Source organism: Salvelinus sp. IW2-2015, linkage group LG8 (genome assembly GCF_002910315.2).
Source record: "Salvelinus sp. IW2-2015 linkage group LG8, ASM291031v2, whole genome shotgun sequence".
NCBI lineage: Eukaryota > Metazoa > Chordata > Actinopteri > Salmoniformes > Salmonidae > Salvelinus > Salvelinus sp. IW2-2015.
Window position 1 is genome coordinate 33,147,989 of NC_036848.1, and position 144,179 is coordinate 33,292,167.

General features: G+C 41.7%; 7 protein-coding genes, 1 long non-coding RNA gene and 1 pseudogene across 18 annotated transcripts in view; 3 read left to right on the top strand and 6 right to left on the bottom strand.

Annotated features, from left to right (window-relative positions):
* Window positions 1-1,644, bottom strand: part of LOC111967773 (ribonuclease P protein subunit p30) — a 2,596-nt gene extending 952 nt beyond the window's left edge. The window contains exons 1-8 of one of the 2 annotated variants that reach the window (XM_023993115.2): window positions 1,504-1,643; window positions 1,154-1,209; window positions 1,007-1,063; window positions 823-888; window positions 664-732; window positions 460-549; window positions 209-325; window positions 84-113 (exon numbers count right to left, since the gene is read on the bottom strand). In XM_023993115.2, coding sequence (XP_023848883.1) covers window positions 84-113; window positions 209-325; window positions 460-549; window positions 664-732; window positions 823-888; window positions 1,007-1,063; window positions 1,154-1,209; window positions 1,504-1,585 — 567 coding nt within the window. In that variant the 5' untranslated portion in view covers window positions 1,586-1,643. Of the gene's footprint in view, window positions 1-83; window positions 114-208; window positions 326-459; window positions 550-663; window positions 733-822; window positions 889-1,006; window positions 1,064-1,153; window positions 1,210-1,503 lie in introns of both variants that reach the window. The other variant, XM_023993116.2, reaches the window with a different exon arrangement.
* A 49-nt stretch (window positions 1,645-1,693) lies between these two features.
* LOC111967755 (kinesin-like protein KIF20B) lies at window positions 1,694-30,333 on the top strand. 4 transcript variants are annotated; one of them, XM_023993084.3, is made up of 27 exons: window positions 1,694-1,797; window positions 2,014-2,128; window positions 2,317-2,406; window positions 2,691-2,828; window positions 2,948-3,086; window positions 3,287-3,471; window positions 3,579-3,633; window positions 3,760-3,969; window positions 4,067-4,250; window positions 4,340-4,486; window positions 4,596-4,758; window positions 4,855-5,139; window positions 9,112-9,251; window positions 9,347-9,476; window positions 10,972-11,176; window positions 17,783-17,844; window positions 17,944-18,063; window positions 18,190-18,340; window positions 18,443-19,600; window positions 19,712-19,836; window positions 19,976-20,143; window positions 20,540-20,686; window positions 21,531-21,713; window positions 26,762-26,827; window positions 26,907-27,042; window positions 27,157-27,290; window positions 29,712-30,333. In XM_023993084.3, the coding sequence occupies exons 1-27, from the start codon at window positions 1,742-1,744 to the stop codon at window positions 29,793-29,795; spliced, it is 4,776 nt and encodes a 1,591-aa protein (XP_023848852.1). In that variant the 5' UTR covers window positions 1,694-1,741; the 3' UTR covers window positions 29,796-30,333. The 4 variants fall into 4 exon arrangements, with proteins under 4 accessions (XP_023848852.1, XP_023848855.1, XP_023848856.1 ...); XM_023993087.3 differs by having other exon boundaries at window positions 20,540-20,596; XM_023993085.3 differs by lacking the exon at window positions 1,694-1,797 and adding an exon at window positions 1,825-1,915.
* A 27,356-nt stretch (window positions 30,334-57,689) lies between these two features.
* LOC111967768 (5-hydroxytryptamine receptor 7-like) lies at window positions 57,690-60,776 on the bottom strand. The gene is made up of 2 exons (XM_023993109.2): window positions 60,295-60,776; window positions 57,690-59,796 (listed from the first exon to the last, which is right to left on the bottom strand). Exons 1-2 carry the CDS (start codon window positions 60,774-60,776, stop codon window positions 59,040-59,042), a joined length of 1,239 nt encoding a protein of 412 aa, XP_023848877.2. The 3' UTR covers window positions 57,690-59,039.
* Window positions 60,777-62,807: 2,031 nt separating this feature from the next.
* LOC111967762 (pantothenate kinase 3) lies at window positions 62,808-70,291 on the top strand. Its single transcript, XM_023993101.2, has 7 exons — window positions 62,808-63,372; window positions 65,202-65,554; window positions 65,873-66,132; window positions 66,642-66,818; window positions 66,935-67,058; window positions 69,365-69,490; window positions 69,894-70,291. The coding sequence occupies exons 1-7, from the start codon at window positions 63,069-63,071 to the stop codon at window positions 69,951-69,953; spliced, it is 1,404 nt and encodes a 467-aa protein (XP_023848869.1). The 5' UTR covers window positions 62,808-63,068; the 3' UTR covers window positions 69,954-70,291.
* Window positions 70,292-77,881: 7,590 nt separating this feature from the next.
* LOC111967760 (monocarboxylate transporter 12-B) lies at window positions 77,882-108,296 on the top strand. Of its 3 annotated transcripts, XM_023993096.2 has the most exons (7): window positions 77,882-77,926; window positions 82,392-82,629; window positions 89,486-89,589; window positions 102,567-102,710; window positions 102,903-103,491; window positions 104,440-104,699; window positions 105,481-108,296. In XM_023993096.2, the coding sequence occupies exons 2-7, from the start codon at window positions 82,502-82,504 to the stop codon at window positions 105,723-105,725; spliced, it is 1,470 nt and encodes a 489-aa protein (XP_023848864.1). In that variant the 5' UTR covers window positions 77,882-77,926; window positions 82,392-82,501; the 3' UTR covers window positions 105,726-108,296. The 3 variants fall into 3 exon arrangements, with proteins under 3 accessions (XP_023848864.1, XP_070300986.1, XP_070300987.1); XM_070444885.1 differs by lacking the exon at window positions 77,882-77,926 and having other exon boundaries at window positions 82,127-82,629; XM_070444886.1 differs by lacking the exons at window positions 77,882-77,926; window positions 82,392-82,629 and adding an exon at window positions 88,251-89,225.
* On the bottom strand, window positions 84,024-96,667 carry LOC111967777 (uncharacterized). Its single transcript, XR_002877791.2, has 3 exons — window positions 96,358-96,667; window positions 86,704-86,779; window positions 84,024-86,490 (listed from the first exon to the last, which is right to left on the bottom strand). It is a non-coding gene; the product is annotated as an uncharacterized lncRNA (long non-coding RNA).
* Window positions 108,297-118,829: 10,533 nt separating the features above from the next.
* LOC111968224 (interferon-induced protein with tetratricopeptide repeats 1-like) lies at window positions 118,830-120,585 on the bottom strand (annotated as a pseudogene).
* Window positions 120,586-127,672: 7,087 nt separating this feature from the next.
* On the bottom strand, window positions 127,673-131,605 carry LOC111967761 (interferon-induced protein with tetratricopeptide repeats 5). Of its 4 annotated transcripts, none has more exons than XM_023993100.2 (2): window positions 131,540-131,605; window positions 127,673-129,400 (listed from the first exon to the last, which is right to left on the bottom strand). In XM_023993100.2, the coding sequence occupies exon 2, from the start codon at window positions 129,379-129,381 to the stop codon at window positions 127,975-127,977; it is 1,407 nt and encodes a 468-aa protein (XP_023848868.1). In that variant the 5' UTR covers window positions 129,382-129,400; window positions 131,540-131,605; the 3' UTR covers window positions 127,673-127,974. The 4 variants fall into 4 exon arrangements, with proteins under 4 accessions (XP_023848868.1, XP_023848865.1, XP_023848867.1 ...); XM_023993097.1 differs by lacking the exon at window positions 131,540-131,605 and adding an exon at window positions 131,297-131,494; XM_023993099.1 differs by lacking the exon at window positions 131,540-131,605 and adding an exon at window positions 130,520-130,769.
* A 240-nt stretch (window positions 131,606-131,845) lies between these two features.
* LOC111967763 (interferon-induced protein with tetratricopeptide repeats 5-like) lies at window positions 131,846-140,507 on the bottom strand. 2 transcript variants are annotated; one of them, XM_023993102.2, is made up of 2 exons: window positions 140,422-140,507; window positions 131,846-133,637 (listed from the first exon to the last, which is right to left on the bottom strand). In XM_023993102.2, exons 1-2 carry the CDS (start codon window positions 140,424-140,426, stop codon window positions 132,290-132,292), a joined length of 1,353 nt encoding a protein of 450 aa, XP_023848870.1. In that variant the 5' UTR covers window positions 140,427-140,507; the 3' UTR covers window positions 131,846-132,289. The 2 variants fall into 2 exon arrangements, with proteins under 2 accessions (XP_023848870.1, XP_023848871.1); XM_023993103.2 differs by lacking the exon at window positions 140,422-140,507 and adding an exon at window positions 139,334-139,696.
* Between the last annotated feature and the right edge of the window lie 3,672 nt (window positions 140,508-144,179).

Below are 144,179 nucleotides of genomic sequence, written 5' to 3' on the forward strand. Positions count from 1 at the left end.
AAACAGGTTCAAGGTTCATTGCAGAAAGATATTAACATGATTGGTATCTAAGAGGGTAAGACAATATCTAATTTCTACCTTACCTTTTCTGCCCCACTGGTCACAATTACATTCTGTTTGAAAAAAAGAAACATTGCTGTTACACGCACGGTTTGAAAATGGTAGGTGGATTAATAGGTAAAAAATAAACCATGAGGGGTTGATATACCTTCCCTTTGCACGTCTCCATGAGACTGATGGCATTTGCGATGGTGTATCTTCTCATGGTGGAGTCTCGAATAGCAGGTGTGTAGCTTATCTCAAAGAACACACCTCTTTCAATTGCCTTACACAAGCACAAGTAATATCACTTTTACTACATAAAAAGCATTCAGTCCAACCAAAAGAAACAGGTCGTAGGCAAGTCTCCAAATCACTACAAAGTTGTTAATTCAAATACTGAGAGGTATTGATACGTACCCCATTTACTGGAGATCTCTTGAAAAAGAAGGGCTGTTTTTCAGTCACTGCTACACAGATGATGTCAACATCAAATGTCATGCAGGCTGCCTATTGAAACAAGTAGAAGGCCAACATTAGCAGAAGGTCATCCTATTCTCAACATACATTGTCAGTAGTGGATGGTAAAACACAGTGATAATGATCCTGAACAAAAGTACTAACATGAAACAACTTCTCTGTTTTAGGATAGACAGCCACTAAGTCATAGGCTTTGTACTCTGCATTTGGTCTCTGGAAAGGGATAGATGTAGTTATTTGAGAAATTATGCAATATGAATACTGTCAACAAATGCTCAAACTTCTACAGTATATCGGACTCACAAAGTGTGATGGGTCTGAGGCCACAACTGTCAATCGGTTTAACACCTTGATTGGTCTGGATTTACCCTGTGCAAAAGGAAGGGGATATTACCTATTATTCCGATTTCCAATGCATGGAGAAATGGGATAGGTAGCATCATCGATAAGTATTCCATTATGTATCAACATTATTATGCCACATTACCTGCACTATGGGAAATGTATCAAACAGCTCTAAAACACATTTCGGTTTGCCAATTTCCTGTAAACATAAGCAAACAAACGTTAACAAGGGTGAGGAATAGTTCTCTTGACTTCATGAGTCATAAACTGGGAACACTGAGGAGCTTACCTGTTTCTTTTGTTGCAAATCAACCACATAATTGATGGCAACTGTAGAATATCCAACTGAAACATGAAAACATTAGTTACTTGATAAGCACATCAATCAAGATATATTGTAGCTTGCTCTGGTCCTGCTACATATATGGCTGCCTAGGCTAGAAGTTAGCAAAGACGATTCAGCGAATCTGAAGTTAGGGCTACAGTAGCTAAACAGTTTTCAAATATAAACAAGATTAAACAGTTATTTACGATGAGCTGTTAGCCAGTTAGCCAAATTGAGAGCCATGGTCTTCTTTATGAGGTTAGTGGAAGCTAGCTAAACAGTTTTGCAAATGTGAACAAGATAAACATAGTTACGGTGTGCTGCTGTTTCAATAACACTCTGAAGTCGTTTCTTGTCGGTTGTGTAGGTAATATTCAAGTCCATGAACACAGCCATGTTTCCATGTGTAAAATGTTAAACTTGCATGTGGACGGTGTGCGTTAACAGAATGCCTTATGGGACATGTTGTAGCCAACAACCGTATGCGGACTACAAGTTCTCTGATTGGTCCATTTTGAAAATTAGACCGCGACCAACTTGTTCAAAAATCGAATGGAGAGGACTGTAGCTAGCTACATCAATGTGTCCATGAATAAAAACACACAAACGTGAGTTATTACAGTAGTTAATCGATTTTAATCAGATTACGAAAGATAGATGCATACCTTTTTTTACTCTGTCTGTGCCAACGTGTTTGCTCTTCTCTCTTTCCAGCAAGACACAACGGTAACATAACAGCTAGCCTTGCCTTGGCTAATTTATTGTAGGCTAGCTAAATAGTATAGGACTTCATCATAAACAATGTGAAATGTCTCTTTTTATAGAGTGATGGATACGTGTTTGGACAAGAAACCAGAGAGAGTGGGGCCTATAGTTGTTGAGGATTTGAGAAAGGACTTGTTTGCTGATTTTTCTGCAATTGCATCTGCTCTGCCACAGGTTTGATTTTGTACTGTACAGTATTGGAATTTTTCTTGATGCGACAAGCTAACGTTAGCTAACTAGGGGCTTATGTTATCAGATGTTTTAATATCATCTATATAGCTAGCAACCTTTTGGTAATTACGTAATAAAAATAAAAAAACACAATACCCCAAGCAATTCTGTATATTAATCTCTCCCTACAGGATTGTCTATTATTTGAGAAAGAGCATCTGCGGGTCTACCTCAGGATACGTCCCTTTACCACAGTAGAGAATGAAAGTGGTGAATCTCAGGTATTGTCCCATGACACCTACAGTAGTACACTGAGATAAGGCTCATGATTGATCTGCTGCAAAAGGACCTTGATATACTGTAACGTCACATTATTATTTCCAGTTATTACAACCAATGAAAAGTACCCTTGGATTGGATGAATATGACTTAGAAAATCCTCAATAGGATTGCACCTGTGTCAAGACACTTCCTGCAGTAGCAAGGGGCAGGATGGTCAGTCAGTGGTCCTTTGCTGATCAGAGTGCATTTGTTGACGTGCTCCTTTTCCTTTGTTTAAATCCAGGAATGTGTGTCCATGGAGCCACCAGACACTGTTTTACTCAGGGCTCCTAGGAGCTCTTTATCAACCAGACGACAAACCAGTCACTCAGATGGTGACAAACCAGTCACTCAGACCACCCAAAGATTTCAGTTCTCTCAGGTGAGGCCTTTTCCAGCTGTTTAATTAGTAGCTATTTGTAAAGATTGGCTTTTCAAAAAAAGTGTGTGGAGTGTGGCCATTTTTCCTAAACTGTTTAACCCCCCCCCNCCCCCCTCCAGGTATATGGCCCTGACACTACACAGAGGCAAATGTTTGATGGCACAGTGAAACGTCTGGTCAGAGATGTTCTAGAAGGAGGGAATTCTATTGTCTTCACATATGGAGTCACCAACGCCGGGAAGACATTCACATTCCTTGGTCAGAATTCTTTTAGCATGTTTCAATTTGCCCTTTGACCTCTCGGTTTCATAACAGATGCTCACCACAATAAATAAAAAAGTGACTGCTACGTTATTACGTTATATATTACGTTATTATTACGTTATTACGTTAACACAAAAGTGTTAAACACTTTTGGCTTCATGCCTTTTTAACACTTTGTCTATTTTTGCTTCCAGGCCCTGAGAGTGATGGTGGAATTCTTCCAAGGTCTTTGAACGTGATCTTCAACAGCATCGAGGGCAGGGTCTATGCGCAGAACAACATCAAACCACATCGATGCAGAGACTTCACTAGGCTCACAAAGGACCAGCAGGATGAAGAGTCTACTAATAAGCGAAACCTCATGAGACTGTCAAAGGAGGTGAGGTTTAACAGTAAAACCTCTCGCACAATTCCCCCCTGCTTTGCTTTCTTAATGAAATGTAAATTAGTCTCATCCTACTTTCTTTCCCACTTTCTTTTCTTCAGAGTGATTTTCTGAAAAGCACGATGAGCTCCACTTGCAGGTCAACAATTCTGGAGGGTAAGAAACTTGTTGCAGGCCTAGAGTATGCAAAGTACAGTAGCTATGTATTTTATGAGTTTCTTGATACTATATGTGACACATTTTTCATTGTTACAAGTAAATGTAAGATTTGTTGTTTGACAGGTTCCTCCTTGAGCGACATCAGTGATCAGGGGGAAGGAGACAGTTTCTGTCTGGATGTGGACTCTCACACTAAATACTCTGTGTGGGTTTCCTTTTGTGAAATCTACAACGAGAATATCTACGACCTGCTGGAGCCCATTCCTAATGGCTCACATAGGAGAACCGTCCTTCGGCTGTCCCAAGACATCAAGGGAAACGCCTTTGTGAAAGGTAATGTCACTTTGATTGAATATGTGATGAATTAGCCTAGAAGCTATGGGATTTCAGTTCATACAGAACATTCACATACACATGGTTTCTCTTGTAGATTTAAAGTGGGTTCAAGTAAATAATTCAAAGGAGGCTTACAAAGTCCTGAAGATAGGAAAGAAGAACCAGAGTTTCTCCTGCACAAAGCTCAACAACGTCTCAAGCAGAAGCCATAGCATATTTTCCATTCGTATCTTGCGGATTGAAGATGTTGGTATACCCAGAGTCCACACAATTAGCGAGTAAGTGACCAAGTTATTACATTTTTTTCCCTCCTGCTTTTCTCAAGATTGTCTTGTGTTTTAATTCATAGTTGCGTGTTATGTTTAAGGTTGTCCTTGTGTGATCTGGCTGGATCTGAGAGATGTGCAAAGACTCAGAATAAAGGAGTGCAGCTAAAAGAGGCTGGCAATATCAACACCTCATTGCTCACTCTGGGCAAATGCATCAATGCTCTGAGGCTCAACCAACAAGCAAAGTGAGTATTTGACCTGTATACAGATTTAGTCTTTTACAAACACTGACTGCATGTTTGTTTCTAATAAACCAATATAATGCTCCTTTTATCCTATGTAAATATTGTCCAGGTTCCAACAACATGTCCCCTTCAGAGAGAGCAAGCTCACACACTACCTCCAGGGCTTTTTCTGTGGTAGAGGGAAAGCCTGCATGATCGTCAACATCAACCAGTGTGCCTCCATGTACGACGAGACGCTCAACGTCCTCAAGTTCTCCGCCATCGCTCAAAAGGTCAGTCAGTGGAGCTTTATAAGGAAAAGTAAGCTTGTGGTTGGTAATATAGGTGGCCAAATTGCTCATTTATTTAATTTCTTTATGACTTCTCAGGTGGTGGTCCTCAACATCAAACCAGTCCCTGCCATTGCTCCAAAGAGATCTGCCAGAGATGTGTCCCTCATCATCAACAATGCTGGCTGCAAGAACCTGTGGAGTAGGAGGGAGAGCTCCATGGTGGCTTGGGAAACAACTCTAGAAGATGTGCAGGAAGATGGGGATGAAGAGGAGGAGGAGGAGGAGGATTATGAAGAAGAGGAAAGTTGCGATGAGAGCATGGCAGAGGAGACCATTCTGGAGGCGGGAGAAGAGGACAAGACGGTGCTTGAGGACTTCAATGTAGGTTATGTTCATATTCAGTATGTTGATATGCTGGTTCTTTTTCACTGACTTTACATGACTTTGAAAAATCCTCCTTTTTATAAGGAGGATGGGATCCACCTGAATAATTTGGGTTCCTGGATCCTTTCACAGCGACATAAGGCTGCGTTGAGACAATGACTTATCAATGGCTCAGCTCAATTAATTCCTACCATTGTGTCGCTGAGTTGTCATAATGCTTCGGCAAATCTACATTATCCCAGAAGTGTTGGTAGACACAATGTAAGTAACCTAATTTATGTAGCTTAAGAAACAAGGTTCATGAAATCAATAACTTGCTAGTAACATGACATTCATATTCTGATTATCTCTGAAACTCACTTAGATGATACCTTTTGATAGTGGTAGCAGTACATGGTTATAACATCTACAGGCAATACAGAAATGCCAATGTTGGAGGTGTTGCTGTTTTATATTCAGAACCACGTTCCTGTAAAGCTTAGAGAGGATCTCATGTTAAATACTGTTGAAGTAAAATGGCTACAGGTTCATCTGCCTCACCTGAAGCCCATTCTTGCGGGAAGCTGCTATAGACCATCTAGTGCTAACAGTTAGTATCTGGATTAGAGGTCGACCGATTATGATTTTTCAACGCCGATACYGATTTATTGCAGGACCCCCAAAAAAAGCCGATACCGATTAATCGGATGATTTATAATAATACAATTTATTTAAAAAAATAATATATATATATAATATATTTGTAATAATGACAATTACAACAATACTGAATGAACACTTTTATTTTAACTTAATATAATACATGAATAAAATCAATTTAGTGTCAAATAAATAATGAAACATGTTCAATTTGGTTTAACTAATGCAAAAACAAAGTGTTGGAGAAGAAAGTAAAAGTGCAATATTTGCCATGTAAAAAAATCTCATGTTTAAGTTCCTTGCTCCGAACATATGAAAGATGGTGGTTCTTTTAACATGAGTCTTCAATATTCCCAGGTAAGAAGTTTTAGGTTGTGGTTATTATAGGACTATTTCTCTCTCTACCATTTTTGTATTTCATATACCTTTGACTATTGGATGTTCTTATAGGCACTATAGTATTGCCAGCCTAATCTCGGGAGTTGATAGGCTTGAAGTCATAAACAGCGCAATGTTTGAAGCACAGCGAAGAGCTGCTAGCAAATGCAGGAAAGTGCTGTTTGAATGAATGCTTACGAGCMTGCTGCTGCCTACCACCGCTCAGTCAGACAGCTCTATCAAATATCAAATCATAGACTTAATTATAATATAACACACAGAAATACGAGCCTTAGTTCATTAATATGGTCGAAAACAAGAAGTTTATTCTTTCAGTGAAATACGAAACCGTTCCATCCCTAAGTCTAAATATTGCTGTTACAATGCACAACCTTCAATGTTATGTCATTATGTACAATTCTGGCAAATTTTAATTCTGGTCTTTGTTAGGAAGAAATGGTCTTCACACAGTTCGCAACGAGCCAGGCGGCCCAAACTGCTGCATATACCCTGACTGCTGGCACAGAACGCAAGAGAAGTGACACAATTTCCCTAGTTAAAATAAATACATGTTAGCAGGAAATATTAACTAAATATGCAGGTTTAAAAATATATACTTGTGTATTGATTTTAAGAAAGGCATTGATGTTTATGGTTAGGTACACATTGGTGCAACGACAGTGCTTTTTTCGCGAATGCGCTTGTTAAATCATCACCCGTTTGGTGAAGTAGGCTGTGGTTCGATGMTAAATTAACAGGCACCGCATCAATTCTATGCAACGCAGGACAAGCTACATAAACTAGTAATATCATCAACCATGAGTAGTTAACTAGTGACTATGTTAAGATTGAATGTTTTTTATAAGATAAGTTTAATGCTAGCTAGCAACTTACCTTGGCTCCTTGCTGCACTGGTGTAACAGGTAGTCAGCCTGCCACGCAGTCTCCTCGTGGAGTGHAATGTAATCGGCCATAATCGATGTCCAAAAATGCAGATTACCGATTGTTATGAAAACTTGAAATCGGCCCTAATTAATCAGTCGACCTCTAATCTGGATAACGTATGAAATATGTGATATCAAGTGGTATTTTCTGGGTGACCTAAATATTGATTGGCTTTCAAGCTGCCCAGCTTCAAAATCTAACCAGTGCCTGCAACCTGAACCAGGTTATCAGTCAACCTACCAGGGTAATTAAACAGCACAGGAATTATCACATCTTTACTAATGCTGCAAAAGTTTGCTTTAAAGCAGCATCCAAATCCATCGGATGTACAGTAGTGATCACAATATACTAGCAATATCTAGGAAAACCAAAATTCCAAATGCTGGGCCTAATAGAGTATGAGGTCATACAATACGTTTTGTAGTGAGTCCTATGTTGTTGATGTAAAGAATATTTTTGGAGTCTGTGGTGTGTAAAGAGGAGCAACCAGACGCTGCACTTGACACATTTATGAAATAGCTTATTCCAGTTACTAATACCCATTAAGAAAAGGACTGTTAAAAACTGTTAAATCCCTGTAGATTGAAGAGGAATCAAATGTGTGTGTGGTTGAGAGGGATGAGGCAAAAGTAATGGCAAATGAGTGTGGCTGCACAACTGATTGGCAAAGCAAAGTACTGCAAATTGAGAAATCATGTGATTTTAAACTGAATAAAAAGAAGAAACTATACTATGAAACAAAGATGAATGATAGTAAAAAGCTTTGGAGCACCTTAAATTAAATGTAGGGTAAAAAGGCAAACTCAGCTCCATCATTCATTGAATCAGATGGCTCATTCATCACATAACCCACTGATATTTTTTATTGGCAAGATTAGCAAACTTAGACATGACATGCCAGCAACAAACACTAGCCCTACACATCCAAGTATAACTCAATGTAAGCCTACTAGAAAGTGTGTGCCCTCAGACCTGGAGGGAAGCAAAAGTCATTCTGCTACCTAAGAATAGTAAAGCCCCCTTTACTGGCTCGAATAGTCGACCAATCAGCCTTTTACCAACCCGTAGTACATTTTTTTTTAGAAAATTGTGTTTGACCAGATGCTCCTGAGTGGCGCAGTGGTCTAAGGCACTGCATCTCAACCCTAAACCTCAACTAAATCTTGTAATAAATAATGTGCAAGTTGACGTGACTAAACTGCTTGGAGTTACCTTGGATTGTAAACTGTCATGGTCAGAACATGTTGATACAACAGTAGCGAAGATGGGTAGAAGTCTGTCAATAATAACTCGCCCCTCTGCCTTTTTTAAAAACCCTATCAACTAGACAGGTCCTACGTGCCCTAGTTTTGTCGCACCTGGACTACTGTTCAGTCAGGTGCCACAAAGAGGGGCCTCTGAAAATTAAAATAGGCTCAGAACAGAGCAGCGCGGCTGGCACTTAAATGTACACGGAGAGCTAACATTAATATGCATGTAAATCTCTCACGGCTCAAAGTGGAGGAGAGATTGACTTCATTACTTGTAAGAAGTGTTGACATGTTGAATGCACCGAGCTGTCTGTTTAAACAACTAGCACACAGCTCTGACACCCATGCATACCCCACAAGACATGCCACCAGAGGTCTCTTCACAATCCCCAAGTCAAGAACAGACTATGGGAGGCGCACAGTACTACGTAGAGCCATGGCTACATGGAACTCTATTCCACATTAGGTAACTGATGCAAGCAGTAGAATCAGATAAAATATTAAAATACACTTTTATGGAACAGCAGGGACTGTGACGAGACACACCAAGGTATTGTAGAGATGTGGTAGTTGTTTAGTGGCCTGAGGGAATACAATTAATATGTTGTGAAACGTGTTATGTAATATTTTACTTTGTGATTGTAAATAACTGGCCCTAATGTTGCTTGACCCCAGGAAGAGTAGCTGCTGCCTTGGCAGCAGCTAATGGGGATCCTTAAGTACATATACAAAAGATGGATTTGATTGTGTATTTTAGGGCCAGTTTGCTCTGGTGGAGGAACTGAGGGAGAAACTTCTGAAGGAGGAAGCTGAGAAATTGGCATTGGAGTCTCATATCCGTGAAGAGGTCACCATCGAGTTCATGGAGCTATTCTCCAAAATGGAAAGTGACTACAAGTAAGTAGTCGTCGCATTTCCCTCTCTTTGAAAGATCTGTCAATCTTGGCCATTGTCTGTAGATGCATTGACTGAACAATGTTTTTGTCATGCAGTGAGCGTCTTGCAAAAGAGAGGGAGATCATCGAGGACAGAGCGGACAAGAGGTTGGAGATCCTGAAGAATTTAGTCAGCAAAAGTGTCAGCAAGTGTGCAAGTGTCACTGGTGACGAGGAAATGACAAAGGTAAGTCATATTCACATCACAGGTGTCATGTCTCTGACTTATCATTAAATGTGAAGACTTATTTTATCAAATCCATTCTCTGTAATTATTATTACGTGATTAAACTAATCATGTTAATTTAATTAACCAGGAAGTCAGGGTACCACGGGAAATGTTGGTTTACAGAGTCATAATTTTCCGACTGACACTTCAGATATTTTAATATCTGATCAATTAGTCTTCTATTAATGAATTATTATTATTAACTTCCATCAGTCTCATCCTCGTAAAATTCTTGGTTATCTCCACGAACCCAGCCTTTACTTATGAATCATCCATACCCAAATTGGCTCAATTTATTTACTAACTAATTAAACAATTACAGAATATACAATCCATAATAACATACAGTTATTAGTGGACTAAACAAAAACAGTTTGGTTATAACACGATTGATTCAGAGAGAAGAGGGGGTTTTGGAAGGAAGACTAAGGAACATGGGTCTCTATCGGACCTGGGAAGCTATTTTCACAAATCCATATGCCACTAACGATCGCTCATTCGGAAAAGCAATGCATTGTATTTACGTGAAGCTTGCTTCGATAGTTGAGCTGGTGATGTGAGGCTCTGGTTTGCCCAGTCAGTGTTGCCATTGTCCTTTGTAGAATCTTCCGGGTTGTCGTGTGAGAGGTTCACGTGGTCTGAGAGGTTCATCTCACTCTGGAGATGCTTCTACGTCGGTCAGTGTTCTCGTACTAGATTTGCGCATACTAGCAAGCTCAYGTTTCCTGGTCTGTGGAGTTGAAATTATAGTAAGACCTTTTAAACGTGAGTACTTGGAACTGAGTTGACTTTTCGTCGCGGAGGCTTTTATTCAAGAGTGTAAAAGGGGTTGGCTCTTTTCCAACCAATGTCTATTCACTTGGGCGTGGCTACTGAGTTAGTTTAACTTTACATGGGAAGCCAATTCTCTAATTTTAAAGGTTAACATGACATTACATAATTTCGCAAATAGTTTAATCTTTACTCATTAATTTTATACAAGAATTAGATGCAAGCCTCATAACTGAGGAACCTGTATAAACAGAGTTAGATTAATGTGGCTGTATTGTCTTTCATGAGGTCACAAACATGAAACAAACCGGACCGGGTCATAGCTGGCTTCTCCACTGACCGTTTACACGTTCTCCAAAATAGGAATATTGGTCAGTTCTCAAATTCTGGGATGTAGTAGAATTTGTTCTACTGTGACCCTCTCTCTCCTTTACGCCATGGTCAGGGAGACAAGATTCTCTGCAAGAAATTTACGACGTGATTGTAAAGTCATAACTGCCCCCCCTTAACAGGAGCTTAGGGGGGGGTTGTTCACATCTCTCCTAGCCAATTCACTGAAATGGCTAGCGTCATGACACAGGTTATAATATCAGATCATGCAGATAATACAACTTCACCACTAACATCCTTACCTGTCCTTATTTAATGAGTTGAGTTCTGATATCTTTGTTTTCCGTCGCAGGAGGATAAGGTAGAGCTCTTGGAGGGGATCATTGACGCAATGCGAGACGACCTGGCTAGAATTAGGAGGGATGCGCAGGCTGCACAGACCTGTTTGGTGGACCTGCCTGAGTCTCCTGGCACTGAAGTCAGCCTGAGGAAGCAAGTGGATGACTTATCAGAGGAGCTCCTCAAGACCCAGCAGCAACTCAACCTCAAAACAAATGGTGTGTGTATAGTGTGTCTCAACTGTGATTTGTCCATGTCTGATAAATATTCAGGATTTAGCTTAAAGGGATGCTTTGGGATTTTGGCAATGAGGCCCTTTATCTACATCCCCAGAGTCAGATGAAGTCATAGATACCATTTTTATGCCTATGTGTCCAGTATGAAGGAATTGGAGGTAGTTTCGTAAGCCAATGCTAACTAGCCTTAGTGCAATGACTGGAAGTCTATGGGTATCTGCTAGCATGCTTCCTTCATACTGGACAGAGGTCTGACTGGGGAAGTAGCGTGCCTTCGGAAAGTATTCAGACCCACACAATATCCCATAATGACAAACTGAAATCAGGTTTAGAAATTTTWGCAAATGTATTAAAAAAATAGATACCTTATTTACAATAGTATTCAGACCCTTTGCTATGAGACTTGAAATTGAGATCAGGTGCATCCTGTTTCCATTGATCATCCTTGAGATGTTTCTACAACTTGATTGGAGTCCACCTGTGGTAAATTCAATTGTTTGGACATGAGGCACACACCTGTCTACAGAAGGTCCCACAGTTGTCAGAGCAAAAACCAAGCCATGAGGTCGAAGGAATTGTCCGTAGATCTCCAAGACAGGATTGTGTCGAGGCACAGATCTGGGGAAGGGTACCAAGAACACCGTGGCCTCCATCATTCTTCAATGGAAGTAGTTTGGAACCACCAAGACTCTTCCTAGAGCTGGCTGTCTGGCAAAACTGGGCTATCGGGGGAGAAGGGCCTTGTTCAGGGAGGTGACCAAAAACCCGATGGTCACTCTGACAGAGCTCTGGAGTTCCTCTGTGGAGATGGGAGAACCTTCCAGATGGACAACCTTCTCTGCAGCACTCCACAAATCAGGCCTTTATGGTAGAGTGGCCAGACAGAAGCCACTCCTCAGTAAAAGGCACATGACAGCCCGCTTGGAGTTTGCCAAGACACCTTAAGACTCTAGTCTGATGAAACCAAGATTGAACTCTTTGGCCTGAATGTAAAGTGTCACATCTGGAGGAAACCTGGTACCATCCATATGGTGAAGCATGGTGGTGGCAGCATCATGCTGTGGGTATGTTTTTCAGGGACTGGGAGACAAGTCAGGATCGAGGCAAAGATTAACGGAGGCCAATTTTTTTATTTTATTTTTTATTTTATTTCACCTTTATTTAACCAGGTAGGCTAGTTGAGACAAGTTCTCATTTGCAACTGCGACTGGCAAGATAAAGCATAGCAGTGTGAACAGACAACACAGAGTTACACATGGAGTAAACAATAATAAACAAGTCAATAACATGGTAGAAAAAAAAGAGAATCTATATACAATGTGTGCAAAAGGAATGAGGTAGGCAATAATCGAATAATTACAATTTAGCAGATTAACTGGAGTGATATCATCAGATGATCATGTGCAAGAAGAGATACTGGTGTGCAAAAAGACAAAAAGTAAAATAAAATAAAAGCAGTATGGGGGGTGAGGTAGGTAAATTGGTGGGTAGTTTACAGATGGACTATGTACAGCTGCAGCGATCGGTTAGCTGCTCGGATAGCAGATTTTTAAAGTTGTTGAGGGAGATAAAAGTCTCCAACTTCAGAGATTTTTGCAATTCGTTCCAGTCGCAGGCAGCAGAGAACTGGAAGGAAAGGCGTCCAAATGAGGTTTTGGTTTAGGGATGATCAGTGAGATACACTGCTGGAGCGCGTGTTGCGGTGGGTGTAGCATCGTGACAGTGAACTGAGATAAGGGGCACTTTACTAGCATAGCCTTGTAGATGACCTGGAGCCAGTGGGTCTGACGACGAACATGTAGCGAGGGCCAGCCGACTAGGGCTACAGGTCGAGTGGTGGGTCGTATAAGGTGCTTTAGTAACAAAACGAATGGCACTGTGATACTGCATCAGTTTGCTGAGTAGAGTATTGGAAGCTATTTTGTAGATGACATCGCCGAAGTCGAGGATGGTAGGATAGTCAGTTTTACTAGGGTAAGTTTGGCGGCGTGAGTGAAGGAGGCTTTGTTGCGGAATAGAAAGCCGATTCTTGATTTGATTTTGGATTGGAGATGTTTGATATGAGTCTGGAAGGAGAGTTTGCAGTCTAGCCAGACACCTAGGTACTTATAGATGTCCACATATTCTAGGTCGGAACGTCCAGGTGGTGATGCTAGTCGGGCGTGCGGGTGCAGGCAGCGAACGGTTGAAAAGCATGCATTTGGTTTTACTAGCGTTTAAGAGCAGTTGGAGGCACGGAAGGAGTGTTGTTGGCATTGAAGCTCGTTTGGAGGTTAGATAGCACAGTGTCAAGGAAGGGCGGAAGTATATAGAATGGTGTCGTCTGCGTAGAGGTGGATCAGGGAATCGCCGCAGCAAGAGCAATCATATTGATGTATACAGAGAAAAGAGTCGGCCGAGAATTGAACCTGTGGTACCCCATAGAGACTGCCAGAGGACCGGACAACATGCCCTCCGATTTGACACACTGAACTCTGTCTGCAAAGTAGTTGGTGAACCAGGCAAGGCAGTCATTAGAAAAACCGAGGCTACTGAGTCTGCCGATAAGAATATGGTGATTGACAGAGTCGAAAGCCTTGGCCAGGTCGATGAAGACGGCTGCACAGTAATGTCTTTTATCGATGGCGGTTATGATATCGTTTAGTACCTTGAGCGTGGTTGAGGTGCACGTGACCGGCTCGGAAACCGGATTGCACAGGGAGAAGGTACGGTGGGATTCGAGATGGTCAGTGATCTGTTTGTTGACTTGGCTTTCGAAGACCTTAGATAGGCAGGGCAGGATGGATATAGGTCTGTAACAGTTTGGGTCCAGGGTGTCTCCCCTTTGAAGAGGGGATGACCGCGGCAGCTTTCCAATCCTTGGGGATCTCAGATGATACGAAGGAGAGGTTGAACAGGCTGGTGATAGGGGTGCGACAATGGCGGCGACACGTTTCAGAAATAGGGGGTCCAGATTGTCAAGCCCAGCTGATTTGTATGGGTCCAGGTTTTCCAGCTCTTTCAGACATCTGCTATCTGGATTTGGGTAAAGGAGAAGCTGGGGAGGCTTGGGAGTAACGGGGGGGGGGGCGGGGCTGTTGGCAAGGTTGGAGTCGCCAGGAGGAAGGCATGGCAGCCATTGAGAAATGCTTGTTGAAGTCTTCGATTATCACGGATTTATCGGTGGTGACCGTGTTACTAGCCTCAGTGAGTGGCCAGCTGGGAGGAGTGCTTTTTGTTCTCCATGGACTTTACAGTATCCCAGAACTTTTTGGAGTTTAGAGCTACAGGATGCAAATTTCTGCTTGAAAAAGCTGGCCTTTGCTTTCCTGACTGACTGCGTGTATTGGTTCCTGACTTCCCTGAACAGTTGCATATCGCGGGGGCTCTTCGATGCTTATTGAGTTCGCCACAGGATGTTTTTGTGCTGGTCGAGGGTAGTCAGGTCTGAGTGAACCAAGGGCTATATCTGTTCTTGTTCTGCATTTTTTAACGGAGCATGCTTGTCTAATATGGTGAGGAAGTAACATTTAAAGAATGACCAGGCATCTACTGACGGGATGAGGTCAATATCCTTCAGGGTACCCGGGCCAGGTCGATTAGAAAGGCCTGCTCGCAGAAGTGTTTTAGGGAGCGTTTGACAGTGATGAGGGTGGTGTTTGACGCGGACCCGTGGCGGATACAGGCAATGAGGCAGTGATCGCTGAGATCTTGATTGAAGACAGCAGAGGTGTATTTGGAGGAGGTTGTCAGGATAATGTCTATTAGGGTGCCCATGTTTACGGATTTAGGGTTGTACCTGGTGGGTTCCTTGATGATTTGTGTGAGATTGAGGCATAAGCTGGATTGTAGGACTGCGGGGTGTTAAGCTACTCACAGTTTAGGTCACCTAACAGAACAAAATCTGAAGCTAGATGGGGAGCGATCAATCAAGATGGTGTCCAGGGCACAGCTGGGAGCTGAGGGGGTCGGTAGCAGGCGGAAACAGTGAGAGACTTATTCTGGAGAGATTAATTTTTAAAATTAGAAGTTCGAACTGTTTGGGCATAGTAACTGAAAGTATGACAGAACTTTGCAGGCTATCTCTGCAGTAGATTGCAACTCCTCTTTGGCAGTTCTATCTTGACGGAAAGTGTTATAGTTGGGTATGGAAATCTCAGAATTTTTGGTGGCTTCCTAAGCAGGATTCGGACACGGCAAGGACATCAGGTTGGCAGAGTGTGCTAAAGCGGTGAGTAAGGCAAACTTAGGGAGGAGGTTCTGATGTTGACATGCATGAGGCAAGGCTTTTTCGATCACAGAAGTCAACAAATGAGGTGACTGGGACATGCAGGCTGGGTTTACCTCACATCACCCGAGGAACAGAGGAGTAGTAGGATGAGGGTGCGGCTAAAGGCTATAAAACTGGTCGCCTAGAGCGTTGGGGACAAAGAATAAAAGGAGCAGATTTATGGGCGTGGTAGAATAGATTCTGGGCATAATGTGCAGACAGGGGTATGGTGGGGCGCGGGTACAGCGGAGGCAAGCCCAGGCACTGGGTGATGATAGAGAGGTTGTATCTCTGGACATGCTGGTCTCAATGGGTGAGGTCACCGCATGTGTGGGGGGTGGGACAAAGGAGGTATCAGAGGTACGGAGAGTGGAACTACAGGGTCCATTGCAAACCAAAACAATGATAATGATAACTAGCCTGAACAACAGTATGCAAGGCATATTGATATTTGAGAGAGACATACAATAAGGCATAAAGTGATTGCAGGTCTTGATTGGGAGAGCTAGCTAAAACAAAGGTAAGATAACAGCAGCAATAACGGGTGCTAGTCTAACACAGCAACAACAGGTAAATGGCGACGACTAGGCAGAGAGGGTCGGATTAATACACACAGATCCTGAGTTAAAGCACAGAGCCGACAGATAAAACACAAATAAACAGAATGGAGTACCGTGAATTAATGGACAGTCAAGCATGCATCAGCTATGTAGCCAAGTGATCATAGTGTCCAGGGGCAGCCGTAGATGGCAGGGAGGCCTCCACTAAGCTAGCACGCGGCGTTTAAAGTTAGTAGCCCGGGGGTGGTCTGCTCAGACGGAGGGGGTCTGCTCAGACGTGGTCGTGTCGACAGAGAATCCAAGCCGGATGGCGAAAGAGAGGTTGTGAATTGTAGAATTGTGTTTGCTAACTGGTGCTAGCTTCGTGGCAGTGGCGCTAGCTGCGCTAGCTGCACTAGCTGTGAGGATCAGAAGTAGTGGCTCAGGATTACGGCAGGAATCCGGCGTTGTTGTCGAGAGACAGTCTGTGCTGGTAAATTGGTGAGTAATATCCAGGCTAATAACAGGGCTGGTGTCTGTGCAGAAGGTAAAAGCTACTAGCAGCGGCAAAAAAATGGCTAAATTAGCTTGTAGCTGATTTAGACCAGTTGTGATGGATTGGCAGGGTCTGTGTCAGCAAAAAAAAAATATATATAAAAAAAAAATAACTAAAAAAAAGGTCCAGTCCAATTGGCAAAAGAGGTATTGTAGCCCAAGAATTCGCTGGTAGACCTCTTCGGTAGCCGGCAGATGGGCCTAGCTCGAGGCTAGCTCAAGGCTAACTGGTGCTTGCTTCGGGACAGAGGTGTTAGCCAGTAGTAGCCACTCGGTTGCAGCTAGCTAGCTGTGATGATACGGTGTAATTGTCCAGAGCTTGCGTCAGGAATCCGGTGATGTGGTAGGAAAAAGCAGTCCTATATGCTCTGGGTTGATATCGGGCTTGCAGACTGGAGGTATGGCCGGTATTGAAGCTGGCTGTGTCCGAGTTGAGGGTGAAGACCGCAGCAGTGGCTAACTGACTACTAGCTAGTAGCTAGTTATCTGGCTAGCTTCTGATTGGGGTTACGGTTCTAAAGTATAAAAAAATAGCAGGTCCGTACCACATTGGGTGAGGCGGAATGTAGGAATGTATATTCAGTTCCTAGATGGAAAGTGAAATTAAAATATATACGAAATGTATACGAGAAATACGAAGACTATTTACACGGGACAAGACAAGACAAAGACACGTCCGACTGCTACGCCATCTTGGATTCTACAAAATACAGAGATCCTTGATGAAAACCTGCTCCAGAGCGCTCAGGACCTCAGACTGGCGTGAACGTTCACCTTCCAACAGGACAACGACCCTAAGCGCACAGCCAAGACAACGTGGGAGTGGCTTTGGGACAAGTCTCTGAATGTCCTTGAGTGGCCCAGCCAGATTCTGGACTAACCCGATCAAACAGCTCTAGAGAGACCTGAAAAGAGCTGTGCAGCGACGCTCCCCATCCAACTGGACAGTTGAGAGAATCTGCAGAGAGGAAGGAGAGAGACTCCCCAAATACAGATGTGCCACGCTTGTAGCGTCATACCAAAGAAGACTCGAGGCTGTAATCGCTGCCAAAGGTGCTTCAACAAAGTACTGAGTAAATGGTCTGAATATTTATGTAAATATGATTTAGATAAGGGGGGAAAAACATGTTAATACATTTTAGAATAAGGTTGTAATGTCACAAAATGTGGATGCACTGTAGATAAAGGGCCTTATTKCCAAAATTCCCAAGTATCCCTTTAAGTGTGTTTTCTCTCTGTTTACAGGAATGGACGAAATGAGCATGGAATTGAAACAATTGTGCGGGCAGCTAGAGGATGCGAAGGAGGTAAGCCTGGCTGATATGGAGATGTGTTTTGTTCCATGTGAATACTGAATGAAAGGTTGGGTTGGAGTTAATGCTTCTCCATATTTTGGTTTTATGCAGAATTTGGAATCTCAGACACGGACGTTTGAGGCCTTAATGGAAATCTGCCATGAGAAAGATGAGGTGATAACCAAGCTGCAGGAAGCAATAGACCAKAATAGTGAGGCTGCAACTAGGGATGTAAGTAAATTACTTACTTGAACTAATGATTTCATACTTGCATTAATGGTGCATATGGGGGTGCTTTGTAATATGTCAATCACAGAACCTCTATATGCAATCCCTTTCACTGTTTTTGTACAACAGACGGCCTTGGTTGACTCCATCAAGGAGGAGATTCTGAGCTTGAAACAGAATTGTAAGTGTATGAGCCGGGACGGTCCCAGTGCTGAGGAGGGCAGGAACCGCCATGCTGATGTCCTGGAAAACCTTGATGATCAGCCTGCCCTGAAGAAAGGTAGTCATAAAAGATGAAAGGAGTAACATCTTGTATCGGGGCTAATGGTCCTTATTTACTTTTAGAGTTCTGTATGTGTCTGACCAGCCCCTCTCTCTCCAGGGAGTCTTGAGGATGAGCGTGTTATTCTAACAGGCGAGTTGGAGAAACTCCAGGCGGAATGTCATCAAAAAGACATGACCATTTCACAGTTAAAAGAAGAACATGAGGCGATGGTTCAGAAGTTGGAGACGGTCAAAGGAGAGATAAAAAGAAAGAACGTAGACTCCGATGAGCTCAACCACGAGAAGGTTTCGTTCGAACAGACCTTACAGAAGATCACCGATGATTTGGAGGAGCAGACGGATGACTGTGAAGCTGTGATGGCTTCGCTGGAGAAAGAGAGGAAAGAGACAGCCAGGCTCTCTAAAGACAACAAAGCACTGGTCAACGGCATCTTCCAGCTCCAGCAGACATCACAGAAAGCGGAGTCTTCAGTGAAAACTCTCCAAACAGAACTTATTGCACAGACTGAGAGGTCCGCCAATCTTTTAGAGGAGCTAGAAGCAGCCAGAGCACTCTTGAAGGAGCTCGAAGACAAATCCAACGAAAAATCCAAAACCATTGAATCCTYGACTTTGGAAACTGAACGACTCCGGAAGGAAGCGGAGGAACTGAAGGTCTCTTCTGTGCAGAGGAACAACTCCAAGTTCCATGACACCATAGATGCCATGAAAAGGGAGTGTGAGAGTGTGGTGGAACAGTTGCTCCAGAAGAACCAGTGGATAGCTGACCTGGAGCAGGAGCTCAACCAGGTCAGAGAACAGCTCTCTGGACAGGAAGAACTCTGCAGCCAGCTGAGACATGAGCTAGAGACACTGCGGTCAGAGGCACAATTCAACCTGCAGGACTACGAATTTGAGAAGGGGGCTTACAATGAAATTACGAAGAGTTACTCTGACCTCGAACAAATGGCAGGCCACCTGAAGGAGCGAATCGTGGACCTGGAGGTTCAGGTGCAGGCCTCTGGAGGCAGCTCTGAGAGGGTTGTGGAGTTGGAGAAGCAGCTGGCTGAGAGGGAGGCCCAGTGCGGAGCTCTGCAAGCGAGACTAGGGGAGGCTCAGCGGAAACTGGCCCAGGTGGAGGAAAGTCATATAAATAAGTCCAAGGAGAAGGTGATTGAAGACATGCGTCTTGCACTGACAGAGCAGGAGAGGACACAAACAGAACAAGAGCAGATTCTGGAGGCTAAGATGAAAGAGATTGAGGCTTTAAGTCGAGGTGAGTGGTCACACGATTAAAAAAAATTAAAAAATACCCACTGATTTAAGCATGTCTTCATTCAGAATGTTTGGGGGGAATTTGCACCCATGTCTAAATTTTGCATTTCAGAGCTGATGAGTTTGAAGAACAGCTGCCTTCCAAAAAATGTGAACAGTGCCAAGTTTTCTCATGTGATCAACTGTCCTGGCGAGAACGTGAAGCAGGAACGTCTGCGGACTGAAGAGCGCTTGAAGGTAAGAGCTGTCGTTTGATGCTCACACTCATTCTCAAAGTCTCTCTGAAACTCTGGCAATTTACGTTTCTGTTTGAAGCAGGACCCTGTATGCACACATGTGGTGAGGGAAGTAATCATTCCTTTTGATGTCCTCCTAGCTGGTTAATGAGCAGCATGAGGTGGAGAGCCAGAAGTGCCTTGAAGAGAGGGCAATTCTGATGGAGGGAGCCGAAGCGCCAGAGCAGGAGGAGAGTCAGTGCCCTGCTCCAGAGTTGATGAGGGAGTGTCAAAAGGAGCTCTGCCGTAGCACGCTGCAGACTGAAGAGGTAATGGGATCATCCTGACTGATTTAATAAACACATTAGAACTGCTGGGCTTTATGGCATCTCTGGGTGAGAGGAAGTACTCAATGGAGTTTCAGAGTGTGTAGGAAGCGGGAAGTTGATGAATGACGTTCAGAATAGGGGTTTCTGTGACCTAATCCCTAATTTCTGCATAATTTAGTGGGACATTGCTAACTTTTTACCTTTCTAATCTCTGAGGATCACATAAATCTAATAGCATTAACGTTGATCCATATATCATTGAAGTTACCAGCCTGTGTCTTGTCACTTCTTTCCCTCTAAATTATATGTATGTTGTTGCAGGGAAAGCAGGTGCAATTGACAGTATTTCTCACCATAAGTATTGTCTGCCTTTTTAAGCTAATGTCTGTTTTCCAGGTGAAATTGTCTAAACAACCTTCAAAGAAAGAAGAGGAGCGTGTCTCTGTAGTTGAGGTCCTCAAATTAGAGATGCAGGAGAGAAACGCAGAGAAAGAGCACAAGCTCAGGGAGCTCCAAGACCACTCCAATTTCCAAACACAAGATGTCAGTATACATCAGAGAATCATTTATACTGAACAAAAATATAAAAGCAACATGCAACAATTTTTTTTTTTTTTTTTTTTACTGAGTTACAGTTCATATAAGGAAATCATTCAATTGAAATAAATTCATTAGGCCCTAATCTATAGATTTCACATGACTGGGCAGGTGCGYAGCCATGGGTGGGCCTGGGAGGGCCACCCACTAGGGAGCCAGGCCCAGCCAATCAGAATTAGTTTTTCCCCACAAAAGGGCTTTATTACAGACCGAAATACTCCTCCGTTTCATCAGCTGTCCGGGTGGCTGGTCTCAGACGATCCTGCAGGTGAAGAAGCTGGATGTGGATGTCTTGGGCTGGCGTGGTTACACGTGGTCTGCGGTTGAGGCCGGTTGGACTTACTTATTCTCTAAAACGACATTGGAGGTGAAGCGGCTTATGGTAGAGAAATGAACATTAAATTCTCTGGCAACAGGTCTGGTGGACATTCCTGCAGTCAGCATGCTAATTGCACGCTCCCTCAACTTGAATTATCTTGGCAAAGGAGAAATGATTACTAACAGGGATGTTAGCAAATTTTTGCATAACATTTGAAAGAAATAAGTGTCTGGAAAATTTCAGAGGTATTTTATTTCTGCTCATGAAACATGGGACCAACACTTTACATGTTGCGTTTTATATTTTTGTTCAGTATAGCTGCTTCTCATGTTTGACTATTTTCTTGTCATTTTTTGCAATTTCAGCCACAAAATCAGGGATGGACTTATCCCAGTAAGGGTGTAAAGAAACATTCATATTTGATGAATCGGATAATAMATAGTGGTGTGTGATGTTGGTCTGTCTGGGCAGGTACTGGACTCCCCGCAGGTGTCCACAGACGGCAGGCGAGAGCTTTGCTTCCCCAAGCTGGAGAGCCAGTTCACCCCTCTGCACCCCAACAAGCTGAACGTCCGGAGGCAGGGAGAGAACAAGTCTGTGAACATCAAAATCACCCGCTCAGCCAGGAAGAGGAATAGCAACGAGATGGAGAAGGTACATTTCAAAGTGTGTGTGATAGGATAACGGATATGTCTAGAAAAGAAGGTCCAGAAGACATTTGACTGAAAACCATAAAAAAAATTAAATGAGTTATTGAGCTTGTTTTGGTTGATTTCATGCGGCAACCTTCCATTTGGGCCTTATTCTATTGTACTGATCAACATTTGCATAGAAGAAAATCTTATTTTTTAAAGTGTGACCCATTCCTTCATTCTCTCACACAAACACTTAGTTTGGGGCTCGAGCAAAGGTAGTCTTGACTGGGAGAGACGTAATGCAGGCGGGGGAGATGATGTGAATTAATAACGTTTTTGGTGACAATCACCTTTGAAATGAGCAATATTTAGCATTATGGTTTGCATATCACAGACAAGGTACTAGGGTAGTGAAATGTTACCTACAGCTGTAAGCTAGCAAGGAAAGTTAGCCTACAACGCTGGAAGCTACCGGTATTTTCTTGCAATGTGAAGTGTTCTAGCCTGTAATGGACATTGTTTGGCGAACAGTAATTAACGTTTTCAACATTTCTACATGCCGTGTTGCCTTATTCAAGTATGTTAACTCCTCTGCTGCATGAGCGGTGATGCAGCCAAGACTCACAGTGAGTGCAGTGGTTCCTCGGGACCGGCTAGAGCTGGCAATGAGTAAGTAGAGCTGGCAATGAGTAAGTGGAGCAGGCACGGTGCTCTTGCATTATAAGGGGACATCGGCTGTGCTGATAGAGAGACTTGGTCCTCTCTCAATCAGTAGACAACGTGAAACACTTTTGACAGAACTGCCGGTAGGAACAAATTCTAATACCGAACCGTTTTTCAGGTTCTATTAAGAAAAAGTACAGACGTTTTGGTATACCGTGCAACACTAATAGGTGCAGTGAAATGTGGTGTTTTACTGGGTCAGCCACAGTAATATGGCATCCCTGGAGCAAATTCGGGTTAAGTGTCTTGCTCACGGGCACATCAACAGATTATTCACCTTGGGTATTTGAACCAGCGACTCTTTGGTTACTGGTCCAACGCTCTAACCACTAGGCTAACATGGCATATCAAATTTATTTGTCACATGCGGCGAATACAACAGGTGTGGACTTTGAATGGATATGTAGTTATATTTCACGGTAATCTCATTACACTTCCTCCAAAATGTAGACATGGAGAGCCAGTTCTGTCACACTGGGTTGCCTTGCATTTGATTTTGTTTGTGCTTGTGCATGCATGTGTGAGAGATTTGAGTAAGAGGTGGAGGGGATGAGAACATCTTAACAAACAGACTGGGTATTATCCAGCCCTTCCAGAGACCAAGCCGCAGATAGACAACTATAAACACAACCGTGTCTGTCCTCTCTCACTTGCACTGACAAACTACCTCAAAGCAACCCTTCTATTTGTTCAGTAGGATTAAGGTCAGTGAACAATAATAACAACCCTACAGAAGCTGAATTGTATAGATAGTGGCTTTGCGTTAACATTCAGTCCAGAGGACCTTTCCAAACATTCTTATTGTATTATCCTSCTAAATCMACCCCCCCCCCCCCCCMCMTATGGCTTTCACTAACAGACCTATGCCAAAGGAACAAGAGCAACGTCAACAGATGAGGCTCATAAACAGTTGTGGGAACTACAAGCACAATCCCTTCAGTCCCTTCACATTTCAGTCTCAGGCCAGATTGGACAGTATTAAGTTCCTGGTTGCTTTTCCTCCTTTTATTAGATACGTTGGAAAAATTTATAACAGATTTAACCAGATCCCTTTTGAAATTAGATCCCAATTATGCTATACATATAGCAGAAGGATGGCACCATTTTGACTTAGTGCTGAAGAATTGACCCCTTATTGTAGTGGCAGCCCTGCTTCTAGCTCCTAAGCAACTTTGCAGTATTTTGTTTTTGTGTGTTATTTCTTACATTATTAGCCCAGAAACTTTTTTTGTGTTATTACATACAGCCGGAAATAACTTTTTGGATATCAGAGCAGCGGTAACCCACCAGCATTAAGAAATACAACTTTCCCAAATTGGATGCTTTGTTCGTASCCCCAAGGGCAATTGCACTTATTCCAGAGGCTGCTCCAAAACACCACCGGCGGAGAAGAGGTATTCGGAGTGGACTTCTGGTCCAACTCAGGAGGCGTACACACCATCCACCGCTTCTGAGTATATATTACTCGCTAATGTTCAGTCTCTGGATAATAAAGTAGACTAGCTCAGGGCGAGGATCTCCTTCCAAAGAGACTTACTCTGTTTCACAGAATCTTGGCTCTTTCGGGATATACTGTCCCCATCCATTCAGCCATCTAGGTTCTCAGTACATCGAGCCGACAGGAATATAGAACTTTCCGGGAAGAAGAAAGGCTGTGGCGTATGTTTCATGATTAACTACTCCTGGTGTGTTTGTGATAACATACAGAAACGCAGGTCCTTTGGTTCACCCAACCTAGAATACCTCACAATCAAATGCCGACCATATTACCTCCCAAGAGAAGTCTCTTCGGTTATAGTCACAGTCGTGTATATTCCCCCTCAAGTCGATACCACGTCGGTCCTCAAATAACTACACTGGACTTTATGCAAACTGGAAACCACATAGCTTAAGGCCGCATTTTTTGTAGATGGGGATTTTAACAAAGCAAATTGAGAAACGCTTCCGAAGTTCTACCATCACATTGACTGTAGTACTTACTCTGGTAAAGCATTGGACCACTGCTACTCAACTTTTCAAAATACCTACAAGGCACTCCCCCGCCCTCCCTTCGGTAAATCTGATCACGCCTCCATTTTGCTCCTCCCTTCCTATAGCACGGGTACTTCCTGTTTGAGTTTCTGCCTAAGGTTTATTCAACGCTGGTCTGACCAATCGGAATCAATGTTTCAAGATTGTTTTGATCACATGGACTGGGATATGTTCCGGGTAGCCTCTGAGAATAACATCCACAGATACGGTGACTGAGTTCATCAGGTAGTGTATAGGAGATGTACCCACTGACTATAAAAACCTACCCAAACCAGAAGTCGTGGATAGGTGGCAGCGTTTGCAAAACTGAAAGTGCGAAGCACCGCATTTAACCAAGGCAAGGTGACTGGGAATATGGCCAAATTCAAACAGTGTAATTATTCCCTCCGTGGCAATCAAACAGGCAAAACATCAGAACAAAGTGGAGTCTCAATTCAACGGCTCAGACACGAGACGTATGTGGCAGGGTCTATAGACAACCACCAAAAACAAAGGGAAAACCAGCCATGTCGCGGACACTGACGTCTTGCTCCCGGACAAGCTAAACACCTTCTTCGCCCACTTTGAGGATAACGTGGGCCGCGCTGGCGGCACAGTTACCAAGGACTGTGGGCTCCTCCACCGTGACCGACGTAAGACATTTAAGAGTGTTAACCCTTACAAGGTTGCCGGCCCATACGGCATCCTTAGCCRCGTCCTCGGAGCATGCGCAGAGGTTCCCACCTGCATCAAGATGTCCATCATTGTTCCTGTACCCAAGTAAGCAAAGGTAACTGAACTAAATGACTATCGCTCCATAGCACTCACTTCTGTCATCATCAAGTGCTTTGAGAGGCTAGTTAAGGATCATATCACGCCTCTTACCTGACACCCTAGCCACTTCAATTTGCTTACCGCCCCAGTAGATCCACACTATGCAATCGCCATCGCATTGCACACTGCCCTATCCCATCTGGACAAGAGGAATACCTATGTAAGAATGCTGTTCATTAATTATAGCTCAGCATTCAACACCATAGTACCCTCCAAGCTCATAATTAAGCTTGGGGCCCTGGGTCTGAACCCCGCCCTGTGCAACTGGGTCCTGGACTTCCTGACGAGCCGCCCCTAGGTGGTGATGGTAGGAAACAACACCTCCACTTCGCTGATCCTCAACACAGGGGCCCCAAAGGGGTGTGTGCTCAGCCCCCTCCTGTACTCCCTGTTCACCCATGACTGGCCACGCACGCCTCTAACTCAATCATCAAGTTTGCAGACGACACAACAGTAGTAGGCCTGATTACCAACAATGACGACACAGCCTACAGGGAGGAGGTGAGGGCCCTGGGAGAGTGGTGCCAGGAAAATAACCTCCCACTCAATGTCAACAAAACAATGGAGCTGCTCGTGGACTTCAGGAAACCGCAGAGGGAACACGCCCCTATCCACACAGACGGAACTGCGGTGGAGAAGGTGGAAAGCTTCAAGTTCCTCGGCGTACACATCACTGACGATCTGAAATGGTGAAGAAGGCGCAACTGCACCTCTTCAACCTCAGCAGGCTGAAGAAATTTTACTTTGTCCCCTAAAACCCTCAAACGTTTACAGGTGCATAATTGAGAGCATCCTGTCGGCCTGTATCACCGACTGGTACAGAAACTTCGTCCGCAACAAGCAGGGCTCCAGGTGGTGGTGTGGTCTGCCCAACGCATCACCGGGTGCGAACTACCTGCCCTCCAGGACACCTACATCACTCGTTGTCACAGGAAGGCCAAAAAGATCATCAAGGACCTCAACCTCCCGAGCCACAGCCTGTTCACCCCGCTATCATCTAGAAGGSGAGGTCAGTACAGGTGCATCAAAGCTGGGACCGAGAGACAAAAAAACAGGTATCTCAAGGCCATCAAACTGTTAAATAGCCATCAGTAGCCGGCTACCACTCGGTTAGTCAAACCTGCACCTTATAGGCTGCTGCCCTATATACATAGACTTGGAATCTCTGGTCACTTTAATAATTAAACACTAGTCACTTTTTAATGTTTACWTTCTGCTTTTCTCTTCTCAAATGTATATACTGTGTTCTATTCTACTGTATTTTAGTATGCCACTCTGACATTGCTCAATCTAATATTTCTTGATTCCATTCTTTTTAATTTTAGATTTGTGTATTATTGTGAATCGTTTTTAGATACTATTGCATTGTTGGCGCTGGGAACACAAGCATTTCGCTACACCCACAATAACATCTGCTAAATATGTGTATGTGACAAGTAAAATTTGATTTGATACAACACTGTGTGTCACTAATCCTAAAATGTTCTCTCTGTCCCTTAGGACCCTGTGGAAAGTGAGAACATAAAGAATATCAAGTTGAGGGTGAACAACAGAGTGAACATGCAGGTGAGAAGAGAATCTATACTTTTAATCCTATTTGACTGTGACTAGTAAAGCTTATCCTGTATATATTTTATGTCAACAGTCGCCGACAGTGCTCGGTGTAAAAACAGACCAGAACAAGCAACAGACACCAGCAAGTCTGAAAGCCAAAAAGGATGGAACCCTCCAGAAGATTGGAGACTTCATCCAGAGTTCCCCAACTCTGCTCGGGGTTGAAGGTTAGCAAGACTTGGCTGTTGTCCTTTACTGATGTCAATGTTCTGCACACACATCAGACATTGTCTAATATATATATATATATATATACACTACATGTCTGTCTCTATCCATAGCTAAGACAATTACGGGGATTGTAAATGGAAGATCTACCAAGCGAGAGAAAGCCACATCAGTGAAACCGAAGAGGACCAAGAGGAAACTGTACAAGACAGAGATCTCCTCTCCTCTGGACATCCCATCTCATCCGGTGAGTGGCAACTGGGTGGAACTTGGCATCAGAAGCCCAGGCTTCTTGTGTTCTGTTTGAAAGCCTGGGAAAATTCTGCTCAGGAAGCCAATAAAAAGGGGTAGAGTTTGCTGCCCTACAATGGCAAAAGCAGTAACTGTGCCAACAGTAAAGCCATTTCTCAGTTTCAATGTTTTTTTTGTTAGCCAGCTATTATGTTGTAGGTCGATAAGTGATGTATCTTATTATGAAGTAATATTTTATGCATATCATAATGCGTCAGCGCTTTATCACTTGTCTACCTACAACATACAGTTGAAGTCAGAAGTTTACATACACCTTACCCAAATACATTTAAACTCAGTCTTTCACAATTCCCGACATTTAATCCCTGTAAAAATTCCCTGTTTTAGATCAGTTAGGATCACCACTTTTATTTTAAGAATGTGAAATATCAGAATAATAGAGTAATTTATTTCAGCTTTTATTTCTTTCATCACAATCCCAGTGGGTCAGAAGTTTGCATACACTCAATTAGTATTTGGTAGCCTTGCCTTTTAAATTGTTTAACTTGGGTCAACCGTTTCGGGTAGCCTTCCACAAGCTTCCCACAATAAGTTGGGTGAATTTTGGCCCATTTCTCCTGACAGAGCTGGTGTAACTGAGTCAGGTKTGTATGCCTCCTTGCTCACACACGCTTTTTCAGTTCTGCCCACATATTTTCTATAGGATTGAGGTCAGGGCTTTGTGATGGCCACTCCAATACCTTGACTTTGTTGTCCTTAAGCCATTTTGCCACAACTTTGGAATTATGCTTGGGGGCATTGTCCATTTGGAAGACCCACTTGCGACCAAGCTTTAACTTCCTGACTGATATCGAGATGTTGCTTCAATATATCTACATCATTTTCCAGCCTCATGATGCCATCTATTTTGTGAAGTGCACCAGTCCCAAAGCACCCCGACAACATGCTGCCGCCACCCCTGTGCTTCACGGTTGGGATGGTGTTCTTTGGCTTGCAAGTCTCCCTGTTTTTCCTGCAAAGATAACGATGGTCATTATGGCCAAACAGTTCTATTTTTGTTTCATCAGGCCAGAGGACATTTCTCCAAAAAGTATGATCTTTGTCCCCATGTGCAGTTGCAATCCGTAGTCTGGCTTTTTCATGGCGGTTTTGGAGCAGTGGCTTCTTCCTTGCTGAGCAGCCTTTCAGGTTATGTCGATATAGGACTCGTTTTACTGTGGATATAGATACTTTTGTACCTGTTTTCTCCAGCATCTTCACAAGGTCCTTTGCTGTTGTTCTGGGATTGATTTACACTTTTCGTACCACAGTATGTTCATCTCTAGGAGACAGAACGCGTCTCCTTCCTGAGCGGTATGACGGCTGCGTGGTCCCATGGTGTTTATACTTGTGTACTATTGTTTGTACAGATGAACGTGGTACCTTCAGGCATTTGGAAATTGCTCCCAAGGATGAACCAGACTTCTGGAGGTCTACTGTTTTTTTTTCTGAGGTCTTGGCTGATTTTCTTTTGAATTTTTTCCCGTGTTGTCAAGCAAAGAGGTACTGAGTTTGAAGGTAGGCCTTGAAATACATCCACAGGTACACCTCCAATTGACTCAAATGATGTCAATTAGCCTGTCAGAAGCTWCTAAAATGTGAAATAATTTTCTGGAATTTTCCAAGCTGTTTAAAAGCACAGTCAAGTTAGTGTATGTAAACTTCTGAACCACTGGAATTGTGATACTGTGAAGTATTGTCTGTAAACAATTGTTGGAAAAATTACTTGTGTCATGCACAAAAGTAGATGTCCTTAACCGACTTGCCAAAACTATAGTTTAACAAGAAATTTGTGGAGTGGTTGAAAAACGAGTTTTAATGCCTCCAACCTAAGTGTATGTAAACTTCYGACTTCTTCAATTGTATTTGTCTGGAMAGCAAATGAACTGTAAAGGCATTTTTCATAGTTTCACTGTTTGTGTAGTTACTATTCTTTGCCTTTGTATGGCAGAGCTGGTAACTGCATTCAGAACACGGTGGACCAAAGCCAAAGTGTTTGCCTTACTTTTTACTTTGTAGTTACTGCAAGTTTCACACAAAACKAACTTTTTCCGACACAGTAGGGAAATGGGCACAGGAAAAAACTGGCAATTCCTCTTCTGGGGAGAAATGTAATTTCTAATTAGAGCTAATCAAATATGAGCGTTAACAGCCAGTGAGTGTTTCCAATAAAACAAAACAAAAATCCAATACTGAAGTTTTCCATACTTGCATTAACAAGATTTGGAAGGATGGCCCGATCTCATCAGGTGGTGGGACTTTGATGGTTTCTCTTTTTAAAAACAGACATAGATTGTATAAAAACTTTATCTATTTAGGTGGTATTATCAAACGACTGGTGCAAGCAAGCTAATATTGTTTTGTTCTTATGTTGCAGATCATTGGTCTTGATCAAGATGAGAAAGAAAGCGACCATCTCATTATCAGGAGGCAGCTTAGATCAAGAACAGCAAGGAAATGACTTAGTCAACAGTGGCCAGGAGTTGATATTGCTTACTTGATTTAAAAACTATTGTTAGAAAACTAGCTATGTACATATGTGAATATTTTCATATTTTGTTTCTCATTCTTTTACATTATGTTTTAAACTTTCTCATTATTTTTTTAAAATTGAAAATAGTATATACACTAACATGGCAATTCCACACGGTTTTGTAAATGTACATTGGAGACGTCTACTGCTCTCCAATCACAGGCTGCAAGGGACACATTGGAGGATGGAGTATTGTTTTGTCCTGCTCGAATGGGGCCAAAAGTGTAGAATGTCATGGTCATTTATTTTAGTGGCAGCCGTCAGGGGTGGTTGTCATCTGAAGAGTAAATAATACAGCTCATCTCTCACCCCTTCTCTCTGTGGTGGGCTCCTGACAGGTCCCACTCTCACAGCCAGTCAGGTTCAGTCTCAAGTGGGCAATTACTGGGACAATTGCCAGTGTTTGTCTACGTCATTGCCGTTGTCATTGAAAATATGTCTCTGATTAAATGCATTTTGTTCTCTGCATTGCCTGGCTGTTTTTTGTGAACAATAGAAAATGCATTAGAATTCATAATAGCCTACAGKAATTGAAGTTGGGTTAGAGCCACATTAATCGAAAATGGGGGGCAAGATGGTGCAGATAGACCTGTCCGCTCTGTTTCTGGCTCCTAAGYAACTTTGCAGTATTTAATTTTTTKGTATATTTCTCACATATTACTGCACTGTTGGTGCTAGGAACACAAGTGTTTCCCTACACCCGCAATAACATCTGCTAAATATGTGTAAGCGACCAATAAGATTTGGACCATCTGTTTAGCAGGGTATCAAGAGACCATTGATTTATCTTGTTTACGCCTATCAGCACTTCTTTAAAAACAGTTGGATAGCAATCTGTGTCTCAGGATCCCGAGGGGAGAGACCAAGTAGAACATCCAGTTGAGGGTAAACGTGCAGGTGAGAAGAGAACATGGAATCTACTCAACTATTTCACTATGCTACAAATTGATGCATCTAATCTCTGAACTTTGCTTGTTAAACTTCTACTGTATCTTGTCCCATGTCAACAGCCCCCTACAGTTGTCAATGTAAAAGGAGACCACAAAGAAGAAACACCACACTAAGTCTGATTGTCTTAGGCAAAAAGGATGTGAACCTTTTCTTCCTTTAGTGTTCCCCAACTGCTCAGCAGTAAACGTTAGCAAGGCCATTGATTTATCTAGTTTACTACTATCAGCACTTTAGAAACAGTTGGATAACAACAATCAAAGTTTCTTTGTCATGTGTGCCGAATACAACGGGTGTAGACCGTACAGTGAAATGCAAATAGTCTGGGTAGTTGTTTGCTTACCTGTTCAGGAGTCTTATGGCTTGGGGGTAAAAGCTGTTGAGAAGCCTTTTGGTCCTAGACTTGGCGCTCCGGTACCGCTTGCCATGTGGTAGCAGAGGGAACAGTCTGTGGCTGGGGTCTCAGACAATTTTTAGGGCCTTCCTCTGACACCGCCTAGTGTAGCGGTCCTGGATGGCAGGCAGCTTAGCTCCAGTGATGTACTGGGACGTATGCGCTACCCTCTGTAGTGCCTTGCGGTCGGAGGCCGAGCAGTTGCCGTACAAGGCAGTGATGCAACCAGTCAGGATGCTCTCGATGTTGCAGCTGTAGAACCTTTTGAGGATCTGAGGACCCATGCCAAATCTTTTCAGTCTCCTGAGGGGGAATAGGTTTTGTCGTGCCCTCTCCACGACTGTCTTGGTGTGTTTGGACCATTCTAGTTTGTTGTTGATGTGGACACCAAGGAACTTGAAGCTCTCAACCTGTTCCACTACAGCCCCGTCGATGAGAATGGGGTGTGCTCGGTCCTCCTTTTCCTGTAGTCCACAATCATCTCCTTTGTCTTGATTACGTTGAAAGATAGGTTGTTATTCTGGCACCACACGGCCAGGTCTCTGACCTCCACCCTATAGACTGTCTCGTTATCGGTGTAGTAGAGAGAATTATTTATTTCAGCTTTTATTTCTTTCATCACATTCCCAGTGGGTCAGAAGWTTACATCCACTCAATTAGTATTTGGTAGCATTGCCTTTAAATTGTTTAACTTTGGTCAAACGTTTCAGGTAGCCTTCCACAAGCTTCGTACAATAAGTTGTGTACATTTTGGCCCATTCCTCCTGACAGAGCTGGTGTAACTGAGTCAGGTTTGTAGGCCTCCTTGCTCGTACACGCTTTTTCAGTTCTGCCCACAAATGTTCTATAGGATTGAGGTCAGGGCTTTGTGATGGCCACTCCATACATTGACGTTGTTGTCCTTAAGCCATTTGGCACAACTTTGGAAGTATGCTTGTGGGTCATTGTCCATTTGGAGACCCATTTGCGACCAAGCTTTAACTTCTGACTGATGTCTTGAGATGTTGCTTCAATATATTCACATCATTTTTCCAGCCTCATGATGCCATCTATTTTGTGAAGTGCAACAGTCCCTCCTGCAGCAAAGCACCCCCACAACATGATGCTGCCACCCCCGTGCTTCACGGTTGGGATGGTGTTCTTCTGGCTTGCAAGCCTCCCCCTTCCCCCGTCATTATGGCCAAACAGTTCTATTTTTGTTTCAACAGAACAGAGGACATTTCTCCAAAAGTACGATCTGGAATTTCTGGAATTTTGCAAGCTGTTTAAAGGCACAGTCAACTTAGTGTATGTAAACTTCTGAACCACTGGAATTGATATATGTAAGTGAAATAATCTGTCTGTAAACAATTGTTGGAAAAATAACTTTTGTCATGCACAAAGTAGATGTCYTAACCGACATGCCAAAACTATAGTTTGTTGACAAGAAATTTGTGGAGTGGTTGAAAAACGAGTTTTAAAACTTCTTAAGGCTAGGGGGCAGTATTTTGACGCCCGGATGAAAAGCGTGCCCAAAGTAAAATGCCTGTTACTCAGGCCCAGAAGCTAGGATATGCATATAATTGGTATATTTGGATAGGAAACATTAGAAWGTTTCTAAAACTGTTAAAATAATGTCTGTGAGTATAACAGAACTGTTTTGGCAGKCGAAACCCCGAGGACAAACCATCCAGGGGGAAAAAATTGAGGTCATAGGATTTCCCAATGGGTTTCTATCATTATTAAACTGGTTGCAGTTCCTATGCCTTCCACTAGATGTCAACAGTCTTCAGAAATAGTTTTTTTCTTTTGAGAAATGAAGAAGTAGTGCTATTCATTCCATGTGTCACTGAAGGTCCCTACTATTTTGGTGCGCATGAACAGGAACGCGCTCCACGTTGTTTTTAGCCGGTATTAGAAACAGTTTATTCCGTCTTAAATTTGATCGATTATTTACATTTTAGGATACCTGAGGTTRGGAACGTTGTTTAAAATGTTTGGACGAAGTTAACAGGTAACTTATTAGATACTTTGTAGTCATGTTGGGCGAGTTGGAACCGGTGTATTTCTGAATCAAACGCGCCAAATAAATGGACATTTTGGCGATTTATAAAGAAGGAATTTATTGAACAAAACGACTGCTCATTGTGTCACTGAGACATTTGGGATTGCAAAAAGAAGATCTTCAAAGGTAAAGCATTTATTATATCGTTATTTCTGACTTTTGTGTCTCACCTGCCTGGTTGAATAATTATTTTCATGTGTTTGTATGCGGGATGCTGTCCTCAGATAATTGTCATGATCTGCCTTCGCCATAAAGCCTTTTTAAGATCTGACACAGCGGCTGGATTAACAAGAAGTTAAGCTTTATTTTGATGTATTACACTTATATTTTCGTGAATATTGATATTTCTGTAGTTTGAATTTGGCGCTCTGCAATTTGACTGGATGTTGTCAAATCGATCCCGCAAAAGGGATTGGCGCTTGAAGGGATCACTAAGAGGTTTTAATGATTCCAACCTAAGTGTATGTAAACTTCCGACTTCAACTGTAAATATATGGATGAGCAATGGCCGAGCGGCGTAGGCAAGGTGCAATAGATGATATAAAATACTTTATATACGTATGATATGAGTAATGTAAGATATGTAAACATTATTAAAGTGGCATTATTTAAAGTGCCATTGTTTAACGTGACTAGTGATCCAATTATTAAAGTGGGCAGTGATTGGGTCTCAATGTAGGCAGCAGCCTCTCTGAGTTAGTGATGGCTGTTTAGGAGTCTGATGGCCTTGTTAACCTGTTTAAGGTGTTACTCACATCGGCTACAGAGARCGTGATCACACAGTCGTCTGGAACAACTGGWGSTCTCACGCATTGGTTTAGTGCTGCTCGCCTCGAAGCGAGTCAAAGACCTGAGGCAAAGACTGTTTAATGCCACTTCTGCAGAGAGGGTAGGACAGGAAATGTAGGACATAATTTGCGCCATCTTGAGATATAAGGGTACACAATGATGATTATACTTCAGAATATGACAAACAATCCCACCGCTGTCTTGTTTTAAGGTGCATGCGTGGACAGGACTAAAAGCTTTCTGTTTTCGTCATACATTTGTGGGCATGTAAGCCATTTCAAATACCTAGGTATTGACATTTGTCTGTCCTTGGTAGTGATCATCACCACCAATTTAACTAGTGTTTATAATTAAGTAGAGTCAGACCTACAAAGGTGGTCTCAATGCACAAATTCAAACTCTTTTCAGACATGTATTTCAATCATTAAGATGACAATACTTCCTATGATAAACTTTTACAGCTCTATGATACCCCTTTCTCCCCCGCTGGTATATTGGAAGAAACAGCACACTTTGATTTCCAACTTTATATTGAGGGGAAAGCGCCCTCGGATCAAAAAGTGTTCTGGAGGCCAAAACCTCCCTGAATTGAAATAATATTTTTTGCCTTTATTCTAGGCCCACTACATGTGGTCGAACCCCAATGTCCCAGTGGCCTGGCGCCCCCTGAAGGAGAATTTAGCAAAAACCTTACAGGGTCCACAATCTTGCATATTCCAACATCTCTAWCMAAAAAGGCAAACTCACCTTTGGCCYTCTCATCACGCAAATGCTTATACTATGGCGTTCAATGAGGAGGCATTGCAGATATATTATGAATCATCACCCCCATATGCAATTGTTTAATAATTACAGTATCCTCTTGGGTGGCCAGACAATATATTTTCCAGCTTGGAGGGGAATTCATAATCTCGCTGACATTGTGGACAGTTGTAGCCTACGTGCGTTCCAAGACTTGAAAAAGCAACACAATCAACCTGGTTCTTAATTGGTCTTTTATTTGCAGCTTCGTTCTGCTCTACGTGCTTATGGAGTACACTGGGGTTCAGATCTAGTGTCTYGTCCTATCCACAAAATAATGACCTCAAAGGTCAAAAATAGTCTCCAAATTATATACTGTATACTGCTACTCAAACCAACATACAGTACTACCAATCTATTCAAAATGGAACAGAGATACACCAGCAGTAGATACTGGAGTACTGTCTGGTCCAATATCACATTCTCATCAAGAAACCTAAATCACCAAATGACCCACTACAATTTTGCCCATATGAGATGCGACTCCAAAAAACTTGATAAGCATAAACTCAACCCCTGTCTGTATGCTCTGCCCCCAGGGTATGCCTGGCACATTTATTCATATAGTCTGAGAGTGTGCTGAGGTTTTCTCATTTTGGCAATCTGTCACTTCATCATTGTCAGGCATTTGGTCTAAATCCATCCCATGTCTTCCCAATGTGCTTCTGCTCACCAATGACTCTTCACTGAACTTAACATACAGGCAKAGAATGATTTGGCTTCCCAGCCTAACAGTAGCCAAGGTAATGGTTTCCTTACGATGGCAAGTCCCACACACTCTGCCACATCATTTATTCATGAACATAGCTCAACTTGAACTGTCAGTGTCTTGGCTGCATTGTGCAAAATCCGAAAACATGGACTACAACACTTCCCTGTATGAAATCATTACTTGAATATATGTACTTAAAGTTAGCAGTCCTGCGGGGTTTGAAGCGGTCACAGCACAKCACATCGGCGCTGTGTTGGGAATGACTGATCACCACTCTCATGCGTGTAGGCAGTCGCCCAGAAGAAAATATTTTCAACAGTCACCTTGTTGAAGACAGCTAGTGCTTGTGGCCAATCAGTGGTCAGCTGAGGACAAGGGAGATAATGGAAAAGCTCTGCASTTCACCAAGGTGATTAGTGATGGTATGTGGATTCTTATCAAGGACCAGTTTCTCTACTGAGTGCTCTTGATGTAAATGTTCCGCATTGCTTCATGACTACTGTATGGCTGTCAATTGAAATCAATAATCAGATCTAACCAAGCAGGAGAACATACACCCCCCCCAATCTATCTCAACATCGATTTTTACCTCTTCCAGCTACAGCAGCCTTTTGTTTTTGATTAAAGTCCTGAGTGTTTCCACTCTGGCCAATAGGTGTGAGAAATTACGTACAGAGAGGTGTCATTGATATGGAGCCTTGGCAGGGGATGTGATTTGTTATTGGATATCTTTTGTTTCCAGTTTTAAAGGCCCAAAGCAGCCATTTTTGAATCATTTCTGGGTAACAATTAAGTGCCTTGCTGTGATTTGTTTATTTTTTACCATTTTGATTGAGAACAAATAGCTTATACATTTTATTTGTCACATGTTTCGTAAACAACAGGTGTATTCTAACAGTGAAATGCTTACTTACAGTTTATCATCAAACAATGCARAGTTAAAGATAGAAACAGTAACGAGGAATAARTACACTGAATAATTAATAACAATAATTAGTAAAAATAACATGGCTATACAAAGGGAGTACCAGTACCGAGTCGATGTGCAGGGGTACGATGTAATTGAGGTAGCTGTGTCCATATCCACTGAGTGTACAAAACATTAGGAACACCTGCTCTTTCCATGACAGACTGAGCAGGTGAAATCTATGATCCCTTATTAATGCCACCTATTAAATCCACTTCAATCAGTGTAGATGAACGGGAGGAGACACGTTAAAGAAGGATTTTTAAGCCTTGAGACGGATTGTGTATGTGCGCCATCCAGAGGGTGAATGGGAAAGACAAAATATTTAAGTTCCTTTGAACAGGGTATGGTAGTATGTGCCAGGCGCACCAGTTTGAGTGTGTCATGAACTGCAACGCTGCTGGGTTTCCCGTGTGTATCAAGAATGGTCCACCACCCAAAGGACATCCAGCCAAATTGACACAACTGGGTCAGGGTTACCCTAACCCTAACTCTGGGCCAGSATCCCTGTGGAACGCTTTTGACACCTTAAAGAGGCCATGCCCTGACAAATTGAGGCCGTTCTGAGGGCAAAAGGGGGTGCAACTCAATAGGTGTTCCTAATGTTTTGTACACTTAGTGTAGGTAGACTACTTTCTAAATGTAATGKTAGTTACGTGTACAAAATTGTACTCATCAAGGTAACTTTTGGATTAACCAAACTCGCTATCGTAATCTRATTACTTTCATTTATTTTTACGTTACTTTCACCTTAAGATGCATTGGAAGACAAAATTAATATTACCAATTAAACAACCTCTATTGCWGGATAAATCAATGTTAGAGTTTACACAGCTGGCCATAAATGGATGTTGCATTTTACTTTATGGGTTGATTTACAGGMTTATTCTAACCCATTGTTATCTACTACAGATAATAATATGATTAGGATATATCTTTACATTAAAAACCAAAGTCTGTCAGATTTCCAGTCATTCCAATTAATTTACATGAACAAAAATGTAAACACAGTGTTGGTCCCATGTTTCATGAGCTGAAATAAAAGATTCCAGAAATTTTCCTAATCTTATTTCTCTGCAATTTTGTGCACACATTTGTTTACATCCCTGTTAGTGAGCATTTTTCCTTTGCCAGGATAATCCATYCACCTGACAGGTGTGGCATATCAAGAAGCTGATTAAACAGCATGRTCATTACACAGGTGCACCTTGTGCTGGGGGCAATAAAAGGCCACTCTAAAATGTRCAGTTTTGTCACAATGCCACAGATGTCTCAAGTTTTGAGTGAGCGTGCAATTGGCATGCTGACTGCAGGAATATCCACCAGAGCTGTTGGCAGATAATGTAATGTTAATTTCTCTACCATAAGCCRCCTCCAATGTAATTTTTGCGAATTTGGCAGTGCGTCCAACCGGCCTCACAACCGCAGACTACGTGTAACCACGCAAGCCCAGGACCTACACATCTGGCTTTTYCCCCTACRGGATCGTCTGAGACCAGCCACTAAGACAGCTGATGAAACTGTGGGTCTGCACAACCTAAGAACTGCTGAACAAACTGTCAGAAACCGTCTCAGGRAAGCTCATCTGCGTGCTCGTTGTCCTCACCAGGGTCTTGACCTGACTGCAGTTCGGTGTCGTAACCTTCTTCAGTCGGCAAATGCTCTCTTTCGATGGCCTCTGGCTCGCTCTAAAAATATGCTCTTCACAGATGAATCCCGGATTCAACTGTACCGGACAGCCAGACGCCTGGGATAGCGTCATGTGGGCTAGCGGTTTTCTGATGTCAATGTTGTGAACAGAGTGCCCTATGGTGGAGGTGGGGTTATGGTATGGACAGGCATAAGCTACGGACAACGAACACAATTGCTGTAAAATTGATGGCAATTTGAATGCACATAGATATTGTGACGAGTTCCTGAGGCCCATTGTTGTGCCATTCATCTGCTGCCATCACCTCATGTTTCAGCATGATAATGCACGGCCCCATGTCGCAAAGATCTGTACACAATTCCTGGAAGCTGACAATGTCTCAGTTTTTCCATGACCTGCATAATCACCAGARAKGTCACCCATTGAGCATGTGTGGGATGCTCTGGATCGATGTGTACGACAACATGTTCCAGTTTCYGCCAATATCCAGCAACTTCGCACAGCCATTGAAGAGGAGTGGGACAACATTCCWCAGGCCACWATCAACAGCCTGATCAACACTATGTAAAGGAGATGTGTCRTGCTATATGAGGCAAATGGTGGTCACACCTGATACTGACTGGCTTTCTGATCAACTCCCCTAGCTTTTATTTAAGGTACCTGTGACCAATAGATGCATATCTGTATTCCCAGTCATGTGAAATCAATATATTACGGCCTAATGAATTTATTTCAATTGACTGATTTCCTTCTACTAACTGTAACTCAGCAAAATCTTCRAMATTTTWGCTTGTTGCATTTTATATTTTTGTTCAGTGTATGTACAAAAAAAAAAGAGAGTATGCTCAAAAGGTAAAGTCTACTCTAGATCTTCTATAATAAATCAAATCAAAATGTATTGTTCACAAACACATGGTTAGCAGATGTTACTGCGAGTGTAGCGAAATGCTYGTGCTTCTAGTTCCGACAGTGCAGCAATATCTAACAAGTAATCTAACAATTCCACAACAACTACYTAATACACACAAATCTAAGTAAAGGGATGGAATAAGAATATATACATATAAATATATGGATGAGCAATGACCGAGCGGCATAGGCAAGATGCAATAGATGGTATAAAATATAGTATATACATATGGGATGGGTAATGCAAGATATGTAAACATTATTATTAAAGTGACTAGTGATCCATTTATTAAAGTGGCCAATGATTTAAAGTCTGTATGTAGGCAGCAGCCTCTGAGTTAGTGATGGCTGTTTAACAGTCTGATGGCCTTGAGATAGAAGCTATTTTTCAGTCTCTCAGTCCCAGCTGTGATGCACCTGTACTGACCTCACCTTCTGGATGGTAGCRGGGTGAACAGGCAGTGGCTCGGGTGGTTGTTGTCCTTGATTATCTTTTTGGCCTTCCTGTGACATTGGGTGCTACAGGTGTCCTGGAGAGTAGGTAGTTTGYCCCCAGTGATGCRTTGTGCAGACCGCACCACCCTCTGGAGAGCCCTGCGGTTGTGGGTGGTGCAGTTGCCGTACCAGGCGGTGAAACAGCCTGACAGAACACTCTCAATTGTGGATCTGTAAAAGTTTGTGAGGGTTTTAGGTGACAAGTCAAATTTCTTCAGCCTCCTGAGGTTGAAGATGCGCTGTTACGCCTTCTCAACCACACTGTCTGTGTGGGCGAACCATCTCAGTTTGTCCGTGATGTGCACACCRAGGAACTTAAAACTTTCCACCTTCTCCACTGCTGTCCTGTCGATGTGGATAGGCGGGTGCTCCCTCTGCTGTTTCCTGAAGTCCAAGTAATAATTAATCATTGTCTGTAGGGCAAGTCCAGCTTTATGAGGTAGTCACCTGGAATACATTTAAATTAGCAGATGTGCCTTCTTAAAAGATAATTTGTGGAATTTCTTTCCTTTTTAATGCGTTTTTAGCCAATCAGTTGTGTTGTGACAAGGTAGGGGGGGGTATACAGATCATAGCCCTATTTGGTAAAAGACCAAGCCCATATTATGGCAAGAACAGCTCAAATAAGTAAAGAGAAACGACAGTTCATCATTAATTTATGACATGAAGGTCAGTCAATCTGGAAAATGTCAAAAACGTTGAAAGTTTCTTCAAGTGCAGTCGCAAAAACCATCAAGCGCTATGATGAAACTGGCTCTCATGAGGACCGCCACAGGAATGGAAGACCCAGAGTTACCTCTGCTGCAGAGGATAAGTTCATTGGAGTTACCAGCCTCAGAAATCGCAGCCCAAATAAATGCTTTACAGAGTTCAAGTAACAGCATATCTCAATATCAACTGTTCAGAGGAGACTGAGTGAATCAGGGATTAATGGTCGAATTGCTGCAAAGAAACCACTATTAAAGGACACCAATAATAAGAAGAGACTTGCTTGGGCCAAGAAACACGAGCAATGGACATTAGACCGGTGGAAATGTGTCCTTTGGTCAGGAGTCCAAATTGTAGATTTTTAGTTTCAACCACCGTGTCTTTGTGAGACGCGGTGTGGGTGAACGGATTATCTCCGCATGTGTATTTCTCACTGTAAAGCATGGAGGAGGAGGAGTTATGGTGTGGTGGTGTATGGGCTATTTTACCATGAAGSAGAGTGATGGAGTGCTGCATCAGATGACCTGGCCTCCACAATCCCCTGACCTCAACCAAATTGAGATGGTTTGGGATGAGTCRGACCGCAGAGTGAAGGAAAAGCAGCCAACAATTGCTCAGCATATGTGAGAACTCCTTCAAGACTGTTGGAAAAGCATTCCAGGTGAAGCTGGTTGAGAGAATGCCAAGTGTGTGCAAACCTGTCAAGGCAAAGCGTGGCTATTTGAAGAATCTCAAATCTCAAATATATTTTGATTTGTTTAACACTTTTTTTGGTTACTGCATGATTCCATGTGTTATTTCATAGTTTTGATGTCTTCACTATTATTCTACAATGTAGAAAATAGTAAAAATAAAGAAAAACCCTTGTAGAAGTAGGTGTTCTAAAACTTTTGACCGGTAGTGTAGAAGGCCTGGTTTACTCTGAATATTGGATTGCAATAGCTGCAAACAGTATATTCYGTCTTCCATCCAATAAATAAATAAGGTATTAAATTGGCCTTTCACATTCATCCGGGGAAAACATGCATTTGGAGTTGAGTCATATCCTCATCCTGAGTTCTGGGATGCAGTTTGATTCTCTCATCTTATTTGCCCAGTCATTCCATTTCGTAATTGAAAATGTTTCTGAATTCTATTACCATGTAACTCCCTGACACTTGAAAAAAAATGGCTTTGCTTATTTCAGCATACAGAGGAAATGTTTGCTGATGCATTTGAAGTTGGGTTGAGGAAGCTTTGGAGACAAGTTTTAGTTTATGGACAGCTGAACTGAAACATTAAGATTGCTTATGGCGTTAAGGATGTGCTAACCTTGTCATTAACATGATGGCCATCTGAGACTGAATTACCTCACCCTATTTCCATTTCCCAATTGACCTTGATTTAAAGTCACTTGGAGGACTTTATAAAAGTTTCCTGGTACTGTACACTACCGTTCAAAAGTTTGGGGTCACTTAGAAATGYCCTTGTTTTTGAAAGAAAAGCTAATTTGTTTGTCCATCAAAATAACATMAAATTGATCAGCAATACAGTGTAGACATTGTTAATGTTGTAAATGACTATTGTAGCTGGAAACAGCAGATTCTTTATGGAATATCTACATAGGCGTACAGAGGCCCATTATCAGCAACCATCACTCCTGTGTTCCAATGGCACGTGTATTTTTTTTTACAGAAACAGATCTTGTCTCTCTCTAGTCAGCAGGAAGCAGATTGTGTAGTCAACCTTTCTACCTCTTCTTGATTATGATGATACTATTGGGAAGAAAATGTTACTTTGTGCATCTTATCTTTGGTGTAATAAACAATTCTTGGTTCCTGCCTGTGTCTGGTAAAGATACGAGGGAGGGCCGTCATGACCCCCTCCGTAGGACCATCTGGCAGAACGCCCAGAATATGTTTTTTAAGTTAAGGTATGAGACTGAGCCAGTCACATGTAGGAACCAATCCAATGAATCATGTTTATGTAGGTTTTTATATAGCCGTATAAAGGCACTATTTAAGGAACACCCTTTTAGATCTCACTTAAGATATAAGTTTGACTCTGACCTCTCCAGCTTGCTGACAATAAAGAGTAATTCATTTAATATTGACTTTGAGTGTCCATTATAAGAAATTCCACAACACTATTTATCAAAGTGCAGATGCCTCTACTCTTTAACCCTTGGATGCCATTTTTCATAGCGCCCTTCGCTTTATCACAGAAGACTCAGCACTGTATTATTTACCTAAAGGTTGGCTAGACATCTTTTAAGTCACGTAGATTTTTTAAATGTATTTTATTTCACCTTTATTTAACCAGGTAGGCCAGTTGAGAACAAGTTCTCATTTACAACTGTGACCTGGCCAGATCAATCAAATGTATTTATAAAGCCCTTCTTACATCAGCTGATGTCACAAAGTGCTGTATAGAAACGCAGCCTAAAACCCCATACAGCAAGCAATGCAGGTGTAGAAGCACGGTGGCTAGGAAAAACTCCCTAGAAAGGCCAGAACCTAGGAAGAAACCTAGAGAGGAACCAGGCTATGAGGGGTGGCCAGTCCTCTTCTGGCTGTGCCGGGTGGAGATTATAACAGAACATGGCCAAGATGTTCAAATGTTCATAGAYGACCAGCAGGGTCAAATAATAATAATCACAGTGGTTGTAGAGGGTGCAGCAGGTCAGCACCTCAGGAGTTAAATTCAGTTGGCTTTCCATAGCATCATTCTGCTGCCAATGACTGGAAGGAACTACAAAAATCTCTGAAACTGGAAACACTTATCTCCCTCACTAGCTTTAAGCACCAGCTGTCAGAGCAGCTCACAGATTACTGCACCTGTACATAGCCCATCTATAATTTAGCCCAAACAACTACCTCTTTCCCTACTGTATTTATTTATTTATTTATTTTGCTCCTTTGCACCCCATTATTTCTATCTCTACTTTGCACATTCTTCCACTGCAAATCAATCATTCAAGTGTTTTACTTGCTTATATTGTATTTACTTTGCCACCATGGCCTTTTTTTTTGCCTTCACCTCCCTTATCTCACCTCACTTGCTCACATTGTATATAGACTTATTTTTCTACTGTATTATTGACTGTATGTTTGTTTTACTCCATGTGTAACTCTGTGTTGTTGTATGTGTYGACCTGCTTTGCTTTATCTTGGCCAGGTCGCAATTGTAAATGAGAACTTGTTCTCAACTTGCCTACCTGGTTAAATAAAGGTGAAATCAAGTAAAATAAAATAAATTMTCTCACAGGTCAGGGTTCCATAGCTGCAGGCAGAACAGTTGAGAGAGAATTAGAGAGAACATACTTAAATTCACACAGGACACTGGATAAGACAGGGGAAATACTCCAGATATAACAGACTGATCCTAGCCCCCCGACACAAACTATTGCAGCATAAATACTGGAGGCTGAGACAGGAGGGGTCGGGAGACATTGTGGCCCCGTTCAACAATACCCCGGGACAGGGCCAAACAGGCAGGATATAACCCCACCCACTTTGCCCAAGTACAGCCCCCACACCACTAGAGGGATATCTTCAACCACCAACTTACTATCCTGAGTATAGCCCACGAAGATCTCCCCCAAGGCACAAACCCACATTATTACGTTATTTTTGTTWACAAAGCCCTGCTCCACAAACTTCCGACTTACCTAACATCGCTGTTAAGATTTAAAATTACAAGTTATCAAACCCGTTCACAGGGTTGGTTAACTCTGGAGACTCTTTTGGTGTCTAGAGAGTTAGGTAAATCGGCCTTTAATTTCCTTTCACCTTACATATGGAATGATTGGAATTGGTGCCTCTGTGGCATTTCAGCCGGTTGTTAGGGGACCTTTTAACCAGTAGTGTAAAGTACTTAAGTAAAAATACTTTTARGTACTACTTAAGTCATTTTTTGGGGTATCTGTACTTTACTATTTATATTTTTGACTACTTTTACTTCACTACATTACTAAAGAAAAAAATATACTTTCTACTCCTTACATTTTCCCTAACACCCAAAAGTACTAGTTACATTTTAAATGCTTAGCAGGACAGGAAAATTATCTAATTCACGCACTTATCAAGAGAACATCCTTGGTCATCCCTACTGCTTCAGATCTGGCAGACTCACTAAGGGGGGTGTTTTGTCTTTGTCTGACACTTCAGCAACTGTTTACAGTGTGTTGGTACAAGGTGTGGGGATGGGTTGCATGGAAGTTCCTTTGTATAATGTGGAACTCGAGTCTGATCTTATTTCTTGTTTCCGTTGTTGTTGGAGTGAGGCCTAGCCTACCGGTGAAGTGAGTATCATTCTTTTTGGGAAATGATTTGGCTGGAGGGAAGGTTGTGCCGAATCCTGCCATTTGTAAGAATCAAGAGTAGAGAAACCTGATGGGTTATCAGAAAAGTACCCTAGATTGTTCCCAGCATGTGCCGTTACACGTGGTATGTCTAAGAAGGTCTAGTGTTCTGCAGGATGTCAGCGATTCCACCATGGTCGATCTGTCCGATACCTTTATGGGTGATCCTGATTTTGCTAAACCTCCTGAGTTTCCTCCTTTGAAAACCCCAAAGGAAGAGAGGGTCCCTAAAGTTCACACTTCGATCTCTAGGAAGCAGCTGATTGTGGAACAGAGTAAAGATTTTCCCCTCTACCCTCTTTTTGCTGAAATATATCCGGAGGAGGAGTTTGATGAAGTTTGTGAGGGTTACTTTGACAGAGATGGKGTTCTAATGAGGAAATTATGTTCTCACGCTACTTCTGGGCAAGACGATTGGCCCAGTGTATCTCAAATTGTCTTTCCAGTTACACTTCGACAAGACATACTGAGGTTGGCATGATGGTAGTATGGCAGGCCCTCTTGGGGTCAACAAGACGTATGACCGTATGTTGCATAACTTCTTCTGGCCTGGTCTGAAACAGGATGTTGTGGCTTACTGTAAATCGTGTCACGTTTGTCAGTGGATGGGTAAACTGAACCAAGCTGTACTGGTTGCACCATAGCAGCCTATTCCTGCTTTTGACCAACCTTTCAGCAGGGTTCTGGTGGATTGTATTGGTCCTTTGTCCAAAGCCAAGATTGGTAACCAGTTTCTCTTAACCATAATGTGTGCTCCAGCTTGTTTTCCTGAGGCCATTCCAATGAGGAAAATCACSGCTCCCAGTATTGTTAAGGCCTTGACTCTCAAAGTGCTCTTGAGAGATTTCATCAGACTTTGAAGTCTATGTTGAGAGTTTACTGCTTTGAGTTTGAGAAAGACTGGGATGAAGAGGTTCCTCTTGTGCTGTTTACAGCGCAGGAGGTTATTCAGGAATCTCTCRGTTTTTGTCCGAATGAACTCGTGTTTGGACATCATGTCAGAGGTCCTTTGAGTTTGCTGAGAGARAGCTTGTTGCAGGACGACACCTTAAACACAAAAACGAATCTGTTGGAGAACATTAGCGCTTTTCGATGCAGATTACACCACGCCTGTGAGTTTGCCAGTGATAATCTGGAGAAGACGCAAATGAAAATTAAAGTTTGGTACAATCGAAAGGCCCGAGACCCTGAGACAATTTCGATGTGGCCAAGTCCTGGTTTCGTTGCCCATTCTGGGGTCACCATTGCAGGCTCGCTTTTCAGGCCCTTACCGCATAGTAAAAAAAAATTGGTAACCTGGATTACATCATTGCCACACCGGAGCGCAGGAAGAACACCCGCCTGTGTCATGTTAACATGTTGAAACCATACTTAACCCGCTATGATTGGGCGGAGAAGTCAGTGTAAACTGGTAGTGATGTTCTGCCTGTGGCTGCTGCTGTCACCGTTAACTATGGTCTTCCTCGAGACTATGAGGAAAGCTCAATTTACTGTTTTAAATTTTAAATTTCACCTTTATTTAACAAGGTAGGCCAGTTGAGAACAAAATCTAATTTACAACTGCGACCTGGCCAAGATAAAGCAAAGCAGTGCGATAAAGATAAAACAAAACAACACAGAGTTACACATAAACAAACGTACAGTCAATAACACAAAAGAAAAGAAAAATTGAAAAATCTATGTACAGTGTGTGCAAATGTAGAAGAGTAGGGAGGTAGGCAATAAATAGGCCATTGACGTGAAACTAATTACAATTTAGCAATAATACTGGAGTTATTAGATGTGCAGATGATGATGTGCAAATAGAGATACTGGGGTACAAAAGAGCAAGAGGGTAAGTAATAATATGGGGATGAGGTAGTCGGGTGTGCTATTTACAGATTGGCTGTGTACAGGTACAGTGATCGGTAAGCTGCTCTGACAGCTGATGCTTAAAGATAGAGAGGGAGATATAAGACTCCAGCTTCAGAGATTTTTGCAATTCGTTCCAGTCATTGGCAGCAGAGAACTGTAAGGAAAGGCGGCCAAAGGMAGTGTTGGCTTTGGGGATGACCAGTGCAATATACCTGCTGGAGCGCGTGCTACAGGTGGGTGTTGCTATGATGACCAGTGAGCTGAGATAAGGCGGGGCCTTACCTAGCAAAGACTTATAGACGAACTGGAGCCAGTGGGTTTGGCGACGGATATGTAGTGAGGGTCAGCCAACGAGAGCATACAGGTTGCAGTGGTGGGTAGTATATGGGGCTTTGGTGATAAAACTGATGGCACTGTGATAGACTACATCCAGTTTGCTGAGTAGAGTGTTGGGGGATATTTTGTATCGCCGAAGTCAAGGATCGGTAGGATAGTCAGTTTTACGAGGGTATGTTAGGCGGCATGAGTGAAGGAGGCTTTGTTGCGAAATAGGAAGCCGATTCTAGATTTAGTCAGTATGTGCTACACCTTTGCTGGTTGTTATCTCATTGGTGGGAAGGTATTTCAGCTGGGCTGGCCTAGGTGCTATTTAAGAGTGGCAAACAATCATTTTGTTTTGCTCCACCTTTTTGGTTTGCTTCCTGTCTTGAAGTTTGGTGTGGGTTTTTCTTTTGGTTGGCCTCAACTTAGGCACATTTTGTGGGCGCTCATGGCGGGTGTCTTTTAGGTCCCAATTGTTGTTGCTGTGCAACTTTCAGCGGACACCCTCATGAGTGTCTTTCAGAACCCCTCATAAAACCCCATCAGTTTCGTTTTGGTTGTTGTTCAGTGATTCTTTGTTTGTTCTCCCTTCTGTCTGAGCAACATTATTTGGGAACGTAACAAGTTTTTATTTGCGTTCTGCCCGTTCGTTTTTAGAGATTCAGAACTAGCCAAATTAACACTGAATGCAGCCAAGCAGCAAAGCGGGAGATACTTTTTAAATGTCTATAGAAGTGCGGGCAATGTTAATTGTTCATAGGACACTAGCAACATGCCCTGTACATTTTTTGTCTAAACTAGGTCGCCTGATATTCAAACAAGACACTGCAGGCAGTGCAGCACAGACGCCCCACCACACTGATTAATGTTTTTGTTGACACGTTTGTTGCAGTGGTTATATGATCATCATCTGAACTTGTTAATGCGGAATTGGACACTGGTGGGGCCTTGGGGGGGGGGGGGGGGGTCTGTAACAACCTTGTCATGCTGTCTGGTCTGGGGTCTGCAGCAGCCTTGATGTTCTGATTAGGATTCCACAGGGTGTGTGTGAGAACCGGCTGGTATGTGCTGTGTGGAGGTCCTCCTCTGATCGGCCCAGTTTGCTATGGCCTCATTAAAATGACACGCTAGTGATGAAGACGTACTACTTTCCATGACATTGTTTTAATTTACTGTACAGATTTGATATGTACCTTTTATCGGCAATGTCAACGTGGTAAAAACAAATCTTATTGGTAATGATATAAGACATATAAGATAGTAGAGCTCATCTTTGAAGATCTATATTTGAGCTTGGTGGCCTACAGTGTCTCAGTTGATGGGGCTGTCCAGAGACCTCAATGAAATAAGAGTGTGGTAATATACACTGAAAAAAAATATAAACGCAACATGTAAAGTGTTGGTCCCACGTTTCATGAGCTGAAATAAAAGAGGCCAGAAATGTTCCATATGCACAAAWATATTATTTTTCGCATATTTTATGCACACATTTGTTTACATCCCTGTTTGTGAGCCAAGATAATCCATCCACCTGATAGGTGTGGCATATCAAAAACTGAATAAACAGATTTTCCCCATTGTGCTGGGAAAAATAAAAGACCACTCCAAAATGTGCGGTTTTGTCACACACAGATGTCTGAAGTTTTGATGGCTGACTGCAGGAATGTTCACCAGAGCTGTCGCCAGAGAATTGAATGTTATTTTCTCTACCATAAACTGCCTCCAACCGCAGACCATGTGTAACCACGCCAGCCTAGGACCTCCACATTTGGCTTCTTCAACTGCAGGATGATCTGAGACCAGCCACCCGGATAGCTGATGAAACTGTGGGTTTGTACACCCGAAGAATTTCTGCACAAACTGTCAGAAACCGTCTCAGGGAAGCTCATATATGTGTGCTCGTCATCCTCACCAGGGTCTTGACCTGACTGCAGTTCGGCGTTGTAACATACTTTAGTGGGCAAATGCTCACCTTCGATGGCAATTGGCATGCTGGAGAAGTGAGCACTTAACAGATGAATCCCAGTTTCAACTGTACCGGGCAGATGGCAGACAGTGTGTGTGTGGCATCGTGTAGGCGAGCGGTTTGCTGATGTCAATGTTGTGAACAGTGCCCCATGGTGGTTATGGTATGGGCAGGCATAAGCTACGGACAATGAACACTATTGCATTTTATCGATGGCAATTTGAATGCACAGAGATACCGTGACGAGATCATGTGGGCCATTGTCGTGCCATTCATCCACTGCCATCACCTCATGTTTCAGCATGATAATGCATAGCCCCATGTCGCCAGGATCTGTACACAATTCCTGAAAACCGAACATGTCCCAGTTCTTCCATGGCCTGAATACTCACCAGACGAATCACCCATTGAGCATGTTTGGGATGCTSTAGATCGACGTGTACCGTATCTGTGATCAACAAATGCATATGTGTATTCCCAGCCATGTCAAATCCATAAATTAGGGCCTAATGAATTTATTTCAATGAACTGATATCCTTATATGAATTGTAACTCATGCATGTTGTGTTTATATTTTCGTTAAGTGTACTTCCAACCAGGCATCTGCTGGGCAGGCGAGACGACATAATAGCACAATTAGATCTGTGATCTCTGCTATCCAACATGCATAGCAGGACCTTGAAATACACTGAAGGAGCTATAATTTCATTTGGTTCTCAGTTGATCATGCCATCTAAAATAGATTAGTGCCTGATTACCCACCATTGCTCCGCATTTGACATTGAATTTGCATGAAGTGCTATTGCCATGAGGAAATTATTATGTTGGAACAGTACATGTCATTGTTCTTTCTCTGTCTCTAAATAGGGTGAAATAACTTGTCTTATTTGACTGATCGCAAATCTGAACTATTCAATCTAGTCTATCAGTCCCTTGTGTATTAAAATAAGTCATCCAATGAATCCTGTTTGCACCTACAAGAAAAAAGCGATGAAAATGTATAGATTTAATTCAATCTCATCTCCAAGTGTGACGAATTCAATACGGATGAAGTACGGCTTTTCTGAGTGCATTACCTTCAGAATTTTGCTGTCAGCTGTTTATCCCTGACTTTTGTCACTTGGAATTAATCACATTGTCACACTTCCTCTCAATGTCCCCCAGAGTCCGCAGGGCAAAGGACAGAGGTCTGGGTGGCAGTGAGACACTGGACAGATGGACAGACACAGGGAGGCCTGGGAGGTTTCAGCCATGTTACATCATTTACAGAGATTTCTATCCATTTGAGTAATGGTCAAGTAATGGTCAATACATAACCCCTACATGTTGTCCACAGTTCACAGAAGGTGCTGCTACCAGMCTGTTCCACCCACACTCATCCAATGGTAATGATGCCGATGACGGATTGCATGTACACCCTCTATCTGACGATCCTAACACCCAGTGTCACCTTCTTCATTCTCCACCTAATGAGAATCTTCAGCGAGCTTCATGTCCAATTTGTGTCAGAACTCCGCTAGTGGTGGTCTATTAATACACAGGTCTGCTTCTCTAAATGCATGGGGGAATATTCCACTGGACTGTATGATTTATTGGACCTGAGAGTCTTTTGTCTCTGAGCGCCACGGCCCTGCCCATGTTTACCTCACCATGGGTGGAGGGGAGTAGACACTGCTTCAAGACATGGCCCACGGGAGCACCATGCACCACGTGTCTGCAGGATTTTTACTTAAATTAAGCCCCAACTTCCCCTCTACTTCTTTTTTTTWAAAGTCTAATTATAATAAGGTCTGATTTATTAGGATGTTGATTAGACTGAGAAATTAGAGCATAAACGTCTACCCTAGAAGAGGATTTTGTGATGCTGCCTGCCCCGTGGACATTCCATCTCTGCCCTATAAAGTGGAAAGGTAAATTAAAAAGGATATTCCAGCAAGGATGCGAATATGCAAAAATCCACCTAAAAACAATATGCGCATTTTCCTACCAGAGATGTTTTTCCATCAAATTGACTTGTGGATAAAAGGCTGTGCATGATGACGTAGTGAACATAAAAAAACTAATTTGCGGTTAAATTCCCATGTACCAAAAAAAAMAACAAGTTAAATGGGGCTTTCATCGCATTTTCAACTCTAAAGATGATTTTCTCCCCCCCCAAAATTGTTATATAGCAAGTATGCCCACTCTTGTATTAGCACATGCGCTCTAGCCAACAGCTCACAGATACAGTGCAGGTATAGCCTATATGAGATTATTGTGAACAAAAGAGCAAGAATATTTGTATTGGTCAAACAGCAGCCAATCATCGATGATCATGTCAGCAGAATATGTCACCCTGCACTTTCACCTTCACCACTCTGTGAAGTTCATCATAACTTCAAATCAAATTTTATTTGTCAAATGCGCCGAATACAACAAGTGTAGACCTTACTGTGAAATGCTTACAAGCCCTTAACCAACAATGCAGTTTAAGAATTTGAGTTAAGAAAAATATTTGCTAAATAAACTAAGGTAAAAAATGTAATAAAAAAAGTAACATAATAAGATTACATAACAATAATGAGGCTATATACAGGGGGTACCGGTACAGAGTCGATGTGTGGGGGTACAGGTTAGTCGAGGTAATTTGTACATGGATGTCGGGGTAAAGTGACTATGCATCGATAATAAACAGCGAGTAGCAGCAGTGTAAAAACAAAAGGGGGGGTCCATGTAAATAGTCCGGGTGGCCATTTGATTAATTGTTCCTCAGTCTTATGGCTTGGTGGTAGAAGCTGTTAAGGAGCCTTTTGGACCTAGACTTGACGCTCCGGTACTGCTTGCCATGCGGTAGCAGAGAGAACAGTCTATGACTTGGGTGACTGGAGTCTTTGACAATTTTTTGGGCCTTCCTCTGACACCTCCTAGTATATACAGTACTAGTCAAAAGTTTGGACACACCTACTCATTCAATGGTTTTTCTTCATTTTTACTATTTTCTACATTGTAGAATAATAGTGAAGACATCAAAACTATGAAATCACACATATGGAATCATGTAGTAAGCAAGAAAGTGCTAAACAAATCAAAATATATTTTATATTTGAGATTCTTCTAAGTAGCCACCATTTGTCTTGACAGCTTTGCACACTCTTGGCATTCTCTCAACCAGCTTCATGAGGTAGTCACCTGGAATACATTTCAATTATTAGGTGTGCCTTGTTAATTTGCGGAATTTATTTCCTTCTTAATGCGTTTTAGCCAATCAGTTGKGTTGTGACAAGGTAGGGAGGTATACAGAAGATAGCCATATTTGGTAAAATACTAAGTCCATATTACGGCAAGAACAGCTCAAATAAGCAAAGAGAATCGACAGTCCATCATTACTTTAAGACAAGGTCCGTCAATCCGGAAAATATCAAAAACTTTCAAAGTTTCTTCAAGTGCAGTCGCAAAAACTATGAAACTGGCTCTCATGAGGACTGCCACAGGAATGGAAGACCTAGAGTAACCTCTGCTGCAGAGGATAAGTTCATTAGAGTTACCAGCCTCAGAAATTACATCCCAAATATATGCTTCACAAAGTTCAAGTAACAGACACATCTCAAAATCAACTGTTCAGAGGACTCTGCGTGAATCAGGCCTTCATGTTCGAATTTCTGCAAAGAAACCACTACTAAAGGACACCAATAAGAAGAGACTTGCTTGGACCAACAAACACGAGCAATGGACATTAGACCAGTGGAAATCTGTCCTTTGGTCTGATGAGTCCAAATTTGAGATTTTTGGTTCCAACCGCCGTGTCTTTATGAGACGCAGAGTAGGTGAACGGATGATCTCCGCATGTGTGGTTCCCACCGTGAAGCATAGAGGAGGAGGTGTGATGGTGTGGGGGGYGCTTTTCTGGTGACACTGTCAGTGATTTATTTAGAATTCAAGGCACACTTAACCAGCATGGCTACCACAGCATTCTGCAGCAATACGCCATCCCATCTGGTTTGAATTTAGTGGGACTATTATTTGTTTTTCAACAGGACAATGACACAACACACCCACAGGCTGTGTAAGGGCTATTTGGCCAAGGAGAGTGATGGAGTGCTGCATCAGATGACCTGGCCTCCACAATCACCCGACCTCAACCCAATTGAGATGTTTGGGATGAGTTGGACTGCAGAGTGAAGGAAAAGCAGCCAACAATTGCTCAGCATATGTGGGAACTCCTTCAAGACTGTTGGAAAAGCAATCCAGGTAAARCTGGTTGTGAGAATGCCAAGAGTGTGCAAAGCTGTCATTAGCAATGGTTGGCTACTATAAAATATTTGTTAAGACCTTTTTTTGTTACTACATGATTCCATATGTGTTATTTCATAGTTTTGATGTCTTCATTATTATTCTACAATGTAGAAAATAGTAAAAATAAAGAAAAACCCTTCAATGAGTAGGTGTCACGTCTGCTCTCGCATCACTCACTCCTATCATCTATTACGCACACCTGCCTTCCCTCGTCACGCGCATCAGCAATATTGGACTCACCTGGACTCACTCATCATCTGTTTATTACCTCCCCTATATTTGTCAGTTCCCCAGCTCTGTTCCCCGCTGCTGCATTGATTGTCTTTTGTTTGTGTTACCTGTTTGCTGACGCTGTTCCTTTCTCATTCCATGTCCGTTATTTATTAAATGTTTTACTCCCCGTACCTGCTTCGTCTCTCCAGCGTCATTCCATGTGACAGTGTGTCCTATCTTATGACTGGTACTGTAGGTCCTGGGTGGCAGGAAGCTTGACCCCAGTGATGTATTGGGCCGTACGCTCTACCCTCTGTAGCGTCTTACGGTCGGATGCCGAGCAGTTGCCATACCAGGTGGTATGAATCAACTTTCATCTGTAGCCTAATCAACTGAATGCTTTCATCACATGACTCCAAGTTTACTTCAATATGATTATTAAATAAATATTTGAGCATAAAAGCGTTTCCACCGACATTTCTCACATAATTTATTTACAGACACCAAAAGATCCCACCCTGTCTGGCGTATTTTGTTTTGTCGACTTTTGGAAAGTTTACCACCAAATTTTCATCAGGCCTGTCATTACTTTTTATCCGACATGTACTTTACTCGCACAAAAAAATTGGATGGAAACCTTGTTAGTAGTAACGAGCAATATCTTATTTTTCCCACAGAGAGGATTTAATGTGGCATGCTATTTCATGAAATGCCATTTGTCATACTGCAGTTATACCTTGAATGTGCATATCTGGGCTGGAATTCAGAGTGTGGACTGTGGACCAACCGGAATTCAACGTTTTGGGCTCTTTAAAAGTGTTAATGATTGAGAATTATTAACAGAAGTTTAAAAAAGGACCCGCCAGGTAGGGCAATTTCTCAAGAATGCAATGTCCATCCAGCACTCCCACCCACTATCACTGAGCATTACCCCTCAAGAGGCACATGAGGAAACAACCTCTGTCCTTAACTCAATTCTGTGGCTTTCCTTCTCTCTGTAGTACTGGTCAACTTAGCATTGGGTCATTGAAAAAGGAAAAATTATTGGGTCATTTAAGAGGATGAATCAATCAATTTTTGGGGATAATTCAAAGAGATTTATGGTGCAAGTGCATCTAGGAACAAGATGAACAATAAACTCAAGGTCATTTTTTTCACACCTTGGTTCCATTATCCTCACTGTCTCAGTGATGCTACTGTCACTGTAGCCAAAGATACATTTCATTTACTCAGAGGGCACAGTCCCTGATATCTGCTTGAGCAATAAAAGGCCGGAGAGAGTACAAAGCTTGCTTATTGTCAGAGACAGATTCATTGTAGTGGCTTCAACTCGAGCATCAAATCAAATCAAATTTGATTTGATTATCATTTAACCTCTATTGCTTTATTATTGTTTGTCCTCATGTAATCCCACTGCGTGTTCCTCTCTGTCTTTCCTTTGGAAAGGTAAGTGGTCTTAATAGCTCTCCCATGCGGTTTTCAAGTTGCGGTAATATCTTCTTGCAGTTCCACTGTCTCATCATGATGCATGATGCAATTGTTGTTTTAAGGTCATATGTGCGTCAGTGGTAGCTCTGTTCACAACCTAGCACGGGAGAATGGAGGTATCTAAAATTCTCCAGCAGATTTGCTATTTATTATTGATGATCTATAGGGTGCGCCACAGGATAATAACAATTCTGTAAATGAAGCTGTCCCTCACTGGTCTATGATTCAAACCTCAAAACAAATGCCACTTTAAAGAACCAGCCAAGCCAATTGCTTTGGAAGCAGTGATCCATGCGGCAGCTGAGTCCCCTGAATTCATTCCCCCTCAATCTGAGACTCATTATACATCCAGTGGTCAAAAACAAAGATACCTCACCAGGTGAAAGCTATGATCATTTATGGATGTCACCCACTTCATTTCACTTCATTCAGTGTAGATGAAGGGGAGGAGACMGGTTAAAGAATGATTTTTTTTAACCTTGAGACAATTGAGACATGGATTGTGTGTGTGCGTCTTTCAGAGGGTGAATGGGCAAGACAAAAGGTTTAAGTGCCTTTGAACGAGGTATGGTATTTAGTAGGTGCCAATCGCACCGGTTTGAGTGTGTCAAGAACTGCACCGCTGCTGGGTTTTTCACTCTCAACAGTTTCCCGTGTGTATCAAGAATGGTCCACTACCCAAAGGACATCCAGCCAACTTGACATRACTGTGGRAAGCATTGGAGTCAACATGGGCCAGCATCCCCGTGGAACGCTTTCAACACCTTGTACTGTAGTCCATTCCCCGACGAATTGAGGCTGTTTTGAGGGAAAGTGCCCACGTCTTACTGTTACAGTCAGCACGACCACCGCTTGTTGATTTACTGGCAGCCATCTGTTGTTGTGCCTGACGAATGGAATGAGAGGCACCTGCTTAGTCTGACTCTAGTCTGCGCCCTCCCCCGCCTTTCTCCCAGCAAGACAATTAATGCCTTGGTTCTAATAATTATAMTAATCTCCTCTGGTGAGTACAGCTCTGCCCATCACGTTTCCACATTAAAGCTTGTGACCAGCAGTCCTATCAGATGGTTGTGTGGAGGGACAAGAGGAACATGCTGATCACCTGTGGGAGGAGAGATCTATGATCCTCTGGTCTTTTCTAGTACATTGTGTTCCTTTTGGTTCTTCAACATTTAGATACGTTGTTTGACTAGGCTTTGGCATGAAACAAGCACGTCACTGTCAAATGACCAACATGTAGAATTGTAACATGATGTATTGACTTAGTGTATTGATGTAAAATATAAACCATTTCAATGCAAAACTATGAGGCAAAAAAAATGAATGCTACCAAAAATGTTAATCAACACATCAGTACATACTGTGCAACGTGTTCCTTCTTGTTATTACACAAGTCGAAAAAAGCTGATATAAATGAACAAATGAACAAACTTACATGGTAAATTTAACCAAACGTCCATATCAACAACTGTTATACTATTCAGCTATAAGTAGGTTACTAACATGAATGTGTTGCATGACTTTCTGATATTGGTCAACATTCTATACATAATAATTACAATTTCACATGGTTTCGAAGGTTGTTCCTTGAACACACAATAATTTACCTGTTACTCAATACACAACTGGAAGCATGACTCACCATCTGTGTCGGATGTTGTTAAACTCTGACATTTTWKTTTTTTTWAACCAAGTACATTACTCACACGAACTTTATGCACTGAGAATGATTTCAATTTCAAGTACCAAATACACAGAGATATATAAAACAAAATAACATGACAGCATCATTTTGTCCTGTCACAGTCGTGGACTATTATTTGCCCTGTCATCAAATACAATAGTGTGCTATGTTATCTACAAATGTTATGTGCATTTCAGTTAGGGCCGGGACGATACTAGTATCACAATACTCGTTARTATCTTGGCAAGGAAACAAAACACAAACCGTATTTAACGGTTTTAGGAAAACAGCCCTAATGTTGGAAACAAACATCATTATGTTGTCATCCAGAGTYATATTTATTTATTTTCCAAGCTACAGCACACAATAGTTTCAGGAGTTAAAGCTGGAACATGTAACTTGTTGGGCGACATGACCAAATATTTTTATGCTTCCCATTTTTAAGTTTTGTTTTTTACGTTCKGTTTTGTACCCCAGCTTCAAACACAATATTTTTAGCAACCAGGAAAAGGTGGAGCAATTTCTGCATAATGCACCTTTAAATTCCCTCTGTTAGAGTGAAATTAACACTCATTSGTGTAAAAGAACCCCAGTGTTGGTGTTAATAACCAGAGTTATTGTTTTACACTGTGGAGAGTAAAACAGTCCCATCAAAACCACAACCATCATTATCATATTTCCCAGCATGCTATGCAGGCAGTTTTTTTGTGGATTGTTTTAATATCTGTGTTTTTGCATGTACATTGATTGATTGATTAATCTTATGTTATACAAAGATAAATAACATACATGTTTCTAAACTAATCCAATCAACTAGTTKAATTTATTGCACCCATTAGTGAAATGGTTGTTCCGGTCTATATGGTTTAGTTAGTCTCCTTTTTTAGATCTCTTAACCCCAACCTGGTCTAAGACCAAACACAAGCAATTTGTTACACCCGCAATAACATTTGCTAAACATATGTATGTGACAAATGAAATTTGATTTGACTCTTTTGTATTATTCTGTATCTGAGGCACACATTTGGTATGATAGGTTGCGTTCCATATGTTATGTATTCATTTGTGGATGTCCATCACCCATTTGATATTATGTGGTTCTAATTACAATTCGTATTATATGTTGCGAATTTCAAAAATTTACCAGATGTTACAAATTTGAAAAATGTATGATATGTTATGAATTCTAGCTAGGTGGCTAACGTTAGCTAGCTTGCTAACGTTAACTAGGCTAGGGGTTAGGGTTAAGGTTTAGGAGTTAGGTTAAAGGGTTAAAGTTAGTGTTAGGGTTTGCTGAAGGGTTAGCTAACATTTGTTGCAAATATTATAGCCATTTGTTGCAACAAGTTGTTGCAAAGTTGTTTAGGTTGCCTGATGTTCATGTTTTACGCCCACTCATCCCGTGTTATATGCCCGACCAACCACCGTCCTTTTGTTTTTGCATTAAGTAACCATCTGTCTTATGTAACCATATCAAACGTAACATATCATACTAAACAGAGTGTCTCARATTTACATACAGAATAATACGAAATGCTCTGAGACCAGGTTGCTAACCCTGGTAGTCATTCTGAATGCAGGTTGAGGGTAAATAGAAATTCCAACTGTTGGATATCCTAACTGGCTGAATTTAAAAAAGGAATTACACATGACTTTGCCAGTCAGCATAATTGGACTTGCAGGCCTGATGTGGCCTGTAATTTGTAAACCAGGATTTGTTAGCGTAAAACTAGGCCATCATATTAAAGCCTTATGATATATGTAATGTATTGTCATAAAGTTAATTTTTTTATTATAACAGGTCTTTAAGAGGAAAGAATTCAACAACCATGTCTTTGTCACTAACAAATACAGTCATGGGTGGTAACGCTACAATTCAATTGAAAAGAAAAGGCACAATGGGAAATATGCAAATTAGGCTTTACACCAAATAGTGTTAAAACAACACCCAAAATCACTTACTGTAACAGTGGCACGTGTAATGAAATGTTAATATTTTATAATATGAATTGTTACATTAACACTCAAAATGTAACACTACAATCAAAGTACTTTTTACACTCTGTAGAGTGGGACTATATGTTATCTGAGGTAGTGTTAAAATGAGGTCTTTAAGTGAAATGAACACTTCAAAATGTACTGTGTATAACCTGACAAGATGTGGATCTAATGTTCTTGTGTGTGCCAGGTATGAACAATAATGTCAGTTATTCTATACACATGCATGTAGCCTTCTCTACTCATGAACTGAATAGGATTCCTCAGTCTAGAGTAGTTTTTTCAACCCATGGTCTGTGGACCTGTGGACCACAGATGGTTATCTGCTCCAATTTAGTCATATGTCAAGCCCAAGTTTTCATTTAAACCAGGGTTGTCAAACTCATTTTGCGCCTCATTTTTGTAATTTTGATGCTCCCTGACTGTTAGGCTTTCGTTTTGAGGATTGTTAACAAGATGGACAGAGTGAAGAGACTGTAAAAATGTAGGTACATTGAGGTTGTTTTTTTACTCAAACCACCCACAGGCCGCAGTCGTATGTTTGGCACCCTGATCTAAACCATAGTTTGCCGGTCCTTGTGTAGCAAAGTGTTAGAGAAGTTTAARAAACACTGTTCTAGATCTCCAGATCTGGTCTCTCAGCCAGTTTGATGGCCTCGTGCATGCTGGCGGCGGAGAGTTTGCGGTTAATGTTCCTGTACCTGCAGAGCAAAATGTTACGGTAGGTGGTCCTCAGGTCCCTGTTGAAGAAGGCATAGATGAATGGGTTGATGAGGGAGTTGGCGTAGCCCAGCCAGAGGAGAAACCGTTCCACCCAGAGGGGAACGCAGCTACACTCTACCCCACAGATGAAGGGCCTGGCCGTGGACATCAGGAAGAAGGGCAGCCAGCAGACAGAGAAGGCCCCCACAACGATCCCCAACGTGGCGGCCGCCTTCTGCTCCCGCTTGAAGATGGAGATGTTTTTCCTGTCGTTCTTCAGCAGACGAGAGAAACTGGCACACTCCTCCACCTCCTTCTGGAGTTTCAGGGCCGCTGCCACGCAGTCAACACTGTTGCGCTCGTCCTCCGCCTTGGGGAAGCCTTGGATGGTGTGCTTGGCGGCGCTCACCTTGGCTGCTCGGTAGATGCGGTAGTACATCATCAACATCACCGACATGGGGATGTAGAATGCAACGGCGGTGGAGTAGATGGTGTAGCCCACGTCTTGGGTGATCAGACACACCTTGTCATCGTTGACGTTCTGGGCCCAGCCAAACAACGGGGGCAGGGTGATGGAAGCAGACAGCAGCCACACAGACAGAACTATTTTGGCCATGCATCTCCCACTCTGTCGCACAGGGTAGGTCAAGGGTTTCGTTATGCCTAGGTACCTGTGACAGCAAAGAGATTAGTTAAAAATATTGTGAAGTCTCTGATGAAAGTAATGTGAAATATAGCACACACGGGATAGTATAGATCAAGAGGTGTCCAACTGTCTTCCTGGAGAGCTGCTGTGCAGGCTTTTGCTACAGCCCTGCTTTAACACACCTGATTCTGCTAATCAAGATCCTGATGAGCAGCTCATTAGAAGCAGGTGTGTTAAAGCAGGCTTAGAGTAAAACCCTGCACACCCCAGTGACTCTCGAGGAGGAGGGTTGGCCATCCCTGGTATAGGGTTGGGTATACATATGATAATCCATTCTTAATTATTCATCAATGGTAGAATAAAAAAATGTACGCAAGTACTTTGGTGTTAATTGCTGTTGACATATATATTTTTWWATAAATTAGACTAACCTGCATAGATAATGGTTTTGGGAAAAAATCAAAAACATTTGCAATAATGAAAGATTTGTTGGTTTATCATTAGGGACGGCATCTTGACTCACCTGTCTATGCTTATTACACACAGGGTCATGATCGAAGCAGTGCAACACATCACGTCCATGGCAATGAAAACGTTGCAGAACACCTGTCCGAAGATCCACTGCCCCCCGATGAGGTCCGTGATGCTGACAAAGGGCATCACCGCCACGGCTATGGACAGGTCTGCCACGGCCAGAGAGACAATTAGATAATTGGAGGGCTGTTTCAGCTTCTTCACAAAGCACACGGATATCACCACAAGTAAGTTCCCGCAAATAGTGAACAAAGTGAGCACAGTGAGAACTCCTCCGATAAGCACCTTCTCCACATTCCCGTGGCTAAGAATCTGCTCCCCGCAGCTGGTGTCATTTTCCGTGAAGCTCAGAGTTGGCAAAATTGCGATGGTTGTTTGGGGCGCTCTCAGCAAACGAGGATCCATCCCCGCTGTAGTCATGCTGGTCCTGGCCAATTCCTTCATCAGGTCTTTGGTCAAATATGATCTCATAAGATTAATARTATTTCATTGGAACCATTCTTATAATGCTATTAATCCGTTATTAATAATGCATTGAGTACCCATCAAATCACAAAGATAATTTCCTCCCAACTAAATTGATACCTTTGTCTTTTCCACAACTTYCAAATGACCAGTCCCGGTAGGCCAGTTATCCATCCACCGGTGCCAAATCAGCAGGTTAATGGGATAGAGTAGAGTAATAGGATAAACAGACTCCGGTTAACAAGCTTGGTTTGTAATACATTGTCAAATGTAATGCGATTCATTGGTCATCATCACCCGAGTGGCTACCGCAGCAAAGAACTCACTGAGAAAATGTTTTATTGGCGAAAGGGAATATACCGGGATGACGTCAGAAGAACCCGCGTAGATGTAGCCTAGCCTGGTTGGACATTATTCAATCAAAATAAAGTGTATTCATAGGCCTATCACAGAATTTCATGCTTTATTTATTTATTTATACGGAGCAACACATTTACCAAGTGGGTGTGAGAGAGAGATAGTACAGAAGTGGGGAGGGGAGGGGGGATGGGGGCGATTGATACACTTTGAAACACATCCTTTGGCGCCATCCTGCGCCATCCAATATCATTTTTTTTTTACACATACATTTATATAGGGCATATTATAGCCTATTTAGGATTAATCTATTTTAATGGCAAGGGGCAATTTGGGTAGCCTAAATCTATAAATGTAGTCATAATCAAATGTAGGATAGCTATTTTTTCTATTTAAGTTTTTGAAAAATATACTGGACACACCTTTTGTTCTAGCAGTACTGGGTTCTTATTAGGCCTACTTGTAGGTAGGATACAACACAGCCTATAATTGTAATTAGGCTTTTTGCATTGTTCTTAAGTAGACCTAGAGTGTAACAATGTAACATAATTAGCCCAGTTCCTGATAGGCTACACTACAAGAATAATTACACAGTAATACACTGTTAATTTAGCGTAGTCAGTTCATCAAATCAAATGTTATTGGTTGTGTACACAGATTTGCAGATGTTATCGCAGGTGCAGCGAAATGCTTGCGTTTCTAGCTCCAACAGGGCAGTAGGCCTAATACCTAGCAATAATAATTTTCAAAAACAATACACACATAATCCCCCCCCCCCCMAAAAAAATAGTTGAAATTAAGAAAGATCAGAATGAGCAATGTCAGAGACTACGTGTAACAATATAACAGTAACTGATTTGGGCAAGGGAGACAGCAATAAGAGTCATTTAGAAATGTAATAAACCAACCTGGTCTCAGAGGATTTCGTATTATTCTGTACATAAATCTGAGATTTCGCATTTTATGTACTAATTTGTAGATGTCCATCAATGATATGTTACAAATTACAATTCGTTTTATATGTTATGAATTTGCAAAACGTACATTATCTTACGAATTTGTGAAACCTACAATCGATTACGAATTTGCTAAACGTATGATATTTTAAAAATTTGCAAAACATATGACATGTTACAAAAACTAGCTAGGTGGCTAACGTTAGCTAGGCTAGGGGTCCGGGTTAAGGTTAAGTTTAGGAGTTGGTTAAAGGGTAAGGTTAGCTAAAAGGGTTAGGTGAAGGGTTAGCTAAAAGGGTTCGGGGTAGGTTTAGTTGACATGCAAAGTAGTTTGCAGAGTAGCTAAAAAGTAGTAATAGTGGAAAAGTTGTTAATTAGCTAAAATGCTAACGTTGCCCATGATGAAATTTGAACTCTCAACCTTTGGGTTGCTAGACGTTGGTGTTTTATGGCCACCGATCCACCGTAAAATGATGTAACTATACCAAATGTAACATATCATACGAAAAGTAGTGTCTCGGATTTACGTACAGAATAATACAAAATGCTCCGAGACCAGGCTGATGAAACAGCCTGTACAATGACATAGGCTGCCGGCTGTCTTAACTCGGAAGCTGCCGCAAGAGGAGCATGATAAAGCAATGTAATAATAATACCCCCAGGGGAAATTGGGGGTTGTAAGAAACAGCCTATATACAATGACGTAGGCTGCTGGCTGTTTTAATTCTGAAGCTGCCGCAAGAGGAGCATGATGAAGCAAGATGACCGACAGTGACCCATAGATTGTATAAAGACAGTGACCTCAGTCAAACGTCCTAGCAGTTGTTGTGCCATTATCCACATCGACCAAACATCATTATTTTTTATCGTCGTGATAGATCTTTACCAAATAGCCTGACATTCTTTTGAAGAAACATCGCCGAGGAAAGCGGACTGATTTCGCCTTTCTGAGACTGCCCGCTAGTGCTTTCCCTGCGCAAAAAAAATGGATAATGGCAAAGCATCGGATCAGAAAAGAACAGGCGCTTGCCAAGAGAATGGTTTGACAAATGGATTCAAGCCTACACAAACTGACAACGGGAGCTGCAATGTTTTAGGTTCAAACGGAACCAGTAGCAGTGGTTGTGGCGGGTGTAGTAGTAGTAGTAGTAGTAGTAGTGGTGGTGGTTGTAGCCATAATGGAATTGAAAATGTCCACCATCTTCAGGAGGATGCCCATAATAATGGGTCGCCTCCAAAGCGGTGCAGACTCAGGAGAAGAATGGATTCTGGCAAAAAGAACCGACCGCGTAAGTAGGACACAATATGAATTGTTTCCACACTGTTTCAGCATCGATGCTGTCAATCATGTCGGCTGTCTAAAATCGGCTACTTATGTGCATTATGAAAATTATACGACATTGAAACGACACATTCGGTCAAATTATGCCCTACACAATTTCAAAGCATCCTCTCAGGAATGAAAGGGACTGGGGGGAGGGGGGGTTCGACCTAAGTATTGATTGCACATAGCTCTGGGTGTCCAAAGTGACAGTCGCCTAGATTTTCTATGGTGCCATATCTAGTCTATTTGGATGACACAATGAACGGGTTAAGACATTATGCGGCAGGATAGAATATCGCTTTATCGCGTTGCGAGGCTTTTTCAAGAATGTAAATAAGGAAGCCTATCCGCCCAATTCTCCTATTGATACTGCTTCTGTAATGAATAATGGGCCTGTACGCCTATGTGGAGAAATTATTTGTTTTCCTGTATTCTCAAAGTACATTCCATAAGCTATTTATGTCTATGAGAAATGCACAATTTAGCAAGCAATAAGAATCAAGCGCCATATTCTGTATTATTTATACATGTTTTAATCATACTATGCAATAATAATTTGTATTTTACACGAATGTAACCCTTCTGGTAATAGAGCTGTAGCCTCTCTTTCTCTCCTCCCCTTTGTTATTGTGAGATCTTTGATGTTGTCCGTCGAGCCATTTTTCATTGGTCGTTCCAAAGTCAGGAGGTGTGCTGAAATCTCTGCTGATATGAGAGCCAAATAATTTCGACCAATCAGCCGTCAGTACTTGCCTAAGGAAGTTGGCTGAAGAAACTGACAGAGCAGCCAGCTCCATGAATAGCACAGATCTTTCTTTGTCTTCAATATAACACTGTAAAACAAATGTGTCACTATGTCAGGGGAATATAGTCTGCCTTATTGCTGTGATGACATCATCCCACAATTTATAAGGACTGAGTGATAGTACTTATCAGTCTTGGTATGAAGTGTATTTGACCATAAGCAACTTGATCTGAGGATCACAATGAAGTTTGTTGTTAAAAAAAATAGGTAGGAGTTTTTACTCTATTTTAAATGGATGAAATATACATATTTGCTTACTTTCGTGTATTTGTTTATTTACATCTCCTGCTACCTCGGCAGAATCAAATTTAAGCAAACAAACAGCAATTTTACAAATTTTACACTTTGGCGCCAGGAACTATTTGGCCGGTGGAGTAAGAAGCGGTCTTTATCTGTCTTCAATGCATGCAGCTATACACCCCTCTGTCAAATGAAGTGCTATTGAACCAGTTTGCCTGCCGATGTATTGACTACATATTCATTGTACTGTACACTCAAGAGTTCATTGAGAGTTAGGCAGGATATCCAGGCAATCTTCTCTCCATGCCGGGGTTTCCATGGCAACAAAGCCCTCATCTTTTGTTGCAGAACAAACACACTGCTGTGAATTTAAGACGACCCTCTTCCTCTCCCTTCCTCTCTCCAAAAAAAGAGAGAAACATGTCACAATGATCTACTAATATGAAGACATGATGTGTGCATAATATGCCATAATGCTTTCGTCTTCAGTGAAATCAAGTTAGAAAATGCAACAGGTTTGAGTAGGTTTCAGTTAGCACAGCTCATTTCTGGACTTATATGGAGCAATAGCTTAGTTGTGACATAGACAGAATACTAGAGCCCTCTGTTTTGAGAGTATGCATTTCCCCATAGTGGATTTTGCACAATTCCAAAAGAGGTTAACAGTGCTTTTCTACAGGCAACGGTGACTAAGCTTTTCCTGAATCTACCAACTAATCTCTCAAAACACCTTTTGTTTTCTGTTCCAGCCTTCCCCTGGTTTGGGATGGACATCGGCGGCACCCTGGTGAAGCTGGTTTACTTTGAGCCTAAGGACATCACGGCAGAGGAGGAGCAAGAGGAGGTGGAGAGCCTGAAGAGCATCCGCCACTACCTGACCTCCAATGTGGCCTACGGCGACACAGGCATCCGCGATGTCCACCTAGAGCTGAAAAACCTGACTATGTGCGGCCGGAAGGGCAACCTGCACTTCATCCGCTTCCCCACCCAAGACATGCTGGGCTTCATCCAGATGGGCAGAGACAAGAACTTCTCCAGCCTGCACACCACACTCTGTGCCACCGGCGGAGGGGCGTACAAGTTTGAGGACGACTTTAGGACGGTGCGTGGTGGTTGCTAGAACGATTGGGTGTCGTCAGCCAGGGAGAATGACTGAAAGTGACAGGCGATGTGAATTCATGTTCTATTGCATGTTATTACATGTCATTAGTCAGTTAAACATATTGTGGCATGATCATTACAGGCAACATGGTTTCTCATGTGATTAGATGGGAGTAGGTGTCGATGGTTCAGGCTTGCCTGGTTGAGGTGTGTTATAGACAGTTCATGCTCTTGGAGGAGTTACCATTGCATATCAAAACCACTCCAGTTTCTCTTTCTGTCCTATAGTCTTATAGATCTTCTGCTTTCCATCTCCCAGATCGCCAACCTAGAGCTACAGAAGCTAGATGAACTGGACTGTCTCATCCATGGTCTTCTCTATGTGGACTCAGTGGGGTTCAATGGCCATCCAAAGTGCTACTTTTTCGAGAACCCCTCTGATCCAGAGAGTGAGAACTGTGTCAAGAGAGCGTGTTGCCTTGACAACCCCTTCCCCATGTTGTTGGTAAACATTGGCTCAGGGGTCAGCGTCCTGGCAGTCTATTCGAAGGACAACTACAAACGGGTCACAGGAACCAGGTAAATAAATGTAATCTGTTGCTGTTTTAGTGTATGCAAACAGAGGTAATCCTGTGTCACTCCACGTCATGATAGCTGTATTTATTTGATCTGTAATTGGTAACACAGTTCTGTCATTGCTCGCGTTCATCTGTATTCAATGTATTCTTGTTTTGAGTGTAGATAATAGTTACCGCGGTAACTAGTTAATAACTTCTTAGTCAAATACAACTTTCCCACTGGGCAAAAACGGGTGTTTCCATGTAATTTCAACAAACAAAAAATGTAATGTGATAAAAGAAAAAGCAATCAACGTAAGGGAATTTTGTATTTTTTTCCCACCAAATTTATAACCTAAATCCAATGACATGGTGATATTTTTTCTTGAATTCACATTAGTTGACAACTCAATCAAATGTAAACCAAAACTAGACATTGAAATTGTCTGTGCCCAGTAGGTTGTTTCCTGCAAGCTAAACAGTGGTACAACCCATAGAGTAGTAGGTCACATAATTGCCTGTCCCCCACAGTTTGGGAGGTGGTACTTTCCTAGGCCTGTGCTGCTTGCTGACTGGCTGCGAGACTTTCGAGGAGGCCCTGGAAATGGCAGCGAAGGGGGACAGCAGCAACGTGGACAAACTGGTGAAGGACATCTACGGAGGAGACTATGAACGCTTCGGTCTCCAGGGGTCTGCAGTTGCATCTAGGTGAGGTCTAAGTTAGCTGATACATGATACGTGTTGTAACCTCAAGACTTCCAGTAACAGTATGCTTTGAAAATGGGAGTATTATGGAAACTAACCCAGTGAATAATTCATTGCAGTTTTGGTCATATGATGAGCAAGGAGAAGCGTGTCAGCATCAGTAAGGAGGACCTAGCCCGAGCCACTCTCGTCACCATCACCAACAACATTGGTTCTATTGCTCGTATGTGTGCGGTGAATGAGGTACAAAGTAGATGTATTTACTTCTGTTTCAGTGGAAGTCTTACTTCAATGAGTAATTCTAACCCGTGTTAATTTCGTCAACAATAACTCTGACAAAAAATACTTGTCGACAACCTATTTTTCCTGACTAAAACTGTGACGATAACGAAACGAGATGCCCTGAAAAACCCCTGATAACTATTACTAATTACTTTTCATTTTAGTCTACGGAAAAATGTGACAAGATGAGAATTCCACATGAAACGAATGAACATTTAATTTGACATGAAGCATACATGCATGCAGATTATTTCATGCAATCCTCTCATTGGCAGAATGATAATCTTTCAGTTGCACGGTCTGAGCTGATCTGCCCGGCTGTCCCACACAGCTCCCAGGTGGTCACGTCAATCACTCGTCAGTCTTTTGAACTGATGAGAAGCCAGGACACTTGACTTGTAGCTAACCTCAACTAGAAACAATCATGTCTACTCTTGTACTTTCATGTAGGCTATTTTTGCTTTGATCACATCAGAAGCTCTATTTTCCCATGCGCGCTGTTATTCATTCATCTGCGTTGCTGCTCTGGCGCCGCGGACTGCAAATGCGAGTTGCGGTAGCTTGTTCCCTATGGGGAAAAATAAATGCTATTTGTTGGATATTAGAGGTAAAGTAATACTTCTAGCATTTTCATATTCTCCTCTTTTCAAGGAAACCACTGTTATTTACCCCCCCTTGACGATTATGATGGGGAGAAAATCCGAGCTCTAAATTGTTTAACCTGTAGCCAAGGCTTTATAGCCTACATGGTTAATTATGGCTGTTACTGTTTACAATCTGCCACAATATCAATGTAGCCAGCTAAGGTATACCCCATGTATAGTAGGCCTAGTTGGAAAAGCCTATTTGAATGTGCACATGATGGAAGTTAGAGGTAGCCTAAATATTCATGATTTAATAGTCGAGTTTTAGTCGACTGATGATAACTAAAACTGACGAAGGATGAAATGACTAAAACGTGACGAAGACTCAAATGTATTTGAAGACTAGAACTACGTTTAAAATAGCTGCCAAAATGAACACTGATTGAAACAGTGAGAATATACCACACTGCGGTGTGACTGTAACATAAGTGTGAACTTTCTCAAAGTGATTGTCTGTGACCAAAACACAAAGGAGCGAAGTGGATTCAGCAGCCAGTGTGATGGATGATGGGAATGGACTCTGTGTGCTTTCAGCTTCTTTACAGTGTTGCCTTGTGGCATGGAGATCAAGCAGCATTGTACAGGGCTATCAAAGCACATAGAACAACAACAGGAAGCTTCCTGACACAAATATCAAGCGGGCAAATGATCTGCCCCTTGAGTAACCCCGTTGTAATGTTTTGAGCACGAGGTACACAAATGTACATTTGATTCCGCTTTCTAGCTACCTATGCATATAGAGTACAGTGTATGAATTGGGGGAAGTCTTAAAACGAGCCTGCATAGTGCACCGCTTTTTTACTGCCCCCGGGTTTTACTTAGAATGAGCGGACTTAATCTGTTCCCCCCCGCAACTATGTCCTTCACGGGAGTTGAGTTGTTCATTCTTGGCTATTGCTCAATCTTTTTCTCCCTTGCTGCTGAGTCACTGAAGCATGAGACAGCTCCTCCCACTGCTGTAATGTCAGGTTCTCTCCCCTAGATGGMAGCAAGACATCCATCTATGCCACGTGTCAAACTCATTCCATGGAGGGCCGAGTGTCTGCGGGTTTTCGCTCTTCCCCTGTACTTGATTGATAAATTAAGGTCACTGATTGGTATGGAACTCCCCTCACCTTGGGCTCCCGAGTGGCACAGTGGTCTAAGGCACTGTATCTCAGTGCAAGAGGCACCACTACAGTCCCTGGTTTGAATCCAGGCTGTATCACATCCGGCCGTGATTGGGAGTCCCATAGGGCGGCGCACAATTGGCCCAGCGTCGTCTGGGTTTGGCAGGGGTAGGCCGTCATTGTAAATAAGAATTTGTTCTTAACTGACTTGCCTAGTTAAATAAAGGTTACATTTAAAAATGTGAATGTTAAGCCTGGTTGCCTAGGTCTTATTCGAAAGGAAAAAACTAAAACCAGCAGACACTAAACCCTCCATGGAATGAATTTGACGTCCCTTATCTATGGCTATTAGTCTGAGAGAGCTGGCCTAAGGTCTTTAAACAAATCTTTTTTTTCTTCTTTTTTTTTTACGTCTTACTTTGGAAATATCTAATTCTGTCCTGCTTTATGAAACAGTCATTCTTGCAAGCTCTAAAAATGTCTGGCTTACCAATGGTTCAATGTTGTCTTTCAGAAAATTGAAAGAGTGGTGTTTGTTGGGAATTTCCTGAGAATCAATACTGTGTCAACGAAGCTGCTTGCGTACGCCATGGACTTTTGGTCCAAAGGACAATTAAAAGCTCTCTTCTTAGAGCATGAGGTAAGTAGTTTGCAATATATATGTGTTCTTTTTATTTAACTAGGCAAGTCAGTTAAGAACAAATTATTATTTACAATGACGGCCTACCAGGGTTAACTGCCTTGTTCAGGGGCAGAACGACAGATGTTTACCATGTCAGCGCAGGGATTCGATCCAGCAACCTTTCAGTTACTGTCCCAACGCTCTAACCACTAGGCTACCTGCCGCCCACGTTCTGTGTTATGTGAGGGATGTTCAGCGCACTTGTTGTTTTAGTCTAATTGTACAATAAAAATGGTAAACAACAGATCATCTGCATATATTTGGATAGATTACAATTGGGCGCTGAGCAGGAATATCAAGGTTGCTGATGATAACCTGGTCAAATACCTAAACAGATAATGAAGCCCTCTGTTTTTTTCAGGGTTATTTCGGGGCCGTCGGTGCCTTCCTGGAACTACTGAGGATAACAGATGACCTTTGAGACAGAAACCCTAACTCTCACCACAAGACACTGCTACTCTACGGTTTCGGAAAAGCTACTGACCGCACGAAAAGGGGAAAATACATTTGAATAATTTAACTGTTTTAAGAGGTTCTACCAATTATCCTCCTCCTTGTCTGCTGATGTTTTAGAAAATTGATTTTTAATATTATGAATGCAGGCTGGAGGAGATGAGGTTGGTGTTTTATTTGCCACTGAAAAGCAAACCTGGGTACTTATTGTTTATAAAAACCCTAACTGTATATTGAATGTGTGATTAAGCCAAACGCTACTGATCCCTGATCCTTCGTGTGTTTTTGCTTTTGTTTACTTTTTTTGTGATCTGAGACCCCCCCCCCCAAAAAAATATCTTATTGGTCCCTTATTTGTTTAATTGAAATTGTATAAAGTACTTACAAGATGTAAGTAGATACATTGATCTTTAAAGCATTAGCTTACAACTAGCTTTTGCACTTTTTTCTAATCAATCGTCCTATCCCAATGTTCTGTGATATGATTTGAGATATAATCAAATATATTACCCTACCGAATATGTGAATCGTAAGCAGTTACTCTTATCAACCCATTCTGTCAACCCGTCATCTGTGGATTTGCCAATTTGTGGAATATGGACCATTAAGCAATAGCTAAATTTGACTGATAATGTTGCGGGTTGATTTTGCGTAATAATACGCTGCAATACCTGGCAGTAGAATGACCAGTGCCCAAAATCCTACCTCTATATTCACTTGAATCCAGTATTATGTATATTCTTTCCTGTCCCATGCCTTATAATGCCATTGCTGTTTTACTGAAACAGTTAACTTTGGAACCAAGCCTTCAGTACTAAATTATCCTTAGAAACTTCACAAAATAGACCCTGTCTGTGACTCCACTTTCCAGGGGAGTTGGGATATGCAGAAAAACACATTTTCAATTCACACATGCGTATTAATACACACATGCACGTGTGTGAAATAGGACAAATATAAGCACCCACCTATTATTATTACATGTTCCTCAGCAAAGCCAAATCACTGACTCACTAAGCAGTGCTACGCAAAGTGTCCATTGTGAGTCATGAGAAACCTCTATGTGAAGAGACTTTAAAGATATTTACTTACTACAGTTGTTTTCATTGTCATCAAAGATGGGGACCATTTATGCCTGCCTTCCTACCTGTAATAATCAGTATGTGCTTTATGATAGTAATTTCATATTTGTTTTGGATGTACTGTGTTGAGTACTCTAGTCGAAAGGAGATTTGACTCTCCTACTGGATCTCTTCGTTAAATTTCATGACATTTCATGATGGCATTTTGGTTTCAAGTGAAAATGCATAGCTGGCCTGTGAACCGCTGTGAGCTGCATACACTTCCTGCCCACTTCAGAGGGTCCCACGACCAACCTCCTCATCCAAACAATACACCCATGCTGCAACTGTATTGGCACCCTATTCCCTATAGTGCGATACTTTGGAACAGATCACGCTTTTCCATATATAATTCACAAGTGGTGATTTTAGCATGTAAATCTTGGTGGGGAAAACTCCCCCCCCCAATTTTTTTTAGATGCATGCCAGCAAAGCCACTACACTACACAACACTAAACAATACATTAATTGCACTATAACAGCGACAAATGGTGCCCACAAACTGTTAGGGCCCACATAAAGCTGTCCCAACAGCAGAGCTTTCTTTTCAGCACCATGGAGTGAATCCTTACCACCGCTACACCTGGCTATCAGTGGAGCCTTGTCTGGCAGCAAAACAATTCATTCAGCCTCATTTACTGCCTTTTAAAAAAAACATAGCTGATATGGCTGACCATATCTCCCTGGCATATTACATAATTTATGCAGCAGCATTTAAGACATTTTTGGACTCACCTTGTTCTGTGCGGCGGTCGTATGTTGGCAAATTTTGTCATCAAAGAAAAATATTTACAATTCCGAGTTGGATGACTTCAAAACGTATCTTCCCAGTCTGACTTCCCAGTTGCAATGGTTGCGGTTAGCCACTGTCACCGATTCCTTCCAAACAACTCATTGTTGAATTTGCGATTTCCAAGTTGTTGTGTAATGTTTATGTCTAAGTACCGATACATTTTATCTTTAATTTATCTTAATTATTTCTCTTCATATGACAAGGATTAAAAAGGATTTGCCAGTTGATTTATGATGATGACTGCTAGCTAAGATTTTGAAAGTAAGATGTTGACATGATCAGTCCAATCAAAGCTACTGTACATATAACGTGATTTGACGTCATTTTATCTGTGGTCATTGACGTTGAGCCTTCTTGGAAGGGCACTTCTAATGTAACTCTATGGCAGCACACAAAGGGCTCACATTCTTGATGTCTACCCTTGCTAAAGGCTAGTAACGTAGTGTCCCCATGAGTGACAGAACACTGAGCCAATCACGGTGCAATGCTCCTATTTTCTGCTGGCCTGCCCCACCACCACAGAAAGCACTGAGCTAGGCTGAAACAACTGCATTTTGGAGCTGCCTGTTTGTATGCGGCTTTATTAACTCAATGATATATATATTTTTTGCATTGTTTGCAAACTGATATGTGACATGTATTAATGCCAAAATAACATGCAAAACAGGCAACTCCAACGCCCCCCCCAAAATACATCTGTCCCACCTACCCTGAATGACGGGTCGCCACTGTAGTTCACTACTTTTGACCAGGGCCCATGATTTTGATCAATAGTAGTGCACTATATAAGGAATAGGATGCCATCTTGGACTCATCCACAAACTGACTTCCCTAACATCATACGTTTATTTTTAATCCCAATTTAACCTGGTGGATTTTTCAGCTATACGTTAGGACAGATTTTCAAATGTGCTTTATGAATTGAATTACTGCATACATGTCATGGCGAATAATCTATGTAACTCTGAACCTGATTGAACTGGATTATGGAGCTGGGTCTTGCTATAGATTCAGTTTTGCTTGTCGTCATTAAAACTGTTCTCTAACCTGATGATATGTTGAGTTTGTTGCATTCACTTTCTGTTGTACTGCCTTGTCCTGTTGTGTGTGTCTATAAGACTTGCCTAGTGAAGACTTGGTACAAAACATTAAGAACACCTGCTCTTTCCGTGACATAGACCGACTATTCCCAAACTGGGGGTACGCACAATGCCGTCGGGGGTACGCCAAATAAAAATATGATTCACATTTTCAAACAGTCCATTTAGATTTTTCAACTGGCTATACATTTGGGTGATGTTACTGAGCTACTGCCCCCTTACCCGGGAAAGCACCGAACAAATGACAGGGACGTTGGACCATCGAAGAGGCACAAGTATGATGAGAACTACATTGATTTGGGGTTCACTTATTTTGGGAGTAGTGCCTTTCCTCGGCTAAAGTGTGTTATATGTGCAAAAGTACTATCTCACAACTCGATGAAACCTTCACTCTTGCGCAGACATTTAGAAACAAAAAATTAGCCACAGGAGTTTTTTGAGGTGAGAATTAAGATGTATAAAAGCAACAGATACCATTAATAAGAAGGGGTTAGAAGCGTCTTATATGGTGAGCTACCGAGTGGCTAGGACAGGCAAGCCCCATGCTATTGGAGGACTTAATTCTTCCTGCTGCCGCAGATATGGCTGGGACAATGCTGGGGGAAAAGGCCAAAAACTATACAGACAATTTATTCATCAAACAACACTGTTACATGGGCTCCCGGGTGGTGCAGCGGTCTAAGGCACTGCATCTCAGTGCTAGAGGCATCACTACAGACACCCTGGTTTGAATCCAGGCTATATCACAACCAGCCATGATCTCATAGGGCGGTGCACAATTGGCCCAGCGTCGTCCAGGTTTGGCAGGTGTAGGCCGTCATTGTAAATAAGAATTTGTTCTTAACTGACTTGCCTAGTTAAATGAAGGTTAAATAAAAATGAATACAAATTCACGACACATTAAGGAAGACATCCTCTTCTGGAAACCAGGACAACAGGAGAGGATATTTTTAAAGTACTGGACAGCTTTGTGACATCAAATGGACTTTGGTGGTCAAGATGTGTTGGTATCTGTACTGGTGACGCAAAGCCATGACAGGGTGAGATAGTGGAATGGTAACGCTCGTGCAAGCAGTTGCGCCCGACGCCACTTGGGTACACTGCAGCATCCACCGAGAGGCTCTTGCTGCCAATGGAATGCCTGACAGCTTGAATGACGTTTTGGACACTACAGTGAAAATGGTTAACTTTGTTAAAGCAAGGCCCCTGAACTCTCATGTATTTTCTGCGTTATGCAATGATATGGGCAGCGACCATGTAATGCTTTTACAACATACAGAAGTGGGCTGGTTATCAAGGGGCAAAGTATTGACAAGTTTTTTTGAATGGAGAGACGAACTTAAAGTTTTCATTACTGACCATAATTTTCACTTGGCTGACCGCTGGCATGATGACGAGTTTCTCACACGACTGGCCTATCTGGGTAATGTTTTTTCTCACCTGAATGATCTGAATCTAGGATTACAGGGACTCTCCGCAACTGCATTAACAAGGACAACACACAGGTCTTTCCATCATTGTGTGATTTTTTGTGTGCAAATGAACTCAAGCTTACGGACAATGTCAAATGTGATATAGCGAAGCACCTGAGTGAGCTGGGTGCGCAATTACGCAGGTACTTTCCCGAAACGGAYAACATAAACAACTGGATTTGTTATCCCTTTCATGCCCTGTCTCCAGTACACTTACCGATATCTGAACAAGAGAGCCTCATCAAAATTACAACAAGCGGTTCTGTGAAAATATAATTTACTCAGAAGCCACTGCCAGATTTCTGGAGAGGGCTGCGCTCAGAGCATCCTGCCTTGGCAAATCGTGCTGTTAAGACACTGATGCCCTTTGCAACCAAGTACCTATGTGAGAGTGGATTCTCGGCCCTCACTAGCATGAAAACTAAATACAGGCACAGACTATGTGTGGAACATGATTTAAGACTGAGACTCCAACAGACCCAACATTGCAGAGTTATGTGCATCCTTTCAAGCACACCCTTCTCATTAACCTGTGGTGAGTTATTCAGGGTGTAACTCAATATTTTGTACACTCAGTGCCTAGTTAAAGTCTACACACTCTTGCACAGATTTCACATTTTGCGGCCTTAAATTTCAATCTAAAAAGGGTATACATTGGGATTTCCTCCCAACCTACTCCACATTTTCAGTGTTTTTTTTTTATGTTCTGAAATTAGTAAAAAAATAAATATTTATGCTTCTCATGATTCCAGAAAAACTCCCCCTGTCTGTGTAAGGTCCCTCAGTTGTATAGTGAATTTCTCAAAATGATTTAACCATTTTTAGGCAGAGATAGATCAGGGGAGGTTAAGAAATAATTCCAAGACACTGAATGTCCCTTTCAGTATGGTCAAGTATGGAAATGAATCTATGGATGGTGTATCATATCACCCAGACACTGCAAATATCTGGCCATCCTAACTGCGGGGGAGAATGGAAACTGCTTAGGGATATCACTATGAGGTTTAAGATGATTTTAAAGCTGACATAATTTATTGGCGGAGCTGAGAAAACTGCATGGATCATCAACATTGCATTCACTCAACATTAATGGCCTGTATGACAAAGTGAAAAGAAGGAAGCCTGTGTTTAATATATATATATATATATATATATATATATATATATATATATATATATATATATATATATATTGCAAATCGTCCAATACTAAAAGACAACATTGTAAATAAATGTCAGGTATGGGTCAAACCCATTTAGAGTGAAACCCTCTGTATTTTTAAACATTGTGGTGGCAGCCATAGAATTAGGAATTAGAACACTTTATTTAATGGGATATTTATGGTGGCAGCATCTTGTTATGGGTATGCTTGTCACCGACATGGACTGGGGAGTTTGTCAGGATCAAAAGAAATATGAAAGGAGCAAAGTCCAGGTAAAAATATAGAGGAAAATGTGCTTTAGTCTTCTGAAAACCTAACCCTGGGTTAGAGTTTTATTTTTCAGCCGGCACACTAGAATGGCTTTCCAAGAAGTGTTGAAGGTCTCAGTGCTGACTTAAATCTGCTTGAAAATCAGTGACACGGTTTGAATATTGCTGTCCATCAATGATTCCCAACCAAATTGACTGAGCTTGAGCAATATTGACTAAATGATTTACAGCTTTAATCACAAATGAACTCTTAGGTGTGAAGACCTACGCAATCAAGACATCCTTGTTTTTAATTTTTAATTAAATTAAAAAGCCACTTAATTTGCAGCAATAATGCTCCTGTCTGTCTGTTTGGTGCGCGTGTTTGTCTATCACTCCATATGTAGCCAGTTAGCGATGCAAATGAGAACCGTCTTATGGGTAGACAGAAAGACTTTCCCCAAAAACATTCTCAATAAAATGTTAACCGCAAAGTAGGTTTAACCGAGGGAACAATATAATGATTATTTGTATCAATTGGGTGGTGATTGTTTGCAAACTCTTCCATATGCTGCAGCAGTAGGCCTATCAGCAGAAACATAGCTAGATCAACACATTCCTCTCTTGCTAGATGCCCAATTAAAGGGGAATTACACTCAAATCTACATTTGTCAGTTTATTTTTCCAAAATGGTCTTCTGATGTAATTTAAGCCTTGACATGGACGTAGAACATCCATTTTCTTTGTTTCTCTATGAATAATTGTAATATTGAGAGTAAAAATCTGAAACAAATCTGAAACAAGGAAAAATAAAAAAGAGAAAACAGAATTCAGTAAAATACTAAATATAATTTGATGAGGCCCCCTTACAGTTGTTTATTAACCATGATTTTACCAGGTATGACAGCAAACACATATTTTGTACACCAAGGACCCAGGGAAGAGTTGCAGAGTAGAGAAGAAGAGAAGAATGTGCCCAATTGGTAGTTACAGTCTTGTCCCATCGCTGCAACTCTTGCACGGACTCGGGAGAGTTGAAGGTCGAGAACCACGCATCCTCTGAAACATGACCCCGCCAAGCCGCATTGCTTCTTGACACATTGCCCCTCTTAACCCGGAAGCCTTCCGCACTAATGTGTCGGAGGAAACACAGTACAACTGACGACAGTGTCAGCGTGCATGCACCCGGCCCGCCACAGGAGTCACCAGAGAGCAATGGGACAAGGACATCCTGGCCGACAAAACTCTCCCCTAACCCGGACGACGCTCGGCTAATTGTGCATCGCCTCATGGGTCTCCCGGTCATGGGCGGCTGCAAAACTGCCCGGGATCGAACCCAGATTTGTAGTGACGCCTCGAGCACTGCAGTGCCTTAGACCGACCGCTGCACCACTCGGGAGGCCAGTGTGTTTAGTATGGTTACATAGGACAAAAGGTTACTTAGGGCAAAAACGAATGGAGGGTGGTTGGTCGGGTGTATAATGTGGACATCTAGCAACCAAAAGGTTGCGTGTTCGAATCTCATCACAGCCAACTTCAGCATTTGAAATAAGTAGCAACTTTTCAGCTACTTTGCAACTACTTAGCATGTTATCTAACACTTCCCCTAACCCTTCCCCTAACACTTTAACCTAACTCCTAACATTAACCCTAACCACTAACGTTAGCATTACCAACCCAGCCACCTAGCCAATGTTAGCCACAACAAATTGGAATTCGTAACATATCATTCGTTTTGCAAATTCATAACATATTTTACAATTTGTAAATTGGTAACACTTTGTAAATTTTCCAATTCGTAACATATTGTACGTTTCGAAAATGTGTAACAAATCATACGTATTAAAATTTGTAACATATCATACACAATGGCTGATGGACATCAACAAATTAAAAATACCATACGAAACGTAACATATCATACCAAATGGAGTGTCTCGGATTTTCGTACCGAATAATACGAAATGCTATGAGACAAGGTTGGCTGTAAATGACTTGACTGAGCTATGCAATTCAACAACAGCTGATGTGTGTGTCTGGAAAGGTAAGAACCTTATTGCTCCATCTTAGAACGTGTGAGGAAAATGTTTATTGGAAATATTTTCTAATGTTTGTGCTCTGTGTATTATTTCCAATTGATTGTTTAAAAAAATATGTGTAGCCTACGAAGCCAGCAGCCTCTGGTGTTCTATTGGCGCTTTGACCGATGCTGATGAGAACGAAAGGTATTCATTAGAAGAACAGAATGTTACAAAGTCGCCGAAGTTGTTTATTCCGTCACTTACTGATTCACATGTTTTGTTTGATACAAACAGGAAATGATTGCACGCTAAGGTAACACAAAGAGAAAAGAAGGTCTGAAAAAGTTTTACACATTTTACTACAGCTGCACGTTTTTGAGAACTTGCCATTTCCTGAAGAGGAAATATAGTGAACATGGTTGAGATATTTAATTACAGACCCAGTCCACATTGTCGATAGTTCAGCCGCGTGAACCCACCACACAATATCTGCCTTCTGTGATGTGTCAATTCGACACATACTATATATTGCTTGCGTTGCCTTATGTTTTCTGCAGCCTCAATTATATGAGGCTCTAACATTATCGCATGATCCCATGTTTTTACTTGATGAATTTGAAGTGCAATATTGAATCTCCTAAACTTCAGAATCAAAACTTTGCCGACTGTGGCAAATGTCTAAGTTCTAAGGTTAACAAAACAATGATAAACAAACATGCCATGAAATGATCTATTATTATTTTTGTCAGCAACATTTAGATGGACAATTTACCTAGATTGGGCTATGTAGTAATAGTTTGGATTCAATGAACTCAAAATATTCAGTAGATTATTCTCCCTGCTGTGCAATAATGTAGCTCTGGCCATGTTGAACCAGGCATGTGGTTGCCATGGGCTCAGCAGCTGAAGCAATGGAGTCAGACAAGTTTTAACCAACTAGAAATGCAGACAATTGTTTTACTGTATACGTTTTAATACGTTTAAAACGTATTAAATCGAGAATTTTTCACGGACCTACATACAATACTCCATAATGTAAAAGTGGAATTATGTTTTTTCACATTTTTACAAATTCATAAAAAATGAAAAGCTGAAATGTCTTGAGTCAATAAGTACTCAACCCCTTTGTTATGGCAAGCCTAAATAAGTTCAGGAGTAAAACTGTGCTTAACAAGTCACATAACAAGTTGCATGGACTCACTCTGTGTGCAATAATAGTGTTTAACATGATTTTTTAATGACTACCTTATATCTGTACCCCACACATACAATTATCTGTAAGGTCCCTCAGTTGAGCAGTGAATTTCAAACACAGATTCTACCACAAAGACAAGGGAGGTTTTCCAATGCCTCGCAAAGAAAGGCACCTATTAGTAGATAGGTTAAAAAAAAAGACATTGAATATCCCTTTGAACATGGTAAAGTTATTAACTACACTTACACCCAGTCACTACAAAGATACATGTGTCCTTCCTAACTCAGTTGCCTGAGAGAATTCAGGAATTCAGGAATTTCACCATAAGGCCAATGGTGACTGAGGATGGATCAACAACATTGTAGTTACTCCACAATACTAACCTAATTGACAGAGTGAAAAGAAGGAAGCCTGCACAGAATAAAAATATTCCAAAACATGTATCCTGTTTTCAACAAGGCACTAAAGTAATACTGCAAAAATGCTTGTAATTGTGACCAACTGCCTTGATTCGGTCTTATGTAGCAAAATTTGAAATAATGTTTTTTACATTGGTTAAAAGCAGACACAGAGCTACAAAATGGTATATCATACACTGCATTTGAGGAACAATGGGAAAGTATGCTTTGAAAGTTGATAAACTTGTAACACCACTTTTGAGAAAATGGCCTTTGAAAATGTTGATACCTACCTGAGAACTCTTCTTTGTCTACAGCCATTCAGCATTGTTCACACCCTCTTAAGCTTTAGCCCGCACRCAAACTGAGCATTTTACTCGTCCTAACAGAGCTGGTTATGCTGTTTTCTTGTTATCCAGAGTGTTGGTGACTGTAACTATGCTGCTGGCAACAATTTAATTATGCTTTTTTGCCGACGTTTACTGACACCAGTCATATTCAACATGTGTTGAGCGTTTGTAAATTTATCCGTTATTCTGCGCTCTGGCACACACACAGAGTGCACTGAAATCGAATGCACCCAAAATTGTTATTTGAATAGTGGAGTCTTTTGTTAAACAATGAACTATAATCACAACTCATGACATTACTACCCTGCATGAGTCTGCAGGTAGCTAACCAACCAGGTTCAATGTTAGCTAGCTAACATTAGGCTATAACTAGCCAAGCAAATGTCTCTGAGATACGAATAATAATATCATACATGTAACGTTAGCTAGTGAGCCAGCCAGCTAACGTTAGCTAGCTAACAGTGCATTTTAACTTGAAATGAAACCACTTTCTGTCAAAATTAGAAACATGTAATATCTGAAAATGTAGCTAGCTAGACTGTCTTACCCGTATACATTATGGATGGACACGTCTCCTGTCGGATGCATTGCCTGCCCTTAGTTTGAAGATGTAATCCGGAGACAGGTGTTTTCTCCATCTCATTAGCTGTCATACTCTAATTCCACAGATTTCAAAACTCGGTCCTCTGGAAAGTGGAGAGCAACACTTATGCAGTTTTACTATGCAATACATTTGTTTAAAAGCAGCATTAGACAGGATTAACTAGACATACTGACCAGCTCAAATAGACAGAAGCGTGCTATATGGCAGACCAATCCAAACTTATCTCTCGGCATGTCCAGCCCACTCATTATCTCAGCCAACCGTGGCTAGAGGGAAAGTTGCTCACTTTTTCTGCCCTACCAAGCAAAAAGGCAGTAGCTGCTCATAGCGTGGAACTGAGAAAAATGGCTTTTATTTATCTTGGTTTCACAGTAACTTTATGCAGTAACTGCTAACAGGACCCCCATTTTCTCCAAAACACAATACAATAGAGGCAGGATACTTGTCCACATGATTATGCATTTAATGTAGCAAAAATGACATTAACTCATTTTCGACCAAATGAGCAGTTACTGCCTTTTTGCATGGTAGGGCAGTTTTCTGTGGTTAAACCAACAAGGCTCATAATTATACCAATTTATTCGTATTCACAAATGGCATACAACTTTGTTAAAAATTAATGTAATGGAGCTAAACACAGGCAAAATCTGGAAAATCTGGTTCAGTCTGCTTTCCACCAGACACAGGGAGATTAATTCACCTTTCAGCAGGACAATAATCTAAAACACAAGGCCAAATCTACACTGGAGTTGCTCACCAAGAAGACAGTGAATGTTCCTCAGTGGCTGAGTTACAGTTTTGACTTAAATCTATGGCAAATCTATGGCAAGACTTGAAAATGGTTGTCTAGCAATGATCAACAACCAATTTGACAGAGCTTTAAGAATTTTTATTACAATAATGTGCAAATGTTGCGCAATCCATGTGCGGAAAGCTCTTAGAGACTTACCCAGAAAGAATTACAGTTTTAATCATTGCCAAAAGTGCTTCTGCAAAGTATTTACTCAGGGGCGTGAATGCTTATGTAAATGAGATAGTTCTGTATTTATTTTTAAATACATTTTAAAAGATTTCAAAAAATATGTTTTCACTTTATCATTATGTGGTATTGTGTGTAGATTGCTGAGAGCAAAACATATATTTAATCAATTTTGAATTCAGGCTGTAACACAACAACATGTGGAATAAGTCAAGGGGTATGAATACTTGCTAAAGGCACTGTATATTCTCCATGTTCTTATTTAAAAATGTTAACTCTTTATTTAGTTTCCATATAAAGATATCATAGAGCTAGTGCGTTTGGAATACTGATTTAAATCACACTGGATTACTGATTAAGATGACTGATTTAAGTACTGACATTAACTGACATTCATCAATCAAAGCCTTTTTTGCTGCATGTGGGAGTACATTTAAGGGAAATGAAGGGTAGCCAAATCAACTGGCCAATGGACATCTGAGGAGCCAAAGCTGCAGAGATGGAAAGTGTTTTAGGCTAGCATATGCCACAGCTTTTCAACAGGGTGCGAAGTCATGCCAGCAGACGGCTGCTAGTGTCTGAAGTTAATATTGTACCACCCCGAGTTAGCCCTGACACCCTGCCAGTAAACACCTCCTCTCATGGACTCCTACGTCATTACCCTGTCGCCTCACTGTGCTGCTTAGGCCGGGGAGTAAAGTATTTCAACATGCACATCAGCAGTGACTAGCCTTGTTTGTAGGCTAGCTCTTCAACAAATGTTGAATGGGCTGGACATGTTTTAGACCCAGAGAAGATGTCTGAGGTTTTTTGTTTATGGGTACTGCATCTCAATTGATGCCTGTCAATGATTCTGAGCCTCCTTTTTACTTATTCATAGAGTCTTAGCTAGTATATTTGCTTCTTCCTGTGTTCTACAACAGTGTAACTGAAGTGAACTGAACAGCCTCTTCAACAATCAGTGCAACCCATTCTAGGTGTGACTGTGTGAGGCTGTCTGTCTGCGAGGTGTACCTGGGGCTTCTTGGCTGAGAACAGGAGAAAACCGAGTGAACAGAACAAGGATCTGAGCATGGTTCATGCTGCGGCTATGGCTCAGGGGAAGAAGAGACCAGCGGTCCCCCCTCCTGATGGGGGCTGGGGCTGGGTGATCGTGGCCGGCTGCTTCATGGTCACTGTTTGCACACGTGCCGTCACTAGGTAAGTCTGGCAGCTGGAGAGAGTCACTGCAGATCCCCTGGGACCTGACCCAACTCTGGGAACTGTGGAGTGATAAGCATGTGGGTTTATTTTACAGTATATGTGGGCATCCTAACAAATCAGTCTATTAGCAATTTTATTACATGTTTGAGTACAGTTAAGTTATTGGGACAAATTATGATTTCAAACAAAACTCAACAATAATTTTAACCAAACTTGATGCAGGTTATCCATCCATTCTATAATGGTGGGCTATGTACTTAATAAAGTGTGTGAGTTGAAAGGTATTCAAAAATACTTATTCTCCAATACTTATTATCATCTTACACAGAAATATTGTATGTCCTTTTAAATACATCTGAAAATGATTTTCAAACAATAACACGGTTATGGTATGATGAAATGTTTATAATAATATATGTAATACAGGTCAAAGCCAACTCTATATATAGTGCAACTTGGACTGAGTATGACTTGAGAACAAGACTCCGGTTTACTAAAGTGGCAAGAGGTATCTTGTGTTTCTGCCATCACACTTACCAGTTCAGGTTACACTGGGTGCCTGGTAAACAACCTGCAGGTCAGGAGCAGGCCTTCGGTATAGAACTACATTGAAGCGCAATACACCCTGACTGAGGATGGTTGTGTTTTAACATCTACCCTTACCGGAAAAAAACAGGCTTAGTTCTGGCAAATAGTTGTGACAAATCTTTGACAATATTTTCACACGCAAATGAGTTTTGTGGCAAACTGTTGCGGCAAATTTGCGGCGACTTGTGAACTTCTGGCAAACAATTCTGGGAAGCATTATGTATGCAAATTATATCAGGTTTTTGGTTACTTTGTGTATTAACAACATTGCTCCACCCACATCCTTTCAATGCATCGAATGGGGTTGGAGTCAAGGGAAAATAAGCAAGTGTTACCAAATATAACAATGTGCCTTTCATAAGTATTCTAATAAAGTGTGTACATAAAACGCATTAAACAAGTCTGTAAAACCACAATGAGGACATCGACCTATCATGTAAGTTTTCATAAATCATTTGGTACAGTGCAAGAAAAAACGTCAGAGTAGTCTGAAGTAGTGGCATTAATTCATGTTCACATTTACAACATAACATGCATGGGCATTTCATCATTAAGACTTTTTGGGAATTTTCCTCAACTCCAACCCCATTCGATACATTGAACAGATGTGGGGGGAGCAATGTCTACATAAGGGTGCAAATTATAAACACTCACAAAAGCTCTGACGAAGGCCTTGAGGCCGATACGTAAAGCTTATTAAAGAGCAGTGAAACTATCAAGAGCAGTGTGCAGGTTTCTTATTCTTTCTCATCTTATTCAAGTGTTACCATGCACCTGCAACAAAGATAGCTCAGATGTGCGAGTGCCTTTTGAATTTTGTATTGCCATTGACATGTTGTATCTACGTAAACCAAATCACATATAACTTTAAATGAACTTGCTTCTCACAGAGAAAACAGAACTAAACATACTAAATATACTAAACAACATGTGTTCGATGTCTAAACAGGTAAAAATAAATCAATACAACTTGAAATCATCAGCATGCTAATGAAAGAAAAAGTAAAGACTGAATATTTCCCAAATAACATTTACATGAGAGAAATGTGAACACATTGGGGATGTTGACCTTAGGATGTTTAATGGAGCAACTACAGAATTTACATGAGCCAAGTGATGACTGAGCAATAGCTTTTAACCAATGGAATTTTAAAAGATAATTATAAAAAAAAAATATTTTAGATAACAAAAACTGAATCAAACTAAGTTCAGAACTATTGCCTTTTTGAGTGAACTTTGGAGATAGCGGAAGTGTGGAAGTCCTTCGTCCAAAGCTTGTTGAATGCATGCACTGAAACAATCACAGAACACACCAAACAAAAACAATTAGGATACTGAAAACATTTTTAATGGTAGACTCAACGGCTAATGGGCGGATTTGGCTTTGAAAAACAGCGACAGCTGTTACAATGTTACCTTGATGTTGCTATGCTTTTCACTGAAACCTACATTCTATATATTTTTCAGCAAGGAAGCAATGTTTCTGTCTTGTATAAATGCTGTATAAACAAACAAGGTAGCTAGTGTAAACTGAGGCTTAGGCTTACTATAGCTACCTTTACATTTGTGGCCAACTGTTCCTAGAGAGCCACAGTATACAAMATTTTTCTCCAGCCAAGCATTAGCACAAGTGATTCAAACTAATCAACTAATTATGATGTTCAATCTAGACTGGGGACTTGATCATTAAGAGCCAGTTATCTACTAAACTCAGCAAAAAAAGAAATGTCCCCTTTTCAGGACCCTGTCTTTCAAAGATAATTTGTAAAAATCCAAATAACTTCCCAGATCCTCATTGTAAAGGGTTTAAACACTGTTTCCCATGCTTGTTCAATGAACCATAAACAATTAATGAACATGCACCTGCTCATCTGCGTGAACGTGCCTTAGGCATGCTGCAAGGAGGCATGAGGACTGCAGTTGTGGCCAGGGCAATAAATTGCAATGTCCGTACTGTGAGACGCCTAAGACAGCGCTACAGGGAGACAGGACGGACAGCTGATCGTCCTCGCAGTGGCAGACCATGTGTAACAACACCTGCACAGGATCGGTACATCCGAACATCACACCTGCGGGACAGGTACAGGATGGCAGCAACAACAAATGCCCGAGTTACACCAGGAACGCACAATCCCTCCATCAGTGCTCAGACTGTCCACAATAGGCTCATAGAGGCTGGACTGAGGTCTTGTAGGCCTGTTGTAAGGCAGGTCCTCACCAGACATCACCGGCAACAACGGTCCCTATGGGCACAAACCCACCGTCGCTGGACCTGACAGGACTGGCAGAAAGTGCTCTTCACTGACGAGTCGCGGTTATGTCTCACCAGGGGTGATGGTCGGTTCTACGTTTATCGTTGAAGGTATGAGCGTTACACCGAGGCCTGTACTCTGGAGCGGGATCGATTTCGAGGTGGAGGGTCCGTCATGGTCTGGGGCGGTGTGTCACAGCATCATCGGACTGAGCTTGTTGTCATTGCAGGCAATCTCTACCATGGCCAGCGAAGATCCCATTGAGCACGTCTGGGACCTGTTGGATCAGAGGGTGAGGGCTAGGGCCATTCCCCCCAGAAATGTCCGGGAACTTGCAGGTGCCTTGGTGGAAGAATGGGGTAACATCTCACAGCAAGAACGGGCAAATCTGGTGCAGTCCATGAGGAGGAGATGCACTGCAGTACTTATGCAGCTGGTGGCCACACCAGATACTGACTGTTACTTTTGATCCCCCCTTTGTTCAGGGAAACATTATTCCATTTCTGTTAGTCACATGTCTGTGAAACTTGTTCAGTTTATGTCTCAGTTGTTGAATCTTGTTATGTTCATACAAATATTTACACATGTTAAGTTTGCTGAAAATAAACGTAGTTGACAGTGAGAGGACGTTTCTTTATTTGCTGAGTTTAGTTGTCCTGTGTGGCTCAATTGCTAGAGCATGTCTCTTGCATTGCCAGGGATTTGGGTTTGATTTCCACAGGGGACCAGTATGAAAATGTATGCACTCACTACTGTAAATTGCTCTGGATAAGAGCATCTGCTAAATGTAAAATACTAGTTATCTCTTCTTCCTGACTCAGGTGTACAAGGCTTGGGTGGAAGAAATGCAACATAAAATGTATTTATGCCTAGTATGGGAATTCATATTATTTTCCTAAATTAATTATTGTTAACAAAGCCACGCATGCAAGAAACCTTGACCAGGTGCACCATATTTCTCTGTCCTCAGTCTGATTGAAGGCCTTAATCTGTCTTCTTGCATTGTAACGGATTGCTTCTAGAAAGAAAGAGAGAATTAACAACACGTGATTAAGATGAGCTAGCTACTAGTTTAAAACAATGAGAGATCTAATTGTTACAAAGAATGAATGTATGAAGGCTACATTTATCAGAATAATACATACATTTACATAGCTTCCTTTTCAAGCTTGAAGACAATACACTCATTTATCACAAAAAAAAAAGTGTTATGAGGGAGTGCACCACTAACATATTTCCAGGTTGTTGATGCATCCTCCTCCCAATGCAGCCTCAACCAACACCGCGGGTAGGGGAACGGTATCCATCTGCAAAAGTAAAGTTTTGCTTTGATGTCAAGTTAGCTCATATTGTTGCAACCTTAGCTGTTCTAGCTAACATGCTACTGAACGGTGACACTAACGTATTGACATGCATATTGGTACTAAGACAGCAAGATATTCACCTAAAAATATAAGTGTTTAGGCAAATCATTAGTTAGCTAGCTAGCTAGCTATCACATTAATTGTGCAAAAATATGACAGCTAACGTTAAGCACTAGCCAAAATGTGTTTCACTCTATCCGATAAAACATGACATTGCTAACGAAGCATCAATTAGCTAACACAATTTAAAAGTTTCTTAGGATGTTTAATGAATAAGTTAGACACTCAACGGCAGGGGTTGGAACCAACATTATTTCCCAATCGTTTTGTTCCGACTAGCAAAATAAAGTTCTGAACCAGTTCGAATCCCCAAAAAGTTACGGTTTATATTGTTCCGGTTTCTTTTTTAAACTCTGAAATCAATATACACTACCGTTCAAAAGTTTGTAGTCACTTAGAAATGTCCTTGTTTTTCAAAGAATGTTTTGTCCATTAAAATAACATCAAATTGATTAGAAAGTGTAGACATTGTTAACGTTGCAAATGACTACTGTAGCTGGAAACGGCTGATTTTGGAGGGAATATCTACATAGGGAATATCTACATAGGCGTACAGAGGCCCATTATCAGCAACCATCACGCCTGTGTTCCAATGGCACGTTGTGTTAGCTAATCCAAGTTTGTCATTTTAAAAGGCTAATTGATCATAAGCTAACAAGCTTAGCTAGCTAACAAGTTTGCGTGTTCAGAGCGGCACCAGAATTAAAATAATAACACATCTTAGCTTTTTGTAGATTATAAATCTAATGTGAAACATGATAACTATAGTATCCTTAACTAGCATTGAAAAAGTTAATCCATTATTCTCTAATTAAACATTGCTCTCCCTAATTTCTGAAACACCCCTGTAATGTCAGTAGCTACAGTAGACTATGTATGCTTCGGAAGGAGGGGTAGGGGCAATTACACTACACACACACTGGCAAAGATTTTCAGCTGGCAGGCAGGCAGACACTGGAACAAGTTTGAGTGACAGTGAGGGCTTTGCACAGGCACTTTGTTGCGTTTTTTGTCGGACTGAAAAAAATGCCCATAAAATAACATTATTAACCGATTCCCATGAAAATAACGGTTCTGTTCCGGAACAGTATTGATCACTTTAGTTCTCGGTTCTGGTTCTGTTCCTCTAAAAATTGTCCTTATTTTTCAGTTTTCGGTTCTGTTCCCTGAACCGGTTCCAACCCCTGCTCACTGGACAATTTCGGTAGGTAGCTAGGTAGATGGCTTTCCAACTGATTTTCCTTCTCCCCCTGACTGGTCACCAACGGTTACTGGTCTTGGAACTCATGTCTTCACTAGAAAAGGTTTCTGGTAAACGGTTTGTCACTAATGGCAATAAATATTGTTGCCACAGGTTTGCCACAGATTCAAATAGAATCTTGAGAGAATTGCTTGCCAGAAAAAAAAGTCTGGCGAACTGTTTGCTGGAACAAATACATTTTTGTAGGTCTCCTCTAAAATGTTGTTTTTCAAGGTTTCACGTTTCATGCTTTGTTACCCAGGTGAAGGGGGTTTAGTGAATTGCGTTACTGAAAAAAAATTGTTCAGTCAGATGAAGACCTGTTGGGTGAGGGATAAAGAAGGAGATTATAGTCTCACATTTACATCAGGCAATCCTTTGTGTAGATTAGAATTGGAAAACATTTAAACAAGGAAGAGCATGTTGGAATGTCCCTCCCAACATTATTCAATACTTTTCAAACAGCAACCTGGTCACTGATGGTTGTAAACTGATAATGCCTGCCCAGATTGTCACCTTCAACCTTTACCCTATTGCACATTGCAATATTAGGTCGGAATTGGAAGGAATGGGTGAAATTTTACCAAGGGTTTGAGTGTAACCAAAGGTAATAAGTCTAGCCAGTCCTGATCCTCTACTTTCTTGATATGCATAAGTGATCCCAAGGTCCTTTGAGGTCTATTGAGTGAGTTTAAACCCCTAAACCAGCTGTAGCGGACAGCGTGTGTATACACATTTGTGTTGTGTGTAAGGAAACAGCAGGCTGACGGAGGGCCGCCCTATGTAGGTCCCCACATGTGCGTTCTCTGGCCAGTGCTGGGGAGGACATGAGGATCAGATGGCCATCACATTCACACTGAGTGACCTGGGCCTTATCGCCTGACGTGCTATTCCTCTGTTTGTACAGGTGCAGCCCCTCTGCAGACTTGGACGTAGGAGCTTGTGGTTCATTACCCCCCAAGCAGGCRTTCTTCCCACACGTCCCAGGCTTTTTACAGCTCTCCCCTCAGCTTCGTGATTACACAATTCATTACGGTTGCATCGCTCCCTCCGACCGCTCAGGTCATCACCATGTCTAGCTGGAAAAGAGTAATTACATAATTGAAGAAACCTCAGTGTGTTCTGAGAACATGTGCTGTATACACCAAAAATGGTGTGTTGGTGTGTGTGCTTGTCAGACCGTGTGTGTGTGTGTGCGTGTATGCACACCATTGTGACTTGTGTCAAATGTGTGACAGATACACCACTAGGAAACATACATTTTTAAGTTCTGAGACATTTTGAAATATGCAAGATAATCCTTATTTGTCATGATTTCTCTTCATCTTGATCTTTTTCTTCTGTTCCAGATGCATCTCCATCTTCTTTGTGGAGTTTCAGATGCACTTTGGAGGGGACTATTCAGGGACAGCCTGGATCCACAGTCTGGTGGACTGCACCACTATGCTGTGTGGTAAGTCATCATGTTAAATACTGAAGTAATATGGCTACAGGTTCATCTGCCTCACCTAAAGCCCGTTCTTGTGCGAAGCTGCTATATACCATCTACTGCTAACAGTCCGTATCTGGATCATGTGTGAAATGCTTGATAATGTATGTGATATCAACAGAGGTATATTTTCTGGATGATTTAAATATTCATCAAGCTGCCCACTCAAGAAAAAACTTCAAACTGTAACCAGTGCCTGCAACCTGGTTCAGGTTATCAGTCAACCTACCGGGGTAGTTAGAAACAGCACAGGGATGAAATCATCAATATATATTAATCACATTTTTACTAATGCTACAGAAATGTGCTTGAAAGCAGTATCCAGATCCATCGGATGTAGTGATCACAATATAGTAGCCATATCTAGGGAAACCAAAGTGCTGGGCCTAATATAGTGTATAAGAGGTCATACAATAAGTTGTGTAGTGAGTCCTATGTTGTTGATGTAAAGAATATTTGTCAGTGGTGTGTAATGAGGAGCAAACAGATGCTGCACTTGACACATTTACTAATAAGCATGCACATTTCCATCAAGAAAATTACTGTAAAAACTGTTAAATCCCAGTGGATTGATGAGAAATTGAAAAATTATATGGTTGAGAGGTATGAGGCAAAAGTAATGGCAAATTAGTCTGGCTGCACAACCGATTGGCAAACGTACCTCAAATTGAGAAATCATGTGACTAAACTGAATAAAAATACTACACTGTGAAACAAAGACATTATAGTAAAACTCTCAATTACATTTGGGGGAAAAAGGCAACCTCAGCTCCATCATTCATTGAATCAGATGGCTCATTCATCACAAAACTGACTGATATTGCAAACTACTTGAATTATTTTTTTAATTGGCAAGATAAGCAAACTTAGGCATCACATGCCAGCAACAAATGCTTACACTACACATCCAAGTATATCTGACAAAATTATGAAAGACAAGCACTGTAATTTTGAATTCCGTAAAGTGAGTGTGGAAGAGGTAAAAATATTGTTGTCTATCAACAATGACAAGTCACCGGGGTCTGACAACTTGGATGGAAAATTACAGAGGATAATAGCGGACGAAATTACCACTCCTATTTGACATATTTTCAATTTAAGCCTACTAAAAAGTGTGCGCCCTCAGGCCTGGAGGGAGGCAAAATTCATTTAGAATAGTAAAGGCAAATAGCCGACCAATCAGCCTGTTACCAGCCCTTAGTAAAGTTTTGGAAAAAATGGTGTTTGACTAGATACAATGTTATTTTACAGTATACAAATTCACAACAGACTTTTATCAAGCTTATAGGGAAGGACATTAAACAAGCACAGCACTATACAAATGACTAATGATTGGGCGAGAGAAATTGATGATAAAAAGATTGTGGGGGCTGTTTTGTTAGACTTCAGTGCAGCTTTTGACATTATTGATCATGATCTGCTGCTGGAAAAACGTAGGTGTTGTCGCTTTACATCCCCTGATATATTGTGGATGAAGAGTTACCTGTCTGACAGAACACAGAGGGTGTTCTTCAATGGTAGCCTCTCCAACACAATCCAGGTAGAATCAGGAATTCCCCAGGGCAGCCTTCTAGGCCCCTTACGTTTTTCAATCTTTACTTATGACATGCCACTTGCTTTGAGTAAAGCCAGTGTGTCTATGTATGCGGAAGACTCAACACTATACACGTCAGGTACTACAGCGACTGAAATGACTGCAACACTTAACAAAGAGCTGCAGTTAGTTTCAGAATGGGTGGCAAGGAATACGTTAGTCCTAAATATTTCAAAAACTAAAAGCATTGTCTTTGGGACAAATCATTTACTAAACCCTAAACTTCAACTAAATCTTGTAATAAATGATGTGGAAATTTAGCAAATTGAGGTGACTAAACTGCTTGGAGTAACATATCAAACATATATGAACTGCTTGGAGTAACATATCAAAACATATTGATACAACAGTAGCTAAGATGGGGAGAAGTTTGTCCATAATAAAGTGCTGCTCTACCTTCTTAACAGCACTATCAACAAGGCAGGTCCTACAAGCTCTAGTTTTGTTGCAGCTAGACTACTGTTCAGTCGGTTGGTCAGGTGCCACAAAGAGGGACTTGCAATTGGCTCAGAACAGGGCAGCACGGCTGGCCCTTGGATGTGCACAGAGAGTTAACATCAATAATATGCACGTCAATCTCTCCTGGCTCAAAGTGGAGGATAGATTGACTTCATCATTACTTGTATTTGTGAGAGGTATTGGCATGTTGAAAGCACCGAGCTGTCTGTTTAAACGACTAGCACACAGCTCTGACACCCATGCATACCCCACAAGACATGCCACCAGAGGTCTCTTCACAGTCCCTAAGTACAGAACAGACTATGGGAGGTGCACAGTACTACATAGAGCCATGACTACATGGAACTCTATTCCACATCAGGTAACTGATGCAGCAGTAGAATCAGATTTAAAAAACAGACAAAAATACACATTATGGAACAGCGGGGACTGTGAAGCAACACAAACATAGGCACAGACACATGCACACACACACAATAACATACGTACACATGGATTTTGTGTTGTAGATATGTGGTAGTGGAGTAGGAGCCTGAGGGCATACACATAGTGTGTTGCGAAATATTTTATGAATGTATTGTAATGTTTTTAAAATTGTATATCTGCCTTAATTTTGCCAGACCCCAGGAAGAGTAGCTTACACCTTGGCAGCAGCTAATGGTGATACATAATACATACAAATACAAATGGCCATCAGTCAAGTGCTGCTTCAGCAACAGTGATCTGCCATCACACTCGGCCTGGCACTGGCTTGGAATGTGTGGTCTAGACAGGTTGCTCAATGCCCAGGGTAGTCATGAAATGGATTTGGTTCATTGGATGTAAACATATAAGCTTTTAAAAGACAGTTAAGGAGAAGTTAAAGCCAGTTTGACAACTAAGACAACTAGGTTTGATATTTGGTACATCATTTTGCTTCCATTAGGACACATGATGAAGACAATGTCATGTAAATGTGCTTTTTACAATCACACAGTGAAGTTACAGTATGCTTAAGTTGATAAAGTCACAGGCCGCTGACTGGCAATGTGTCCTTGCAACTCAGCCAACCCATTGGTCAGTTTTTGCTGCTTCTCTTAGATTGGGATGTTCCCTGTTTGACCCCCTTACATAGAACAGAAGTTATGTTTTAGTGTTTTTTAAGTGCGTGGATCTTCTTTGGATCTTCTATAGATCTTTTGGACATGTTGATTGCTCTTAAAAAACTTTTGGGGTTGAATCACAGGATTGTATTTTATTAGTAGGTACACATTAGTGCAGTCGTATTTAAGAATGAAGTACTGAGAACCCCATGTCTGACTAAAGCAGACACCAGAGAGAGGAGTTTGCTTCTTTTCCTGTTGATTTAGCTCTTGAGAGAACAAAGTCAGCAACACACAGAGAACATCTTGAAATACCAAAACAGTGTCACAACACTATGACCCAACATAGAGGGAGTTTGTTTATTTCGCTTGCTCCCAGTGAAATTTGACACCATGATAGACACTGTTTTGAAAAAGCATGTAAAAATAGACCCTTAAACTGACTCATAGCAGACTCAAGGCTGACTTAGGTAACATGTTCAGGCATTTGTATGCCAAGGCCAGTCAGTACGGGTCACAGAGGACTGCTGTGGATCACAAACCTCTCTTCTAGGTTCACATTTTGCACCTCTTTGTCTTGTATTTACTCACAGTATCAATGGTCCAAAGTGACAAAAAAAAGTGGCAAAAGAGAAAAATTTACGTGCACACTATATGTGACTCGATTCAGGAAATTAGGCGTATGTCGCAAGTCACGACTTCACAGTAGAGCCGTTTGAATGTAAATGTTTTTATTTTTATCAAAATGTGTTTTTTTGGCAGAAATGTCTTCTCGAACATGTGAACTTCCATGTGCCTTAATATCAAACTTTTATGCCATCTGTAAATACGAATACAATGTTAAATTACGAGTCTAGTTGGTTTAGCTACAGAAAAAGTCAGCAACCTTTCCGCTAGCCATGATTGGCTGAGATAGTGAGTGGGCCGGACATGCCAAGAGATGAGTTTGTATTGGTCTGCCATATAGCATGCGTCTGTCTATTGGAGCTGGTCAGTATGTTTAGGTAATCGTGTCGAACGCGGCTTTTAATTTTATAGATTTTTTATTGCGTAGTAAAACTGCATAAACCTAATGTCAAGTTAAAGTGTACCGTTAGCTAGCTCTGACTGTCGTGAGGTCAGAGCTTTTGGATCAACCCTACTTATTGGCCAGAGCGCTCTGAACGCGAAACAATGTGAATTTACGAACCGACAATCTGACAGCAAAGTTGCAGTCACCAACGCTCTGGATAACATAACAGCTTAACCAGCTCTGTGAGGGCGATAAATGTTCAGTTAGCTGTTCTCTCTCTCTCTTAGATGTCTGGAATTAGCTGGCAAGTTCGTACAGAACACTTGGCTAATGCTTAAGAGGGTGTGAACAATGTTGAATGGGTGTAGACACATAAGGGCTCTCCAATAGAAGTACCAAAACATTGAAAGACGGTTTTCTCAAAAGTGAGTTTACAAGTTGATCAACTTTCAAAGCAGAATTACGTTCCCATTGTTTCCTCAAATGCAGTGTATGATATACCATTATGTAGCTCTGAGTCTCTACTTTTATCCAATTTTAAAAATAAATTCTAATTTTGCTACATAAGACCGAATCCAGTTGGTGAGTTACATACAGTATATAGAAAAGGTATGTGGACTCCCCCTTCAAATTAGTGGATTTGGCTATTTCAGCCACACCCGTTGCTGACAGGTGTATAAAATTGAGCACACAGCCATGCAATCTCCATAGACAAACATTGGCAGTAGAATGGCCTTACTGAAGAGCTCAGTGACTTTCAACGTGGCACCGTCATAGCATGCCACCATTCCAACAAGTTAATTCATCAAATTTCTGCCCTGCTAGAACTTCCCCGGTCAACTGTAAGTGTTGTTATTGTAAAGTCGAAATGTCTAAGAGCAACAGGTGCTCAGCCGCGAAGTGGTAGGCCACACACGCTCACTGAACACGTCCTCCGAGTGCTAAAATCGTGTTTCCTCGATTGCGACACTCACTACCGAGTTCCAAACTGCCTCTGGAACAACAACAGTACAAGAACTGTTCGGCGGGAGCTTCATGAAATGGGTTTCCATGGCCAAGCAGCCGCACACAAGCCTAAGATCACCATATGCAATGCCAAGCATCGGCTGGAGTGGTGTAAAGCTTGCCGCAATTGGACTCCGGAGCAGTGGAAACGTGTTCTCTGGAGTGATGAATCATGCTTCACCATCAGGCAGTCCGACGGACGAATCTGGGTTTGGCGCATGCCAGGAGAACGCTACCTGCCCCAATGCATAATGCCAACTGTAAAGTTTGGTGGAGGAGGAATGAGGCTGTTTTTTATGGTTAGGGCTAGGTGCTTTAGTTCCAGTGAAGGGAAATCTTAACACCACAGCATACAATGACATTCTAGATGAGTCTGTGCTTCCTATTTTGTGGCAACAGTTTGGGGAAGGCCCTTTCCTGTTTCAGCATGACAATGCCCCTGTGAACAAAGTGAGGTCTATACACAAATGGTTTGTCGAGATCGGTGTAGAAGAACTTGACTGGCCTGCGCAGAGCCCTGACCTCAACTCCATTGAACACCTTTGGGATAAATTGGAACGCCGACTACGAGCCAGGCCTAATAGCCCAAGTCGCCACAGCAATGTTCCAACATTTAGTGGAAAGCCTTCCCAGAGTGGAGGCTGTTATAGCAACAAAGGGGGGACCAACTCCATACTAATGCCCATGATTTTGGAATGAGATGTTCAACAGGCAGGTGTTCAAATATTTTACACTAAATGTTCAAATATTTTTGTTCATGTAGTGTATCTTATCGGAGCTTAATATTATGCTGTATTGGTGTTCCACCCTTTTTTCCTGTATCTGCATGTGTTTTATTGTGTCAGGGTGTGAGAAAAGTAAAGATCTGGTTTGCCCATATTCCCCCTGGGCTACAAATCATTCATACACCGGTCTTTTGGCAGCAGTTTGCCAGACAGTTGCTTGGAAAAAAACAAGTAAGACACTATGTACTGCTCCAGTGCAATACACAATCCGAAGGGCGTAACTTTTTATGTTGCATATTGGTGGGGGTCAGGGTCAACATGTTTCGGTGTCAACACCCCTTCTAAGGGGGTCCGGGGGACTGATAGTGCCTTGTAACTCAAATTCTCACCTGATGACCTATTTGTCCTCTCCCTGCATCAACATGGGCGGTGCTCTCTTTCCCTCTCTACTGTAACGGTTTTGACTTGAGGTTATTGTTTGTAGGGTGCCAGGTAGGTTGTGCCTACCAAAGAAAATATAGATTTCTCCTTTTAGTTTGAGAGGGAATGAGTCCCATCCGGTCAAAATAAATGATCACACACATAATAATATAACAAACCATGATCTCTGAATCATCAAGAAAAGTCCCGTACCTCAGGCATAAAAAAGTCCAGCCCGGTAAAGGAGTTCAGTGAACCCAAGTGACCTTAGTCACGCAATGTTTGTCCGTTCATAAACCTAGTCTCAATCATACAATCACAATATCAAACTCTTTTGCCACACAACCATAAAGAGTATCAAATCTCAGTAGTCTTCAACTTCAACTGACCACATAAATCAACACGGTATAAATCACACTCAAACAAATGAAATACCGTATGCAAGTAAGTTGTAGTCAGTCGGTCAGTCGGTCAGTCAGACAATCCAATCAGCCAACAGATCTCCAGCTGAGAAAGGCCATGAAGAAACAGCGGAGACCAACTGAGATGTGTTGTCCAAAGGAAGAAATGAATGGATCCGATCCTGGTGGTTAAACTTGAGACAAGGCTACAAAGCACTCTTTTAAATACAACAAAACTGAGTAAAAAAGCTTCGGAACTGAGGGTTGAACACATCCTCATTTGCACCACCATCACAACCCCACTTTTGCTTAGCTGATGCTGGCTATTTAATAGGGAATTAAAAGGGGAACCGCCCTATCGGAAGGAGAAGCACTGAGACGGTTCAGACAAATTCAGGGCCGTCACACTACTGGGCCTGTCTCTGACCCCTGCCATGACAACCAAATGAAATCAGAATGTAGGCAACAACATTTGTTATAGCACTTGGGCTACAGTCGACAAAGATGGGGAGTTGATGATGACCCGTTTGTCCTCTCCCTCCCTCAACATGGTCGATGCTTTCTCTCTGTCACTCTCTCTACTGCCTGTCTTTGACCCCTGCCATAATCATATGACCAAACACCATTATCATATGACAAAAATATCTGGCCTTAACAATGGGGTTAGCTTATTAACATTAATTGCATTAATTCGATTCTGCTTTTATTAGATACATAATTGATTTACTGGCTGGCATTATGTATACAGTGCATTCGGAACGCATTCAGACCCCTTGACTTTTCCCACATTTTGTTACGTTACAGCCTTATTCTACAATTTATTAAATAGTTTTTTCCCTCGTCAATCTACACAAAAAAAAACATAATGACAAATCAAAAACAGGTGTATAGACATTATATCAAATGTATTTAAAGAATTTAAGGGAAATATTACATTTACATAAGTATTCAACACAATCCTGTCACGGTGCTCTACGGACAAATTCCTTCGACCTCATGGCTTGGTTTTTGCTCTGACATGCACTCTCAACTGTGGGACCTTATATAGACAGGTGTCTTAAGGTGCCTTTTGGAAAACTCCAAATGGGCTGTCATGTGCCTTTTTACTGAGGAGTGGCTTCCGTCTGGCCAATCTACCATAAAGGCCTGATTGGTGGAGTGCTGCAGAGATGGTTGTCCTTTTGTAAGGTTCTCCCATCTCCACAGAGGAACTCTAGAACTCTGTCAGTGACCATTGGTCACCTCCCTGACCAAGGCCCTTCTCCCCCGATTGCTCAGTTTGGCCGGGCGGACAGCTCTAGGAAGAGTCTTAGTGGTTTCAAACTTCTTCCATTTAAGAATGTTGGAGGCCACTGTGCTCTTGGGACCTTCAATGCTACAGAAATGTTTTGGTACCCTTCCCCAGATCTTTGCCTCTCAGAGCTTTACAAGACAATTCCTTTGACATCATGGCTTGGTATTTTCTCTGACATGCACTGTCAACTGTGGGACCTTATATAGACAGGTATGTCCCTTCCAAATCATGTCCAATCAATTGAATTTACCACAGGTGGACTCCAATCAAGTTGTATAAACATCTTAAAGGATGATCAATGGAAACAATCTGAGCTCAATTTTTGCAGAAATGTAAAAAAAAAAAAAAAGTTTTTCCTTTGTCATTATAGGGTATTGTGTGTACATTGAGGATCAACAAAATGTGGAACAGTCATGGCATCTGAATGATTTCCAAATGCACTGTAGCTAGCTAGCTGACTACATAGTACCAGTCTATTATGAATTGTACAGTGTAATTAGCTAGCTAGCTACAGGTAACTGACAAAATAAAGGAAACACCAACATAAAGGTATTGGGCCACCACAAGCTGCCAGAACAGCTTCAATGCACCTTGGCATAGATTATACAAGTGTCTGGAATAAGCTTCGGTGATTACCATTTTGTTAATGGTAGTGGAAATCGCGATCTCAGGCGCCGCTCCAGAATCTCCCATAAGCGTGTGTGTGTGGGTTAAGATCTGGTGACTAAGACACGCGCACACACACATTTGGTTGAGATCTGGTGACTGAGACACACACACCCTATGCTGCACCATTGAGAGCATCTTGACTGGCTGCATCACCACCTGGTGGGGCAACTGCACGGCATCCGACCGCAAKKYKYTATWYGGKGTWAWRBGTACGCGCACACACACATTTGGTTGAGATCTGGTGACTGAGACACACACACCCTATGCTGCACCATTGAGAGCATCTTGACTGGCTGCATCACCACCTGGTGGGGCAACTGCACGGCATCCGACCGCAAGGCGCTAYASRGGGTAATGCGTAAGGCCCGGTACATCACTGGGTCTGAGCTCTCTGCCATCCAAGTCCTCTATACCAGGCAGTGTCAGAGGAAGGCCCTACAAATTGTCAAAGATTCCAGCCACCCAAGTCTGGAAACAACAGGTTCCTAGACAGCTTTTACCCCGAAGCCATAAGACTGCTAAATAGTTAGTTAAACAGTTAACCAAATAGCTACCCAGACTATCTGCAGTGACCAGTTTTTGCACTAACTTTTTTGGCTCATCACATATGCTGCTACTGTTTACTATCTGCCACTTTGTTCCTAGTTAAATGTACATATCCACCTCAATTACCTCGTACCACTGCACTTTGACTCGGCACTGGTACCCCTTGTCTATAGCCAAGTTATTGTCACTCAGTGTGTATCTATTATTATGTGTTTTACTTTTCTATTATTTCTCTATTTTCTTTCTCTATGCATTGTTGGGAAGGGCCTGCAAGCAATATTCCCTCAAAAAAATTCAGCACTGAGCAAATTTCAGGTCTTCGAAGCACAAACTTGAACATTGTGAAATTTCTGTGCAATTTCCGGCGCGCGTTTCCTGTAAACACTGAGGCTGTACCCGCTTTAAGTTACAGTTTTAGCAGTGGCCAAGTAGGCTACTTGATCATAATATAGGCCTAGCAGAGTGGCCCAACATAAACAACAATGAGAAAAATGCATCCCATAACATTTTAACATGGAAATAGCTGTTCTATCATTCAGCCTACAGTAGCAGCAAATGCGTGGTGTTCAATGTAGACCTACAATCCATGAGACCATTGAAAAAAACATGCAGGGCTTGACATTAATCTGTTTACCCACTTGTCCTTCAGACGAGGTGACTGAAAATGTTGTGTTGTTTGATGCAAGAAACCACTTTATAAAATAAAATTCATTATTATTCCCATACCACGAATACAGAGAATCAGACAAATTATGCTACCCTCTGCCTATTGGCTACTTAGCTTATTCAAGACCGTCTCAAAATACAACACTGCCCCTTTTAAGACATAAAAAAAAGCTCTTATCTGACTTGCTTTTCAAAGATGGGTAGAAATGCACACATTTTGTGCTCTTGTAGGAAGCAACCACTCCCCCATTGTTGACTAGAAATTAGCTAAAACTGGGCTAATAACTAACTAGCAAAGAATATGAACAAATGTGCACAGGTGGCTACATGCCAGGGGTGGCAAAAGTACCCAATTGTCATACTTGAGTAAAAGTAAAGATACCGTAATAGAAAATGACTCAAGTAAAAGTGAAAGTCACCCAGTAAAATATGACTTGAGTAATAGTTGAAAAGTATTTGGTTTTAAATCTACTTAAGTATCAAAAGTAAATGTATTTGCTAAAATATACTTAGGTAAATATACTTAGGTATCAGAATTTCAAATTCCTTATATTAACTTCTTATGGCTGCAGGGGCAGTATTGAGTAGCTTGGATGAAAGGTGCCCAGAGTAAAGGCCTGCTCCTCAGTTCCAGTTACTAATATATGCATATTATTAGTAGTATTGGATAGAAAACGCTCTGAAGTTTCTAAAACTGTTTGAATTATGTCTGTGAGTATAACAGAACTCATATGGCAGGCAAAAACCTGCCATATGAGGAGAATTAGTCACCACTGCCATGAGGTGAACATTCTTTGACCACGTGGGTTCACATGAGAGGCAGCTCCGTTCCATCGCTCATCTGAAGTCAATGTAATTCTCCGGTTGAAACGTTATTCAAGATTTATTTCAACAACATTCTAAAGATTGATTCAATACATCATTTGACATATTTCTACTGACTGTTACGGAACTTTTGGACATTTCGTCAGGTTTTAGTGAACGCGCTTCGTGACTTTGGAATTGTTTACCAAACACGCTAACCAAATTAGCTAATTGGACATAAATAACGGACATTATCGAACAAATCAAGCATTTATTGTGGACCTTGGATTCCTGGGAGTGCATTCTGATGAAGATCATCAAAGGTAAGGGAACATTTATCATGTAATTTCTGGTTTCTGTTGACTCCAACATGGCGGCTAATTTGACTATTGTTCTGAGCTCTGTCTCAGATTATTGCATGGTTTGCTTTTTCCGTAAAGTTTTTTTGAAATCTGACACAGCGGTTGCATCAAGGAGAGGTATATCTATAATTCCATGTGTATAACTTGTATTATCATCTACATTTATGATGAGTATTTCTGTTGAAACTATGTGGTTATACAAAATCACTGGATGTTTTTGGAACTAGTGAATGTAACGCGCCAATGTAAACTCAGATTTTTTTATATAAATATGAACTTTATCAAGCAAAACATAAATGTATTGTGTAACATGAAGTACTATGAGTGTCATCTGATGAAGATCATCAAAGGTTAGTGATTAATTTTATCTCTATTTCTGCTTTTTGTGACTGCTATATTTCGCTGGAAAAATGGCTGTGCTTATCGTGGTTTGGTGGTGACCTAACATAATCGTTTGTAGTGCTTTTGCTGAAAAGCATATTTGAAATCGGACACTTTGGTGGGATTAACAACAAGATTACCTTTAAAATTACATAACACACATGTATGTTTGAGGAATTTTAATTAAGAGATTTCTGTTGTTTGAATTTGGCGCCCTGCACTTTCACTGGCTGTTGTAATATCATCCCGTTCCCGGGATTGCAGCCATAAGAAGTTGCAAACCAGACGTCACGATTTCTTGTTTTTTAAATGTATGGATAGCCAGGGGCAAACTCCAACACTCAGACATAATTTACAAAGAAAGTATTTGTGTTGAGTCATTCCGCCAGATCAGATGCAGTAGGGATGACCAGGGATTTTGTCTTTAAGTGCGTGAATTAGACAATTTTCCTGTCCTGCTAAGCATTCAAATGTAATGAGTACTTTTGGGTGTCAGGGAAAATGTATGGAGTAGAAAGTACATTATTGTCTTAAGGAATGTAGTGGAGTAAAAGTAAAAGTAGTCAAAAATATAATTTGTCAAGTACACATACCCCAAAAAACTACTTAAGAGTTACTTTCAAGTATGTTTACTTAAGTATTTTACACCACTGCTTCATGCAGTTCTCGCTTTGATCTCAAAACAAGCGCATCTACTCATGACTGCTCATGCTGTCCAGTTCAAAGGAATGGCACAGATCATTCAGATCAATTGCCCCTATGTAAAAATTTAATTATGAGTCCAAACCTGTTGTTTATGAAGCATGTGACAAATATAATTTGATTTGATTTTGATTTACAGTACTCTGCACTCCACAAACATATCTTATGCTCTGTACTTTTCTCCTCTTTGATGTTGGCACCTCCATTACGGGCAATAGCTACATTTTCTGTAGGGTGAACACTGACTGACTCACTAAGTGCTGCTCATCTAAAACTGCAATTCAAAAGGAAAAGATCCACATACTGTGCTTTTGGTGCAAGCTTAGGTAGCTAGCTAACGTTAGCCTAGCAAAAATAGCCAACCTAACATTGCATGCATCAGTATTAAAACAACTTTTACTCGTTTTAATCTTTCAAAACATGTAGCTACCTCGCCTCAGCAAACACCAGAAAGAGAGAGAGAGGGGTAGTGCGTGCTGCTGAACTGTTAATGCAGACTAAAGCAATACTTGCAGACCGATGAAAAGGGAAAGAGAGAAAAAATATTGCATTTCTCTGTTATCCTTACAAGCCGTGCTCAGCTCTTTTTCCCTTTACTGTGAACGGGTTGCTGCCTCTGGAGACCGAGTGCAACCAAAGCGTATTTGGCGGCGAGGGGATCCAATCATAAAATGAGGAACTGAGTCACATAAAGCTTTACAGTGGGGATTTTTACCCAATCAATAAAACTCATCATGATATATACCCCCACCACCCCCCAGCTCAAGCTACGTGCCTGCACAGTTCCATACTAACATGTGTACTGTGTTGTGATTGAAGCTCCTCTAGGCAGCTTCATTGGGAACCGTCTCTCGTGCCGCATCGCTGTGATCCTTGGGGGCTTCCTGTCCTCCATCGGCCTGGTCCTCAGCTCTTTCGCTACCAGTCTGGAGTACCTGTACCTCACCCTGGGGGTCCTCACAGGTGGGTCCTCCCTGACATCCTCCTGACCCACTCAGACAGGCACCTAAAAGGGCAACTGCAGTATCATTAGGAACCTCTATAAATCACACGTCATATAATTCAGGGATACTGGGTAGACATACTGTACCAAAAACATGCCCTAGTATGGATCATGGCATACCAAAAACAACCTTTTCCTCTTTTGATTGGCAGGTATTGGGTTTTCTCTCTGTTACACCCCTGCCATTGCCATGGTGGGGTCATATTTCTGTGAGAGGAAAGCCCTGGCGTACGGGATCGCCATGTCAGGCAGTGGCATCGGGACCTTCATCCTGGCCCCTGTGGTCCAGCTGCTCATAGAGCACTACTCCTGGCGCGGGGCCCTACTCATCCTGGGCGGCGTTGTCTCCAATCTGTGTGTCTGTGGGGCCTTACTGCGCCCTATCACTTTGAAAGAAGAAGAGGAGGCCCATGGTCCGGTCCCGTTGGATACCGACTGTGGATATAGGGTCAAAGCTCAGGTGGTGAGCACGTTAGAGGAACCTCTGGCGATTAACAACAGCAAAGACAGGCGCTGCTTCAAGTCTATGCAGGAGTACCGCTTCCTGCTGATGCCTGACTTCCTGATGCTGGCGGTGAGCTTCTTGTTCCTAGCCAGCGGCTGCAGCCTGCCGTTCGTCTACCTTGTGCCCTACGCACTGGATGTGGGCGTAAGCCACCACCAGGCCGCCTTCCTCATGTCTATCCTGGGGGTCATAGACATCGTGGGGAACATCACCTTCGGCTGGCTCGTAGACAGGAGGTAGGCCTGAGTTAACATTTTGTTCCATTGAACATGCCACCACAACAAAGGTATTTTAATTCCATGAAGAGTGCCTCTGTCCCGCCATGCTCTTTGATAGGCCGGCAATCCTTTATTTGGACTGGAAGACAGGTCCAAAACATACCTGTATTTGTTGAGTTGTGTCTTTCTGTAGGTCTTCCTCTGCAACATTCCACTTGGAGTTTGTATGAAATCAGAAGCTATGCTTTAACATAAATGTGGATCCAGCCTTTTCTTATTCAGTTTTCACTTTTTTTCAGTGTCACCTTTTACTGAACTGTCACCTAGTTTTTGTAGTCGCACCTTTAAGCAGGGATCTCCAAACCTATTCCTGGAAACCTAATGTACCATCCTGTCGGTTTTCGCTCCAACGCTGATCTAGTGCACCGGATTCTAATAATTAGCTGATTGAAGCTAAATCAAGTTAGTTACAACTGGGGTTTGATTGAAAACCTACAGGAATGTAGCTCTCCAGGAACAGGGTTGGAGAGTCCTGCTCTAAGAAATGGAGCTGTTACCCAATTTTATCTTGAAGTTGAAAAACAGCTGGTTTCGTCTTAGAAGTCACATGAATTTCACATGATCGCGTGAATTGTTCCAAAAACACATGTTTTCATGTGATCACATCTGGTCTTATGTGAAGTTAATGTGATAACGTGACAACATGTAAAGCCACATGTGATAACGTGATTTTCCACCTGAAATCATGCGGTTTTTCTGTAAGGACATGAACAGTTGAGCCGCAGGTCATTCAGATGGTCAATATGGGAAATATCCCACTGGGCACAGATGTCAAGTCAACGTCTAGTGCACGTTGGTTCAATGTAATTTCATTGAAATGATGTGGAAACAACGTTGATTCAACCATTGTGCCCAGTAGGATGTGTTTTTAGACTGATTGTATGCCCTATTCTTCTTCCCCCCCAGGTGCCTGAAGAAGTATCGTAATGTGTGCTACATGATCGCAGTGGGCATGGAGGGACTTTGCTGCCTCTTCATCCCTCTCCTGCGGACGTTCGCCCTGCTGGTGCCTTTCTCTGTGCTTTATGGGTACTTCGATGGCGCCTACGTGGCCCTTATACCTGTGGTGACCTCAGACATTGTGGGGACAACTAACCTCTCCTCCGCTCTGGGGATTGTGTACTTCCTACATGCCATTCCTTACCTGCTCAGCCCTCCAATAGGAGGTGAGTGTCCTTGTGTTGAAAGGAAAGGGATTAAGTACTAACCGATCATAGCACAGGAGGTGAACAAAAGATATGGGAGTAAATGTTCACGCGTTGTTTGCTGATCGCAAAGTGGTCTTTATGAAAGCTTTTAGTGGTAAAAAAGCCATGTTTGGGACATTGTTATTGCTTCACTAAAAGCTTTGCCAAATACCACATTTGCGAGCAGCAAACCATGAGCAGACATTTACCTCCCACTGGGCACAGATGTCAATTCAACATCTATTCCACGTGGACACAAAGTTGATTCAACCATTGTGTGCCCAGTGGGCTTCTTTCTAGACCTCTCATCAGGTAGAGAAAGCCTGCTGGTCTCTTTGAGAATAGGCAACAGAAAACAATTTCACTTATAGTATACCTTATGTCATTCTTAAGTGACCCGCTTATTCAGTCCTGATTCGGGAAATGATTTAGTAGTTGTTGAGTTATTAAATAAATATTTTGTCATGAAGGTCTGGTTTCTCAGGAACAGACTAAACCATTCCGGCAAACCGGCCCGAAGAGTACACCATGGATGTTAGATGTTCACGTTACTTAAAAAAAAAAAAGATTTTGTCATGGATGCAAAAATGTTGCATTAAGTGCACCAATAGCTTGTTAAATTACCCACCAGTGTATTTTTACTGATTTAAAAATGATTTATTTTGTATTTATTAACACATACATTGTAGTCAGCAAGTCTTCCATCCATCAAGTTATAGCCTAAGTGAATGTGCATATCTCCTTCCTCCTCCCTCCGCAGGCTGGCTAGTTGACACCACAGGCACCTATACGGCCACCTTCTTCCTCAGTGGCTTTGCCCTCATCTCCAGCTCCCTGGTCATCAGCACAGTGACTGGGATACGCCACTGTCGCAGGACCCAAAAGCACAGAAAAAACAGTAAAGACACAGACCCCAAACAGGATCCTTGTCAAAGCAGCCGATCAGAGTTCTACATAGCCTCAAGTAAAGATGTGAACCCTTCAATCAACACAGCAAATTCTTAACATTGGACGTTTCTGCGTAGTTTTGCATTTGTTTTGTTGGAATACCAAAGTATGTTGAAGATGATGAGAAACGATGGTCAATTGGTACACATAATCTAGCGTGATAGTTCAGGATTGGGATTGATTTTCCTCAGAATGAGCCATTATAAACTGACACTAAATGGAATGTAAAGAATTCTGCCGGAACCAGAACAGCTTCAGCTGAAATATGGAATTTTCCTTATGACCTCTCTATCAAAGCTGTGATATTATTGCCCATTTTATGTGCCCTTCTCTTTCAGGGTTTCCATGTCTGTCAATCCAAATGTAACGGAAGAAGTTGATCAATTTCAATATCTGAATATTCAGACAGGGTGTTTGTAATAGATTATTTCTGAAGACAATAGTTTTCCAGTTGTTTCGTAAATACTTTATATCGACATGGGAGGTCAGTCATAGTCTTTCACTCCTTTGTGAATGACTATGATCTATTGAAATGAATGATAATGGAAACTTCCTTAAGACTGGAACGTAGAAGTTAATAATGAATTAGTCATTATTCATTTATAAAGGTATATACATTTTCATACCAATTTCCTATACAATAATTGATGACATTAAAAGACAGGATGATTTGCTTTATATGTGTACACCAAATGTATAGTTTTGTAAAGATATACAAAATGTATTATTACATTGCCACTTGTTACTTTGTAGTTACACCAGAAGGCTAGGAGGACAATTATCTTGTTCTATATTAGAACAACCCTTGTCTGACCTTTCTGAGCTTAACGTAAAAGCTATAGGCCATCTCAGCCATATGACATCATAACACACATAACACACACATGGATCCACTTAGAAAAAAGGTGTTATCTACACTGAAAAAAATATATAAACACAACATGTAAAGTGTTGGTTCTATGTTCCATACTCACAAAAAAAGCTTATTTCTCTCAAATGTACATTCCTGTTTGTAAGCAATTCTCCTTTGCCAACATAATCCATCAACTTGACAGGTGAGGCATATCAGGAAAGGGGGATACCTAGTCAGTTGTACAACTGAATGCATTCAACTGAAAAGTGTCTTCCGCATATAATCCAACCCCTCAAGAGGCTGATTGAACAGTGTGATCCTTACATAGGTGCACCTTGTGTTGGAGACAATAAAAGTCCACTATAAAATGTGCAGTTTTGTCACAATACCACTAATGTCTCAAGTTTTGAGGGAGTGTGCAATTGGCATACTGACTGCAGGAATGTCCACCAGATCTGTTGTTAGAGAATATAATTTTAATTTCACTACCATAAGCCGCCTCCAATGTCGTTTTAGAGAATTTGGCAGTACATCCAAACAGCCTCAAAACCGCAGACCACGTGTAACCACGCCAGCACAGGACTACCACATCCAGCTTCTTCACATGCGAGATCGTCTGACACCAGCCACCCGGACAGCTGATGAGTCTGTGAGTTTGCACAACCAAAGAATTTCTGCACAAACTGTCAGAAACCGTCTCAGGGAAGCTCATTTGTGTGGTCGTTGTCCTTACCAGGGTCTTGACCTGACCGCAGTTCAGCATCATAACCGACTTCAGATTCTGAGGCCCATTGTCAAGCCATTCATCCTCCCCCATCACCTCATGTTTCAGCATGATAATGCACGGCCCCATGTCGCAAGGATCTGTGCACAATTTCTGGAAGCTGAAAATGTCCCCAGTTCTTCCATGGCCTGTATACTCAACAGAAATGTCACACATTGAGCATGTTTGGGATCTTCTGGATCGACATGTACGACAGCGTGTTCCAGTTACAGACAATAGTTAAATAAAGGTTAAATAAATTAAAATAAATAAATATCAGCAACTTCGCACAGCCAATGAAGAAGAGTGGGACAACATTCCAAAAGGCCACAATTAACAGCCTGATCAAGTCCATGCGAAGGGGATGTGTCGTACTGCATGAAGGAAATGGTGGTCACACAAGATAATGACTGGTTTTCTGATCCACGCTCACTTTTTTTTAAGGTATCAGATGCATATATGTATTCCCAGTCATGGTACATCCATAGATTAGAGCCTAATGAATTTATTTCAATTTACTGATTTCCTTATATGAACTGTAACTCAGTAAAATCTTTGAAATTGTTTTATGTTGCGTTTATATTTTTGTTCAGTGTAGAACCTAAAAGAGTTCTTTGCTGTCCCCATAAGAGAACCTTTTGAATAACAATTTTTGGTTCCAGCTAGAACCCTTTTCAGTTCCATGTAGAACCTTTTCCACAGAGGGTTTAATGGAGTTAGATGAAAGGGGAGGTGTCCTGGTATCCTTGGTTTAATTGCAAAGCCATTGCTATGTCATTGTAGCTTAGTTGGTAGAGCACGGTGCGTGTAACACCAGGGTAGTATGATCAATTCCAGTGACCACCCATACGTAAAATGTATCCACCCATGACTGTAAGTCACTTTGGATAGAAGCCTCTGCTAAATGGAATCTATCACAATTTAAATGTATACTCTGAAAACTTACAATGTCCAGAAGAAACCTAAGAATTTATGTTGATATTTCTTTAAATAAAATTATTTTTTTAAATCATACAGTAATGGAAATATATCCATGTGTGTATTGTAAGTCTATTGTAAATAAAAGTGCAGTAAATGCCTATAAACCTAAAAGCACATATAGAATAAAATAATATAAATTTCACAACTATATCTTCAAGTGACACAAACCATATTTCCACACAGAAACATAAAGTTTTCATAACCATCATAACTGCAAGATCTTCATAAATACATCTGCACAACTAATGTGAGACAAGGTGAAATCAAACAAATTTATCATAATTCAAAAGGCTCACTCACGGTTAAAAATGCTTTGTTTTATTTAAGCAAGGCTATATTCTCGCATGATCTCTCCTATCATTGCTATGCGGATGACACTCAACTACTTTTCGCCTTCCCGCCCTTCTGACACTCAGGTGGCGACACGCATCTCTGCGTGCCCGGCAGATATCTCAACTTGGATGTCGGCCCACCACATCAAGCTCAACCTCAACAAGACAGAACTGCTCTTCCTCCCGGGGCAAGGCCTGCCCGCGCAAAGACCTATCCATCACGGTTAACAACTCCACAGTGTCGACCTCCCAGAGCACAAAGAACCTTGGCGTGACCGTGAACAACACCGTGGACAACACCCTATCTATTCTCTGCAAACATCAAAGCAGTGACCCGCTCCTGCAGGTTCATGCTCGACAACATACACTACCAGTCAAAAGTTTTCGAACACCTTCTCATTCAAGGGTTTTTCTTTATTTTTACATTGTAGAATAATAGTGAAGCCATCAGAACTATGAAATAACACATTTTTCCCCCACCTTTATTTAACCAGGTGGCCAGTTGAGAACAAGTTCTCATTTACAACTGCAACCTGGCCAAGATAAAGTGCAACACAAACAGAGTTACACATGGGATAAACAAGCGTACAGTCAATAACACAATAGAAAAAAAAGGAAAAAGAAAAGGTCTATATACAGTGTGTGCAAATGGCGTCAGGAGGTAAGGCAATAAATAGGCCATAGTAGCAAAGTAATTACAATTTAGCAAATTAACACTGGAGTGATAGATGTGCAGATGATTTGCAAGTAGAAATACTGGTGTGCAAAAGAGCAGAAAAGTAAATAAAAACAATATGGAGATGAGGTAGGTAGATTGGATGGGCTATTTACAGATGGGCTATGTACAGCTGCAGTGATCGGTTAGCTGTTCAGATTTCTGATGTTTAAAGTTAGTGAGGGAAATATAAGTCTCCAACCTCAGTGATTTTTGCAATTCGTTCCAGTCAGTGGCAGCAGAGAACTGGAAGGAAAGGTGGCCAAAGAGGTGTTGGCTTTGGGGATGACCAGTGAGATATACCTGCTGGAGCGCGTGCTACGGGTGGGTGTTGTTATCGTGACCAGTGATCTGAGATAAGGCGGAGCTTTACCTAGCAAAGATATAGATGACCTGGAGCCAGTGGGTCTGGTGATGAATATGTAGCGAGGGACAGCCGACGAGAGCATACAGGTCGCAGTAGTGGGTGGTATATGGGGTTTTGGTGACAAAACGGATGGCACTGTGATAGACTGCATCCAGTTTGCTGAGTAGATTGTTGGAGGCTATTTTGTAAATGACATCGCTGAAGTCGAGGATCAGTAGGATGGTCAGTTTTACGAGGGTAAGTTTGGCAGCGTGAGTGAAGGAGGCTTTGTTGCGAAATAGGAAGCCAATTCTAGATTTACATTTTGGATTGGAGATGTTTAAGATGAGTCTGGAAGGAGAGTTTACAGTCTAGCCAGACACCTAGGTATTTGTAGTTGTCCACATATTCTAAGTCAGAACCGTCCAGAGTAGTGATGCTAGTCGGGCGGGTGCGGGCAGCGGTTGAAAACCATCCATTTAGTTTTACTAGCATTTAAGAGCAGTTGGAGGCCACAGAGGGAGTGTTGTATGGCATTGAAGCTTGTTTGGAGGTTTGTTAACACAGTGTCCAAAGAAGGGCCAGATGTATACAGAATGGTGCCGTCTGCGTAGAGGTGGATCAGGGAATCTGTGGGGTACCCTGTGGTACCCCCATAGAGATTGCCAGAGGTCTGGACAACAGGCCCTCCGATTTGACACACTGAACTCTATCTGAGAAGTAGTTGGTTAACCAGGCAAGGCAGTCATTTGAGAAACCAAGGCTGTTGAGTCTGCCGATAAGAATGCGGTGATTGACAGAGTCGAAAGCCTTGGCCAGGTCGATGAAGACGGCTGCACAGTACTGTCTCTTATCGATGGCGGTTATGATATCGTTTAGTACATTGAGCGTGGCTGAGGGTCACCCGTGACCAGCTCAGAAACCAGAATGCACAGCGGAGAAAGTATGGTGGGATTCAAAATGATCAGTGATCTGTTTATTAACTGGGCTTTCGAAGACTTTAGAAAGGCAGGGCAGGATGGATATAGGTCTGTAACAGCTTGGGTCTAGAGTGTAACCCCCTTTGAAGAGGGGGATGACCTCGGAAGCTTTCCACTCTTTGGGGATCTCGGACGATACGAAAGAGAGGTTGAACAGACTAGTGATAGGGGTTGCAACAATGGCGGTGGATCATTTTAGAAAGATAGGGTCCTGATTGTTTAGCCCAACTGATTTGTACAGATCCAGGTTTTGCAGCTCTTTCATAACATCTGCTATCTGGATTTGGGTGAAGGAGAAGCTGGGGAGGCTTGGGCAAGTAGCTGCGGGCGGTGTGCAGCTGTTGGCCGGGGATGGGGTAGCCAGGAGGAAAGCATGGCCAGCCGTAGAGAAATGCTTATTGAAATTCTCGATTATCGTGGATTTATCGGTGGTGACAGTGTTTTCTTTTCTCAGTGCAGCGGGCAGCAGGGAGGAGGTGCTCTTATTCTCCATGGACTTTACAGTGTCCCAAAACTTTTTGGAGTAATAGCTACAGGATGCAAATTTCTGTTTGAAAAAGCTAGCCTTTGCTTTCCTGACTGACTGCGTGTATTGGTTCCTAACTTCCCTGAAAAGTTGCATATCGCGGGGACTATTCGATGCTAGTGCAGTCCGCCACAGGGTGTTTTTGTGCTGGTTGAGGGCAGTCAGGTCTGGAGTGAACCAAGGGCTATATCTTTTCTTAGTTGTAATTTTTTTTAAAGGGGCATGCTTATTTAAGAAGGAAATTACTTTTAAAGAACGACCAGGCATCCTCTACTGACGGGATGAGGTCAATATCCTTCCAGGAAACCCGGGTCAGGTCAATTAGAAAGGCCTGCTCGCTGAAGTGTTTCATGGAGCGTATGACAGTGATGAGGGGTGGTCGTTTGACTGCGAAACCCATAGCGAATGCAGGCAATTAGGCAGTGATTGCTGAGATCCTGATTGAAAACAGCAGAGGTCTATTTGGAGGGCAAGTTGGTCAGGATAATATCTATGAGGGTGCCCATGTTTGCATATTTAGGGTTGCACCTGGTAGGTTCCTTGATAATTTGTGTGAGATTGAGGGCATCTAGCTTAGATTGTAGGACTGCCGGGGTGTTAAGCATATCCCAGTTTAGGTCACCTAACAGAACGAACTCTGAAGATAGATGGGGTGGCAATCAATTCACATATGGTGTCCAGGGCACAGCTGGGAGCTGAGGGGGATCTATAACAGGCGGAAACAGTGAGGGACTTATTTCTGGAGAGATTAATTWAAAAAATTAGAAGCTCGAACTGTTTGGGCATAGACCTGGAATGTATGACAGAACTTTGTAGGCTAACTCCTCCCCCTTTGGCAGTTCTATCTTGACGGAAAATGTTGTAGTTGGGGATGGAAATCTCATAATTTTTGGTGGCCTTCCTAAACCAGGATTCAGACATGGCAAGGACATCAGGGTTGGCGGAGTGTGCAGTGAGTAAAACAAACTTAGGGAGGAGGCTCCTGGTGTTAACATGCATGAAACCAAGGCTTTTACGGTTACCGAAGTCAACAAATGAGAGCGCCTGGGGACACGCAGGGCCTGGGTTAACCTCCACATCACCCGAGGAACAGAGGAGGAGTAGGATAAGGGTACGGCTAAAGGCTATCAAAACTGGTCATCTAGTGCGTTGGGGACAGAGAATAAAAGGAGCAGATTTCTGTGTGTGGTAGGATAGATTCAGGGCATAATGTACGGGTGTGGTAGGGTGCGGGTACAGTGGAGGTAAACCTAGGCATTGAGTGACGATAAGAGAGGTTGCATCTCTGGACGCACTAGTTATGCTGGCTGAGGTCACCGAAGGTGGGACAAAAGAGCTATCTGAGGCATGTTTTGTGGGAATAGAGGCTCATATGGAATCATGTAGTAAGCAAAAAAGTGTTAAACAAATCAAAATATATTTTATATTTGAGATTCTTCAAATAGCCACCCTTTGCCTTGATGACAGCTTTGCACACTCTAGGCATTTTCTCAACCAGCTTCATGAGGTAGTCACCTGGAATGCATTTCAATTAACAAGTGTGCTTTATTAAAAGTTAATTTGTAGAATTTCTTTCCTTCTTAATGCGTTTGAGCCAATCAGTTGTGTTGTGACAAAGTAGGGGGGTTATACAGAAGATAGCCCTATTTGGTAAAATACCAAGTCCTTATTATGGCAAAAACAGCTCAAATAAGCAAAGAGAAACGACAATCCATTACCTTAAGACATGAAGGTCAGTCAATACGTAAAATTTCCAGAACTTCCAGAAGATTTCTTCAAGTGCAGTCGCAAAAACCATCAAGCGCTATAATGAAACTGGCTCTCATGAGGACCGCCACAGGAATGGAAGACCCAGAGTTACCTCTGCTGCAGAAGATAAGTTCATTAGAGTTACCAGCCTCAGAAATTGCAACCCAAATAAATGCTTCACAGAGTTCAAGTAGCAGACACATTCTCAACATCAACTGTTCCCCAGGCGCCGAAGACGTAGATGTCGATTAAGGCATCCCCCCACACCTCAAATCAAATCAAATCAAATGTATTTATATAGCCCTTCTTACATCAGCTGATATCTCAAAGTGCTGTATGGAAACCCAGCCTAAAACCTCAAACAGCAAGCAATGCAGGTGTAGAAGCACGGTGGCTAAACTCCCTAGAAAGGCCAAAACCTAGGAAGAAACCTAGAGAGGAACCAGGCTATGAGGGGTGGCCAGTCCTCTTCTGGCTGTGCCGGGTGGAGATTATAACAGAACATGGCCAAGATGTTCAAATGTTCATAAATTACCAGCATGGTCAAATAATAATAATCACAGTAGTTGTCGAGGGTGCAGCAAGTCAGCACCTCAGGAGTAAATGTCAGTTGGCTCTCTGATTCAAAGGGGTTGGGTTAAATGCGGAAGACACATTTCAGTTGAAGGCATACAGTTGTACAACTGTCTAGGTCTCCCCCCTTTCCCTGTTCAGAGGAGACCGTGTGAATTAGGCCTTCATGGTCGAATTGCTGCAAATAAACCACTACTAAAGGACACCAATAATACGAAGAGACTTGCTTGGGCCAAGAAACACGAGCAATGGACGTTAGACCGGTGGAAATTTGTCCTTTGGTCTGGAGTCCAAATTGTAGATATTTGGTTCCAACCGCCGTGTCTTTGTGAGAAGCGGTGTGGGGGAACGGATGATTTCAGCATGTATATTTCCCACCGTAAAGCATGGAGGAGGAGGAGTTATGGTGTGGGGGTGCTTTGCTGGTGACAATGTCTGTGATTTATTTAGAATTCAAGGCACACTTAACCAGCATGTCTACCACAGCATTTTGCAGCGATACGCCATCCCATCTGGTTTGGGCGTAGTGGGACTGTCATTTGTTTTTCAACAGGACAATGACACAACAACTCAAATCAAATTGTATTGGTCACATACACATGGTTAGCAGATGTTAATGGGAGTGTAGCGAAATGCTTGTGCTTCTAGTTCCGACAGTGCAGCAATATCTAACATGAAATATCTAACAATTCCACAACAAATACCTAACACACACAAATCTAAGTAAGGAATGGAATAAGAATATATAAATACACTGCTCAAAAAAATTAAAGGAACACTAAAATAACACATCCTAGATCTGAATGAATGAAATAATCTTATTAAATATTTTTTTCTTTACATAGTTGAATGTGCTGACAACAAAATCACACAAAAATTATCAATGGAAATCAAATTTATCAACCCATGGAGGTCTGGATTTGGAGTCACACTCAAAATTAAAGTGGAAAACTACACTACAAGCTGATCCAACTTTGATGTAATGTCCTTAAAACAAGTCAAAATGAGGCTCAGTAGTGTGTGTGGCCTCCACGTGCCTGTATGACCTCCCTACAACGCCTGGGCATGCTCCTGATGAGGTGGCGGATGGTGTCCTGAGGGATCTCCTCCCAGACCTGGACTAAAGCATCCGCCAACTCCTGGACAGTCTGTGGTGCAACGTGGCGTTGGTGGATGGAGCGAGACATGATGTCCCAGATGTGCTCAATTGGATTCAGGTCTGGGGAACAGACGGGCCAGTCCATAGCATCAATGCCTTCCTCTTGCAGGAACTGCTGACACACTCCAGCCACATGAGGTCTAGCATTGTCTTGCATTAGGAGGAACCCAGGGCCAACCGCACCAGCATATGGTCTCACAAGGGGTCTAAGGATCTCATCTCGGTACCTAATGACAGTCAGGCTACCTCTGGCGAGCACATTTGTGGCCTGCTGGAGGTCATTTTGCAGGGCTCTGGCAGTGCTCCTCCTGCTCCTCCTTGCACAAAGGCGGAGGTAGCGGTCCTGCTGCTGGGTTGTTGCCCTCCTACGGCCTCCTCCACATCTCCTGATGTACTGGCCTGTCTCCTGGTAGCGCCTCCATGCTCTGGACACTACGCTGACAGACACAGCAAACCTTCTTGCCACAGCTCGCATTGATGTACCATCCTGGGTGAGCTGCACTACCTGAGCCACTTGTGTGGGTTGTAGACTCCGTCTCATGCTACCACTAGAGTGAAAGCACCGCCAGCATTCAAAAGTGACCAAAACATCAGCCAGGAAGCATAGGAACTGAGAAGTGGTCTGTGGTCACCACCTACAGAACCACTCCTTTATTGGGGGTGTCTTGCTAATTGCCTATAATTTCCACCTGTTGTCTATTCCATTTCAAATCAAATCAAATCAAATTTTATTAGTCACATACACATGGTTAGCAGATGTTAATGCGAGTGTAGCGAAATGCTTGTGCTTCTAGTTCCGACAATGCAGTAATAACCAACAAGTAATCTAACCTAACAATTCCACAACTACTACCTTATACACACACAAGTGTAAAGGGATAAAGAATATGTACATAAAGATATATGAATGAGTGGTGGTACAGAACGGCATAGGCAAGATGCAGTAGATGGTATAGAGTACGGTATATACATATGAGATGAGTACTGTAGGGTATGTAAACATAAAGTGGCATAGTTTAAAGTGGCTAGTGGTACATGTATTACATAAAGATGGCAAGATGCAGTAGATGATATAGAGTACAGTATATACATATGAGATGGGTAATGTAGGGTATGTAAACATTATATTAAGTGGCATTGTTTAAAGTGGCTGGTGGTACATTTTTACATAATTTCCATCAATTCCCATTTTTAAAGTGGCTGGAGTTGAGTCAGTATGTTGGCAGCGGCCGCTAAATGTTAGTGGTGGCTGTTTACAAGCTGTCTCTTATACACATCTAGATGTGTATAAGAGACAGGGCAGTGGCTTGGGTGGTTGTTGTCCTTGATGATCTTTATGGCCTTCCTGTGACATCGGGTGGTGTAGGTGTCCTGGAGGGCAGGTAGTTTGCCCCCGGTGATGCGTTCTGCAGACCTCACTACCCTCTGGAGAGCCTTACGGTTGTGGGCGGAGCAGTTGCCGTACCAGGCGGTGATACAGCCCGACAGGATGCTCTCGATTGTGCATCTGTAGAAGTTTGTGAGTGCTTTTGGTGACAAGCTGAATTTCTTCAGCCTCCTGAGGTTGAAGAGGCGCTGCTGCGCCTTCTTCACGACGCTGTCTGTGTGGGTGGACCAATTCAGTTTGTCCGTGATGTGTACACCGAGGAACTTAAAACTTTCCACCTTCTCCACTACTGACCCGTCGATGTGGATAGGGGGGTGCTCCCTCTGCTGTTTCCTGAAGTCCACAATCATCTCCTTTGTTTTGTTGACACATGCACAACAGCATGTGAAATGTATTGTCAATCAGTGTTGCTTCCTAAGTGGACAGTTTGATTTCACAGAAGTGTGAATGACTTGGAGTTACATTGTGTTGTTTAAGTGTTCCCTTTATTTTTTTGAGCAGTGTATAAATATATGGATGAGCAATGTCAATGCGGCATAGGCTACCTCCAGGCTGTGTAAGAGCTATTTTACCAAGAAGGAGAGTGATGGAGTGCTGCATCAGATGTCCTGGCCTCCACAATCCCTCGACCTCAACCAAATTGAGATGGTTTGGGATGAGTCGGATCGCAGAGTGAAGGAAAAGCAGCCAACAAGTGCTCAGCATATGTGGGAACTCCTTCAAGACTGTTGGAAAAGCATTCCAGGTGAAGCTGGTTGAGAGAACGCCAAGAGTGTGCAAAGCTGTCATCAAGGCAAAGGGTGGCTATTTCAAGAATCTCAAATATATATTTTGCTTACTACATGATTCCATGTTATTTCATAGTTTTGATGTCTTCACTATTATTCTACAAAGTAGAAAAAAGTTAGAATAAACAAAAACCCTTGAATGATTAGGTTTTTTGACTGATAGTGTACTTAGAGTACAACCCTACCTCACACAGGATGCGGCGCAGGTCCTAATCCAGGCACTTGTCATCTCCCGTCTGGATTACTGCAACTCGCTGTTGGCTGGGCTCCCTGCTTGTGTCATCAAACTCCTGCATCTTCTCCAGAACGCATCAGCCCGCCTGGTTTTCAACCTTCCCAAGTTCTCTCATGTGACCCTGCTCCTCCGCACACTCCACTGGCTTCCAGTTGAAGCTTGCATCCACTACAAGACCATGGTACTTACCTACAGAACAGCAAGAGGAACTGCCCCTCCCTACCTTTAGGCTATGTTCAAACCCTACACCCCAACCCGAGCACTGCCACCTCAGGTCTCATGGACCTCCCGTAGCCAGCTCCCGCTCAGCGCAGTCCAAGATCTTCTATGTCCAGGCACCCCAACGGTGGAACTAGCTTCCCCCTAACGATAGGACAGCAGAGTCCCGCCGATCTTCTGAAAACATCTGAAACCCTACCTCTTCAAACAGTATCTTAAATACCCCCCCCCCCCCCCAAAAAAGCACTTACCCAGCACTTTAACTTGCACCCTTCTAGCTCTGACTGATGATAGCTATGTTGAGTAAAAATGTACTTTCTATGCCTCTGATATGTGGTTGTCCCACTTTGCTATCTTAGGATGGATGCACTAACTGTCAGTCGCTCTGGATAAGAGCATCTGCTATATGACTAAAACAAAAATAAATGTGAATGCTAAAATTCGGCCTTTGGTTGTCACTGGCCACATCAAAGAGAAGGGGCCCTTTAATATCCTTAGTTTTGCTTAGCATTGTTTTTTCAAATACCTAACATTCAACATGTTTTCTGTAGTAATGGTTTTACATCAATTATAAATCCTGCAGGTTGAAATATGCTGTCTTCCCAATTATTGTTTTACTGGTTCCATTTCTGTATTTTACCACTAGGTGGAGACAGTCAGCAGTACCCCTCACCCTGAGGACCAACATGTGTAGTCTACCACATACTCTCTCATTAGCACCTCCAGCTGAAGAGTTTTCTCCCCAATTGTCAGCGGTGTAAAGTACTTCAGTAAAAAATACTTTAAAGTAATCCTTAGTTAATTTTTGGGGTATCTGTACTTTACTATTTATATTTGACTACTTTTACTTTTTCTTCACTACTTTCCTAAATAAAATGATGTACTTTATACTCAATACATTTTCCCTGACACCCAAAAGTACTTGTTACATTTTGAATGTTTAGCAGGACAGAAAATGGTCCAATTTGCACATTTATCAAGAGAACGTCCCTGGTCATCCCTACTGCTTCTGATCTGGCGGACTCACTAAATTATGTCTGAGTGCTGGATTGTGACCCTGGCTATCCGTAAAAAAAAATTAAAAACAAGAAAATTGTGCAGTCTGGTTTCCTTAATATAAGGAATTTTTAATGATTCGTACTTTCACTTTTGATACTTAAGTATATTTTAGCAACGACATTTACTTTTGATACTTAAGTATATTTAAAAGCTAATACTTTTAGATTTTTACTCAAGTAGTATTTTACTGGGTGTCTTTCACTTTTACTTGAGTCATTTTCTATTAAGGTATCTTTACTTTTACTCAAGTATGAGAATTGAGTACTTTTCCCACCACTGTATACGATGTTGTTCATTCCTTTTGTGTGATTATTCGGATGAAAACCATTGAAGGCTGAAGCTTTTATTTTTGAACCTTGCTTAATAAAACCAATATTTTGTTATGGTGTGCAAGTGTTGCGCATTTTCCTTTTCAATAAATACATTGGCTAGAATATATTTTTTTAAGCTATTATAAAACATATCATTCTCCACCCAGGGAGAATTTAAACTATGTCTAATAAAGTTGATGATATTTGTCATTCTCCATATCATACACCACAGCCATATCATACCACTCTATGGCCTGCTGTTTCTCCCCGTTATTTTATACACAACCCCCAGAATACCACAGGCCTTTTCATCTGTGGGGTCTTTGGAGAAAGGCTTCTCTGCGATCATCTTCAGTTTCTGGATACATCTCTTCTCTTCAGCAGTGTCCTTCTGCAGCTCCAAACCTTCTTTGTAGTGCTTGATGGCCAGAGGTTCACATTTGCTGTGATACTGGTGGAACTGGCCGTAGTACAGGTTGACCACTTGCAGAATGTCAGTCTTGTCTAAGACTTTCTTGAACAGTTCCTCTGCCTTGGCGGTGTCTTTATCCTCTCCGTAGTAAGGAGGACTTCAGTAAAGTAGACATCTTCAGATGATAAATGCACTTACGGAGTAGCTGCTGGATCTCGGCACCCTTTCCATGAAAGCTTCCACTCTAGCATAGTACGATATTTTTCCTTTTGTAGCAGAAAGCCAATTGAGGATGTATTATGGCAGACTGGCTTGTACGCTTTAGTGCTCTATTCAACAGATCAATGGACTTGCCAACGTGCTCCTGTTGGTCGGAGAAACCTCCCTACATATCGTGTCACATGCATGCAGTCTTGGGACATCTCCAGAGCTTTCTCCACTAGCTCCTCTGTCTCCCCAAATATTTTATAGGCAGCCAGTTTCAGGCCCAGTAGGACCACCAGGACTGCATCTTGTGGGTTGATATTTAGGGCGCGTCTCAGCTGTTTGATAGCTGGTGAGTCAAAATTAGAGCGCTCTTGCTCTGCATAGCCTGCATTTTACTCACTCTCCTCAGGCTCCAGCTCCAGAGCTTTGTTAAAGCACACTACAGCTTTGTCATAGTTGTTATAGGAGAACTTGAGGTAGGTCCAGCCTTTCTCGCCGATAGACCTCAGGGTACAAGACAGCTGTGGAACCAGTTGGAAACTTCTCCTTGATCTTCAGTTCTCTAAGTAGCTCTGGCACTTGATGTAATCACCCACATGGTAATATAACCAGGGGAGGTCTCCATAGGTGACACTGAGATGTTTCTCACAGTTCTCCCCATAGAGCTCTCTTGTGAGCTCTTCAGCCTTTAACAAATTAGCCACGGCCTCCTCTGGGTAACCCTTCAGGTATTTGATGTTGGCAAGAAAGCTGAATGACCCTGCAACCCCTGCCACTTTCCTTAGAGTTAAAAAAAAAATGAACCTCTGACTCCTCTGAGTTGCTCGCTATGCAGTCTATACTTCAAAATTAAAATTCTTAAACCCTTTACCTTGTACCTATGTTTATCCTCTGTTGTTGCGTGCCTTTATTTGCTGAAATCTATACCTTTCAATAAAATGCTAATCAAAAAAGGTCTACAACCACTGTTTCCTTGTTGAGATTCAATTGGCACATGCAGCAATGAGGAAAGTTGGTGGGTGTTTTCTATTAACATTTTAAACAAAGAAAGGCACCCTACAACAGAGGTACATGGTAAGGGTTTAAGAATGTACTTTTTTAAAGTATCGACTGCATAGTGACTCAAGTAAATAAAAAATAAAAAATTGTCTGCAAGCATCTTCACTTTGGAAGATATGCAGCATTCAAACCAACTAGGAATTCCGGAATCTCCCACTTCAGTGCATTCAAAACAGCTGGGATCTCTGGAAAATAAATTAGCTCCAACTGGGGGAAAAAAAGAAAAAGATTTGAACGGTCATCCAACTCAAACTTTACGACATGAAGATCACTGAAGTGATAATTTCACCTTGTATTTTTCGAAGTTCCCAGTTGTTTTGAACGTGGCATTAGTCCAACAATTGTGGTGCATTCAAGACAACTGAAAAAAAGTCAAATCATGACGTCAGTGATTCTCAGGTTGGAAAGTCGGAGCTCTAGAAAGATACCAGAATTGCCGACTTGGAAATCTGAGTTGGACGACCAATTCAATACTATTTTCCCCAGTTGCTTATAGTAGCCTAATGCAACGTTCACATGCTAGTCGGAACTATGAAATTCAGAAATGTCCGACTTGCTAATTGGTTGAACGAGGCATGTGTAGAACTACCACCAGTTAGCAAGTCGAAAGTTAAGCGTTTCCTAGTTACCACTACCAGGTTTGTGGCATTAATGTTGTTTCTTCTCAGCCAGTGAACAATTACCTCACGTAGAGTGACGAGTAACGTGCGCGTCCCCAGAGATATACATTATAACTGGAATAGTGTTTTGCACAATTTGGTCCTCAAAGCCTTGTTTACTGAGGACATGCTTTTAACTGTTTTCAAAGTAAATACCTATAGCCTTACTAGCTGTTCCATGCAGAAAATATAATTAAGGCTTCCTCCAAACTCCCACACAGATTGATATCTTTGTTTGTCACAGCGCCAAACAGGCTTTTTTCCTTGTTCCAACTGCTGATTGCCCCTTTAAGACAAGAGATTCGTGATCTCTCACTTTGACTTTAATTCTGATGCAAGCTTTAATTTATTAATGGCTTTGAAGAATTCCCAGGAAAGTTGCATCGTACATACAATACCTGTTAGGCGGAGCATCACAGGGGAACCCAAGAGCAGACTCAGACCAGGAAACAGGGATGAATGAACCAAGATATTTATTGTAACACAGGGAGAGATGGAGTGCAGATCCGTGGAAGCTCATATAAGTTGTAGGAAACCAGATGTGGAGGCTGAGGTTGGAGTGAGCTGGGTTGGGACAGAGTAAACGGGTCCAGAGGGGAATCCAAGGGAGTGATGGTGAGCTGAATCCAGAACAGGTTGGCAGGGTGGTGAGATGTGGAACAGGAAACAGGAACCAGAGTCAGAGCAGCAAAACTGCAGTGAGAGGATAAACAGCGTGAGGCAAGGGAAACAGTCACAACAGGATACAGGATCTTAAATGATAACAAATAGTTAGACGCATGACTGACTGAACGGCGAATACGATCTGGCAGAGTGGAAGTGGTAGGACTGAGCATTTGTAGAGGTCTTGATTATGGAACGGGTTGCAGCTGGTGGGGATCCGCTCTGACTCCAGCACACCTGTCTCCAATCACACAATCACACACAAAGGGAGAGGGAGAGAGAGAGTGTACTGGGGGAGTGGCTGCAGGTCAAGGAGACACCGGATGAACACAAGAGGGCGTAGCAGGAGCAGATGTGATAGTACCCAAGTGGGAACATTTTCAGCCAGTTGGCTATATGCATATCCCATCCGTTTTTTCACACGCAATTCTTAAATTAGGACCATGACTTCTATGACTTCACTTTTTCTGAAGATTTTCATTGAATGATGTCAGCCATGATAATATCTGTCTTCAAAAGCTGATAGTCAGCACTACAATTTCACTGTCACCAGAGACATGACCTATCCCCTTATATGTAGTCAACTCACTACACTTGTTAATATCTGTAATGAAGAATGTTTTATTTCGTTAAGGAATATATATTTTAAAAGTGAACAACTTCAAAATATTTTTGTTTCTTATTGTTCATTTTCGACTAAGTGGAAGGGAAACTCCGAGGGAGTTTGATGACTCGTTGCTGTCCCCAGTCCACCTGGCCGTGCTGCTGCTCCAGTTTCAACTGTTCTGCCTGCGGCTATGGAACCCTGACCTGTTCACCGGACGTGCTACCTGTCCCAGACCTGCTGTTTTCAACTCTCTAGAGACAGCAGGAGTGGTAGAGATACTCTTAATGATCGGCTATGAAAAGCCAACTGACATTTACTACTGAGGTGCTGACTTGCTACACCCTCGACAACTACTGTGATTATTATTATTTGACCATGCTGGTCATTTATGAACATTTGAACATCTTGGCCATGTTCTGTTATAATCTCCACCCGGCACAGCCAGAAGAGGACTGGCCACGCCTGGTTCCTCTCTAGGTTTCTTCCTAGGTTTTGGCCTTTCTAGGGAGTTTTTCCTAGCCACCGTGCTTCTACACCTGCATTGCTTGCTGTTTGGGGTTTTAGGCTGGGTTTCTGTTCAGCACTTTGAGATATCAGCTGATGTAAGAAGGGCTATATAAATAAATTTGATTTGATTTGATTCAGCATAATAGGTTGGAAACTTTGTCCTTTGTTACCATGCAGAGCTCAAACAAACATTTCTGATACCTTTGCTATGGTAATAGTTCTTAATGAATACTGTCCAGAGCAGGTCCATAACGTCTTAACCAGAGATAAGGCTATAGTGGTAAAACAAGAATAATAATAATCAGCAACCCTTGATGGGTCATAGCATAAAACATCATCAATATCCAGGCCAATACTACAGGATTTTACTTTATGGGGAGTTTTTGAGTCAGTGTCCTTTACGAGGCTGATGTAAGTTGTCACTAACACCATCTATGTAATGTTGGTATTCGGATTTATCCATTTTGTATATTGCCTGTTTTCTACAGTTGAAACCATACCAAACACAACATATCATACTAAATGGAGTGTCTCTTTAGCACATAACGATATTATTATCATTTTTAGGACCTGGAAAAGGTTGTACCACAGATTATTTTCAGGAGAAACTGTGGTTACATACATAGGTAGAAATGGGTGAGTTGTGTGTGTATGCAGTGTGTTTGTGGGCGCTAAAAAGCAGGGGCAAAACAAACAAATGGCCATCGATCTAACAATCTAATACACTTGTTCAAACAGGCGTGACTGCGCCCTCACGTTTATCAATCTAATGATCGAATGACTCGCAGACGCACGCACACACACACACGTTTCCACCTGGTAATTTCAGACTATAGGCATTAACTCTTATAACGGCTATGGTGCATTATGAGCGCAAACAAAATACTTTTTTGGCACTGTCACTGAATGCAAAGACAACTGTGATCTGAGTCCCTGTCCGTCTGCCCTCAGAATTTGCTTCGACGTTCTGCTGCGTAGCCTAGGCGAACACCTTGCAAAAAATCTGTGCATAATGAGAACTATTAACGACTTTATCCATGGTCCTTTACTAACGGTGGTATTTCCCCCTTATGGTAACTATCCTTCTAACAACTAGGCTAGTAGGCTAAGTGAGCACACCCAATAAAACAAATTATTTGGGGATCCTGGAGCCCGGGGCTATGCGTGTGTATGTCCCATGTCAAACTGTTCTCCAAATTCGCTACAACAACGCTATTTTACAGCACATTATAAACCTATAGCGCCCACTAGATTGAGTACCCTAATCTGTAAATGTATCGTATATTACAGTGGGAGAGTTAAATTATAGGACTATCCAATGGCTGCGGGAGGAATGAACAATGAAACAGGGGTTTTACGCAAGTGTCTGTGGGAGGAGAGGACCACTCCTGCATGTGCAAACCAGCTAATCTGAGGTGCTATTTAAACATATTCATGGTTGCATTCACCCTTTCTTGAAATATTATTGATCTAAATATAGCTCTATTAGATAGTGATGATAGGCTATATAGGCTATAAAGAAACAATCACTAATCTGACATGACTTGGTTGGTAGCCTAACGTAATATCTAATTTCACTATCCATCTATCGGTCTTCAAGGATGGGAGGAATGAAGGATGCATAGGTTATCCCAAAACATGGGCATCTTCTCCGTTCTACAGGCTATTTGTCTGAGTTATACCGTTTAGGCTACAGCTTGTTCACTTTACAGAGGCTAGTAGCTAAACCTGTTGGCTGTTAGATTAAAATAGTGGAACGTAAAATTACTGTCTCAGACGGGGCTTTATCCAAACCCCTGCCACCTTGCTCTGTGGCAAGGTCCATGACAGGGTTGAGGGGCCGCGCTTGGGTCCAGCAGGACGCGCAATCCTTCTCCGCGCAATCTGTAACCTACACTGAAAAGATAATACCATAGGCCTATGAGGCTACTTCATTGGAATTATAGCGTACATAAACACCATGCCATTACGTACGAACTTGTTAGTTAACCTTTCGTTTAGACATATAGGCTGCTGGCCTGTTACTCTCTGACATATGCAATGCACGGTGTTAGCAGACGCAGGGGATTGAGGATAAATAACATTGTTGCGAAATCGAAGGGCATCATGTCTGCACCCAACTCCATGTTTCTTCGCAGACTGACATGTCAACATGGCGGTTAGAATGATATTGCTTAATGGATACGGTGTGTGTTTGAACGAGTTATTAGATCATTGGATTGATAAACGTGAGTGTGCAGTGACGCCTGTTTGATCGAGTGTGATAGACAGCAGAACGTTTTTTTGTTATATATTTTTTAGAGGGTAGATCAGCATTAATATTGCAGATAGATTGTGGCTTCTATCAATGTAATAGTCTTTATCATTTCCAATCCCCCGTATATCTTTTTTGGTAAATATATATTTGTTTATATATTTTCCTTTATTATTTTCCTCTAACACCAGTATATTTTACATTAATTGTCTGTGAGTGTGCAGTGACGCCTGTTTGATCGCGTGTATTAGATCATTAGATTGATGGCCATTTGTTTGTTTTGCCCCTACTTTTTACCGCCCACGAACACACACAACCGACCCGTCTCTACATGTGTATGTAACCACACGGACTTGGATGAAATACCTCTTCCAAGTCCGTGTGGTTCCTCCTGAAAATACCCAATTTGTGGCACACCCTCTACCAGGTCCTTATACTTATAATAATATGGCTATTATGTGCTACAAGTGCAAGGATTTCGTTGTTACTAAAGCAAATTCTAAAGTCTAGTTTCACCAGTCATCTAACTCAGGCATTTTAACCGTGGCGCGAAGCAACCAGGAGCCAGGGATGCATTAATCATTAATAACCGAAACTCCTACTTTAATCTTGAAACTGCGACTTTATTCTCAAAATGTCGACTTCATTCTCGAAATATTCCCACTTTATTCTCGAAATATTGTCACTTTATTCACGGCATTTAAATTTGACTTTATAAAAAGAAAATCTACTTTATTCTCGAAATCTTGACTTTATTGTCAAAGTATTCTAAGTTTTTAAAGTACTACCTGTGCAAAACAATGTATCAGAGTACTTCCATCCATCAGAATGTATTAATTTGTGTTTTTCACTTGGCACGAATACTCTTCTTAGGCTATGCTTTCATTTTTTCTGAACATTTTATTTTCATATTATTGTTTTTGTTATATTTAGTCCCACCCTTCAGCTTCACTCAACCCCTCCCATCTATCTCTGAACACCATCCAGTTTTGATTTCTATTAGTCATATATTTTTCAACTGTGCTGTGATGTTTCCCAAAAGACTTGTACCTTTATATTCTCATAGTTTCTACAGATTGTGAATTAAAGATCAAATGTTTTGCTAAAAGTATTATTATATTATTGATTGATTGACTATGACTTTTGAAATCACCCAGCAGTGCTAATTGCAGAGTTAGATCCTGGTAAATGTTGTAATTCTTTAGCCATTCTTGAACCTGCGACCAAAAACAAGCTACATATGGGCAGTACCAAAACAAGTGATCTAATGATTCTCTCTTCACAGCACATTCTGCAGAGCTGGGATGGTTGTATCCCCCATATATATATAACATTCTATTGGGAGCAAGAATTGTATATAAAAATTTGTTTATTTGTATTTTACCCCCTTTTTCAATCTTGTCTCATCACTGCAACAGGCCCAGGAGAGGCGAAGGTCGAGCCATGCGTCCTCTGAAACATTACCCACCAAACCGTGCTTCTTGACACCCACCCGCTTAACCCAGAATCCAGCTGTGCCAATGTGTCACTGTTCAACTGATGACTGAGGTCAGCCTGCAGGCACCCAGCCCGCCACAAGGAGTCACTAGAGCACAATGAGCCAAGTAAAGCACACCTGGCCAAACACTCCCGTAACCCGGACAACGCTGTGCGAATTATGCACCGCCCTATGGAACTCCTGGTCGTGGCCGGTTGTGACACAGCCTGGGATCAAACCCGGGTCTGTAGTGATGCCTCAAGCACTGCAATGCAGTGCCTTAGACCGCTGCGCCACTCGGGAGGCCATACAAATCTAAGTTGAATCCGGTGTTTTGTGTATCAGTTCATAAACCATCGAATCGGTACATTGAAAATCTCTTCCTAACTTTGCAATTTTACTGTCACATGAGCCATAGCCTAACTAACCCTTTATATGAAGCCTACTCACTACAATTGTTAAATACCCAGTGCAGTAGAAACATGATTTTCCTGTGATTTATATATATTTCCACACAATGAGGTTGGAATAGTACTGTGAAATTGTGAAAATTAGTGTAAGACCTGTTTGGAAAGACTGCCTGAAATGCCTGTTTTGGTGGGAGTTTTGGCCTTCCATGGTGACATCACCATGCGGTAAATTAGTTAGTAGACCAATAAGAAAGAGCTCCAAACCTCTCTGCTAATAACAGATCATTTTCAGTTTTCCCCTCCCCACTCAAACCACTCCCAGACAGTCCTAGCAAAATTCTTTCTTGAGAAATTGCTCTTTGCTATGAAGCAATTTTAGTTTATTTTTGACCATTTTAATTGAAAACAATCACAGTAAGGTACATAAATGTTACCCAGAAATGAAATGAAAAAAAACTGACAAAAACAGCTGCATTGGACCTTAAATATCTGAAATTAAATTACTTTTAATTTTGTTATGGAATTATTCTTAAACAATGTAAAAATAAGTACATTTCTTATTGTTCCCTGTTATGTAAGTGGTAGGTAGACTCACTGTCTGTCAAACTTCGAGTGAGTCCCTCCAAACTTCAATCAAAGTGCAAGCATGGAGATTCTTAGAGGGAACAACAGGAAACGTATATATCTGACGTGGTTCCCCTTTATTACGCAATGTTGGCTTTAGGAACTAAGTAGAAAAAAACATTGCAATTTTACAAGAACAAAAGATAATCAAGACTTTGGTACTGTGTTTTATTACCTCTTCAGAATGTTAATGTCAGGTCAAGCAACAGTTTAACAGTCAATGAAGATATCTAATCATCTACGCTATAGGGGACACATCCAAAGACATTAAAAAAAAATCTCACAAAAGTAATAGAATCTTACTCAAATTTTCTTTGCAATTTCTTACACTAAATCAAACTTAAGAGGCATACATGCAACTTGAAGTAAATGTTACTCCACGATTAAAACCATTAAAATGCTTGTAGCAGTATTCTTATGTAAGCCATGCGTTGTGTTACAATAAAATATATCATTTGAGTTTCATTCCTTTGCCTAGGGCATCTGTAAGGTCATCTGTGTCTGGAGAGTGCACATTGACTCTCCTTGGCTCCTCTTTGTCTTCAGTGGCGAGGAACGCCAAAATCTCAGAGGCCTCGCCAACTCTCCTCTTGTTAGTCTGGCACCTCTCTGCTATCTGCTTAAGCTTCTTCCCAGCCTCCTTCCTGTCCCAACTCTCATTCTGTATCTGGTAGGCCTTTTTGAATTGTGTCACAGCCCTGCCCTCATCTTTCTTCTTGTGGAACAGAAACAGGCCGAAGCTGGTGTAGCAGTGCTGCTTGTCAGAGTCATTGAGGGATTCATCTTTCACCAGGTTGATGAAGATCTTCATCGCCTCTTCCAGCTGGTAGTTGTTCCCGTAGGCCTCAGCCAGGTTCACCCTGGCGTGAATGTTGGAGGGCTTCAGCTCCACGGCTCTGGAGAAGTGACGGATGCAGACCTCCACCTTTGCTTTTATCTGGCCCCCACTGACTCGTCCCCCTTTCCTCTTCTGCTCGAACATCTGACTGAGCTGCTGTTTGTGACACAGGCCAATTTGGTGATGGAGGAAGTGGGAGTTTGGAGACAGCTCCAGAGCTTTCCCCAAAATGTGTAGGGACTCATTGACGGAGCCCTCGTATCTGAAAAACTTTGCCACGTAACGCATGACGTGAGGCACATCAGGAGACAGTCTGAGGGCTTCTGTGATGAGTTTCATGGACTCTTGTTTATTTTTGTTCTGAAGCTTCAGGGCTAGGAGGACCATAACCTCAGAGTTATCAGGCTCCAATGATAAGGCTTTCCTTAGCTGAGTGGTAGCTTCACTTTCCTCAGACCTCACTTTGTTATCCCTAACCATGCCCTCCAACCTGTACAGGACCATGGCATAGCCCACATTGAAAGAAGCATTGTTTGGCTCCCCCTCTAGAGCTTTCTGAAAGCTTTCTTTTACCCTTTTATAAAAGAATGCCCCAAGCCTGATAAGGCTCCAACCTTTCTCACCATGTATTGAAGGTAAGCTGCCTTGAATCTTTGAGGCCATTGGAATACCCTTATTGATGTTTTCCAGCTTCCCAAGGTAGGCATCCACCTCATCCATGTTCCCTAAGTGATAGTGAACCCATGCATAGTTAGCATAGGTCACCAGTAACCCTGTCTCATACTGCCTGTCCTTCATTGCACTCTCAGCCTTGTGGAGATACTCAAGAGCACTAACATTATTTTCCTCCAGGTGGCTCAGGAACGCTAGTAAGTTGAAATACGTGACATGGTATTTTGAAGGGCAGAACTTCATGATTCGATCCAGGAGCTTTTCAGGGATGCTGTCCAGGTCCTTAATGTGAGCCTTCTTTATGCCCCATGTGAAGTGACAGTCAAGTGCTTTCAGCTTGACTTCCATATCTGCTTTGACCGAGGCACTGTGAGAAAGGCAAAAATACCATTATTAACACCCAGCATTTTAACTGTTGTTGTCACTTCTGCCTCCCAAGGTGTCGGACCATAAAGCTGAGGGTCACATAATCACAATTGTACCCAAGGTCGTCAGGTTGATCAACACCCTCTCCCCTGAGACCTGACCTACACTGTCTGCCTATTCTATCCTTTCACCCACTTACACAAATGCCTAGCTCCCTTTACTGCCCAAACATTAATATTACACTATCGAAGTTGCTTTGTGTGAGTATAAAGTATAACCTATTTTCTTCTTAATGTTTTTTTTCTGTATGTTGTGGTAATTATATTAATCCTTTTTCATGTGTAGTCCACCTGTCAACTGTCACCTTTAATTTCCAGTAATAATTGTCCCTCTGGATAAATAAAATGTAAATTGAATTAAACTGAAGCAGCACACCACACGGATTATTACTGTGTTATGTCAAGTCGATTATACAAATTATAGTTATTATTAACAATACGAAATTACACTAATGGTAGTATACGCTAAATAAATCATGATTTCAAAGACAAATATCACAGGTGATGCCAAAGTGTGCCTTCAATTCATTGATGAAATACAATAAAAATGTTACATATTGTAACGTTGGAGAGCGTTGGACTAGTAATCGAAAGGTTGCAAGTTCGAATCCCCGAGTTGACAAGGTACAAATCTGTCGTTCTGCCCCTGAACAAGGCAGTTAACCCACTGTTCCTAGGCCGTCATTGAAAATAAGAATTTGTTCTTAACTGACCTGCCTATAAAGCTAAAATAAATAAATAAAAGACCTGCTCCCTGCTGTTTCATTAATATATATTTTATATCGCAACAATGGAGATCCTGTCTAATTTTCGGAGTAAAATTCTTACCTCATCTTGTTGAATGCAGCGAGTTGTTTTTTGCACAAGTACGCGGACGTAGCCTACGTAGCCTACATAGCCGAACGTACTCACTCCCTGGCAATACATTCTGCAACTTGCAAAAGACAGGAAAGCGAAACTGATGCGTAGCTGTATTGCCAAAGTCTCCATTCCGGCAATACGCCATTTATGAACCTTTTGCACTGTAGCATACAAAATATTGTGGTATATAGCCTACTGACCTGCGATCATCATGTTACAAACGTTTCTAAACCGTGAATAGAAAAGCAGTGCTCTCAACACCGTATTCAGTAAGAATGCCTCCATGAAGAGAATTCCTGTGCTGCAATGATTGACCACGTACTGGCGCTGTGTACTATATAAAGGAGGAAAGGAGAAGGCCATATAAGGGGAAGGCCATATAAGGGGTAGAGAGGAGATGCTTGTAGAAATATAATTTTCCAGCGAGTAAATATTCAAATCGTTTTTTCAACACTAATGACTCTACAATCACTCGTTGTGTTTGAACAATGCTTATTTTCATTATGAATAACCAACTTCAGAAATTAGAGTAACACTATCTGCCTCCTCTCTATCCTTTCACACCACTTACACGAATGCTTTACACGAATGTCCTATTTTCGTGCTGTTTTTTTTCTTCATATATGTCGTGGTAATTATATTAATCATTTTTCGTGTGTAGTCCACCTGTCAACTGGCACCTTTAATTTCCAGCAATAATTGTCACTCTGGATAAATAAAATGTAAATTGAACTGAAGCAGCACCCCACACGGATTATTACTGTGTTATGTCAAATCGATTATACAAATTATAGTTATTAACAATACGAAATTACACTAATGGTAGTATACGCTAAATAAATCATGATTTCAAAGAGAAATATCAGAGGTGATGCCAAAATGTGCCTTCAATTCATTGATGAAATACAATAAAAATGTAATATATATTTATATCGCACCAAGAGATCCTGTCTAATATTCGGAGGTAAAATTCTTACCTCATTTTGTTGAATTACAGCGAGTTGTTTTTTGTATTGCACCAGTACGCGGACGTAGCCTACAGTGCCGAAACAACCCACTCCCTGGCAATATATAGGCCTTCTGCAATTCGCAAAAGACAGGAAACCGAAACTGATGCGTAGCTGTATTGCCAAAGTTTCCATTCTGACAAGTGACAACAGGTAATTTATTAACATTTTGCACTGTAGCCTAACAAAGATGGTGGTATATAGTCTACTGACCTGCGATCATCACGTGACAAAAGTTTTCAAACCGTGAATAGAAAAGCAGTGCTATCAACAATTTACTCAAACCTGCATGAAGATAATTCCTGTGATGCAATGATTGACCACGTACTGGCGCTGTGTACTATATAAAGGGGAAAGGAGAAGGTCATAAAAGGGGTAGAGAGGAGATGATTGTAGAAATATTATTTTCCAGCGAGTATATATTCAAATTGTTTTTTCAACACTAGCGACTCTACAATCACTCGTTGTTTTTGAACAATGCTTATTTACATGATGAATAACCAAATTTGGAAATTAGAATAACACTTACAAGTCTTTTTTTTATTGCAAGATGTATCATGCAGCCATATGGTACAATTGTACAACACTACATGTGACACTACATGACACATCTTAAGACATAGAAACATATGTTTTCCAAAAGTAATACATTTGAACTGAMATTTTCTTTGCAACTTTTAAATAAAATAAAAAGAAGCGTACAGCCAGAGATGCGTACTCCCAACTTGAATTTCACCATTAAAAACATGAAAATGCATCCAGCATTTAACTGCACTGTTGGTTAAGGGCTTGTAAGTAAGCATTTCACGGTAAAGTCTATACTTGATGTATTCGGCACGTGACAAATAAAGTTTGATTTGAGCAGTGTTTCAATGTAAGCCATGCATTGTGTTATAGCTACGTATATCATTTGAATTTCATTCCTTTGCCAAAATAATCTGTCAGGATGTCTGTGTCCTCAGACTACCTCTCCTGTTTGAGGAACGACAAAATCTCAGAGGCCTCGCCAACTCTCTTCTCGTTAGCCTGCCACCTCTCTGCGATCTGATTCAGCCTCTTCCCAGCCTGCTTCCTGTACCAACTCTTAATTGGAATCTGGTAGGCATTTTTGAACTGTGTCACAGCGCCATCCCCGTCTATCTTCCTGTAGTAAAGAAACGTGCCGAAGCCGGTGTAGAAGAGCTGCCTGTCTGAGTCACTGAGGGATTTGTCCTCTAAAAGGACAGTGAATATCTTCATTGCCTCTTCCAGCTGGTAGTTGTTCCCATAGGCCTCTGCCAGGTTCACCCTGGCGTGGATGTTGGAGGGCTTCAGATCCACGGCTCTGGAGAAGTGACGGATACAGACCAACACTTTTGCTTTTATCTGGCCCACTTTCACATCTCCCCCTTCCCTCTTCTGCTCGAACATCTGGATGAGCTGCTGTTTGTGACACAGGCCAATTTGGTGATGGAGGAAGTGGGAGTTTGGAGACAGTTCCAGAGCTTTCCCCAAAACCTGTAGGCACTCATTGATGGAGCCCTCATTTTTGAAATATTTGGCCACATAACGCAGTACATGAGGCACGTCAGGTGACAGCCTGAGGGCCTCTTTGGTGAGTTTCAAGGACTCACTTTTGTTTTCTTGATTTTTTTGAAGTTTCAGAGCTAGGATGACCATAAGTTCAGAGTTATCAGGCTCCAAGGATAAGGCCTTCCTTAGCTGGTTGGCAGCTGCAGTCATCACTGAACTCACTCTCTTATTCTTGACCATGCCCTCCAACCTGTACAGGACCAGGGCATAGCCCATATTGAAAGAAGCATTGTCTGGTTCCCCCTCAAGAGCGTTCTGGAAGCTCTCTTTTACCCTCTTATAAAATAATCCCCCAAACCTGATAAGACTCCAACCTTTCTCACCATGTACGGAAGGTAAGCTGCCTTGAATAATTAAGGCACTTGGAATTCCCTCATTGATGATTTCCAGCTTTCCAATGTAGGCATCCACATCATCAAGGTTTCCTGAGTGATAGTGAACCCATGCAAAGTTAGCATAGGTCACCAGTAACTCTGTATCATCCTGTCTGTCCTTCAATGCACTCTCAGCCTTGTGGAGATACTCAAGAGCACTAACATTATTTTCCTCCAGGTGGCTCAGGAACGCTAGTAAGTTGAAATATGTGGCATGGTATTTCGGCGTGGTAAACCTCATGATGCGATCCAGGAGCTTTTCAGGGAGGCTGTCCAGGTCCTTAATGTGAGCCTTCCTTATGCCCCATGTGAAGTGACACTCAAGTGCTTTCAGTTTGACTTCCATATCTGCTTTGACCGAGGCACTGTGAGAAAGGCAAAAATACCATTATTACCATTTTAACTACAATGAGCCAGACAAACTTCTCCTGTCGAGGAGAGCCCACGCACTTCACCAATGTTTCAGCAGATCAAGTATGCAGACATTCCCTGATGGCCTGTCAGTTGAATTCTATAGGCAGTTTTGGGAGTTACTAGAAGACCCTATTTTTATCATGTTTCAACATTGCATTGAAAATGATGAAATGGTCTCCACTATGAAACAGGGCCTTATTTCACTGATTCCGAAGCCTGATAAGACCCTTCTCTCATTGACAATTGGAGACCAATTACGTTATTAAATATTGATTACAAATTGATTGCTATGGATTATGCCAATAGATTAAAGAAAGGAATAGATACAATTATAAATGCGACTCGAACAGGATTTACGAAGGGCCGTCACATAAACTCCAACATTCGTTTAGCCCTTTTAGATTATTCAGATGCAATTGACTCAGATGCTGTTGTTTTATTTTTGGACTTCTGTAAAGCCTTTGACACAATTGAACAAGAATTTCTCTTTCGGTCTCTTAAACTTTTTAACAATGTTTTTTCTGATAACAACTAGTTCATTGCATCCGCTGTGGAGCCCCGTTTCATAATATTACCATATGTCCCAGCTGCTTGCCGTAGTTTTGAAGTAGTCACGAAAAAACAGGCCTGCCTTTAGGGCATTTTTCACCCTTGTTCTACGTCACAATCCCCACTTTGCTATTGTTGGCAATGAGACCTGCCCACGTTGCTGGTAGTTAAAAATGTAAATAACAAAAAATGACTCATGGAACTCTGAGGTTGTCCCATTGTTTCCTATAGGGAAATATAGGCATGTCTGTCTATTTTCCCAAATATCTCGCAATGTGTATATTCCGATTTTTTTCAAGTTGGACACCATTTTAATCAGGATAATCTACCGAGGTAAAATTGGTTTTATATTCACATATTCGGACATTCATCAGTCATTCAACAGACATTCGTCAAAAGCCATTTAAAAATGTAAAAATCAATAACTAATTCACCGTTTGTCACAGAAACATCAAACTATGTATGATTCATTCTATAAATGTCTAGCATACTTTTATAACTTTTGTTTTGAGTAAAAATTCCAGTTTTTATTTGATAGAGGGCATGTAGGTCATCTAGAGGGTGTGTGTTCAAAGTTCTAACGAGTCTGTTATACCCTATTAGAAGGGGCCTGACGGAAAATTCTGCATCTGAAGTCATATTAAATTAGATTACAGGAAAAAACTACGGAATGAAGTGGTCAGGCCTGACTAACGAAGAAGACCGATGGATGGATCTAGAGGACCAAGACAACCAAGAGGATCAGCATGGACATTCTACAGTGGAGATGAGGAAAACTAAAAGTGAACCATAACATGCGCTACCATTCAAAAGTTTGGGGTCACTTAGAAATGTCCTTGTTTTTGAAAGAAAAGCACATTTTTATGTCCATTAAAATAACAGTGTAGACATTGTTACAGGCTCAAAATGGCCCAAAACAAAACTTTCTTCTGAACATCATCAGTCTATTCTTGTTCTGAGAAAAGAAGGATATTCTATGTGAGCTTGTAATTGAACCCACAATTGCTGATGCTTCACATACTCAACTAGTCTAAAGAAGGATAGTTTTATTGCTGCTTTAATCAGCACAACAGTTTTCAGCTGTGCTAACATAATTGCAAAGGGGTTTTCTAATGATCAATTAGCCTTTTAAAATGATAAACTTGGATTAGCTAACACAACGTGCCATTGGAACACAGGAGGGATGGTTGCTGATAATGGGTCTCTGTATTCCTATGTAGATATTCCATTAAAAATCAGCCGTTTCCAGCTGCAATAGTCATTTACAACATTAACAATGTCTACACTGTATTTCTGATCAATTTGATGTTATTTTAATGGACAATGTTTTTTGCTTTAATTTCAAAAACAAGGACATTTCTAAGTGACCCTACACTTTTGAACGGTAGTGTACGTATATACTGTATGTGTGTGTGTATATATATATATATATATTAGCATGGGTATTGAAAGATACCAGATGGTGGATAACAAAAAAAAGTACTAATATAAGAAGTGGACGGTACATGTTTTGTTTTTGGGCTAAATGTATACATTGTGATTTGCCTCTGAACTGTATGTGAACCCCTCTGCAATCTACTGGCACTAACCATTAAAAACTAGGACTTCAACCAGGCTGTCCCTATGCTATTTGCTCTCTTTCTCTCTTAAACTGCTAGCACAAAGCTACGTGAAAATTTGTTTTTTCACAAAAGATCATGGAAAAAATATCAACTGTCCCACAATCAGCTCTACATAATTCAGCAGGGAGGTGTGCAACTACCACACTTTATACCATTATTACCAGTGGAGAAATTACGTCACCTACATAGGTATTACCATATCCCTTTCAATTCACATTCCTTGCAGAAATAACTATTTGCAAACCTTTTAAACATCCCGAAAGACTTAGAAGGGTATTTATACTTTAAAGACATATTTTATGTGAATTATGTGGATGAAAGAATTCTGCAGTGTTTTAAAGTCCTAGTTTCTATTGTTTTTCTCTACCTCCAACTCTATATATCCAAGTGAGCCTATGAGGACCTTGGGGATCAGATTTACCATTATACCATTGAATCAAACGTATAACAGACAGACACTGCTCAAAATGAGTTATTTGTGATATCTACACTCAGTGTCGCACTTTTATAGGTTCACCATCCTATTCATGAAAATAAATTACTCCTACAGTACATACAGTGGGGAGAACAAGTATTTGATACACTGCCGATTTTGCAGGTTTTCCTACTTACAAAGCATGTAGAGGTCTGTATTTCTATCATGGGTACACTTCAACTATGAGAGACGGAATCTAAACAAAAATCCAGAAAATCACATTGTATGATTTTTAAGTAATTAATTTGCATTTTATTGCATGACATAAGTATTTGATACATCAGAAAAGCAGATCTTAATATTTGGTACAGAAACCTTTGTTTGCATTACAGAGATCATACGTTTCCTGTAGTTCTTGACCAGGTTTGCAACACACTGCAGCAGGGTTTTGGCCCACTCCTCCATACAGATCTTCTCCAGATCCTTCAGGTTTCGGGGCTGTCGCTGGGCAATACGGACTTTCAGCTCCCTCCAAAGATTTTCTATTGGTTCAGGTCTGGAGACTGGCTAGGCAACTCCAGGACCTTGAGATGCTTCTTACGGCGCCACTCCTTAGTTGCCCTGGCTGTGTGTTTCGGGTCGTTGTCATGCTGGAAGACCCAGCCACGACCCATCTTCAATGCTCTTACTGAGGGAAGGAGGTTGTTGGCCAAGATCTCGCGATAACTGGCCCCATCCATCCCCCTCAATACGGTGCAGTCATCCTGTACCCTTTGCAGAAAGCATCCCCAAAGAATGATGTTTCCACCTCCATGCTTCACGGTTGGGATGGTGTTCTTGGGGTTGTACTCATCCTTCTTCTTCCTCCAAACACGGCGAGTGGAGTTTAGACCAAAAAGCTCTATTTTTGTCTCATCAGACCACACAACCTTCTCCCATTCTCCTCTGGATCATCCAGATGGTCATTGGCAAACTTCAGACGGGCCTGGACATGCGCTGGTTTGAGCAGGTGGACCTTGCGTGCGCTGCAGGATTTTAATCCATGACGGTGTAGTGTGTTACTAATGGTTTTCTTTGAGACTGGTGGTCCCAGCTCTCTTCAGGTCATTGACCAGGTCCTGCCGTGTAGGTCTGGGCTGATAACTCAACCTTCCTCATGATCATTGATGCCCACGAGGTGAGATCTTGCATGGAGCCCCAGACCGAGGGTGATTGACCGTCATCTTGAACTTCTTCCATTTTCTAATAATTGCGCCAACAAGTTGTTGCCTTCTCACCAAGCTGCTTGCCTATTGTCCTGTAGCCCATCCCAGCCTGTTGCATGTCTACAATTTTATCCCTGATGTCCTTATACAGCTCTCTGGTCTTGGCCATTGTGGAGAGGTTGAGTCTGTTGATTGAGTGTGTGGACAGGTGTCTTTTATACAGGTAACAAGTTCAAACAGGTGCAGTTAATACAGGTAATGAGTGGAGAACAGGAGGGCTTCTTAAAGAAAACTAACAGGTCTGTGAGGAGCCGGAATTCTTACTGGTTGGTAGGTGATCAAATACTTATGTCATGCAATAAAATGCAAATTAATTACTTAAAATCATAAATGTGATTTTCTGGATTTTTGTACCTATGATAAAAATTACAGACCTCTACATGCTTTGTAAGTAGGAAAACCTGCAAAATCGGCAGTGTATCAAATACTTGTTCTCCCCACTGTACACCAAGTCCCATGGTCATGGCTTGCTAGACACTAAAGCATGCAGAGAAGTATTCAGGTATTCTGTTACTGTTTGTTTGAACTTTAGAATGTGCAAAATGACAGCACAGTCTGTGATGGTCTTCTGTAACTTAGAAAAGTTCCAAAACGTGTACTGACTGTAATAAACTCCAACTGGACTTAAAAACTTGAACAGTCTATCTCCTTTTCCAGTTTCATCAACAGTTTTGAATTCACGCTGTTCCAGATGCAAAGGGGTTGTACCTAATAAAGTGACCACGGTATCTATAAACTTTCCAGAATGTGTTCTGGGAATAGCCGGGGTATTAAACATTTGGCTGTAAGTGTTGAACATTTGAATCTATTACCCCAGGAGATGGTACCATTCAGCTTGTCTGGGGATGACAAAGAAGGACTTCAACAAAGCCAAAATAGAAAATGATTGGAAGGGGCCTCTTTGCTGTTAAATTAGAGACGTATAAATAAATGACTGTTGTGCCTTGTAACTACTTTAAAATGTGGAACTGTTGCACTAAAAATGCAAACATTGATTTGACATACAATTTAAGATTGTAAACATTGTACAACTTTATGTAAACATTGTCTAACTTCATATAGAACACATTTCACTTGAAATGAACATTTATTTAAAGTTATTGCAAATAAATGAATATTTTCACTTTTTTCTGTGACAATCACTGAATTAGTTATTTCTTTCTTTATCTTTAAATGCAATATTTGAGATTTTATGTATTCCTATCAAATCAAAACTGGAATTTCTACTCAAAGCAAAGGTTGTAAAGGTATACTAGACATTTATAGAATACATCATACCTAGTTTGATGTTTGTCATAATCAGTGAAACGTTATTGATTTATATAGCTTTAAATGGCATTTTAAATATGTTATGTATTTCTATCAAGTCAACTGGAATTTTTATTCAAAACAAAGGTTGTAAAAGTATGCTAGACATTTATAGAATAAATCATACCTAGTTTGATGCTTCTGTGACAAACGGTGAATTAGTTATTGATTTATACCGCCTTAAATGGCATTATATAGATTTGATCTATTTATATCAAATCAAAACAGGAATATAAAACCAACTTTACCTAGGTGTATAACCTCTTTCTAATTACATACGGTTGGGCAGCGTACTCTGCTGCCATGATCGCTAGACCAGAAATAGTAAAATGTTGTCATTTTCCCCCTACTTCCTCGTTATGCAGACATAAGGACACTTGGCACTATCGAGGTGCGGATGTTTACTTTCTACACGAGTTGTTATTTTTCAGTTTTGTCCTAAGAACAGGTTGTAGGGGTAAAATAAAAAGGGATACATTTTTTGGTACCATTTAGGCGAAATTGAATTCTAAGCGTCACTCCAGTCCGAAGAGGCTCGGCGAACGTTCGATTCCAGTCATTTGCTCTGGGCTCGAGCTAGTGTTCCAGCTCAGCCATAGTTATTTTGCAATTTTTCAGCCTATCTGTATATCGTGTTGTCGTTTCTACTGTAGCATGAAGTATGTATGTATGAAGCATAATGTATTTACAGTCTTATTCACGTTTTCAAGTACTAGTAACAAATAATGCATTCCGATTATTGCATATATTGTAATGGACACCTATGATGTGTGTAAAATACTTTTTTGAAGGTTGTACTGATTATAATGAGCTAATGCTAAGCTATTTGCTAGCTGTGTGTGGCGCCATGTTCGTTGACATTAGACAATGCATTCTGGATGTCACGTGAACGTCTGTCAGACGAAAGATGTTATAATGAGGCGAAGGAATGGTTTACTCGTCATTCGGGTAAACTTCCGTAAGTGAATGAAGGGAAGTAAATTATGGTAAACGACACACCCCCTTCAACATGCGTATTGCAAACAGACCAAACTCATCTTGTCTCCTCTTATTATCTTTGGTTGACGCGAAAAACAAACAAGGCGGCGCGCACGAACTACCCATCATCGGATTATTTTTGATTTCTAGAAAGTGTTTTACTCAATTATTTCGATCAATTTTGAGCTCACCCGTGATATGATTAACTATAAATATTAATTGCTATTAGCTAATTCACATGGTGTTTTTTGTCAGCCGAGAGTTATCTAAATATTAGCTATTGTGTTTGTCAACGAACTAATTGTGTTTGTAAACTAGCTAATGTAAACGACATTTTCCGGTTTGGATGACTGTGTTATGCGGTCATTACTTCTGTGAATGTCTGAATATTGCATCCAAAAATAAACTTGTCACATTCAGGACAGGTATTATTAGCAATACGAAATTACACAAATTGTAGTATACGCTAAATAAATCATGATTTCAACGAGAAATATCACAGGTGATGCCAAATTGTGCCTTCAATTAATTGATTAAATACAATAACAATGTAACATATATTTATATCCCACATAGAGATCCTGTCTAATATTCTCACCTCATCTTGTTGAATACAATTGTGTTTTGTAACGCCCAAGTACGTGGAATAGGCTACACAGCCAACACGTACTCAACCAACACGTACTCACTCGCTGGCTATATATAGACCTGGGGCCTGTTGCACAAAACTAGGATAAGGGATTAAGCCAGGATATCTTGGTGATCCTGGCTCAATTGATCCGTAATCCGGTTGCACTAAAGATGGATAGGGGGCAGGAGGATATGTTATAGTATAAATTACCATGGAGATTTATTCTGTGGAGCTAGCCTGCTCCAGACCAGGCTAAATTCCAGGATCTATTTAATCTCATCCCTAATGTCAGTCAGCAGTCACCACAAATGGAAACCAATAGTTATTTCACTGCTCACTATACATTGTTATCACATATAACTAGACCCACTGTTATTATTTAAACGTTTGTGATCATTAATTTCAATGATTTTGGATAAAAAATGATTTTTAGATGATGTTGCTATCATTAGATAATTTACAGTTTCCCATAGACTATAAGGCTATATATAAAATGATAGAATATTAGGGCCACAGAGGGGAAAAAAAACACAAGTCATAATATTGTAACCAGTTGTTTTAAAGGAGGACAGTTGTTAAAATGACAGATGTGGGGCATTTCGTGATATTGTACTTCAGTATGGTTTCATAAAACAAAGACTGCTGATGTGCCAGAATATTAAGTATCACATTGTCATAAGTATCAAAACTGTAAAAACAATATGTAGCTTTTCTGCAGAAAGAACCAGCCTCATAAATTTATGACTTTATCCTTTTTCTTCAGTGTGGCCCTAGTACTCTGTCATATAAACATTCCATTGAATATAAAAACACAATGTGTAACATTATGTTCCTTTATTGAATAAGGACAAAACAAAGCAGGTAACCATCAGCTCCTTTCGAAACTGAAGTCACAGTGACTCTACAAGATGGAAAGCACAGAATCCAAGCATTTATACAAAATGATACATACACATTCAAAGGTCTGTATATAACACACCCTGCATGTCTGCACACTAAAATAAATGCAGGACAAATCCATACACATCAACTGAACAGACAAATGAATGGATGCAGTAGCCTCCCTGCCCCCTTGTATTACACACAGTATACCGCACAAACATCATAAGAGGCCAAATTCGTCAAAAACGAACCACAAAAAACCCAAATTCCTCTGCCACCGCAGGACATATTTAACCAAAATTGAAAGCACACATACTAACTAAAATAATTCAACACATATTGGTCTCAGCAGCCGACCACTGTCGTCATCAGGGAAGATTGCGGATTGTCCCAGTCCATGGCTGGTGGCACTCTAGGGGCCTCTCCTCCTCAGGCAGGCCACATTGGTGGAGGACAGCACAAGCCAGTAATATCACATGCCCTAACAGGGCTGACCCTTAATTTGTGAAGCGCAGTGAAAGCGTGCCTTCAGGAGGCCAAGGTCATTTCAACTCTGGCCCTGTCCTGGCATGGGCATGGTTGTAGGCCTGCTGTGCTTCCTGGGGGTCTGTGGAAAGGTGTCAGGAGAAAAGTCTGGCAGCCATACCTGTCTCCCAGCAACACACCAGAGAATTCACCTGTCAACACAAAATCTCATCATTCCTACCTCATAAACACAGTGTATTCTTGACACAGGCCATGATGGTTATAAATAGGGTTGTGTGGCTTACCTTGTGATAGGCACTGATAGATTTCAGAGGCCCGAGATTCTGGAGTCATGGACTGAGCCAGCGCATTTTTGCCACAACATTGCTGATCACACAGTCAGCTTGCAGACCATCTGAAAATCATAAGATGAGGAATATTACACCAATCAATTGCACATCACTGGCAATGCAGAGTGTTCGTCAATGGACAATATCAAAAAGTTATGTTCACCTGAACATTAATGCTGTGAAAGGATTTCCTATTCACAAAATCGGCCTCATGGGCACCTGAGGGGGCTTTTTATCCTTATGTGTGTGCAGTCCACTGCCAAATGACATTGGGGAAACCTGTCACACAAAGTAATGAGTATCCTACTAGTGGTTAACAGTTGTCCTGTAATTTGTAGATCCTCTTTCCTGCAATCCTATAGAACTCCTCTTTGATGTCCAGAGAGTTTCTGTGGCCAGGGAAGGAGATGAAGACATCTGCTAATGCTTTGATAGCCAGACACACCACTCCTTATTGTGCGGCAAATTGTGGCCTTGTTCAGCTGTTCTGCATCCCCACTGAGTAAGGGAAGGCTCCACTAGCAAAAAAGCGCAAGGCCACACAAAACCATTTGCTCCACACTCAGTGCATGGCTCCGTGCAGTGCGGTGCTTAATCCTGGGACCCAGTATCTGCATAGATACCTGATGCCATCTGCAGAAAACCTGTATCTTTCATATGATGGTCATCAGGGAAGGCCAGTGGTCCAACCGGTCCCTGAAGACCCTTTCTTCGCGCTGAAGGCTCTCCTCAGCACAAGTGCTTCTTCATCCACCACATCTCGCACGAATGGGCATGCCATTGTCAGAGCGAAAGGAACACACAATTTTGGGCCTTCATATAGGCTAGTGGCCACACCTGGTGCTGGGGGGGTGGGCAAAAGAGGGCGACTGCCTTATAACGATGACTTGGTTGTACTGATTGCTGGGAAAATAAAAAAAACCTTGAAAGATGCCACCGTCCTGTGTGCTCACAATAAAGAGCTCATATGTCATGGCCACTTGACTTTAACGAGAATATACCTAATTTTTATTTTGAGCTGTGTCATCTTCTTGGAAGCTGGGGGAGGAAAGAAAAATAATGATTAATACATTTGTGTTACAGTTAGCATACAGTGTACATTGAAGGCATATCTCACCTCCCTTCTCAAGTTTTTTTATTTCAAGGTCCAGTTTCCTAATTGTCCTCTTTTTTTTTTGACTCCAGTGCAAGATTTTCCATTCTTTTTCTTCTTGTACTGAATGTCTATGTCTGCCAGTTCTATTTGCGCCGGAGGTGGTTGCCATACAACTTTCTGATAGCTTGTGAGCTCTGTGAACACAATACAATTAGCGCAGCTGGAATTTGGCAGGATGTGGTGTCTTTTTATTATACGCACTATGTTGCCAGCTGGTTTTCCCACTGTATAGCATCTGGTCCTGTAAAAGAAATTAGATTTTTTGATTTTGATGAGGACTCCTCACCATTGTAGGAGTAAATAGTACTTTCACAGTCTTACATGATACCTCATGCCTTCTGGAATCCAGAGAGATGGTTCCTCCTCATCATCGTCTCCATCATGTGCTGTTGCTGCTGCACTGGGGCTTCACCCTATCACATTTAATCGGATTCATATTGAAGCTAGTAGACAAGACATGCCAGGCCTACAGTATTGCCTTTGATGGAGTCTCACTGGTCAGCATCGTCTGGGTGCCTTGTGCTGGTGCTATAACGGAACACAGTGCTGCCAGACACTGCAAGGCAATAGGTAAACCAAAGTCAGAACGTCCAAATTGATTCAATATGAATGTGGTTGTATCCCATGTAGAGATGGAAGGACATACCTTGAATGAAGCGGGTGGCATCTTGGGAGGAACCTATGCTCGTCTCTTTCCCCAGGGATCCCCTCTAAGACGGGCCTGCCTTTATTTAGCTCCAAGGCCATGTCCCTCTGCTGGGGTAAGGTCAGCCTTTGGTGACCCACCACCCGTGCCTTGTCTGTGGTATTCTTTTTCACTGCTAAAACAGTACAGACATGTGTGAGCAGGCACCTTCTGGGTCACAATATAT

What these genes read in the sequence shown, in the direction of transcription:
- LOC111967768 (XM_023993109.2), bottom strand. Translation starts at nt 60,776, where the DNA reads ATGAGATCATATTTGACCAAAGACCTGATGAAGGAATTGGCCAGGACC. An exon ending in TGTGTAATAAGCATAGACAG is followed by an intron (nt 59,797 to 60,294) that starts GTGAGTCAAGAT and finishes TTGCTGTCACAG; the next exon opens with GTACCTAGGCATAACGAAAC.
- LOC111967762 (XM_023993101.2), top strand. Translation starts at nt 63,069, where the DNA reads ATGGATAATGGCAAAGCATCGGATCAGAAAAGAACAGGCGCTTGCCAA. An exon ending in TTGAGGACGACTTTAGGACG is followed by an intron (nt 65,555 to 65,872) that starts GTGCGTGGTGGT and finishes TCCATCTCCCAG; the next exon opens with ATCGCCAACCTAGAGCTACA. An exon ending in AAACGGGTCACAGGAACCAG is followed by an intron (nt 66,133 to 66,641) that starts GTAAATAAATGT and finishes TGTCCCCCACAG; the next exon opens with TTTGGGAGGTGGTACTTTCC.
- LOC111967760 (XM_023993096.2), top strand. Translation starts at nt 82,502, where the DNA reads ATGGTTCATGCTGCGGCTATGGCTCAGGGGAAGAAGAGACCAGCGGTC. An exon ending in GGCTGGCTCGTAGACAGGAG is followed by an intron (nt 103,492 to 104,439) that starts GTAGGCCTGAGT and finishes CTTCCCCCCCAG; the next exon opens with GTGCCTGAAGAAGTATCGTA. An exon ending in GCTCAGCCCTCCAATAGGAG is followed by an intron (nt 104,700 to 105,480) that starts GTGAGTGTCCTT and finishes CTCCCTCCGCAG; the next exon opens with GCTGGCTAGTTGACACCACA.